The sequence below is a fragment of the Chrysemys picta genome, chromosome 1 (assembly GCF_011386835.1).
Source record: "Chrysemys picta bellii isolate R12L10 chromosome 1, ASM1138683v2, whole genome shotgun sequence".
NCBI lineage: Eukaryota > Metazoa > Chordata > Testudines > Emydidae > Chrysemys > Chrysemys picta.
In genome coordinates, this window is record NC_088791.1 from 58,160,988 (window position 1) to 58,305,166 (window position 144,179).

Below are 144,179 nucleotides of genomic sequence, written 5' to 3' on the forward strand. Positions count from 1 at the left end.
AAATCCCATGGTCCAAGTGGGGACTGCTGGCAGCTTTGAATTATGCAGCACAACTGATGCTGCTCCACGGGGGAGAGGACAGGTTATAGGACAACAAGGAGTCAAAATCCTGTGTCATGGAGCCATGCTTGGAAGTCCTTATCACTCATCCTTATTGCTCCCAAACCCCAGCACCTCTTACAAGCTCTCTTGCAGTGGTCTTAACATATGCTGAGGAGGAAGAGGGAATATGTTCCTGCCCTGGGCTATCCAAATGAGGAAAGAAAGGGGATGGGAGAGAGATGAAGAGAAAATGGCTTCTCTGTTTAAGTTTTCAGTTTCACCAATGCACACTCCCCTACCCAGTAATATATGGAGCAAAGATGGTAATTCAGAATGCCCTCCGAAAGTGGAAATGGTGCAGTTCTGCCAAGCAAGGGGGGCTGGGTTAGCAGAGGCTGAACAGAGGCATGCATGTTGCATGGAGCCCTGCTCTATGAGGGCTCCCTAGGCTACTGTGCAGGAAGAGGGCTTGGAGGCAGGGCAGAGGTTGGTCAAGGACAGGGCCGGCTCTGGCTTTTTTGCCGCCCCAGGCAAAAAAGCCTCCGGCCGCCCCCCCCCCCAGCGCAGCGGGGGAGGGCAGCCGGAGCCCTGGGAGGAGGGCGGCGAGTCCCGGTCGGGGCTCTGCTCTCCCCGGCGGCGGCTCCGCTCTCCCCAGCGGCCAGAGCGCCGGGGGGAGGGCGGCGAGCCTGCCGCGGCTCCACTGTCCCCAGTGGCCAGAGCGCCGGGGGGAGGGCGGCGAGCCCACCGCGGCTCCGCTGTCCCCGGCGGCCAGAGCGCCGGGGGGAGGGCGGCGAGTCCGCCCGGGGCTCCGCTGTCCCCGGCGGCCAGAGCGCCGGGGGGAGGGCGGCGAGTCCGCCCGGGGCTCCGCTCTCCCCGGCGGCCAGAGCGCCGGGGGGAGGACGGTGAGCCCCGGCCGTGGCCCTGCTCTCCCTGGTGGCCGGAGCCGGAGCACCGTGCCGCCCCCCTCCAGGTGCCGCCCCAAGCACAAGCTTGGTGGGCTGGTGCCTGGAGCCGGCCCTGGTCAAGGATCTTTTTGATGCATGGCTCCTCTGGCCCCTTTCCCTCCCTCTTGAGGTGGATGGGCGGGTGCTAGGAAAAGATTCCTTTTTATTTTAAACCGCCCCACATAGTTCCCTTTTGTTCAGTTGAGTTATTCAGGGAGAAGATTTTAGACTGAGGGTGGGATTGTAGCCACCAATTCATTCCACAGGCACTGTTCACCATGACCAGAGTTATAGTTATACTAGTGACTTAAAGGTGAAAAAGAAAATTTTTCCAAAGCACCTAGGTGTCATTGGAAGTCCGTGGGATTCAGTTGACTTTGAAAATGTTATCCAATCCCACTTATCAATTCCCTGAGAGTCTAGTACAACTGGTACCCAGGGCTGCAAGCCTTGAGTTCAATGGGATTACTTGCATAATTACTACTCAACATGAGTAAGAGCTGCTAGCTCGTGCTGTTTAACAGATTGTAACAAACACATATTTGTCCCCTTGAAAGAATGAACGTAACATTCTCATTATTTTAGATCACATTTTTAATGTTTAAAAACTATATTGGTAACAGATTACAGAACTTATTACTTTTTTATTTATTTACACACAAACGGGGAAACAGTGTAATCTATTTGTTTATGTTTAATATGAACAGCACAAAATATAGTGACGTTAGCAGGAGCAAAATATCACCCATAAGTCATGACACATTTGAACACCTCATTGGAAATTACCTGGCATCAAGTGTACATCACACTGTAGTGTTTGTACTGCAGCTGGGTGAACCTTAACTTACATAGGGACTCTAAAAAATGGATTTAGTATAAACAATCTAAAGTTCAAGTCTTATGAAAAAATACCTTTTACAGTCTGTATCTTGGCTGAAACACTGTAAACATGCAGCAGTTTGAAAAGCTCTGTAAAAGCGGCTAATACATTTTCCTTCAAATTTGTGCTCATGTTTAAAACAAATATTACTGCAAGACTTGTCCTTATCCTAGGCTACAAAGCAAGCTTGGAAAATAAATATTTATTTTTAGACCCGTTTCTCAACTTCTATTTTTCATAAATACTGAATACTATATTGTACAGTGTTAACATGGTATGGAATATGCTCAATCACTTTGTCTCTAGCACCTGATTCTAAAGCATGATTATTTCAGTGGGTGAAATTCACCTGGTGCAGCAACCTTCACAAGGCCTGTTCAAGATACTAGTGCCACTTGATCCCTACCAACAACCTAGGAGGTGACTAGGCATTGTGTGGGCCCTTTGCACAGGGAGTAATTTCACCCATCGTGAGCATTGTTTGAATAATTTGCTATTGAGAAAATATGAATACAGGCATTAGAATTGAATTCTAGAAAATTCATTGAAAAAATGCAGCCATTTTCTTGCTACATTCATCAATATAATTATAGTTTACTTGAGGCAACAATGATAAAGGATAGAGGGGAAGGGATGTACATTTTGCTACGTGAGAAGCTAAAATATTCATGTTTCTGTTCAAATTTGGATACAAACATCTATTTTTGTTAATACACAGCAACTAATATCTATTTCATAGGGGATAAACAATAGCAAAAATATACAGCATCCTATTTATTTACAATATATATACATAAAAATGAAACATTTCATACAATACCACACAACTGCATAGATTCTTCTTTAGAAACAAACATGTGCACAGTATGTGAATGTTCAGACCATTTCAGCCCTGTACTTATTAATTTGCTACCATTTTCACAGTTTGTAACAGAAAGCCTTCCATTTTGATACAACTAAAACATTTTTTGTATATATTATATGGAAAAGGTTTTCCTGATGCAAAGTGCTCTTGGGAACTTTTGTGTGAGCTTCTTGGTAGCAGGAAAGAAGAGCCATTTATTGGTACTGTTGATGGAATAGAATACATACTGTTGTGGGTTGGTCCTAAGGATACCAGTGATAGGATTGTGGAACTAGATTTGGATCATTCAAAATCAGAAGGCTTTTTGCCAAGATGCTCTTTAGTCTTAATATAAGATTAAAGCAATTAGTCTTTGCTGATTTAAGATGGGCTATAGATACCGTTATATATAATTAATTATTCGTACAGCACCATAAATACGTATGGTGCTTTGTGTCGTGAGGCGGACGTACAGACGAAACTCATGCTGTCCCCAAACATGTTTTCAAAGTTTCATTTAGATGTGTGACCGGTCAAAATAGAACACACACGTATCATTATTAAGCTCAGAAAATCAACCTTCTGGAGTGGATGGATATCCTGAAGGGTTGGAATTATGCTTCTGCAAGGGGCCAGTACAAGGGCTGTGCACCACTGAGATACCACTTGCATCCTCAAATTAGGGCTTATGTGGTACATAGGTCTTGTGCAGGCCCATCTGTACACTTCATCCCAAAACAGTGTTACTTCCAAGATTCTAGGTCCAAAATTGTAATGTATTTTATTTATTTATGTTTATAAACGGGCAGGGGGAGAGAAGGGAGATAGCTTCTTCATTTCTCTCCACAGATCACTGTAAATGAAATGCTAGGCAAGATCAAAAGCCAAAAGCAAAGGATTTTATGGGCCAGATCTGCAGCTGGTGTTAGTCAACATAACACTAGCTCATAATCTACTCCTAAAACCTTATTAGGAACTCCTGCTTGGAACTACTCCCTCCTTCTCCCACCACTTTCCAATAACCATAACAGAATAGTTTAACTAGTTTCACGTTCAGTCTATGAATTTGTAGTGTCCACAATAGTGACAAGCTCTCTAGAAAAGGAAAGCATGCTGCCACCTACTAAGTAGATACAGTACTCTGGATCCTACTAATTTAACAGAGGAACTCCTATAGCATTTTACAGTGCTCTTAAAAGCCTAGCTAAAATGTGGGACTCCTACTTTTGTTAGCTACAAGTTCACTATTCCAAATAAACTGAATAATAGCAGTACATTTTACAGATAACCTCATACAGTGATTTTGACAATTACAGCAGGGTCTATTGCATTCTGTTAAGAATGTATAAACCTGATGAGAAAATAAAAAAGCATATCATTTCACAGTCTGTACCACAGACATCAACATACATATTATTCCTTTGCATAAATAGCTATATATACGAGTCCAATAAATTAGTCTGAGTGAAATCCTCACACCCCCACCCCATGTACAGGGCCAGCACACAGCCTGTTTAAGGACTGAGCCCATCTTACACCCTTTCAGGACAGAAATGATGATGGTCCTATGCCTAGGGGAAATTGCACTCAGTGCATAAATAATGGTAATTCATTTTATTTTATCCAGTCAGACTGCAGTATGCAAATTGAAGAAGGGGACAAAGTGGGTGAGGAAGAAGTAATATATCAATGGGAGTTGGGCATCTAACTCCTTTGTGCCTTTGAAAGTCCCCCTCAATATCTCCTCTGTCACAGTCTCATCAACTCCATAATCTCTACTGTCAGTAGTAGAAGAGGGAAGGAAAAGGGAATGGGAAGGAGGAGGATAATCCCAGAGTACTTGTGGGATAAAACAGTCACCTATGAAATTTTCACAGGTTAAAGTTAGTCTTTTAGGGTTTGTCTACACTACAAACCTAAGTCGACTTATATTAGGTTGACTTACATCTACCACAGTAATTAATGTGGTGGTGCATGTCCACACTACCCTCTTTGGGTTGGTGGTGCACGTCCTCACCAGGAGCATTGCTGCTGACCTAATAGGGGCAGTGTGGGGAGCTGAGAGCCTGGTCCCTGAGCTCCGCTGGCAGCTCCCTGCCTGGAGTCCGGCTGCCCCACAGGGTCCTAGCGGGCTATCCCCCTCTTTGCTCCCCAGTCCTCGCTCGGAGTGGAACAAAGCTGTTTGAGGCTTTTCACCCCCACATTCCCCACAGGGAGCCGGGGGAAGCCGCCCGGGACTTCTCACCATTGGGGACCAGGGTCCAGCTGCCTCGGCTTTTTGCCCCTCCCCACACTGGAAGCTGGCACGGGGCCGCTTGGGCTTCTCACCCTAACTCCAGCTGGGAGCAGGATTCAGCTGCCCAGTCTCCAGGACAGCAGGGCTCCTGTTGTGCAATTGACAAGAAAGCTGATGTAAGAGACGCAGTGTCTACACAGACACTGCACTGCACTAACTACACTGACATAAGCCTTATCCCTCTCGGGGAGGTGGAGTTATTATGTCGGTGTAGTAGGACACTTACATTGGCGGGACAAGGCTGTAGTATGTACACTGACATAATTAAGTTGACATAAGCTGCCTTATTTTGACCTAACTGTGTACCTTACAGGTCCTGAGCACCTCCTGCAAATTGCTAAGTGACCTCAACTGCCAGTGACTTTAAGCGATTTAAGGACAAGGCAATAGGAGTGAAGGCAATTCAGCAACTCACAGGAAATTCAATATCTTGAAGTATTAGGTCTGTAAAAAGAAAACATTGTAGTGACACATAATATCCATAGATACGATTGCTAATCCTAGTCTCTTTTTCCTTAGTTATAGTATGAGTATAAAATGAATCAGCCACTGAAAATGAGAGAGTCATCACAAATTGGCAAGTACACCTGAACTTATGAAGGGCATCATTCAACCCTGAATGTGCACCTGGACTCCTGTTAGCCATTAGTTCCATTGGTAGTGTAACCCTTCTGCCAGGTGGAGCCAGCAGCAACAAGGGCTGGGTTCAGTATCCAGTGGTTCCTTTTCAACAACACAACACAAAACCGGCTCGAGCCCCCACCCAGTGCCCTGGGACAATTACACACAACCTTCCTGGACACCTCTAAGAGGCAACCCTTCCCCTCTCGCAAGCACAGAGTCTGAGTGTAGCAGAAACTTTTAATAAAAGGAGGGAAGTAACTCAGCATTAATTTGGGAAAACACTGCAACTAGGGTTCATAAACACAAACCATGAGCAAAAGACCCACCCCCAAGTAAGTGTCCTTTTCGCCTCAGTGTCCTTTTCGCCTCAGATTCTTAAGTCCAGCAACCCAAGTCCCTTCAACGTGCCCGTCCCTTCTCTGTACCCCACTCACAGTTGCTGTCCTTGGCCAGTGCAGCCCCCGAGTTCAGAGATTCATCTGCAGAGTTCACCTCCCAGGCTGTGTGGAAGCGTGGGGGTGTGGTGTAAGGAGGCACCTTACACGCTCCACTGCTGTCACCCGCTTGTTGCTTGCCTCTCTGCGGGGCTCTGCTCTGGCCCTCTCCACGAGCCTCTTTGCTGGCCGCGCCTCTCTGCCAGCCACCCTGCTGGCCGCTTGCTGCACATCTCCACCAGCCACCTTGCTGGCTACTTGACAAGATGTCTCTCAGTGATGTCAACTGTTAGTGGGGAAGGCTCACTGCTGGTGCACACTGGCCAGTCTCTTGCAATAGACACACTGTCCCAAAGTAGGTCTAATACTTAGACCTGGGTATCAGTAATTTCAGCTCTGCAGCATGTAACAAGACTCTCAATTGAATTTAAATTAACTCTTTTATTTACCAGGGAGAGAGGAAGGGTCAAACAATGTCTAGGACCCTTAAACAAGGCCCATCCTCTCTCAACTCATTAGACTTTGGAACCGATGTCCCCTGCCTAGCAAGTGCCATTCAGTTGAGGGTGAGTCCCTCCATTGGGGTATGCCAGGTACAGTTCTGCTGCCCTCGGTTCACACAACAAGGATAACAATCCTTTATTACTCTTGCCCCAATAACAAGGAGACTGGGGATCCAACACCAACCACAAGTGATCATTTGGGCAAGCAATCCCATCATGCTGAACACCTAGGCAGGGTGGGTGTGTCCAGGCAAACGAGATCAGCTTCTGAAGTCTTTTTCCACAGCTCATTATCAGATGTCGGGGAAAGCTCATTCAGACTCTGCTTACACTAGGACAGGGATCGGCAACCTTTGGCACACGGCCCGCCAGGGTAAGCCCCCTGGCAGGCCACGCCCATTTGTTTACCTGATGCATCCGCGGGTTTGGCCGATCGCAGCTCCCACTGGCTGCGATTTGCAGCTCCAGGCCAATGGGGGCTGCGGGAAGCGAAGCGGGCTGAGGGATGTGCTGGCTGCCGCTTCCTGCAGCCCCCATTGGCCCGGAGCGGTGAACCGCAGCCAGTGGGAGCTGTGATCGGCTGAACATGCGGATGCAGCAGGTAAACAAACTGGCCCGGCCTGCCAGGGGGCTTACCCTGGCAGGCAGTGTGCCAAAGGTTGCCAATCCCTGCACTAGCAACCTAGCACGCATGTTTGACAGCAGAATTCAGACTTTCTCTCTAATTCACACATCAAGAACAATACAACATGAACAAATATGTGTCCCTGGCAGAACATTATTACTAAAAATGATTCGGTATGTGATGATAAAGATCATCTGCTTAGTACCTGAATCTCTAACCTGAGCCATTCTCCAAACTAACAATATGCCACAACATAAATGCAAAGTTAGAGTGGCTCTGCAAATAATGTATAGCTATTTTTGTTTGATCCCGAAGAAACAGAAATAGGCTTTTTAAATATAAAAAAGTGTTCTATTTAAAGAGATATTAAAAAAATAAAAATCTGGCTTGATTCCAATTAAGAATCCAGTTTTGCATAAGGGCCTGATCCTGTTCCCACTGGAGTCAAAACTCACACTGACTTCAATCGGAGGAGGGCTGACCCTAAAAGAATAAGTTAACTTCTTTACAAGGTCAGCTTTAGGTATATGCAAAACTATCCTAAAGGAAAAGGCATTAAGTATGACTAAAGATGGTGGTTTTTGATATAACTGGAATTTTTCATTTTTTCTTGAAAAGTGTAGATGTATTTAGTAAATATTGGTTTATATGGAAGAAAATGCATATTTCTGAATCTTTCCTTTCACATAGAAATCAGCTCTGCCTTCTCCTGGTTGGTTTCAAATGTTCAGTGCTCTATACCAAGTCTGTTTCTGGTCAGTTTCAAAAGGGTTTTATATTCCTCTTGGTCTAAGATCACTCATGGTTGAGTATGTGTCTCTACACAGTGATTTGATGTGCTATCAGCTCAACCATTTGGGCTGGCTGCTCCAATGACTTTTTTTTTTTTTTTTTTTAAAGAGCAGCACCAAGTGTAGGACATACTGTTATCTAACACCAGCTGATGCTTTCATGGTGCCCTTCATATAAACACTCCAGAATGCTACACTTACTAAATGAGGGAAAATGGTTTACAAAATAGTAATGAAAAGCCAGATCAAATGTATGCAATTTAAGAGTAGAGTTTTGGTTAAAAAAGAGATGGTGAGAGCTGAACATCATTTGTGAAAACTAGTCTAGAATCTGGATTTGTAAAACAAAACAAAAACAAATACATTGCTTGCTCCAAAGGACTAAATATTATGGTTTGGAAGTTTTAAGACTAGTACTAGAACAATCTAATTCAATCCCAGAAGAGTAAAAATTAATTATGATTGGAACCTAGTGGCAAAGCCATATAAACCCTTGCAGACAATCAACACAACCTTAACATTGATTTGATAACTCACTGGAATTGGAGAAACTGATATTGCTGTTGGGAAAATGGGCATTTTCTGCAAGCAAATACATCTATATCAGTATTTCATTATTTGGATTTGATTTGAGTAAACTCATAATGGATGGGATAGATAAAACAGAATGGTGGTGATTCTGGTGAGTAGCAAACAGGGATGTATCCTTTTCAGCATGATGTTGACTTCAGTTGCCTTCAGCCTTGTCTCCTGAGTGCACCCAGTCATAGATGACCAAAGGAATGCTCACTAGGGAAAACAATATTCCCAATGCCATGAAAAGAGAAGCCTGAAAGAAAAAAGGAAAGGAGTCTTTCAACTAAGGTAACTTTTTTCCTTAGAGAGACTTACAAATTGATACTGGATTTCAAAATTACAAATGAAAACAAAGCTCTGAATTCCTTGTTAAGCACTGAGAATGAAAATTTCCTCTATCCTCAGTTAACAAACTTTGCCTTAAGTGCTCATTTCAGTGACTCTATCTGAAGAGGGCTGAATGGGTTCTCCTTTGGTACCCCTTGGCTCTGCTCTTTAACTAGCCAAAGGGCTCATTGCAGAATGAAGTAAAGCACATGCACTGGGCCATCCTATGAGGGTTTACTTGCACAGCATTTCAGCCATTGTCGTCTGGTGGAGCTAATGAATTAACCCACATGTAACCTAAGATTCTTGCATGCCAGTGCAGAGAAATAACTATGGAATCACGAGCCTGGCCCAAATTAAGTTCTTGATTATGGAGTAATCAAATAAAATTAATCCAAATCACTACTGTAATATGAATAAAAAACAAAGACATGATAACAGAAGAGCTGGTTCTGGTAGTGCACTGAGTGCACTCAGCAAATCACAGGGACTATTCAGAATCTTACATGACTCTATTCACAGCTGGGAAATTAGCAGGATCTTTGACCTTTACCAAGGAAGTTTTTTATTCTAATCTCAGTATGGGAAGGATTGTGACATCTTCTGGACTGCAAATCTCCCTTGACATCCAGTAAAAACTTATAAGACCCTGCTGAGATCAAGTTGTCACAGTCCTGTATGCTCACAAACGATGAAGAGTTGGCTCCTTTTGCAGGGGGCGCCCAAAATTTTACTGTGATCCCTTAAAACAATGTGAAGTGCTGCAAACATGACACACTGCAGGCTCTTTCAGGTAATGTTTTGCAGTGGAAAATAAGTTGTGGCTATGGAGGCAGTTCCTCTGCTGCCAAATTCAAAGGACTCAGAACCTTGCTAAGGATTACTATTGTTTAAACTGTGGTACTTCCGGATGGCCCCTAATTAGATTTGAGGCCCCAATCAGATCAAGGCCTCAGTGTGCTAGGTGCTGTACAAACACATAAGAAGGTAAGGGTCCCTGCACCAAAGGTCTTACAATCTAATTTAAGACAAAACACTGCACAGGAGTGTGACAGAGGGAGGGAGGACAAGGGTAACAGCAATAGGTTCACATATGTTCAGACAACAGATTAGATCTGTTCTCAACCGAATACATTTTAATGAGTAACAGGCAAAGCACTAAATTGATCTACAGAAAAACATACCCAAATCCTCTGAGTAAATTTTTCCGTATCCCGATGTGTGATTTTTAAATACAGCGATGAAGGAATAATGAAAATCAACATATTGGCAGAAGTTACTCCTGTAACATTCAAATAAATATGTTAGTTATTGTGGAATTTCACATCTGCCAACAACAGCTATTTATTATTAATATAAAACCAGAATACTGTACCTACAACTCCAAAAATATCCTTCATTGAGGGGATAAAAATTACTAACAGGTTGATGAAAATCAGGAGGACAATAGTAACCACAATATGATGGCATAAGTCATATTTTGTTTTTTTAGCCAGCTCAAATAAAGAAGAACGCACCTGTAGGAAAATGAAGAGTTCTCTGTTAGGAGGAGCATACAACTTTCAAGCCCATATACTAATTTTTATTGATTCTGTGCATGACAATGAGATTTTTATAGATGCCCCAGTGATTCTGGAGGTTTCAAATGTACTGCTCTTGGAATAAGCCTTACATTTAATTCAAAATCTGAGAACTGGATTTCTATGTGTCTGTACGAGTGTATTTTCCCCCAGATTATATTTCTTGACAGAGGTGGGGGAGTATGTTAACATGTACTTTTTAGTTCAAAATTAACTGCTGTTCTGCCATGGTGAAAGCTCACGTAATCGGCTTTGTGTGTGGAATTAAACAGCGATGGAAAGAAATGGAATTCACCTACATCCAACTCTGCAACATAGCCACTCTGTAGCTGCCATTCCAGCCTACAAAGGAAGGCTGGAATAATGTCACCCACGTGGGTGGGGAGGTATTGAATCCACTGGATCTGCATAATTGAGGATTCAGTGACTCCTTCCCTAGCCTGCCCATAATGCCTCTTTCTGTGTTAGACTCTTCAAATGTTGTACAGAGCTCCTTGATCCCTGCAATACACAGGGGAAGTGAAGGCTGCCCTCATGGTCAGTCCATCCCACCCTCTCATGAAGAGCCCTACTACAACAGGGTTACTGAAAGGGATTTCTGTGGTTCCTCTGTTCTTGGACGAATTTCATCCTTGATTCTGCCCCTATTGAGATCAATAGGGTAAGATAAGGCCCTTATGTATTTTCATTTTAAATTGACTTAACACCTTCCCGTTCCAAGAGAGATTAATTTTTTTTAATTGTATGATAGTTTCTTATTCTCCTATCCAGAACTCCCAATGAAGCCAATGGGAGTTTAATATGTGGAAAGACTGACTGCAGGATCAAGTACTCTCTGTAGTCTGTCATTGATTCAGAAAACAGACCACACACACAAACCAGCCTTGCTTTGGGAAAGTGCACCTACTACAGATCTTAGCTGTTTCTAAATTGCAAGAAGCCTTATACTTACAGTGAAAAACAGCACTGGCACTGTGAGTATGACTGCAAAAATGACAGCCACACGCACTGTCAGGATGAGGATGTCATCTCTACTCTGGTAGTTGTGAAGCAGATCTGAGTGCACATTGTCTGCAGGGAAGACAATAATGTAAGTGTTCCAGCAAATAACCAATTAGTTTACAGAAACCGTCACTTAACAATGGCCTTCTTGAACAATAAGTGATGTATCAGCAAACAAAAGGGCAGGGAATGAAACATTTTTGAGTTAAAATATGTTTTAAACCATACTCTAGTGATTCCATGTTTCAAGATTATCTCTTTGGGGCCCTGTTTCAGGAAAGCATCCCTAGTCAAGAAAGCACAAGGTTAACTCTAAGCTAAAGTCCATTGCAGGAAGACTACAGGGAGGCATAGCATAGCTACTGGGGATTTTTTGGCAGCTTAAACTTATATAAAAATAACCACATGCACTGTCCCTGCTGAATTTATACTAAATTATTAGGTTGCACTAAATAAGTCCAAATAGCAAATAAAGTGCTAGGAGAAAACAGATCATCTTCTCTTGAAGAACAAACCCCTTTTTAGGTCAACCCTTTCCCCAGGAGGTTTCTCTGACCACACATACTGCTATCCAGCTACTTCTGGTGGCTACCCCCACACCTCCATTTTCCCTCTTGAACCTACCCTCCTCCCTCAGCAACACTCACACCCCCTGCACCTTAATGACCACCTCCTAGAGGAAGTGATCCATTCTAAATGCTGCTGATATGGGTCACTGGGAGCACCACATGCTGGTGTACTGACAATATTTTAACAAGGCCTCCCACAAAAGCATCTCCCTTAACCAGTGAGAAATGCTGTGGACCAGGTGTACACATGCTGGCAGACAGGAAGAACATAGAATTCATTTGTTTGTTTCCGCACCTTTAAAAAAACTCTCATAACTGTAACCAAAGGAAGCAAATGCACTGAGCACAAAAAAAAAGTATATTAATCTGCCCTTTTCTGGAAGTGTTCAGGCTTTGTTTCTGAAAGGTGTCCTGAGAAAACTGATAGCACAGAACAGTGGTCAGCCTGTGTAATCTGATGGGGGGAAGCAGGGGGGTAAAGACCTTGCAGGGGGCTCATTGGGGATATATAGTTTTAAAATACCTGCCATTTGGTGCAATCTGGTCTATTCCTGAAGGCAAAAATATTATTCGTCAGAAAGATTTGACCCTAAAGGATAAACCCTCTCTGGCAAGAATCACTTATCAATATACAGAAAAAGCCTGAAATCATCCGAAACTTCCCTTGCTGGCATAGCCCCTTCTCGTACCTGGCTTATACCACATAAGGCGCATTCTGCCATTACAAGCCCAGGTTGCTGCCTCTGTACCTCTGGTCTCCCACTCAGCATGACAGCAAAATACCATACAGCCCAAGCAAGTGACCTTTATCAATACCTAATTTTTTGTAACTGTACTCCTGTAATGTACATATGGCAATAACTGCGACACCCTGAGTAAATAAACAAGTGGTGTTGGTTTAAAAAAAGAGAAGGCCAAAATAAAAATGCTATTCTGGTCTATGAAAGGATGAGGGAAAGGGCTACAGAAAAAAAAGTGCATTTAAAAAAGGCATGTTCCTGTCAGTCTCAAACGATGATCCATGGGGAAGGAGAAAAGTAATGCTGCCCTTCCACGCCCCAATTCTGCAACTGATAGGGTGCAGGCAAACATCAGGGTGGGGGGCTCTCGCAGATGCAGCATTATCCACACACTATTAATATTCAGGCACATGGTAAAGTAGGAAAGAATTGGGTTTCCTTTCCTCACAGATTAAAGTAATCTGTAGGGTTAGATTTGCCTCCTGCGTGGACTTTGCCTCCTCTGTGGACTTGTCTCCAGGGTTCCTGCTCCAGGTTGCCCCCAGGACTTGGTCCCAGCACCATAGGCACCGATTTCTGCTCCCAATGGTGGGTGCTCGACCCCCTTCTGCTCCCTGCCCCACCCCGACTCCACCCCTGCCCCGCACCCATTCCAACCCCTTCCCCAAAGTCCCTGCCCCAACTCTGCCTCCTCCCTGCCCCTATTCCGACTCCTTCCCCAAATCCCAGCCCCGGCCCTACCTCTTCCCCACCTCCTCCTGTGAGTGCGCCATGTTCCCGCTCCTCCCCACTCCCTCCTGGAGCTTGCTACACCGCCAAACAGCTGTTTGGTGGCGGCAAGGGCTGGAAGGTAGGTGGAGGAGCTGGGACACGGCTGGCTGCCTGCTGGTGGGTGCAGAGCACCCACTAATTTTTCCCTGTGGGTGCTGTGGTGTCTGTTCTGTGGTGTCTGGGAGTTTAAGCGCATTAATCTGGTCTTAAGAGGCTCAGATCCTTCAGTTGAGCCCCAGATAGTCCAACCCTTCCAGGGTTTGTCAATAAACCCAAATGAAGTAACCGCAAATGAAACATCCCACTTGTGGGGTCAGAGTCCTCTTCCCTCTTCATCTTCTGTAAAGCAGTGGGCCCCAAATAAGCTCACAGGCTAGCATCAAAGATTAGTCCCATCATAAGTGGATCCACAACAGGTCCACACTTCCTTTGAGGAGGCAGTAATCAGCTAAGGAGTTCTAGCCTTTAGCCAGAACTTGGTCCAGTAGCTAAAGACTGGAGATTTGCTCTCCTGATATGTCTGCCCCCCAACTCAGCTGGGTTTTTCCTCTTTTAAGCTCCTCCCTCCAATTCTGATATCTCCTATAGGTGTAGCAAGGCACAGCCAACTGAATCCACAGTAGCTCATTAACCCTGTACAATTTGTAATACTGGGGCCGGCAGGTCTAGCCCTGCCCATAACTAAAAGGCCCACCCCCCTCAAATAAGCAGAGTAAGCACTAAGTCCAGGCCACAATTGATTTCTGGGGACAACAAATGAGAAAAAAAAAAAAGAAACAGGAGCAGGAGTGAGGTCAAAGGTTGGAAATCAGGGATCTGGAGCACGACACTGAGCAGAGAACCCCAGATAGCACCAACTACTCCTCAAAGGTGTCTAGAGAGTCAGTGGACGCTGCTCAGAGGAACTCTGCCTGGAGGCCTGATCATACGAGGGATCAGAAATAGACCCCCACAGTTACAGAGCACGGTCCTGTCCAGCTTCTTTCTCCTAGTATAATGGATGGAAATTTTGGGCCAGCACCAGGAGGAGATTAAGGAGGGGCCACAGATGAGGTGTGCCACAACCAGGAAATGTGAGGAAAAGTGCAGCCAGATCTCAGTAAGAGGTTCTGGAGGAACCGGAAGAGGGGCTGCAAGTGTGCTAGGCTCATTAGCCATATGTTGCTGAGAGTGGGGTTTGTAAACCCCATCACATGACTCCAAACTCCTCCTATATGAAGTGGGAATTTCAAAGAAATTCCAGAAATTGAATCTCGGGGAGTTTCTCAGCCTCCTCAAACTTCTTGGGAATCAGATCCTCAGCTGGTATAAATCTGCCTGGCTCTGTTGAAGTCAATATGATATACTAATTTATACCAGCTGAAGATCTGGCCCATTGTGGCTATTTCTTCAGGACCATACAATTGGATCATTAATTTTAATATTTTGTTTGTAGTTTTCTATGAAAACTCACTGGCTAGCAACCGCCCAACTGTTGAATGAGAATGGCCATCAGTGTTGGCACCTGCAGCCTTTATCAGTTTTCTTGGCAAAATCCATTAAACAGAAATGGTGAATTCAAATTATCTTAATTTCTTCAAATTGGAGGCTTCATACCCACCATGACAGCCTCATGGTAGAAAGTAATATCTTTTTTGTAAATTGTTAAGACAGATGAACTTTTGGTGACCTATGACAGAAATGTCAACTTTCAAATTTGCTTCCCCCCGTGCCATCAATATCCCATTATGCATTGGTTCCCAACCTTTCCAGACTACTTCCAGGAGTCTGATTTGTCTTGTGTACTCCAAGTTTCACCTCACTTAAAAACTACTTGTTTACAAAATCAGATATAAAAATACAAGAGTGTCACAACACACTTGTACTGACAAATTTCTTACTTTCTCATTTTACCATATAATTATAAAATAAATTGATTACAATATAAATATTGTACGTATATTTCAGTGTACCTGAATCCCGAGTCCCGCTGCCCAGGGCTGAAACATATAACTTAGCTTCATGGGGCCCCCTGTGGCGTGGGGCTCCAGGCAATTGCCCTGCTTGTTCAAATTGCTTTAGAACATTAGCTCTCAATCATCCTGCCAGTGTAAGGGTCTGTGTGTTCTCCGATTTTTATTTATTCTGCATATTCCTTTTAGTAAGGAAAAAAAATAAGATTTGCTTGTATTTTTAAAGTGAATTAGTGTTCATGAAAGGAGGCGGATTGAAAATCTTGGACACTGAAGTATTCAGAATTGCAAAAGCATTTCAAGCAGCAGCATTCCAAGTTTACCTAAACTGCATTACCAATGTATTTAACCTGAATGGGTAGGGACCAGCTTTGGCTAACAGAGGGAGCACAGTCTCCATCCCCCAGAATGGTAATAAGGCTGCCAATTGCTGTGGTGATGATTTTGACACCTATTCACTAGGCGCTATCCTGAGATCACAATCTCATTTCACACAGGCAATTGAATAACCAATCAGATATCACCTAATCACTTTAGGTAATTACCGATGAGTTGAACTGAAACTAGTAACACAGAGGCCTTGGCTACACTTGCACGTTACAGCGCTGTAAAGCCTCCCCCAGCGCTGTCACTCACTCCCCGTCCACACTGGCAGGACACTTACAGCGCTGTATCTCCCTGGGTACACCGCTGCAGGTACTCCACATCTCGGAGAGGAATAACAGCTGCAGCGGAGTGGCTACGACTCCCAGGTGTGAGTGTAAACGCTTGCAGCGCTGTACTAATCACCTTGTCAAGTGGCCAATCCTCTCCATTGTTGTGACCGGCTGCAGGAAGGCGGAAGTGCCGGTTTCAAAGCTCGTACCACAGAGAAAAGCAAACAGTTTGCAGCTGGCTTTGAGTGAGTAAATGAATGAGCAGGGGGCCAGGAGTTCGGAACTTGCAAAATAGAGAGCTGACATGCTTCAAAAAGCACTCTCTCTCCCCCTCACACTCCCTGTCACAATCCACCCCACCCCCCCCGTTTTGAAACGCATGTTGCAGCCACATGAATGCTGGGATAGCTGCCCATAATGCACCGCTCCCAACACAGCTGCAAATGTTACAAGTGTGGCCACACCACTGCGTTGTCAGCTGTCAGTGTGGACAGACTGCAGCGCTTTTCCTTACTCAGCTGTACGAAGACAGGTTTACCTCACAGCGCTGTACAGCTGCAAGTGTAGCCAAGGCCAGAGTTGAAAGTTCTGATATGACACTGCTAAGCTCCAGTTACCCAAAATAAAACTAGTTTACATTAAACTTGTGCCTTTCCTCCTTTTTCTTTCATTTTTGGAGTTAAATTGGCAAATGCTGCATATAGCTACTGTCTGTAGCCACTCAGAGCACCGGTAAAGAAGAGATTTGTATCTTTATGGAAAAGGTTAGGGAATTTTTTTTTTTTAAATTCTAGTAAGGTAAGTGAGTGGGATTCTCCTTTTTCAGTGGGTAAATGTTATTGATTTCACCTGGATTCTTTCTGACCGATATGTTAGATCAGCAAAAGCTGCTTACTTACCATAGAAAGTGAAATAGCCAAAAACGGCAGTCATTAAGTACATAACGAACATGGCAAAAAATGAGATATTTGAAACCATTTGCATTCTCTTCTGTGTGCGACTGGAAAAAGAAGAAAACATAATAAATGGCTGCATTTTGTTTGAATAACTGTTGTAGAAATGTATTAACCTTTGCACAAACAAAATTAACTAGCATCGGAGAGACTCCAGAGTGTGTCTTTTCTTCATTTAAATCAGTGATCCCCAATAGCTGTACTGAAGGAGGAGAATGATTGGGGGACTAAGTTCCCAAAAGCCACTGGTAGCCTCCCAGTTTTGCTAGGGTTTTAAGTCAAGAGAACATAATGACCATTCTGTGAATATTGCCATCCCCAAATCCCAATGGGTGGCTATGGCCCCTTGCAGTAGCCTCTGTAGCAGAGAAAGGGTCAGCTTGGAACTGCTTCTGTGTGCAAATTAAAGGACTAGTAAAATAACAGAATATTAACATCCTAAATGTTTGCAAAAAATGGTCTATGTCCTCTGGTAAGGAGAACTGCTTTAGTTTAAAACAAATTGGATAAACATAAACATTTCATTTTTGACACTTATTTTGAAATGCTTAAACCTGGGTGCCTAGCGTTGGGCTCTTAATCCATATTTTGATACCAAAATAGAAACACCCAGATTTCTAGAAGAGCTGAGCACCCAAAACTCCCACTGAAGTCAATGGAAGCTGAAAGTGCCCAACAGCTCCCAGTTAGACACCTTATTTAGTGGTCAGAATTTCAACAAACAGCAGATCCTTTGATAAGGACGGGAACTGCAGCAGGCTGAGCACTGCTGAAATTCCAGTAACTTCTTTTTAGGTACTTAAATAGGCGCTGAACTCTTTTGGCCTTGAAGCACTAATGCAAAGACATTAATATGGAGTAAAAAGAGAAAATGGCACAGTCATTTAGGAGCAGATTTTGCTTCATGGCAAAAAATGTTTTCATCTAAGGTATAAAAATATAGCCCTGATTCTCCACTGGATCTGAGCTGTGCTGGAGGGAGCAGCTGCAAGGAGCCAGTTGCAGCTCCCTGATCATTGGCCGCTCAGCCTTGATGGATGTTAGAGAAGCAGGGGGCCTACTGTAACTTGCACCAGTGCAAATCAGGTCACCACACCTACTGCCTGCTCATGCCCCTTTGCTCCCCTTATGCGAGGGTCGGAGGTATAGTTGCTGGTGTGGGAGACTCATCTTCTTCATCTTTCTTACACAAAGAAAAGTTACTGGTGTCAGTCACATCGTTTAACTATACTTGATGTGGTTTAAAAACACATTGGGGTGAAAGCCTGTACATAAAAAGCATAACTTCTTACTGTCACAGGCTTTTTGCTACATTGGAATCAATGGCATTAGCTGAAGTACAAGACTCTATCTTGTAAACTATCATAATTTGCACTGCTTGGCTCTCCAAAATCGCTGTGTCATTCTAAAGAAAATCCCTGGGATGTCATGTTACCCCATAGGAAATCCAAATTTACCTAGCTTCAAGCAGTGCTCCTTTGTTTTCTGATTTTATTAAACTACTTTTCCTTTGAATTACGAGGGTGACGTTGAGCAACTCTGCACTAACATTTTACACTCTAAACAGTTCATTTTAAACAAACAAACAAACAAACAAACAAACAAAGAACATCTTACTCTTTAAGTTCGCTGTAAATTGGAAGGACCGATGGGTGGCACACAAATGCAAATGCAAGGGTAGGCAAAGCATAAACAGTCTGTTTGAACATAATTGAAGAAAAGACAGTTAGGAAAAATACATAGTAAGAAATCATCAGTGTTTCAACTACCTCATCTCCCAACTTTCTGAACTCTTCAAATGAACATTGAGAGTCCCTGCAGGGAAGGCAGAGTGCCCGTCAAAAACATCAGGAACAATAACTTTTCAATGTGAGGACACAATCTATGTATTTTTCTTGCAAATATTTCTGAGACAGTTCAGAGACAGCAGTCGTGTAGCAGCTGCTACCACCAGGTTTATTCCCTTGAATAAGACACTTTCATATCCTCTTCATATTCTGTCTGGGGATGGGTCCTGCTTTGAGCAGGGGGTTGGACTAGATGACCCCCTGAGGTCCCTTCCAACCCTGATATTCTATGATTCTACTATTGCTGCCAAACACAGTCTTGTGTGCGCGGGGCAAATGTTTGATCTTTACGTGCCATGAGGAGGAATATTATTTCAGTGCCATAGAATGGATGCTCAGAGGAGTCTGACAGTGATAGATCAGAGCTTGACTGTGATATTTCGTCTCAGACCATAGGAAGGAGCTGTGCAGAGGGTCACTGTCCCAGAAGGAGTACTGGGACACATTCTATTTCAAGGAGGCAAATGCCTGCTGGAGTTCCCAGGCATTACAATCTCTGTGTATTGATTGATAGTGCAGTTCATTCCCTCTTTGAAGCTGGCCAGATCTGCTGCCTGGTGCAAAGAGAGGCAGAGCCTCAACTCCTTAAAGTCCAGTGGAACCTGCCCCTTACACAAGCTGAGGGAGAAGATTCATTATGCCCTTCCCATCACAGCGCATCTGTGAAAGGGCCACGGAGACTCTGGACCTAAATGATGTGTCTCATTGACTAGGAATATGGAGTGTGATATCAAATTATCTGAATTAAAAATAAATATCATAGAAAGAAACATACCTTGGAATTAAAGGTAACATACTTTGGTTGACACATCTCTTCATGTGCTGAGCTAACATTTGATATGATAGGTGATGTTGCACTTGGCCCCAGTACTGGGCAGGAAAGTTGAACTTTCTTGTAGATAACCTACAATAAAGTGCCACATGGTAAACTGTAAAAACTTATTCAAATAAAAAATACCAAAGACACTATAGGGGCAACTCTAATCCAACCAAAACAGCAAGCAGAACTTACCACTATGAGGAAAAAAACCATGCAACCAAGAGAAAATCCACTAGTATATCCAAGATACCCTAAAAGAAATACAAAAGAAATCTAATCAATAACTCATGTAATGGTCACATTTGTTTGTGTTTTTGTTCTTTTTATAGCTTCTTACTTTAGAAAATAGTTAAAGTTATTACACATTATACACATAATATGAACCATGAACTTCAGGATAATATAATAATGTCTAATTTTTTTGGAAATCTGTCATTTCACAAGGTTGCTACATTTCAGACATATTAAAATTCTGTTCTGATATGTTTGACTCTCATTTAATATTCCTCTCCTGCCTCCTTGCAGATCATGTATATGGCAGTTTGATTAACTGCACTCTTGAGAATGACTTTCACAATGGACGTAAACTTGATAATAGGAGAATACTCTCATAATATGCCGCAAATCACGCAGTGCTTAAATGTTAAAACTTACTATGGGATTAGATTTTCCAAGGGATTTCGATTTTTATTTCAAGGGCAGTTAGGTGCCTAACCTCCTTAGGTGTTTTGGAAATTCCAATATGTGCCTATCAGCAACTTTAGGCACCTAAATACATTTGAAAATCTGGCCATATAGGGTGAGAGGCGCCTTGTGGAATATAAGTAATATCCATATACACATTACCTAGACAGAACTAGTCAAAAATTTTCAATGAGAATTGTTATTGACATTTTGAATTTTTATGGAAAAAACATTTTTTGATAATTCTGTTGCAATTAAAAAAATTACTAGCTCTATGTAATATTAATTTACCTAACGGAATAAACACCCAGGTGGTCATAAAATCTGTAATCAGTTGCCACAAGCAAATGGAAGAGCTAACGAACACATTATTTTGAATCAATTTAGTTATACTGTCTCATTTGTCATGTTACTAGCTTTTAGTTTAGCCTGGCTTGTTCCAGGATGCCTAATACATAGCTTATTCCTGTGCTAAGGCCACTTTATTCATGACTGAGCACTGTCCTCTCCATTATATCTGAGTGGCCAATATGACCTAGAGGGGAGCAAAATTTGGGTACCCCCACTTTATTCTAATGATATTTGCACTCTTACCTAAGTTCTTAAGAAGACACAGGGGGAGGATTATAGTAAATGTCACGGCTACAACAAGAATTCGCCCATCCACATACCATGCCCTGTAAAACATTTCAAAGATACAGTGAAATCTCTTCTTAAAGCACTATCACTATTTTTTAACATTGGATCAGCCATCCAGAATTACAGCATTTTCTCTGGCTTCCATATATTATAAGCTCAAGTATAGGCAAAGACTGGGACAATTTCTGAACTTCCTAGGGCACTGGTTACATGTGATAGTAAATGGAATATTTTATCAGTAATTGCTTAAAAAGTGGCACTCTTTGGAATCTGAGCCACAACACATTTTCATAGTCCGAGGGCAAAATGTTGCCCTTACTGGTAGGAGTGGTGGCATGGGTGAAGGGATGGAGCAATACCAGTTGGCATTAGATAGAAGCTATCCTGCCAGCACAGGAAAAGACAGATCAAGCGGTCAGACATAGTGCAGTGCAGCATATGCTGCAGACAGCAATATACCCACTTAGCCTGCTGAGGGCCTGGCCACATGCCCTAACTGACAGACCATGCTACTGAGGGCTGGGATGCACTGTCCACCCCAGTCACTTGACCCCTTCCCATAGGCTGTGGTTAGAATCCTCTCCTTGTGGTCTGCAGAGAAAGGGGAGAAATGCAGGATTGTTCTCTACAACATATTTTAAAGTGCTCTGTCCAGTCTTGTATGAAACATCTTTAGGATGGTGTTTCCACCTTTTAGCTAAGTTGCAAGACATCATATAATCTGATGTAACAAACAAGACATGTACCAATGTAAAGAAATACCCCTCTTTTTGTTTTGTTTAAGGCAATGATAGATGCCATCAAGCAGTAACAAGTGGCAGAAATCTATCCTAGGTATTCTACTCCTGTCATGTTTTAGTATTGGGGCACTCCGCACTATGGCAGGGGTGGCCAAACTGTGGCTTGTGAGCCACATGTGGCTCTTTTACAGTTAAAGTGCAGCCCGCTGAGCCCCCCACAGCTCCCCCTTTCTCCACCAACCAGATGGAGGTGTGGGGGGGAGAGCTCGGGACTTCTGCCTTGCAGTGGGGTGGTGGGGTAGGGGCTTCTCCCCAATGGGGAAGGGCGTTTCAGGGCTTCAGCCTCATGGGGTGCACCTGCCAGGGCTTGGGGCTTCAGCAGGAGCAGGGCTGAAGCCCCAAGCACCATCAGGTGCCTCCCATGGGACTGAAGCCCCAAGCCCCAGCAAGTACGCCCCGGCCCTCGAACTTCTGAAGATTGTCATATGTGCCTCGGAGGGTCAGTAAGTTTGGCCTCCCCTGCACTCTGGGGAGTTCTTTACAGATTGAATCCTACAAGGTGCTCCGAACTCCTGGAGGTGCTGAGTGCCTTCAATGCCCATTGGTTTCAATAGGTGTTGAAGGTGTTTAATAGCCCCAGGTATTGCTCAGCATATTGGGATCAGATCATAAGATAAGAATGCTGTAGAAATCATTCTTCCGAAGAAAAATCTAGACAGTAAACACTAAAGGTTCATTTATTTTTCTTTTCTCTCCCCTTCCTCCCCCCACCCTTTACAATCCCATTAGGGACCCTGCTGTGAAGATCTGACACTAGCATGAGGAACAGCCAATAATTAGTGCTTTTATAAACCCATGCTCTAGCTTATCTACATGAAGTTTAGACTCTGAAGTCAAGTAAGCAAAATAGTATTAAACTTACGAAAATGCTTCTTCTTTTCCCATAAGAAACTTTATGGCAGAAGGCAGCTCATTTTTTACTATGAAGAGATAGCTCAGCATTGCTGGGGAAAAAATGAGACCATTTTAGAAAGTGGACATGATACCTTGTGGAACGAGCACATAGAAGGATACTGGATCTATTCTCCTGCCAACCCGAAGTAAATACAAGCTGATCTAAGGCAAAGAAGTTTAACTGATTCTAAATTACTGATCCAAGTTGGGTTTTCCCTGATATGTCATTTCAACAGACTACACAGAGAATACTAGTTTGAACTGCACAACAGGACAAAAGGGCCCCCAAAACATCACCGGGAGAATGAGAAATCTGAGTGGCCGACAGGCATAAATATATGTGCATTCCTTTGTTTGCTCTTGTCTTTTATACTCTCTTTACCTCCAGTATTCTGGAGAGAAGTGGATCCAAAAACAATAATTTTTCCCGGAGTGCCAAAGACCTGCTCGCCAAGCTTTTCATACACCATGCAGCCTGCGTAAACCAATTGGAGGAGAAATAAAAAATCAGGGTTGACAAGCAACTGTCAAGTCAAAACATTTAAGATTCCTCTTCATTCAGCTAATTTCCCCATCCATGCTGCTATTTCTTCCCTTTTCACACAAATATGGGTCTCTATTGTAATTCACAGGAGTCGAGCAAGCTTATTTGGAAATATCCTCCTCACGTTTTTAAATGTCAGGAGTGGCTACCAATCACTTTTTGAAAGTTGGAACTCACAATGAGATTATTATATCTCTTTAATATAAGTGTCCACCTACAGTCCTCATGATATTTACAAACCTGGCATCCTGACATCTTAAGTTTGCTCCCTCAGTAGGAATAATATAAGATTTAATGGAAGATAATATTCAACACAGCAGGGATCTGCAAGCCAAGGCTCTGGCAGACAAGCTAGAGAGACACAACACAGCAATGCTGTAATTTTATGCAGTTTAACTGACATAGATTAATGCAGAGAAGCCAGACTGTTCATTTAAATTATTATTTTTATTTCCTTATAATATATTAATTTTATGAGTTCTCATTCTCCTAGAGCTCCTGTGAAAGAAGGAAAGTATGAGAACTATAATTAAATATTCTTTGTTTAAAGTCTGTCAAATTCAACTAGTAGCTAGACCCTCTATTAATTACAAGATGTTCCAGTTGAATTTAGCAATTTTTTTCCCCAGTTGTCGTTTGGGCTGACAGAAAAGCTACAGCATTAAGAACACAAGAGGGTATGCAACGAGAATGGAAGATAAATATTTCAGGTGTTACACTGCAGATTATCCAAAAGAGGTGTCTCACAGTTTGGGTTCCTCACATTTTCTCCTGGTTGACATTTTCTCTTTAAAACTCACATGAACAAGAAGCAAAATTCAGTTTGAGTTTTAATGCAATGTCATCCTTAGCAGCCTGAAGCCCAGGACCCAAATTTTTAGCGTTTCAAGGACACAAATGTGTGTGCATCTGCATGCCTAATTTGAATATGCAATTGCTGCCATTGTGTACACAGTTGTGATAATTGTGTACACAAATTAGGTGTTCAAATGTGGAAGCATTCTCATGCATGGGTAAATTTGAAAGTTTGGACTAAAGGTTATAACCTCAGGACATTATTTTTAGCCTAAAGAGTTTAACATTACAAGGGCATTTATATATGTATTTAGACTTATATATTGTGAGATCCTCAGGGCAGAGTGTGGCTTCTTCCCTATATGGAAAGTACCTATTATTATACCATGGGTACTATTGGGAACAACATCAACTCTATTTTAGTGATGTCATCTTATCCCAGATAAGTTTCGCTATACAGAGTTTCATTATAACTGGAATTGCAATCTTCAGATTGTAATGCAATAAAACAGTTTGAATCATTCCTTCTACTTCACTAAATGGAGTTTCACTGTATCAGAATTCACTGTGAATTGGTTTGACTATATCTTTTCTTTATAGCAATGGGCCAGATTCTGGTCTCAGTTATACCACTATAAATCTAAAGTAACTCTGATGGCTTCTGGCCCAGTTTCTCTTTTCTTTTTCAAACTGATGAGAAAAAAAACCCAGGCATCTTGCTTTATTCTGAACATTTTTATCATCTCTTGTCCTTTTCCCTCCTACTAAATTGATACATTATGGTCTCAAATTACCTGTTTCCTTTGAACATATCAACAGGAGATTTATTGAATAAATAGACAGCAATGTCACTGAAGACAATAGAAACCTACAAGAGAGTGAAAAATAAAATGTATTATAATAAAAGCATTCCTTGGTGTTGCAATTTTGTACATATTGGGACAGATTCTCATTTACACTAAGCCACCTTCATAGTTTTCTGGCAGTGCAAAGTGGCCCCAGAGTAAGTACAAATATAACTGACGCGTGCTTTGTGGCTTCTTTACATTGCTATAGTGTAAAAAGGGGACCTAGTATAAAGGAGGCTCTGGCCCATTAAGTCTTATATTGAAGGCCTGCCATGATCAACTTATGGTGCTCAAAGTTTATAGCCTATTAATTAGTAACCCCTCCCACTTTTAACTAAACCAAAATAAAAATCTCCTGCCATCTAAGCAAGAAGATCTAGTCAGAGCAGCAGTGAGCCCTATGCTCCCAACTATTTAGTCTAATGATCTTTCTAAAATCTGAGGCACAGAATTTTATCTAAGCGTTTATATAAGGACACATCCTAATGTCCATATGAGGGTCACATCCTAATGTTCTTTCCCAAGCCATGTTCCAGAGGATATTAATGGTATCTCCTGATATTGTTGTGCCTGACTCTGACAGTGCCACTGGGAAAGTGGGGGCAGCACTGCCCCAAGTAGCCCTGCTAGCCTATTGTACAGGATACAGTGTGATCTCCCCCAATCTGTGCACCATTCCAGCTGCTCTGGAGCCGAAGGAGATGTGGTTCTTTGCCTTGACACTAGCATCCCTGTTGGCACTAGCTCACACTGTATGATCCCCAGAGTGGTGGTCTCTGAGCTTCAGATTTTGAGCAGGGGAGACAACAGAGACACACCTCCTCTGAGGTACTGCATGGCACTGGCAACTCCAGTCCCTGTCCTGCACTGAGAGAAGCAGAGGAGAAGGGTTTGCTGCATCCTGCATTATGGTTGGTGCTTCCTGCAATGGGGCGTCCATCATTTGACCCCTGCACTGTAATCACCGGTTTGCAGAAAAATTCGGGAATTAAAATGGGAATGAATGCTCAGTCAATATTTGCCAGGGGCTGAGCAGCACGCCTGATAACAAGGCAGTACAATGGGCCAAATGCACAACACTACCTTTGCTCAATGATCTATCTCCTGTAGACCAGGGCACAATTCAAACACTGTGTGTTCCTTTTCTCTGTGTACAGTTACATGGGCTGATTGACAACACATTTTCATGATATGTGTAAGGAGTATTACAACAATCTGTTGGCACTTCTATCATTTTTATCATGATAATATGTCTTAGGACACCATGTAAACAAATCTAAAATTAAACAGAAAACAAGCTGCTACAATAGATGGACAGTTTAAAATGACAAAAACAAGTCTTTTCACTGAAAAGAACATGCAGGATGACAGTTTGAGAACAATGTTTTCTTCCTTAGACTAGATGTATTTGGGGCCAAATTATGGCTGCTCTTGCCATGATTGCATGGCCTGAGGTGTGGGGTAGAATGGAAAAGGGCACAAGAAGCCCCATTTTTCTCAGTGTAACTGTACAGAACATGCCACAATGATGCAGACAGCATGACTTGATCTTAATGGGGCATCAAACAGCTGACAATGGCACTGCACTTCCCAAAGGCACTTGTCCACCCTGGCTGCACTGTACATTGTAATGCCTGGAGGGCAGTGCTGCGAGAGAAGGTGGAGTAAGTGCTGCTGCTGAGCATGCTCCCAACAGAGACCACGTGCATGTTTTTGCACTATGTGGGCATAATGTCTCCAGCCATTATTGCTTGGCTGTTGAAGCAAGCCATAACTGAGCCCTTAACATTGAACTCCTAATTTGCTGACACCAAGCAAAGGGCGTCTTCACGGAGATAAAAATAACAGCTGCAAGCCAGCCAGGTGATGATCTGATCTGTTTCCTTACCTCCCCTCAGGAGTCTCACAAGTTGCTATGAGAAACGTGTCCTTTTTCATTAAAGCCATATGAAAAGCCTGTTTGTGTGAGGGCTGCGGTTTAGGCAGACTAGTGCCTGTACCATCCCATAGAATGGAATGAAAATGTTAGTGCCCCTAGCGCTTTGCAAACTCAAAACATAAGCAGTGAAGCTTTGGCAACTCTGTAGTATCAAAATTGTTCTCATGCTTCACATTTTGTACAGTTTAAAAAAGTGCTGGCAACCACATAAGAAATCTGGGCAAAATTCTCATCCCCAGTCCAAGCCAAGTGTATAGCTATATGCAGAGGACCGACACAGGGCTAGGGGGAACAGAATCCTACCTCCCACACTGGGAAGCTATGCTGTCTGTCCACAGCTGCTTCCTTCACTCATCAGCTGTAGCAACTACTGTGACCCACTGCACTGCAGAGGCCTGGGCTTTGTGACCAGTGGATCTGTGAAGTTGGTGGATTAACAGGCCACACATCTGCCACTCCCAGCTCCGCCACACAAACCCCCTTACATTCCCGTGGGGATCAGGACACAGCAGAGCTCGGCTCAACCAGTGCTAAAGTCTGCAGAATCCTCCTCCTAAAGTCCCTCTGTGACCTGGCTCATGTGCAGCCTTCCAAACATTCTGCAGCCGTGAGAATTTCTCCCCTATTGCTGATATGAAAGAGTCTTTCTATGGCATAGCTCATAGTTATTAGTCATATTAGATTGTAAGCACCTATGGGCTCTCATCTTATTTTACACCTGCAAAGCATCATACTTACCTATTGCGTTAAGTTACACAAATAATACATAACAATAGTGTTTTTGTTGCTTTGTTAATTTTGAATTCAGTATGCAAAGACTATATGATCCTGATTCAGATCTCAGTTGTGTGGGGGTTAAATTTGATTCCACTGGAGTCAGTAGAGTCATGCTGGCAGAAAAGCAGGCCCTCGTTTGCTTAATTAGCTTTTTTAACATACAGGTTTCCTTTTCCATCTTTGCTTTTTACTTTTAGATCGCAGTGCATGGTTCTCTTCCGTAACCAAAGTCTACCCAGATCAAAGAAGGCTTAGAAACATTTCAGATCTGTGTAATTTACAAGTAATGAATACAGCAAGGCCCTCTGTTCAAAATGCAAAAATAATAATACTTGGTCTCTGTCTTTAATCATTTGTAAAGCAACGTGTGATAAAGATAGCACTATATATTTGTTGGAAAGATTAATTTGATCAAGCTGTGAGGGGAAAAAAAGTATTCTTGATCGATTGGATTCAACTCTCTGCATTGCAGGACATAGGAACATTTTAAACAGTGCTCTTTATTTGCCACAGAGCTCCAGAGGTCCCATTAGGATTTAGTATCTCAAAGACTGGTTTGATGGCTCATTCCCTGCTGACTTGCCTCTCACTCTCTAACTTGTCAAAAAGAACAGGAGTACTTGTGGCACCTTAGAGACTAACACATTTATTAGAGCATAAGCTTTCGTGGGCTACAACCCACTTCTTCGGATGCATATAGAAGTGGGTTGTAGCCCACAAGTACTCCTGTTCTTTTTGAGGATACAGACTAACACGGCTGCTACCCTGAAATCTAACTTGTCACTACCTACTACATCTTTGGTCTTAATAGCTTTGTCTATGACATTGCTAACATGACTGAAAACCATTACGAAGCTAACAAAAGCATGGCTATTAAAATAAATATCTGCTATTAAATCTGCATAGTTAATTAAGTAGAGAATAATTCTGTTCTTTATAGGACAAAAAATTTACCCAGCATTCACCTTAGCTAAATACTTTGTATAACATGGGTAACTCCACAGATCTACCCAGTATTTGATTCACGACAAGTCCAACTACCATCAAAGATCATTTTAAGCATATCTAGGGTTCAGTATCATGTATGTGATCTACTTCTGTTTTTATCTCGTTAATGTAAGCATTCAGGAGATACACACCTCTCAACTGCCCCTGGAAACAGAATGCTTTACAGAATGTGGTGTTATCTTCTTGTTAGTGCTAATGAGTTCAATAGCAGTATGGGTGGTGAAGAGAGGAGCAGACAAGGCTGTGAGAGTTTACAAAGAACTAAAGTTTGAGTGGAATCAGAATGTAATTAGACTAATGCTTTGGACTGTTACTGTGACACAGATAGTTCCCATCTACACTAAAAAGCAACAGAGGGTCCTGTGGCACCTTTGAGACTAACAGAAGTATTGGGAGCATAAGCTTTCGTGGGTAAGAACCTCACTTCTTCAGATGCAAGACCCATCCACACTGTAACTTTTAAAGCATAACTGGACCAGGGGCTGATTCCTGATTTGGTTACAGTTGTAGGGTAGACAGGACCCTGAACTCTCCAAAGCAAGTCAATTCCCAGAGTGAAAGTCAGAATGATTTTCTCTTTTCAATGGGTTTCAGATTACAGGGCAATCTTATACTGCACACACATAAGACAGATATTTGCAAATTGAATATAAAAATTGGAAGCACTTCTATAATTTTAATTAGAAATCACTGATGTAGCAATAGCTCTGTCCACTTCCATTTTTAGTTTGACATATAAGCTAGTGAGTTTATTTTTAATTAAATGTTTGTCAGTGCTGCAGTAGCAAAGCAGTTCAAAACATCCTGAACTGATTTGTATCTTTTCATATTTTACGTTTCAGATCTGTCTCTTGGTGCCATGTGCTAGATCTCAGAAAGGAAAATCGAGGATATAAATCTCATGTGCCTCCTACCCATCATTTTCCCCCCCAGCTGGGCACAAAAAAGTATTAGGGCTTGTACACACTAGCGGTTTCTTCAGCATAACTTAAGTCACTCAGGGGTGTGGAAAAGCCATCCCCCTGGAGTGATGTAAGTTACACTTACCTAAGAGCCAGTGTGGACAGCGCTATATTGACGGACGAAGCTCTCCCACCAACATAGCTACAGCCACTTGGAAAGCGGGAGTAATTATGCCAATGGGAGAGCTCTCTCCCATCAGCACAGACTGTATAAAAATTAAACATCCAAGCCTTGGGATTGCATTTGAACAACTGGAACTCTTTAGCTTTGTGTGCCCAAGTGTTCCTTACCCTGGTTTTAGGGCAAATACTGAAGCAGCCAGGTGTCTGGGGCCAGATTGTGATCTGCCTTGCCACTGGGGGTTATGCCTTGTGTGATCCACCTGAAGAATAGGCACAATAATGGTCTCTAAGAGCAGGGACTACTTCCTCCCTCCACACTGCAGTAAATAAATCACCTTAAAGGAGGTAGGGACCAGGAGAAACCATGGTCATGCTTCTCGTCATACCAGCCAGTGGAACCTTATAGATAGGGCCCTACCAAATTCATGGCCATGAAAAATGCGTCACGGACCGTGAAATCTGTTTTTATCTGTGCTTTTACCTATATTATACAGATTTCATGGAGGAGACCAGTGTTTCTCAAATTTGAGGTCCTGACCCAAAAAGGGAGCTGCAGGGAGGTGGGGGGTTGCAAAGTTATTTTAAGGGGGGGGGGGTCATGGTATTGCCGCCCTTACCTCTGCGCTGACTTCAGAGCTAGGCGGCCGGAGAGCAGCGGCTGTTGCCTGGACATCCAGCTCTGCAGGAAGCAGTGCAGAAGTAAGGGTGGCAATACCATACCATGCCATCCCTACTTCTGTGCTGCTGCTGGTAGCAGCGCTGCCTTCTGAGGTGGGCTCCTGGCCAGCAGCCACTGCTCTCCGGCTGCCCAGGTCTGAAGTCAGTGCTGCGGTCAGCAGCAGAGCAGAAATAAGGGGAGCAGTACTGCAAACCCCGTACAATAACCTTGCAACACCCTCCACCCACAACTCCTTTTTGGGTCAGGACCCCTACAATAACAACCCTGTGAAATTTCAGATTTAAATAGCTGAAATCATGAAATTTACTATTTTTAAAATCCTATGACCGTGAAATTGACCAAAATGGACCGTGAATTTGCTAGGGCCCTACTTATAGACAATGCCATGTGTAAATCCCTATACACGCCAGGCAGTTTTGAGAGAGATACAATTTGTCTTAGTGCTTCCCTTGGGTGGAGCGGCTCTACACTGCCTCCAACAAGTTGTGCAAACTGTATAGTCTAGCCTATCCTTTGTAAGTTACCATTATTATATTATACAGAGTGCTTATGCTGAAGGATTTTAATTTGCTTTGCTTTTCAGAAGTAGTTTCACACTATGTAATCACTAAAATAATAAGTGTTTGGATTTGTGATTTGCTCCCAGTGAAGGCACTCGCAAAACTCTCATTGATTCTTGGAGAACAGGACAGGTTCTTAATCACTGACATTTAGCTGCTCACATATTAAAAATACCTAAATGTAGCCTGCTATTTGTCTCTTAATAGAAAACTAACCTTCTGGGCATCTTACCCAGGGAATGGGTACAGAAAATGAGTGAGATTCTGGACCTGGACATAGAACACCCAAAGATTCACCCAAAGGTGTGTGATTCTTTAAATTTTGTTTTTTAGGGCTCTGGGAGAAGTAGGATAACAAATTGGTGATTAAAATATAAATTGGGTAATCTATTCTCTTGTTTATAAACTAACATTTCTCGTACCATTTCTTGTCCAAAAATGCTCTTTCTAATACTTATGCAGCTTGGAGACTCCAAGTGAAATCCTGGCCTCATTGAATCCAATGGCTAAACTTGTATTGAATTCAACGGGTCCAAAATTACACCTCATGTCTTTTTTACTAATCACTGTGATACATTCATATCTGAAACCCATGACCAAAATGATCAAACTTGGATATTTAAGTCCATGTTTAGTTACCTAAATCAGTGGTCTGGGCATTAGCTGCTGCTACTGAAGCCAGCACCTCTGAAATCCAAGCTACTTATGTGTGCAGCCTACTTCGTTTAGTAAAACTGCCCACTGCATTTTGAATGGTCTATAAACAACCGCATTCTCTCTAAATGCAAACATTTTAAAATCAAAATGAAAGCGTGCCCCATCCTGCTATTCACGGCGTGGATACTTACACAAAAAGGATGATTCCTGTGTTGGCTAATGCAAAGGCAAGACCTAAAATTCCACTACCCATAATGGCGTTGCTGAGATTAAAGACAGATATTTGCAATGAGGTTGTTCCTGGAATCTGGACATAGGAAAAATGGACATATAAATAGTTTAGAGTTCATTATACAATGCACATATACTGTGAATTCCAAGTTTCACGTTATAGGAAATAAAAGTAATTACTGCTACAGCAATGATCCAGCAGAAAAATACAAAGCAAAATTTGAAAGAGAATAAATCCTAGTGAACCTTTTCACATGGACATTCCAATTACTGCCTAATGGAAGGGACAAATGCACTTATAGAACAGAAATAGTGTGGGCAATATATATTGCAGTATTTTTAAAAACGCCTTCCATTAATCATAGGAGCTGATTTTTAGAGGTGCTGAGAACATTCAGCTCCCCCGGCTCAGCTGGAGTTGTAGGTGCTCAGCACCTCTGAAAAGCAGATCTAAGGGTTGTATAGTTCACAATCAACAGTATATCGAGAGAGACTTACATATTCTTCACATTTCTTTTTTTCCAAGTGACTGTTTGTGAGACTTCTTCGGCTCTCCCGATCCGAAATAAACTTGCTGAAAAGAAGTCAGAGAATACATATTCTATCATGAGGATACATAGAATATGAATATACACTTTAATGCTATAAGCACAGCATGATTTTATACTTGCAAAAGAGGGTCAAACTTAGCTATTTAAAGGGTTATAATGAGCCTGATATTCATTTACACTTGTGTAAATCAGGAGTCAGTGGAGTTACACTAGTGTGAGAACAGAACCAGACCTAACAAATATAGAAAGCTATTCCTGGATCTTTAGTAAAAGAGAAGTACTGCTTCTGTAGACAGGATGGTAATTAATCTGCATACACATTAACAGAACATATTAGTCCCGATCCTCTGGAATGGTGTGCCTGCTGGTAGATCATAGCCATAAAGACAACAAATCCAGCCATGGGAGGCTCATCCCACTGTAGGGGATCTTCTAGTGTTGTACAGCTACCCAATTTCTCTGCTCCTGGTATAAGGGGTACAGCTGAGGGAAATGAGCATGACTGCGATGTTCCTATGCTATTTAGAGTGATAGAACTCTCTTCCTCCATTCTCTTCACAAGTGCTGTTTTGCTTTGTCATCACAATGTGCACATTAGAAATCTATTGTCATCCTGCTATTTTTCTGTCTGTCCCCTGCCTTTGTGCTTCACCATCTTGGAGTTATATTTCTTGCATTTATTTTCTCCCATTTCTTTTCTCTGCTGAAATCTTTTAGATTGTGTAACCCTTGGTTGTTTAGTTTTTGCAGTGTCCCTGATCTCCTTGTTAACTTACACATGGATCTCTGGGCCCTAGCTATTGCATCACCCATTATGCAAATTTCTTTCCTAATCATGTGTTGCCACCCCTTTTCAAAGATACCTTTTGCTTTAGATAATTTTAGGTGATTCTTTTAACAAACACCAAACCAAAAACACTCTGGATGACTTTACTTAAAAAATATCGTCCCCAACAGTTCCCTACAATTTCAAGGCATTCGATGAGCTAACATCCTCAGGTCAGGGACATACAGTTCTAATTTAACTGTAAATACACCTCTACCCCGATATAACGTGACCCAATATAACATGAATTCAGATATAACGCGGTAAAGCTGCGCACTCTGGTGGATCAAAGCAAGTTCGATATAATGCGGTTTCACCTATAATGCGGTATGATTTTTTGGCTCCCGAGGACAGCGTAATATCGAGGTAGAGGTGTATGTAATAAACTCTGAATCAAACCATGTATTATATTAATACATCAAAAAGTCTTGTGGGCTATCTTTAAGACTTTATCTTTTGGGGGTTCATTTTTGGGAGTTAATTTTTAACAATTTTTGAATTCTATGTACATGTCCAAAAATCCAGGTTTTTGGGGCTCTTTTTGATACTGTAATGAGAAGCTTTTTCAGGTACTTCCCAAAGGATCTATTTTCATTTTTATTATATGTATAAAAATGAATTAACCTTTGCATCCTTGTTATCTGGTTTAGCATTTAGTGTTTGCTCCCTGATGCATTTTAACATAGTACTGTTTCAAGCAGCACTACATTAGAGCACACTAGGGAACCTTTAGTGCACACCAGCAGAGACTACACAAACCAATTAATATGTGCTTTGGAAATCATACCCCATGGTTTGCATTACTGCTCCAAGGAGACAGGCCCTTAAGTACCAGCCAGGGAGCAGGGACATTGCCTATATAAACAAACTGCACAAGCGGTGAAATCAGCATGAATTGAGTAACTATTTCTGGGGGTTTTCTGGTATCTATTGGATAAACACTGATTTCCTTTACTTATTCATTTTATTTATTTTTTTAGTATCGGGGGATGGGGGTGGGTGGGTTAATCACTGTTTATTGGTTAAAATCTTAAATCAGAAGCCTTAGCTATATTATACCTTTGCACCTTTCAATGTAAAGTTCTATTACACTTCTCAATACCCTGGCTATGACCTTATTACTAGCAATGCATGATGAGAATGTGGTGTTGTTTTAACTATGGACCATATGCAGATGTCTGTATATCCACTGACTTCAGTGGTGTTAAATGGGGGATGCATTTAGTCTACTAACTTTACAGATTCTCTTTAAAAATGATTTTCTGTGCTCCGTCTGTGGTTCTTGAAGGATACACCTCTGATGGAAAATATCTTGAAAAGTCTTAGTCATCATCTCTCCTGTATAATTCCCTTATAAGTTTATCCCTTAAACCAAGACAAACTTAGGCACATATATTGGTGTTAAAATGTACTTAATCCCATTGCTAGTTTTACAGATTTGACTCACATCTATCAGATTGGTCTGACTTTGCTTATCTACATCTGAAACAAATATTTCATTTCTCATACATTTTAAAAACTGTTCATTTTCAGAAAGTTACAGCAAGTGAAGACAGAAAAACATTTGCAGTGTCAATGTCAAGAGTCCTGAGATCTGTTGGGGGCAGACAGCAGATTCCCCTTCCAGTTACATATGAGGTGCAGATCAGCCACCCTCTTTCTGAGGGAGAACTCACATTTTAATGCTCACTATGCAGATTTTTTTTATTCATATAAAATAGATTTTGACCCTGGGCTTCTAGTGAGTTGGAACTTGTATACTTTTGATGTCTTTTTTAAGCCACATTGCTGAATGTAGGCCGTTGAATGGGAAGAGTTTACATGGCACTCAGGTGCTCTCGCTGAAAAACTCTGCATGTGGTGTAATAAGGAGCACAGAGAGGAGCTTTGTTTCCAGCTCAAAAAAACCCACAGAAACAGCCAGCAACTCTAGTACAACAGCAGATCCTTACTGTAAATATGAAGGCTATTCAAAACCTGAAAATTTAACTTTTTATCTTAAAATAAGGCTTGGAAGGGTTTATTATGATGTGAACAATATTGTTTAATTTTATTAAATTAACAAAAAGTTTATATAAAAATAAACGCTATAATAATTTTTAAGTAATCATGTAATAATTGTATTTTACTTTAACTGCTGAGCAGAGAATTTTTTTTTTTACATTTAAATTTGAAGCTTAGTTATAAATCTGTCACTTTTTCTAAAAGAGCATTTTCTATTAGGTTTTTGCTATGGCAAACTTAGGAGCAAAGGTTTGATATAAATTCTCATTTGCAGAGAGTTTTAAACATAGACAGAAAGATATGATCTACATTTCTTGTTAACAGCATGAGTTATAAATTCACAGAAGCATAAAGAACATTTTTGTGGCCATTGTGGTTACATACATCAGATTGTGGAACAGCCTTTATTGAAAATCCTATATCTTTGCCCAAAATGTTTGTCCGTCTAATGTTATTATTTTGTTTTTTTGTGTTGTATATGCAGATATTTTGAAATGTTAGCATTTTGCTACTCTATATGTTTATGCATTTTATTAGACTCATTTGAAAAATTCAAAATGATGAATAAATTGCTACTCTGTTTGCTTTATCTGCTGTTGCAGCCTATGCCCAACAGATGTCACATATGAAATTCAAATTACATTTTCAAATGGAGCATGACTCAGTAATGAATAATTCAAGAGATATACTGAAAATTAGAATGCTGTTTTTAAACAGTGTGTTTCACAGGATAGACAGCATCAGTGGAAAAATACTCACCTATTTATCTGGCCATTTTCTACCTCTGTAAAATCATTTGAATCATTGCTGATGTTATCATCCTCAGGGACAGTCATATTCTGCAACTCAGTTAATTCTAATCCGCTTTTGAAAGGCATCCTGATCTAGGAAATGTAAGTATCCAAATGTTTATCCAAATAATAGTGTATATTTTGTAGGTAGACAGTAGCCACAATGTGAGCTCGACAAACCTAAAATGCAGTAAGAAAAACAAGCTGTATGAAGTATTCTAATAAGATTACAGTCAAATCTATACAAAAGAACGCCTTTATCAAGCAACCTCACGTCTGAAGGGACCAACCCAGATTATATCCCAAATGTACTGTACAGGTGGAGTAAAAGGCTCCTCCAGCTTAATTAGAAGAACACCTCCATTGCTTTATTTGTGCCAGGGCTCAGCCCAAGCACCTCTAGGCTTGGCAGTTCACAGCCCTGGCACCTCTGGACTTGTCGCATCAGTTATGAAAGTAAAAATTTTGATTGAGTCCCAGCACCTAATTGCTTGAGCCCTGACACCTCTTTCATCACAAATTAAGCACTGAACACCTTTGTTTAAGTAACCATATTTTGTCAATCCCATGAGTAGCTATTTATGACAGGTTTGGCTGTGTTTACATTTATAAAATAGTGAACAAAATACTGTATATACTCGATCATAAGCTGGTTCGTTTATGAGCCAACCCTCCCAAGATGGATAAGTAAAAAATGGAAAATTTTTATGACCTGTTCATAAGCCAACCCTATAATTCAGGGGTCAACAAACTTTGGCTCCTGGGCCATCAGGATAAGCTGCTGGTGGGCCGAGATGGTTTATTTACCTCGAGCGTCCGCAGGCACAGAGGTAAACCTAAGTAAACAAAGTGTCCCAGCGCACCAGCTGCTTACCCTGACGGGCCGGGACAGCAACTGGTGGGGAAATTTTTTGGGGGGGAGAAGCTGGAAGTCAGGGGACTGTGACCACCCCGCACATGACCCAACCCCTAGCCTGGGACCCCCACACTCTCCCATCCGATCCCTTCCCACCTTATCTGGGGAGGGCCAGGGGAGAATGTCTCTGGCCTGCCTGGAGTTAATCCGGAAGGCTGGGCAGCGCAGCTGCAGTCTGCTCCGGCAGCCCAGACCAGGCGGCACGGCCGCAGCATGTTCCAGTCGGCTGGGTCGGGTGGCACGGCCGCAGCATGTCTGGCAGGCCGGGCAGCGTGGCCACAGCCTGCTCTGGGGGGGTGGGGCCGAGCGGCATGGCTGCAGCCTGCCAGCCCCTGAGCTGCAGCTGCTTCGGAGGCTGGGGGGAGAGCAGCGTGGCCAGAAGCGGAGAGACTGGCCCCACCTTTTCCCTTCTGGCTGTGCTGCCTCTCCTTGCTCCCTCTGTTGGGGGGAGGGGCTGTGTCCCACCTTTCCTTCTCTATACCCATTCATAAGCCGACCCCCTTCTCTGGTGCTTCCCTTTTTTACAAAAAAAATTCGGCTGATGAACGAGTATATACGGTAGTAACACACAACTTCAAAAAATAGGTTTACAACCTAGTAGTCAAGGAAAAAATTCTTGGTGTGTTAGTTTGAGCCCCAGCTAGTTGTCACACCTTTGTGTTTCTCATGTTGTCTTTCTCCTACTTTTAATATACATATAAAATGTCCCATTCAATATAATTTTCATTATTAGTCTCCACGTTAGTACCAAATGAAGGCAACACAGGGATATCATCATTGCAGTTTTCTTTTATGAAATAGCTTCATTCCAGTTATTTGAATACGCTACTATCCGGAGATAAAGATTCAGACCACAACACTCCTCTGATTGAGAAACCGAATGCCTACATTCATGGACAGTCTGAAGAGAGAATAATGCGTGCCTTGTATCCAGCAATTGTTAAGCTATCAACTGTGAGAAATAAATTAGTCTCTCCCCTGGGAGAAGATGCAGCACCTGAGGCAACTAAAAACAACACCTGTGCAGAATTGGTCTAATCCACTACAATGAAATACATTTCCTCATCAGAAATGTGGATAATTTGAAAGGCCATACTTTCGCCTCTATGATTACGATTCATCACCGCAGGACCATATGTATTTGAGAATCAAAGAACTCTGGAACTCAACTGCCCCACAATCCCAACAAGCTTTTGAAGACGAAGTGTCATTAAGAAACAGTTTCTGTAAATGGCTCATGTGTGGTACAACTTCTCTAAACCCAGCAATTTTTCTGTAAGCAATTTTTCTGTAATGCGAGGTTTCCAAAACTTTAAGGGAGAGTTTGGGGTTACTGACCATACCGGACTAACCTCAGGATATTGGGGGATCTCTGAAGCCATCAGAGCTGCCTCAAAAAAAAAAAAAAAAAAAAGCCTCAGAATATTCAGATGTAACTAAGGAAGCAGGGCTGTCCCTAGTTTTTGCAGGGCCTCACATATTAATTTCAATTCCTATTCCTGTCCAACTATGACTGCCTCCTATCTATATCAAATAAACAGTACAGAATCCAAAACTGCTGCTTACCCCACATCCTCATTGCATTTGAAAGCACTTAGCAGTTTCACTTTAAATAATCTCTCAAAATCTCTTCAAAGGTATAATAAAATCTTATATTGAGTTTCACATGTGTCATTAGACAGATAATTTTCTTATCCCTGGGGTTTGGAAAATCCACCTCTTGAATTTTCAAGAGCAAAGTTTAAGATTAAAAAAAACGAGTTATACCCCTAATTCAAACAAACATCCGCGAAAAAGAGCACTTGAAAAAGTAAACAGGCCCAGTTGAAGTGGCTTTTGCTAATTCTAAAGAAAGACCCATTCATCCCATGACATACAATGACACGTTAAAAACAATTTAAACATGAATTAGGGCTACTTAATAAATACAGTGCAATCTACCTATAAAAATTCCTGATAAAAAGACTAAAGTCAAAAGTTTCAAAAATGTGTCCCTAAAGTTAGACTCCTAAATGCATCTACACGCAAAAGTTGTACTGCTTTAATTATTCTGGTATACTAACCCCTCAGTGTGGACCTAAAGTTATATCAGTACAAGCTACTTTAATACTGGTATAGCTATTACCATACAGAAAGCGGAATAAGCTATACCCGTATGGAAAACTTTTTATGAGTATAACTGCCTCCACGCTAGGGGCTGTATTGGTATAACAATCTAAATAAAAAAAAACAAAACAAAAAACAAAAAACAAAAAAACCCACACTCCTAAAAATACTGTTAGAAAGAAAGCACCTCAACTCCAGCTGAGTTGTTTTTTTAGGCCTGTCTACACAAGGAAATATACCAACATAATTATATCTCTGTAGATACACGGGTATAACTCACCCTGTGGACACTCTTATAATTATACTTGTATCTATCGTAGGTACTTATATGGCCCCTGCCACCACAGTATCTGAGCACCTCACACTCCTTAATGGATTTAACTTCAAAACACCCCTTTGAGGCAGTACTATTATTCCCATTTTACAGATAAGGAACTGAGGTACACAGAGATTAAGTGACTTGCCTGTGGTCACCCATGAAATCGGTGGTTGAGCAGGGAATTGAACCAGAATCTTGCAAATCCGAGGGTGGTGCTCTTACCACTGAACCATCCTTCCTCTTTTATAAAGTGGTTGTTTATAAATATGCCAATAAATTTCCATGTGTGTCAGTGTAGACACCCTGGTCGATTACAGTGCTGTGATTGGCCTCTGGGAGGTGTCCCACAATGCCTGTTCTTGCCTCTCTGGTCATCGGTTTGAACTCTACTGCCCTGCCCTAAGGTGACCAACTGTCATTCCCACCCCTTAAATTCCTTGGGAATTTTGAAAGTCCCCTTCCTGTTTGCTCGGTGATGCGTGCAGTGGTGTCAGCGCATCTTTCCAGGTGGCCATGCCTGCTCCACGTACCAAGCGATCCCCTGCTTGAAGCAATGCCGAGCTGCTGGATCGCATCAGCATTTGGGGAGAGACGGCTGTCCAGTCTCAGCTGCGCTCCAGCCGTAGGAATTATGATACCTATGGATGGATTTCACGATGTATGACAGAAAGGGGCCATGACCAGGACACACTGCAGTGCAGGGTCAAAGTGAAGGAGCTGCAGAACACCTACCACAAGGCGCGGGAGGCAAACCACCTCGGTGCTGAGCCCACGAGCTGCCGGTTCTACAAAGAGCTGGATGTGATACTCGATGGAAACCTCACCTCCACTGTGAAGACTCCTGTGGATACTTCGGTGGCTCGCGTGCCAGTGGAGAGTGGACTGAGCCAGGAGGAGGAAATCTTGGACAAGGATGGGAGGGGGACCCCAGAGGCAGAGAACGACTCAGAGGCCAGAGATGCATGCAGCCAGGAGCTCTTCTCTACCCCAGAGGAGACTAGCCAGTCACAGAAGTCAGATCTTGCCAAAGCGCAAACAGGAGAGGAGGCCCCTGGTAAGTGGCTTTGATTTTGGGAATTGCTGAAGCGAGTTGTTGGGGGCAGGAGGGTTGCAGAAAGCAGGGTTGTGTCTGTATGATGCACATACCACCGTACATACATGCCTAGCCTGAGCAGCGGAACAGGGTGTTGATTGATTCCTTCATTTATGGTAATCTGCCGCAGAGATTTCCACAAAACTCTCATGGAGATACTGGGCAATCCACTGCCGCAGGTTCTTTGGCAGAGCTGCTTTGTTTCTTGCCCCATTAAGGGTAACTTTCCTGCGCCACTGTGCCATCACTGGGGGTGAACCATTGCTGCACATAGGCGAGCTGCATAAGGGCCAGGGCGGAAGCTGCAGTCTTGGAGAAGACCCTCCCTTGATTCCCTGCTCACCCTCAGCTGCAAGATATCTTCCATAATGAACACAGCCTGTGGAAATGTGGGGACAGGAATGATTATAAGCCCTCACCTCCCCACTACAGTACTGGCTCCCTCCAAGAGCCACATGCCCAATGTACAGTATGGTCCCAGAACACTGATTTCCCCTGCCCCTGCAGTTACTCACCATTTGGGGGGGTCTTCATAGAATATCAGGGTTAGAAGGGACCTCAGGAGGTCATCTAGTCCAACCCCCTGCTCAAAGCAGGACCAATCCCCAGACAGATATTTACCCCAGTTCCCTAAATGGCCCCTCAAGGATTAAACTCACAACCCTGGGTTTAGCAGGCCAATGCTCAAACCACTGAGCTATCCCTCCCCCCACAAGGCTTGTGGCTCATGTGTGCTTGCCTGGGGTCAGCCAGTTAGTAACAGGTATGTGAATAGTGGCTGTGTTTTAAATCAGTGGTCTGTGTGTTGCAAATAATACGGCTTCTGTAAAATGTTGCATGACCTTGGGAGCCCAGCCTCGGCTGAACGGCTGCGCAGAATTAGAAAGCGGCCATGAAGAACTAAAGACGACTTTCTGCGTGAGGTCATGGCGCACCCCGCGGCCGAAAAACAAGAATTGAAGGAGTGTTGGGACAGCAAGAAGAGGGACAGAAAGGAGAACGCGGCACGCCAGAATGAAGCCACAAAGTGGCTCTTAAATGTTATGGAGCACCAAGGGGACATGCTCCAGGTGCTACTAGCACTGCAAACCGAGCAGCTCCGTGCCCACTCTCCCCTGCAGCTGCTTCACAAAACTCTTTCCCATTCGCCCCACACACACTGCCAACACACTTATCAATCTCCTGGTTCCAGTCTGTACCTGCTACATTCCATTCCTGCCCCATCACAGTCCAGCCCTGAGGACTCCCAGTACCCACTGCACTCAACAACCGTCCCTTTGCAGTTTAGCCTTGCTGAAGTACAGTACCCGCTGTACTGTACTCCAAAGGAGAAGGTTGGCTATGATAAGTGGACATACACAAATCTTTAACTGTCCCAGGACCTCACCTCCTCCTGGGACCCTCACTTCCCCCATCCCCCTCAGTGCTAATGTGTTTTTTTGTTTGTCTCCTCTTGTTGTTGTTTTTTAATAAAATAATTGTTTTGTTTGAAAGCAATCTTTATTCTATTAATTGAAAGCAAACACAGCCCTGCAAAGCAACAGGCAATTTTCTTAAACCTTCATATTGCATCGTCTACACCAATCACAATAACCTCCTAGCATTACAAGCACTGCACTCCCGAGCATAGCAACAAATATGAGTGACTTTCAGCTTCAAATTGCTGCCTCAAGGCATCTCTGGTCCTTATAGCCCTGCACTGCGCCCCTCTAATAGCCCTGGTCTCTGGCTGTTCAAATTCAGCCTCCAGGCGCTGAGCCGCAGAGGTCCAGCCCTGAGTGAAGCTTTCACCCTTCCCTTCACAAATGTTATGGACCATACAGCACACAGCTATAAGCATAGGAATGCTGTCATCGGCCAGGTCCAGCCTCCCATATAGGCAGCGCCAGCGGGCCTTTAAACGGCCAAAAGCACACTCAGTCATTCTGCACTTACTCAGCCTTTTGTTGAACTGCTCCTTGCTGCTGTCAAGGAGCCCGGTGAATGGCTTCACAAGCCACGGCATTAAGGGGTAGGCAGGGTTTCCCAGGATCATAATGTGCATTTCAACTTCCCCTATAGTGATCTTCTGGTCCGGGAAGAAAGTTCCTGCTTGCAGCTTCCTGAACAGGCCAGTGTTCTGAAAGATGCGTGCGTCATGCATCTTTCCTGACCAGCCTGCGTTAATGTCCGTGAAATGCCTGCAGTGATCTACAAGCACCTGGAGAACCATGTCCCTTCCGATTAATGTACTCAGTGGCTAGGTGGTCTGGTGCCAGAATTGGAATATGCGTGCCATCTATCGCCCCTCCACAGTTAGGGAAGCCCATTTTGTTGAGCTAAAGAGCTGCAAGTCGGGACTAACAGGGCAGAAGTGCATTGATTGATTTGTGAAGGTTCTCTTGGTAATGAAAAAGCAGAGAACCTTTTAAAAATGAATGTTTAGATTGTATGGAAAATTGATTTAACGATACTGGAACTTCTCACTTAACGTTGTAGTTATGTTCCTGAAAAATGCGACTTTAAGCGAAACAATGTTAAGCGAATCCAATTTTCCCATAAGAATTAATGTAAATGGGGGGGTTAGCTTCCAGGGACATTTTTTTCACCAGACAAAAGACTATATTATATACATATATATATATATATATATACACACACACACACACAGTATAAGTTGTAAACGAACAATTTAATACTGGTACACAGTGATGATGATTGTGAAGCTTGGTTGAGGTGGAGGAGTTAGAGGGTGGGATATTTTCCAGGAAATGCCTCACTGCTAAATGAACTAGCAATTGACTGAGCCCTCAAGGGTTAACTCTCACACTCTAGGAGGCAGCAGGAAAGGAGGGCGGGCAGACAGAGACACACACACTGTGTGTGAGAGAAAAAATGCGCATTTCCCCTTTAAGTAGCTGACCCCAGGTTTAAGTACACTGCCCTGTTAATTAAATCAGCTTGCTGAGACCTCCTGAGACTGCAGCTACTGCCTAGAAGCTCCCTCCAGTAGTGTGTCATTCCCTCCCCCCCCCCGGCTCTGTGGAAGATGGGGTAAGCGGGGTGCAGGAGCGGGGGGAGGGGAAGACACCCTGACATTAGCCCTCCTCTTCCCCCCTCCCCCCTGTACAGCAAGCAGGAGTCTCTGGGAGCAGCTCCAAGGCAGAGGGCAGGAGCAGCACATGGCAGTGGGGGGAGGGACACAGCTGAACGGCAAGCAGCTGCTGCACAGGGAATTTAGGGGATTGGAGAGCTGATAGGGAGGGCTGCTGGCAGGGCCGGCTCTGGATTTTTTGCCGCCCCAGGCAAAAAAGCCTCCGGCTGCCCCCCCACCAGCGCGGCAGGGGAAGGCGCGGGGGGGGGGGGGGGGAAGGGCGGCCGGAGCCCTGGGGGGAGGGCGGTGAGCCCTGGCCGGGGCTCCGCTCTCCCCGGTGGCCAGAGCGCCGGGGGGAGGGCGGAGTGCCCGGCTGGGGCTCCGCTCTCCCCGGCGGCCAGAGCCGGGGCTCCGCTCTCCCCGGCGGCCAGAGCCGGGGCTCCGCTCTCCCCGGCCGGGGCTCCACTCTCCCCGGCAGCGAGCCCCGGCCGTGGCCCCGCTCTCCCCGGCGGACAGAGCTGGAGCGCCGCACCGCGCTGCCCCCCTCCAGTTGCCGCCCCAAGCACAAGCTTGGTGGGCTGGTGCCTGGAGCCGGCCCTGGCTGATGGTCCACCCTGGTTCCAACCACCCACCAGCTAGCTGCAATGGGCTGCTCTTCCTGCAAGCAGTGGACAAAACAGGCGGCTGCCAAACGATGTTACATTTCACAACTTTAAACAAGCTTGTTCCCCAATTGATCAGCAACTTAACATCGAAACAATGTTAACTGGGACGACTGTAAGTGAGGAGTTACTGTATAGGGTGAAATTCTGGCCCCAATGAAATCAATTGACTTCAGAGGGGCCAGAATTTCACCCAGAGATCCTAATCCTGCAACACTGTGTATATGGGCATATACTTGCATTTCACGGCGCTCCGACATGAGTGCAGGGTCCACCCAATGCTGTAACTTGCAGGATTGGGGCCATAATGCTTATAGGACCACAGTATCTCATCAAGAAGTTCATTCTTAAGTATATAAAAATTCACATTAACATCAACAAAATAACTTGACAGAAATAGAGTCATTCATTCCAACTCAGACAAGAGGCTATTTCTTTCATCAGAACAAACAAATACATGAATTTTCAAACAAGAGTTATGAGGCATTATGGACTCTAGAAGACAGGAACTGGGAGTCTGGAGACCTGGTTTCCTGGCCTGACTGCCATTAACTCATTGTGAGTCTTTGGGCAAGTGACAAGTATCTAATCCTTAGTATCTCTATTTTTAAAATGAGGATAATACTGACACTTATTCAGCTTTGTAAAGTGCTTTGCGATCCACAGTTGAAAGATGCTATATAAGGGCAAAGTATTATTATTTTCCCAAGCAAACTCCAGAACTTCCTTGTTTAATAGCCAAGGAAATGTAAGACTAGTCTACACTTAAAAATTTTGCTGGTGGTATAGCAATACCAGTACAGTTATACTAGCAAAATCTTCCTAAGGTAGACATGGCTTATATCAGCAAAAAAGTGTTTTTGCTGGTATATCTTATACTGGTCTGGAGAGTGAAATACTGGCAAAAATACTTTTATGCTGGTATAACTACACCCACACTAGGACTTGGGGGGATAGCTCAGTGGTTTGAGTACTAGCCTGCTAAATCCAGCATTGTGAGTTCAATCCTTGAGGGGGCCACATAGGGATCTGGGGCAAAATCAGTACTTGGTCCTGCTAGTGAAGGCAGGGGACTGGCCTGGACTCCATGACCTTTCAGGGTCTTTTCCAGTTCTATAAGAGAGGTATATCTCCGTATATTACTTAAAAGACTTTTGCTAGCATACAAATATCCCAAAAACTCACATAGCTAATCAACATTGCTAAACTGGCATAAATGTCTAGTGTAGACCTGGCCTTTTTCTAAACTCTCACTCAAAGTTTCAAGGAAGCAATATAGATATGAACAATAGTCCAATTGGTAACTAAGTAATTCCAATTCCCAATTCCAGCCATTACCTATGTACCCACTCCATGCCTTACCTCCAAAAAGGTAAAGCAGTGTTCTAATTGGTACTAATGAAACCCACCTATAAAAAGAAAATTAGCCCAAGAAATAAAATCTCTTCCCTTCACATGGCACTCTTCCACTCTGCTGGAAAAAACAATTCTCTGTGGTGTAATTGCCCTTGAGAGGAAGTGTGAAAGGATTGGGTCCACTGGAGAAGGAGCTTCAAAAGTATGTGTTTAGTAGCTAAAGTAGATCCTCCGTCCAGAAAAATAAGCAGGGAGCACTCTTGTATCCTGCAGTCTCTATGTGATTGGACTGGAAGCTTGCCTTTGTCTTTAGACATCCCATGACATATCTTGAAAAACCTATTACAGATAATTTGCTTACACTTTGCTGCTCACAGAAGAACACCATTGCCTTGAAAATTATAGAAAAGGATTATAATTTGTCAGATTTTAAAAGCAGGATTGACAGATGAGCATGAGTGGATATGCCCTTCTTTTTCTCAAGGATATTGAGAACCTCACAGACTGTCAAAACCTGTCAGGCAAAGAATCCAAGCTATTTTCTTTATTGTCTTCTGAAAGGTCAATAATTCTAACAGAATCCCTGCAACTCCAGTTTTCTGGATTGTCTAAATATCATAACACTAGAGATGGGCTTAACTCATCTGAAAAGTCTGGGTATTTGGAAAAACAAAATCCAATGTAAACAGTCCCATTGTATCTCACTACCCAATGGAAGCATGAACCAGCCCTGGTGGTATTTCTAAATTATGTATTTCAGAAAATACCTCTCCTGAAAGTGGCACTTCTGGCATTAATGTCACCACAGCAAGAGGTAAAAGTGATTGCTTGATGCTGTGGCATCATTCACTGAAATACTCCTTTAACTTGACAGTTCTTCCTCAAATAACATAATTCAAAATGGTGATCTCAGAGCCTATCTTCTCAGAAGCAGGCAAGGTATTTGAGAGGTACCTGGGTGCAGCTATGTGGCTTGTGTGCTTTCACCTCTGGACAGGACTTTCTTCACAGTGATATGGTCTTGCATAGATTCATTGTGGAGTTCCCAGTAATCAAATTGTCCTTTAGTGTTGTGGTAGGATGTTAAACCTCCAAGATACAATTAGTAGTTTTAACTACAGAGATAATTTGCTTGAAAGCTGAAATTTGATTCAGTTTTCTGTTCATAGATATGGTTGTTAATCTTGTGAAGAATCCCTCTGTGACGTTTACTAAAGCTATAAGAATCCAGGGCTTGAGTTTCACACAAATTGCTTCCTGTACAAAAAGACTGAGATGTGATATGTGTTCCATATCTTTGAGTGTTCTTTGAAAGGAACAGCAATATGACCAGTAAGAATCCAAGGATATAAATAATGAAACAATGAGTTTGAAATTGTGTGTATGAAATATTCATTTAAAAGACAAATACAATAATGAGTCTTATAAATGGAATTCCATGTGAAAAGCCAGGAAGGTAACTACTCCCTTTAGCACTAGTGACACCAAGAACATCTGGAATATGAAGCGCAGTTATGGTTACTATAGAAGAACACTGATAAATTGGAAAGATTAGAAAAAAGTAACTATGGTAACAAAGGATTTGGAAACTAAGACAACCTGTATGCAGAATAGATAAAAGAAGTTAACATGCATAGCCTTCTGAAAACAAATAACTGAGGGAGGACATGATAACGAAGTTTGGAAAGAGATGCTATAATAAGGAACAGAGGTGTACACTATTCTTTGCCTGTGGCACATAATCGTCTAGTCTCCCATGGACTGTAAGACCTTGGTCTAATTTCAGTTGTTGGGTTTAGAGTGGGGCTGCTGGTGGTGTAGGTAGCTTGTGATATACAGGTCAGACTAGGTGATCTGGTGGTCCTTTCTGGGCCTAAACTCTATGACTATGAAGTGGTTCTCAACCTTTGTCATATTGTGACCTTGTGTTACAACAGGAAAAACTTTGTCCCCTGTTCCATAATGTTTTGGATGCCTCCTCCTCATCCAGCAATAAAGAAAGGGAGGATGGTCACGACTCCTTGAAGTCTGGTTGCAACCTTTCCCCTCCAAACTGAGAAACCATGGTGAGCACAGGATTGTAACTAAAAAAAAAAAAAAAAAATCACCAAGTTCTATTTCTGACTCTCTCACTGACTTATGGCTTGGCCTTAGGCAACTCACTTAAAGATAAAGCAAAAAAGGGAAAATAGCTTTAAGTACAGATTAGTTCTGAGCCCTCAGCAATCAAGCTATAAGGAGCATTCAGCACAGAAATACATTTTAACTTTGTTCTTATTATTGTTTCATGTGAAATCCTCTTAATATTTCCTATTTTGCTTAAGAGATCTCAGAATGCAACCTCACAAATCTCTAAAATCTCATTTCAAACCATGGATTCCATAATAATTGTGAAATTACAGAATGATAAATTGTGGGATACCACCAATAAAACATGAAGTAAGTACCAAGAAGATTCACAAAGGGGAAAAAGTTATTTAAAACTTAATTTGCTGCTAAATGTGCTAACAGACTCTTTAGTAAGGCTATGTCTGCACAGAAATCTGTTCTTAATTCAATTTTTTGTTTTCTTTTTGTAGTACACCTGTAACTTCTTTCCATCAGTTTCCTCATCTGAAATATAGGAAAAATAACTTTTACGTGCTGATATTGTGAGGGTTAATTGGAAAATGCCTGTAAGGCACTTTGAAAATGAAAAGATCATTACAAAGAAGATCAGCTGTTCAAACTTCTTGTATTGGATTTAGATTATACATATAGATATGTAAGAAAATTTAACTTTAGCTTTTCATTTAGATTTAGAATATTTAAATCTTTCCACACCACAGAGGGTTCGACTAGGTGACCCAGCAGTAGGGTTGTCAACTTTCTAAACGCACAAAACCAAACACCCTTGCCCTGCCCCTGAGGCCCCGCCCCGTCTCACTCCATCCCTCCATCACTCGCTCTCCCCCACTTTCACTGGGCTGGGGCAGGGGGTTGGGGTGTGGGAGAGGGTGAGGACTCTGACTGGGGGTGCAGGCTCTGCAGTGGAGCCAGAAATGAGCTCCACTCCAGAAAAGGGCTCTGGGCTGGGGCCGAGGAGTTTGGAGTGTCGGAGGGGGCTCAGGGCTGGGGCAGGGGGTTGGGTGCGGGCTCCAGCTGGGGGTGTGGGCCCTGTGGTGGGGCTGGGGATGAGGGGTTTGGGGTATAGAGGGAGCTCTGGGCTGGGGCTGAGGGGTTCAGAGTGTGGAAGGGAGCTCTGGGCTGGGGCAGGGGGCTGGGGTGTAGGCTCCGGTTGGGGGTGTGGGCCCTGGGGTGGGGCTGGGGATGAGGAGTTTGGAGTACCAGAGGGGGCTTAGGGCTGGGCAGGGGGTTAGGGTGCAGGATGGGGTGTGAGCTCCGGGAGGAAGTTTGGGTGCAGGAGGGGGCTCACGGCTTGGGCAGGGAGTTAGGGTGCAGGGCGGGGTTTGGAGTGCGGGCTCCGGCCAGGAGGTGCTTACCTCAGGAGGCTCCTGGAAGCAGCCGGCATGTCCGGCTTCAAGGTAGAGGGGCCAAGGGCCTCTGCGCACTGCCAGCGCCACCCCTGCAGCTCCCATTGGCCATGGTTCCTGGCCAATGGGAGCTGTGGAGCCAGCACTGGTGCTCAGGGAGGGGGCAGTGTGAAGAGCCCCTGTGGCCACCTCTGCACCTAGGAGCCAAATGTACCTGCCACTTCCGGGAGCCGCACGGAGCCAGGGCAGACAGGGAGCTTGCTTTAGCCCTGCTGACCAGATTTTTAGCGGACTGGTCAGCAGTGCTGATTGGAACTGCCGGGGACCTTTTCAACCTGGTATTCCAGTTGAAAACCAGATGCCTGGCAACCCTACCCAACAGACCAAAGTTGCTTTCCATCCAACCTATTCTTTGGTTCACAATACTATTTTACGTAAACTGGACTGAAGGTCAATCATGTGCAAGAGAGTCTCTTAAAAATAAATTAAAACACTTAAATTATTTACATTTTTACTTAAAATAATGTTTTCCTGCATAATGTATATTTTAAAAGATCATATTTACTTAGGCTTATATGCTAGCTTCTGCTGTGGAGGGATGAGCAAAACTACCTTAGAACTGCAAAAATGCAGCGAAAATGTGGTAACACAGGACAATCCCACTCTCTACTCAGTCACCACTCCTCCTATGTGCATTAATGTCCTTGTAAAAAATAGGATTAGGTAATAAAGCATAAATCATCCTCCATGCTCTATGACATCCAGAAGGGTTCTGAGAGGCACGTGGGATGACGGTTTTCTGCACTTCTTCTCAAGGGTTCATGGCGTCTTGCCCTTGGCTACCCACAGATTCCCAGGCGCTATTCAGTCTTGAGAGTCCCCTTTGTCCCATCCATACCAAAACTGGTCTACTGTACAGTAGGGTTACCATATCTATTAAATAAAAAAAGAGGACCCTCCACGGGCCCTGGCCCCGCCCATTTTCCCACCCCCAGCCCTGCCCCAACTCCGCCCCTTCCCCCCTCCCACTCCTAGCCACGGGGAAAGGGCTGCCCGAGCGCTACCGGCTTCACGGTTTGCCGGGCAGCCCTCAGACCCTGCGCCCCCGGCCGGCGCTTCCCCAGCACAGCTGGAGCCCGGGAGGGGAAGCGCCCAGCCGGGGGCGCAGGGTCTGGAGGCTGCCCGGCAAACCGTGAAGCCGGTAGCGCTTGGGCTTCGGGCAGCCCCCTTGCCTGCGGACCCTGCGCCCCCAGCCGGGCACTTCCCCTCCCGGGCTCCGGCGGTGCAGGGTCCGGAGGCATGGGGGCTGCCTGAAGCCGGTAGCGCTCGGGCAGCCCGGCTCTGTTTAAGAGCCGGGCTGCCCGAGCGCTACCAGCTTCAGGCAGCCCCCATGCCCGGCTCTTAAACAGAGCCGAAGAGTCAGGGGAGGAGCAGAGCCGCGGAGGCTCTGCTTCTCCCCTGACTCTTCGGCTCTGTTTAAGAGCCGAGCTGCCCGAGCGCTACCGGCTTCGGGCAGCCCCCATGCCTCCGGACCCTGCGCCCCCGGCCGGGCACTTCCCCTCCCGGGCTCCAGCGGCGCAGGGTCCGGAGGTATGGGGGCTGCCCAAAGCCCGTAGCGCTCAGCTCTTAAACAGAGCTGCAGAGTCGGGGAGGAGCAGAGCTGCCGCGGCTGGAGGCTCTGCTCCTCCCCTGACTCTTCGGCTCTGTTTAAGAGCCGAGCTGCCCCAGCGCTACTGGCTTCAGGCAGCCCCCATGCCTCCGGACCCTGCGCCACCGGAGCCCGGGAGGGGAAGTGCCCGGCCGGCGGCTGGGGTCCGGAGGCAAGGGGGCTGCCTGAAGCCCATAGCGCTCGGGAAGCTTGGCTCTTAAACAGAGCCGAAGAGTCAGGGGAGGAGTAGAGCCGCCATTCTCCCAGACATGTTCGGCTTTTTGGCAGTTCCCCCCGGACGGGGGTTTGAGTGCCGAAAAGCTGGACATGTCCGGGAAAAAGAGGACGTATGGTAACCCTAACACTGTACAGGAGAGAAAATGTACTATTTCAGCCACCCTCCTTTGTGTGTAATGGTTCAGGTGACTGTTCCTTTCTCACGTTTTTACAGAAAGTATTTGAGTCAAATCAGAACTACTTAGTGGAACTGCACCACTTTACATCAAGGGTCCATTGCTCTAACTGAAGTGATTCCTGGGATGTAATGAAGTTCTCTCATTCAATTTTAGTGAGAGGAACAAGCCCCAGGTCTTAATAGGATCCCTTTTGATTATTACTTATTTATTTTTCACTGACCGATGACACTTCTTCCCAGATTGTTTTGAAATTGGTAAAAGTTTGGGTTTATGATACAATGTTCTTTTTGCAAAAACATTTTTTTAAATTAAAAAATACTTCTGAGTTAAAAGGATTAATTAAGGGTGTCTCTCATTCTGACTAGTGCTTTAACTTCAGAACAATGATAGGTTCATTTTATGTTGCCTTTCAAGCAATATTACCCCTCACAAAAAATGAATGAAGCACCATAAAGCAGCAGTCACTATAATTTGAAATATAGGTTAGTCGAAATGCCTAAGAGCAATGATATCTGGCAGGTTCATACTGTATGACAATCACATTAACAGCTGTCAAGGATGGGTTTTATTTCAGTTGTCCTTCTAATATCGGATAAACAAAGCACAGGTTTTTACATATACCACCTCTCTTTTTTCATGAAGGCGATAAATTATAATTACAGTTTGCTTTAATTTACAACCTCACCTTTAAAAACAAATGGAACAAAAACCTTTGGTCTAGAGGAAATCAATTATGTGATAAGAGAAAGTAGGCCAACAAAACACCCCAAAACAATATAAACTAAGCTTCTCCCTTTTAATGGTTTTACATATAGTGGGCCCAGCCTACATTCCTTGCCTACACAAAACTCTCATTGCAACTAATAAGACTATTGCGCGTCTTTGAAATGCAGGATTAGACAAAAAGACAGTAATTGTGGGGTTTTGATTTATGCATATGAGTGTGTTTCAGATATACCAGACACACACACATTCACATCATATTTTTAGTTTCTTCCCCAGATGATTGATACTCATTTTCCCCTCAAGACTTAATTTTAAAATGTTACTGCTGCAATCTACCAGCAGGATTATTAATCAATGCCATATTTAACAAAGTCTGGCTTATTGTTAAAGCAGCATCCCTACCAGGGCATTGCACACTACTGCAATGGCTGTAACCAAAAGATAAAATCAACCCCTCCCCTCCCAATATTTCATTCAAAATGAACATCTAGCAGAATTAAAATGCAAATACTCACATTCCAACTGTCCCTGTCCAGGCAGGAAAGTCTCTACATTTCAGGAGAATACTCTGACTATGTTTCTGCTTCAAAATCTCCCCTAGCCCAATGAATTTCAATAAGAGTTAAAAGATGTATCCTTATTTTACTACCACAATGGCCCTATTTATAGCTTTCAAATGTTGGCGGGAGTGATAGAAATTGAAATCGGAACTCAAATTACAAATGAAAGCGGGGGGCGGGGGGGCGGGCAGGGGCCATTTGGGGGGCCCACCTTTGTGCAGTGACAGTGGGGGACGAAGAAGGGCCCCTCTCCCGGACTGCATCTCTTCTCACCATTGTTCTTCTTTTCATTTAGAAGCTACAGCCCGACCCGCGGGCGGGAACGGAGTGGAGTGAGCGGGAAATGTGCTCATCACGTTCGCCTCCCACCCGCCCGTTCAGACATCATGGGCGAGCCAGGGGGACGGGAAACATGCTCCTGTTTACTCCCTGTCTGCCGCCAGCCCCGCCATGGACCGCAGCAAACCCCAGCACCGCCACCCCGGCGACGCAGACCCGGGACCACGCGGCTTGGTCCTGTCCACACGGGCTCCCCTCGGCTGCGGCGCCATCGGCGGCTCCCCCACCACAGGGCAGCAGGGCACTGAGTCCCAGCCATCCCCAGACCGACCCGTGGACCAGATTCACGCTGGGAGACTGGGGGGCCCACCCCTACCCGCCGCGCAGTGCGCGCTGCAGATACGCATCTCACCTCCCCAGCCAGGATGGGCCTCGCCTTCAAGGTGTCCCCGCCGCCTCGCCGGTGTCCTTCGTGAAAGGCGCTGGCCACCTCGGGCTCTGCCTTGCGGAGAAGCCCCCGTGGGTTGTGGCCCGCTTGGGAGGATGGGTCAAAGCGGCGCCTTTTCCTCGCAGCGAGGCGGGCAAGGGGAGCGAGCGGGAGATGCTCAGACGCGACCTTCAGCAGCAGCGTGGACCAGAGAATGCAGCTTCCCCCTCCTCTTCCTCCTGTGTGCAGCGCTACTGAGCGGCTTCTATCAGAGCTGTGCGCCACGCACCAAATAACCCACCCACCCACCTACAGACCTGCGTGTGTCTGTAGACATCGTATGAAAAACGCGGCCCCTCTAGAGTCCAGCCGGCTTTAGACAGGAGCGAGGGCACCGGCTCCTCTCCCGCTTTGTGCGCACGCCGCTGCGGCTCAGAGGCAGCTACCGCCGCCTCCTGCTAGGTGCTGCGCCCGATCCAAGAGTATCTCCTGCCCCAGGGGCCACGCGAAGAGAGCCGTAGCTGTGTGCTGTCTGAACGGAGAGGCGGCTTTTGTGTCTGTGCTCCCAGACCCCAGGCGGTGTTAATTGGAGCCAGCAGCTGTAGGTCTTAGAGGCAGAGAGAGCCACCCCCACCCCCTCCGGGGGGGGATGATGACACAGGTGGAAACTGCATTATGGGATGATGATGGGAGCAACAGCCGGGCCTCGGAGCGAATTCCGGCTGCCTTTGTCTACCGCTTCAAGGAGTGAGTATATGGGCTAGATCCGTGCTTGTAGGGCTGCGGTTGCAGATGGGCTCTGTGGCTTATCCCAGAGATGTAGCCCACTGTCCTAGCTACAATAGCACCCAGCCATGTTCTGAAAAACAGACAAACCCTTTGTCTGGTTTCCACATCTTGGGACTTAATAATTGTAGCCCTTCCTGCTCCTCTATAGAATTGATCCCACGGTACACCAGCTTTGATACACAGATAAAGGAAATCTCCATGATTCCATCCGTGTTTTTATTGGCTTCTACAAAATAAAAGAATGCGTTGAGTAATAAACTGTAATACTGTTCATATCCAAATGTTCATACTAATTTCTAATACAGAGAAGTGGGAAAGTATGTCATCTGGTTTAATTGACCTAGCTCTTCAGTAAATACTAATTGCAAAATAACATCTTAAGTGAAAGCTATTCTTCCCTATGTTTTTTATGCTTTCTTGCTTTTCTTGAATTTTTGGAGCTGTGACAGTTTTGTTTCAGGGAGAACCCCTTGCTGCAAGAAGAATCTAATTTATATAAAGGTTAGTTTCAAGTCCCCAAAATAGCTACAGAAAATTCAACATGTACTGAAACCAATTCCCCAACTCATTATACCAAACTACATACTAAAAGTTTCCTTTTTCTTGAAATGCTAACACATTTAGGAGAAATAATGTGTACATTAAATATACAGCTGGCACTACACTCTTTGATACTTCACAGATGCTCTCTGTAAACTATTGTATCAGCTCATTTCAATCCTTTCTCAGCCTGAAAAATACTTAAGGAATAAAGCAGAAGTAAAATTTCATCACTATTAACAAATGTAGACCCAGATCCTATATTCACTACAACCATGCATAACTTTAAGCATGTTGTCCCATTGATTTCAGTGGGACCACTCACAGGCTGGAAGTTAAACTTATGTGTAAGTGTTCATATGTAACCCATTCACATTACAGGTCCATCTCCACTGCCTACTGTGCTGTTCCACAGAGGAGCTGAGTTATTACAGCTACAGAGGCTTTGGCTCTTTAGCTCAGGCTATAGCACCTCATGGTTTTAGTTCTGAAGGTCCCCAGTTTAACCCTGCATGTGTCAGTTAAGATGGTGGCTGTCAAACTTGCAGGACTGTGGCTTTAAAATAATAATACTTTGTATGCATGTAACATTTTTCGTCATTGAGGCCCAAACCGCTTTATATAAATTAAAAATAACACTTACTACTTTACCTTTGCAATGTGCTTTACAAACATTAACTAATTAAGCCTCACAGTATTCTCGGAAGCAGATACATATTATGGTCCGCATTTTACAGATAGGGAAACTGAGGCTAGAGCATAAGTGGCTTGCCCAAAGTCACAAAATAAGGGGCCAGTCTAGTAACCTCACTCACTACTGTGACGACCTGCTGGAATTCCCCTCAACCTCAGCAAGTGAAAATTTTGCTAGTGTTGAGCTATGTGACAACTCCTTGACACACCAACTTGTCTGCCTTACCAGCAAACTCATCAGGACTCTACCAGTCCAAACCTAGCCTTGCAGGTAAGAAATAGTGAACTCTAGCTCCCGAATTCCCTAAAGACATCTCCCTGCAGTGTCCAGCTTCCTTTCTGAACACTGTCAGAAGTTGTTTACTGCTCCTATAAAGAGATAGTAAACAGCAGCTCATTAATGTAATTGTGGCTTGAAAAACATTCTTATTTCAATCACAGCAATGTGTTGGTTATTGTTAAAAGTACAGCAAGCTTATTAATAAAAAGGCATAGATTTAAGTGATACCAAATATAAGGAATAAAGACAGAGTTACAAGCAAACAAAACTAAAAATACATTTCTAATACTAAAACTTAATTTCAGCTAGTTATAATCTCTGACTAAGCAGGTTTTTCAATTATTGTCAATTCCCAGAGACTTCAACCCCTTGGTTGAAGGATCCAAGTTATGTTCTGTGATTTCAGGAGCTCTGGCCTCTTTAGTCCCCAGTGATGGATGCCAAAATGGCCTTTTCTCTCTCCTTCTATCTTCCCAAAATTCATTGACTCTGCTTCAAGAGGCAGGAAGGCTTCCTGAGGGTGCAGTCTTCATCTCCCATTGAGACAGTTAACTTCCCCACTTGTTAGTTTGATGGCTTTGTTTACCTTTTATGTAAATATACCTTCCTTGTTCTCTGGCTGACAACCAGGCTGGACAGACAAGTAAATACACATTCTTCTCTCTAGGACAGACTGGCCTTATGTATTGTTTTCCAAACACATTTTAGAAACATAATTTTAGCACATACTTATAACTCTTTGTATACACCCTGTATATACACCACACAATGATTTGCAGGACCAGTGTGTTACCAGTTTGTATATGATACCTTATATCAGTGGTTCCCAACCTATTCTCTGCCACAGCACACCTTGATATTTTTAATTATTTTGAGGCACACCACCAAATTATCTGCAAATGAACTCTCCCTCTTATCACCTTGGTTTAAGCTGTTTACTGCTCTTGCCATTCACTATGACAAGTATTTTCAGTCAACTCACATATTCACACATTCACACCAACAAGATGCCAAATTTTATTACATGATGAACAACAAATAATAGAAAAATTGTAGCAATCAAGAAATATAAACTAACGATATTACTATTTATCAAGACTGATATTATCTTTTCATCTTTGAGGCACTTATTTTTTGTATGGCTTTGGAAGTGAGCAACGTCAAATGCCAAACTCCAAGTCTGAGATCCAAGCCTAGCACTGAATTTGAAAGGGGAAGTTGTTCAATTTTGTTGACCTTGTGTGCACTCAACATTACGCTCATGATTTCTATGCATGCTGGTAAAATTAATATTTCTAAGATTGTAGGTGGCTTTTTTGCCTTTGCTACAAGCTCAGTGACCACGCAGCTTGCTTCTAGTGCTTTGTCAGAAACAGTTGCACAGTCTATCGTCAGTCACACTTGCTTTTCATTCTGATCCCTCAAACGCTTAAAAAAAATTATGTCCTTCTTGGCAAGGGATGAATGTTTGCTTGTAAGGTGTCATTTTAACTTACTTGGCACCATGGCATGGTTTGAGAGTTTCTCCCCACACATGAGTCGTTGTGGAAGAGGGCAAGATGGTTCCCCTGTGGATGAATATCCATATGGCAGATAGCTGTCACAGATGTGTTGGTTCACCACTTTCACTTTCTTAATTTTATGTTCCGCTTCATCTCTACAAGTTCATGTGGAACTGCCAAAATCTTTTTTCTTCAAATATTTGTCAATTTTTGGGTCATAAATTTGAAATTCACTGCTGTAACTTTTGAGATTTGTAAGATTTGAAAAACACACTGAGCACCACATGACTCCCATAACATGAAGTTCATTTGAGCATAGTGTAATGTTGTGTCTTTCACAGGCCACTTTAAATTATATCTCATGAATATTCATGAGCCAATCCAGAAGAAGCTAGTAGGGTTAAAATCAAAACAACCGTGGTGGCTAATGTTAGATCGTGATCTATCTTTTGTGCTAGAATTAACATTTTCAGCAGTGGAAACTAACATTAAAGGTAAATATAAGAATTCTGGACAAAAGCATGCTCAGTGGAGAAAGTGGCACACACTTGAGAATAATATTTTGGGATGACAAGCAATTAATAATTAATAATTTCTTCTCATTCCCAAAATAGTCTTCCCAAGTGTGTATAACTCTCTCCACTGATTTTAAATGCAATATAATTAATTATAATGTCATTCCAGGTCCAGCTCTCTCTGGCTTTTATCTCAAGTCAAATGTAAATATAAAACTTAGGCTTGATTTCTATGTCTTTTTTACGTGCATCATCATCAAAGGCTCAGTGCAGTACATTGCATTCATCAGGGCACATCATCTTTGTTTACTTTTTATCCCTCTTAGCATCGCTTTGGGGAATGGAATGTGACACATGCATAATATTTGAAAGGGGCCTAGTCCCAGAGAGCAAAAGTACAGAATGCAGTCTGGCTCTGACACTGATTAAAATACAAGAGAAATGTTAGTTCTCACATATAGTTTTTCAAAAAATTACATGGCACACTGGTTGGGAAACACTGCCTTACCTGACACATTTTAGATATAGATTATTACAACAGTGTGTTAGGTGTAGTGAGTATGTCAGGCCTGACAAGTTGTTGAAACAGAGTATTGCACCACCAGTAGATCTCTTTATCACAACTACTCCCATGGGTAATGCATGTAGCCCCATTGAAATCTCATGATGAGGGGCCAGGTTCCAAGTCATGGCCAGAACTCCTGACTCAGTCCTGTGCTAAAAGTACCAGACCATGGTCCCTGCCAAAAGCAGATAAGAAAATATTTTTAATTTGCTCTTTTATTTAATTAGACTTTAATCCATATTTCTTTTAAAACTTGAATTGAAAAGAACTTCAAGGAAGTAAGAAATCTACTCAACAAAAACACAAATTACACAGTGCGCACGATCAGATCCAACTAACATTGTGAAGAATAAGAATGCTTTACTTCATTTCTATAACTGAAAACTCAGACATATCAGGTTAGGTATCAGGTTACTGTTTTATATCATTGTGCTACCAAATGTGTAAGTTATGTAGAGAAGGCACTTACAATTTCTAAAAAATTGAGTCTTTAATTTTCAGAGCTATTCTTAGACTCAAGGTGATTAATTTTTATAAAATTTAGTAAAATTCTGTTCATCATATCTTAACAGAGCTGGGCAAAAATAATAATACTTTTTACCAATTAAGACATTTTTCATATGAATTTTTGGCACAAGGCTAACATGTTTTACCCTAGGAGAACAACTTCTTTATAAAACCTCACCTCAGCTTTGCCACAGACTCAGTTCCTTTCATAAGTTCAAGAAAAACTAGGTTATAAATGTCAGGATTCTTCCCATTAACCTTTAAACAACATAATCAGGTATGGAGTTCCAGATACGCATATCTACATGCAAGCCTAGAGATACATAGTATGCTTGTTTGAATGCCTGATCTCATATCATGCCATAAGTAGGGCCTCAGGGTCTCCACTCTATTCTTATTCTACTTAGGGTGGCCAGGTGCCCAGTTTTTGACCGGAAAGTCTGGTCAAAAAGAGGACCTGACAGTGCCTAGTCAGATCTACCGACTGGACACCCAAAGTCTGGTTACTGTGGGTGGGGGAGGCAGGGAGGCACTGGATCATGACCCGCACCAGCCCCTACTCATCTGGGGCTGCCTTCTACCTACATTGGGTGGCTGCAGCAGCCCTGGCTCCACAACCTGGGAGGGGGTGGAGGGAGGAAAAAAGCGACCGACTGGGGGAGAGGGGAAGAGGCCTTGGGGGTAGGGGTGGGACCTTGGGGGAAGAAGCATGATGGGGGCGAGGGCTCAGGGGAAGAGGTAGGGCAAGGGAGGTTCCAGCATTCCTGCTGAAATGTCTAGTTTTTAAATATTACTAAGTTGTCAAACCTAATCCTACTTGATCTCTCGTGTTTTTGACATTGTTAATCATATTCTCCTTGATATTGTGTTAACCTTGTCTTTTGTGACCAAACTTCTCCTGGTTTTCTTACCTTTAGCTCATTCCTTCAGCTTTTCTTTCAATAAGTCCACTTCTCTCCCACTTCCTCTTTGGCCCCACTCTTCTCTCTGTCTATATTCCTTTCCTGTATAATCTCATCCTCAAACGTGGCTTCATTATACTTATGATTCACAAATCTACCTCTCTAATCCTGTTTCCCCCACTCCAGTTCCATATCTAGGCCTGTCTCTCTCTGACATCTCTTCTTGAATTCCAACCAACCATCAGTTTAAACTTACCTAACTGTAACTGAACTTCTCATCTTTCCTCTGAAACATTCCCTACTCGCCATTCTTTGTCACTAATGACAACACTCCCATCTTTCCTGTTATTGAACCCTAACCCTAATCTGAGGGTCATCTTTAGATCTGCCCTATTTATATTTTATAAATGTGAGAAACTTAGCATCCAAATTAATTTCAGAGTTACACCCTGAAATATAATTGTTTTCCTCCCAGCTCCTAAAAATTCCTTTTAAAATTGGCTTTCAAAAATTAGCATATCTGTCTATCTTATCTATCTAAAACTATATATGTATAATAAAAACTATACTTTGAAAAATGAAAACATACTTTATAATTCTTTTGTTCATTACGTTATCACAATACGTTGCCTTATTATGTAAGACACTCTCATCTGGAAGATCAATTACATTATCAGAAAATCAACAATACTGACTCTTTAGTTTGAGGTATTGCTCTTCAATATGGAGTATTAAACTAAGGGCTGCCAGAACTGTACTTGCTACACCGATGTTAAAACACTGCTGTTGCTACCAGCATTTTAACAGGGGTTTCTTGACTTTTATATATAAGGGTATTTGATCTAACAGTGGAGTTATAAAAACAGACTTCATGGGGTGGTCTACAGCATGATTTGGCTAGTGTGGTTTTCTGAAAATATCTGCCCACATTCGTCAGGGAACCCATGAACCCTGATAACATCAACTGATTAGGCAAGGATTGGTGGATCCCCAGGGGTGCTTCACCAGTATCAATATGGGCAGGTTAAGGAAGGTACATGACACTCACATCTTTAAGAACACAGGACTGTTCAGAAAGCTTCAAGCAGGGACGTTCTTTTCTGACCAGCAGATTACCACTGGTGATGCTGATATGCCAGTAGTGATTCCAGGGGATCCAGCCTACTTCTGGCTCCCCGGCTCATGAAACCATACACTGGCCACCTTGACAGCAGCAAGGAAAGATTCAACTGCTGGCCAAGCAGGGGCTAAATAACTGTTGAATGTGCTTTTGGTAGATTGGAAGGATGCTGGTGGTGATTACTCACTAGATGGGATCTCAGTGAAAAAAATACTCCAGTGGTTGTTTTCTGAGTAATATGTGTGAGGTTAAGGGTGAAAAGCTGCTGCCAGAGTGGAGTGGTTGTCTGCTGATTTTGAACAGCCAGACATATGGGCCAGTACAAGAGCTCAACGTGAAGCTATGCAGTTGAGGTAGACTTTGAAAGAGCATTTTAATGCTCACTCACAGTAGTGTTCTGTGCTAGACTGTTCCCTGGGCCTGAAGCTTGGGTGCTGCTAGGTATTGTGTAGTGCTTGTTGTACATTTATAACTATGAGTGGGTGTTTTCTCGAACCTATGAGTTTTGTGTTATTCTACATTTATAAGTACTGAGTGTTTTGAGTACTGCTATGCCTTCTGCAAATAGATGGTGTTAACTAATGAAGATCATTTTACTTTTAAAAACATAGAATTTTATTGAGTGGCAAAAAATAGTGCAGAAAAACAATGCAAAAAAAACCAGGCAACGTAATACAAATTTTAAACATAAATTAACGGAATGGGACTTTGAAATTAGAAAGGCAGCAAACATTTCTGTCCATTTCAGTGCACATACATAGTCTGATGTGGCTACACATATACAACTGTGGCTCTCACAGGTCACTGCATGAGAAGCTGTAATCTTCCATGGTGACCCATCGCATGGAATGGTGGGGGTATTGATGTAGCCCTTGATGCCACATAGAATATTGGGTCTATATGGAGCTGCTACCTTGGAGTTCTCACAGGAGAGCAAAGGATGGGAAGTCTGCGATTTTTGGACCTGTAGAGCAGCCAGGGTCTGTAGCATTTGCGTTTGCTGCCTGAGAAGACCCATTACGTCATGGTGCATCCCCCTCTCTTTTTCCTGGGCCTTTCTCCTGTTTGATCTTTCCCTCTCCATGCTGTCTGCTATGTTGGCACTTCAGGCCCTATGTTTGCAGTCTGATGCAGCACAGGCTTGTAGTTTCTCAGTGAACATGTCCTCCATACTCCTTTTCTTTCTCCTCCTCAGCAGGATTAGACATTCTTCAGGTATAGAGGGGGACCGTTCAAGGCTGTAACAGCAACCGCTGTTAGTAAAAACAGACAGATGTATCATCGGATTTACAGTCACAACAGAAAGATGCACAACACAAGGCGACTTTCTCCTCCCCCTCCTCACTGTTCACAGTAAGAGTCTTTGTCTCAGGCTCTTCCAAGGTATCCATGGTGGTTTGCAGAGTGCTGGTGGGGTGCAGTTTGTTGTAGAAGTGGCAGGTCTGCCTGGCTCAGTTCCTTTACTTTCACACAGCACTACTGCTGATCCCTGTTGTATCCCTTTGATTGAATCCCCATGCAATCTTTTTGTAGATGTCTGTGTTTCTATGACTGGTCTGTAGCTCTGCTTGCACAGCCACTTCTCACAGGCCCAGGAGATCCAATACCTCCCACTTACTCCAGGCAGGAGCATGTTTACTACTTGGAGCACATGGTAAATAAGCACCCCGACTTTCACAATAAGCCAAAAATCAAGCTAATCCCATTTTAAAACAAGGCCAAAACAAGACAGTCCCTAAGAACCCCAACACTCTATGTGACTAGATCCCCCGGGCGCGCAGTCTGGGACTGTGGTGGGTCTGCTGTGCACCCCTGACTCTCCTCCCCCCTTGCCCCTGCTTGCCAGGAGCTGATAAAAAAAAAGAAGCAACAAGCTACAAGCCAAAAACTAGCCAACAAGCAACTCACAAGCCAACTAAACCAAAAACAAGCCCAATTTCTGCGTTTTTGTGTGTGCTGGTTTGGCATATCTGGTGTGGAGCTGGCATGGTCGGTTGAGTAGTTGCACACGACAGGGAGAGTTGCTAGGTGTGCTCACCAAGGCGGGCAATCAGAAAAACACATTTCAAAAATGGGGGTAGAGTTTAAAGGAGAGAAGTCTTCTGGTCTCCATGACCCCTGAACAAAGGAGTTTATAAGTGTGACCAGAACAGTCACTGTTTCAAGGAATGGGGCATTGTAGGACAGCAGCTAGATGACTATTAGGGTCCACACAGGTTGCACAGTGTCTACACTTCCAGTGCTTTGACCTGAGTAGATCAACCACAGCTTCCTGCTGTTCGGAGAGGTGGTTTTACAGCATCACTGTGATAGAGCACTTACATCAGCGGGAGACAAATTTTAGCATAGACGCATGCATGAATAGGTCGACGCAAGGCGAATTACATCGACCTAACTTTGTCGGATTCCTCTGAATTTTGGTATACATCAGGCAGGTGCGGACTAGGATTAGTGACCCAAATGTGGTCTCATTTGATTTAGGGGTTGTAGAGATATATGTCCTCTAACCCAAAATAGCCATTTTTCAAAAAAGTTTCTAGGGTTGTTGTTGTAGTTGTTGGTTGTTTTTTAAGCAGAGCTAGACATCAAATTATTGATGTGATATGGGTCAAAATGGTCTCATTCTGTCAAGTTTTGCCCACTAAATCTTTGGGAGATCCAAATGAGAATAGTATTTAAGAACATGCTCACTTCTTTGCTTGTGTAGATGTGCCATCTGGAAGGATTACAGTGCACATGCACCAATAAAGTAAAAAAATGAGAGAGTTTCTATGCAGCCACTTTATGATTGCCTGGGTAGTTCAAGGGAATGTATCAACACCATTACCCCTGGTGAACACCTTGCCATTGATGTTTCTAGTCTGAATCTTTGTGTACCTGTGCAATAAAGATTTTATAGCTCATGTTGCTTTCATCAAGTTGTCTCTGTTATAATATAACATGTTTTTATTTTGTGGGTAGGTTTACTGTGAACACAGCAGATTAGTCAGCAGGTGTTCTAGCCACAGTTTTGTTATTTTGAGTGCAGAGGAATCGGAGAACAGGACTTTGTGTGTGTTAGAGGAACAGGAACTTGAAGAAGGGTTACAGCTGTGGAGGGTATGGGAAATGAGGACAGGTGGTAGGCAAGACTTGCATTTGTTGTTTGTTGCATTTTACTAGCCTCTGCAGAAATGGGATGGACAGGAGAGGGGGAAATAGAGTGGCTAATCCCTGATTTTGGGGCAGATGAATGTGATGTTTCCAAAGGTGCCTCGGATGGAGTTTTGACAGTGCAGGTACTGTGATGGAAAAGGAATGTGTGTGCCCAGTGTTGCCAGTGTGTGGATTTTGAGCGATTCCTGGATCATGAGGTTGCCGAAGTGTGCAGGAGATCAAGGAATACATCATGACATGGGGATTTTGACTACAGGCTGATTTGGGTGCAGAGATGTGGCTTGTGTTGACATCATGCTTTGCCCACTCAGCAGCATCTAAGTGGTGACTTAAAAGGTTGTGATCTACTGAATATTGTGGTGATTCACTTTAATGGAAATGATCTGGGCCTTATTCATGGTGTGCACCTCATACAATATCTGAGAGCAAATTCGGACCACATCAGAGATTTGTGTCCAAGAGCTGCGATAGTTTTCTCTAATTTGTCTGCGCATCTGCATAATTGCTAAAGCAACAATATGAAAACTATTAATAAGTGTTGGAAGAACATTAGTCTGAAGATTGGAGGGTTCATGGCTCCTCAGAAAATGTGTTTCTCAGAAATGGGATGCATCTGTTGGACGGGTCAGATGATCTTTCTCTCAAAAGTAAAACTAAGTGTTTTGGAATAGAAATCCAGCCTTGTCACAAACTCCACCATCCAACCATTATGAAACATGAGCAGGAACACCATTCCACTGTAACATAGTCATCCTTTGCTCCAGGCACTGCATATGAGTCCAGTTATAGGAGGGAGGGAAGTGAGAGCAATAGAAATGTTTGTATACCAGGGAGCAAAGATTTCAGAGGGATGCATTCCCTGCTTGCGGGGTGTGTGTGTGCGTGTGTGGGTGTGGGTGTCTTAATTTGCATAGGCAACCTTAACTGTGCATTTCCTGGTTTTCAGATGTTTGAGTTTTGCTCAACTCAACGTTCTGCAGACATACCACCAAGCCACCTTGACTCTGCACTAACATAGGTTTTTGACACTGAATATGATAAAAAAAAAAGGTAGCCAAGCCAAGAAAACTGGTTCTGCCCCTGTGGACTGATAACTAAGCAACACATCACTTGGTGGGGGACTTTGCTCACCTGATGAAGCTGGTCAGGGGTCACCTGACAAAGGGGACTGGAGGTTATAAAAGAAAGGACTCTCACTGGCTATTCTGTGGAAAGAGCAGAAGGAGAAGCTGGCTACCGAACAGAAAGAGACATTGTATGCTTTGGAGGAGAATTTTCACAGGGACAGCAAAAGACACATCTCTGACACCAGGGCTACTCCCTTGCCAAATTTTAAAACCCTATTCCAAAGCATGGAGGTGCTAGAGTTTCTCAATGAAACAGGTGTAAGAAGTTTTTTAGTTTAGGCAAATGAAGTATTTTCCCCCAACTTGGAAATGGCTGAACTATTTTAGCTGAAACTTTAGGGAAAAAATCAGCCTGAGGCAGAAACCTGGCATGAAAAATTTCATCCTGAACAGTAAAAATTATGCAGTTTTAAGGAACTGAAAATAGAACCATCAAATGGAAACCATGGACAACTTTAACTATACCTATGTCACCTATAATAATGAGAAAAGCATCAAGCATGTAACAGCAATAACAAAATAAGAAAATAAAAACTGGTTTAATCTTTCTAATAGCTGCAAATCTTAAACCCAAAAGATGTACACATGGCTGGATCATACAGCTTTCACTCTAGAAAATTTTATGAAAAATGTACATATATTTAACCAGTATTACCAGAGGTGATGATAAAAACAAAAACAAAACAAAAAAAACCTGACCTTACTCTTACTAAACCTTCTACCAGGAAGATGTAATTGCCATAAATAATTTAAAAGGCCTGGAAGTCAGATATTTCCAACATTATGTAATTATTACAATCCAAGTAATTTTTTTTATGCTGAGTATATAGTTGCTCTCAGTTGTACAGCTGATTGTTTTGCCTACATGTGCGTATGTAGCTTGTACAGACGTAGGAGTTCCACCCTACTTGTTTGTTTTTCATTTTTCCTGGAAGCAGGAATACGTGTTGCCAAAGTTGAATACAGTATTTCTATATCTGTTTACTTTTCTCCTTGATGTACAGCTGTTGTTAAACAGGAACTACTGCTTGTCAGTAATTGGTTAGCTTGTTACAAATACATTAATTAATTGTTACTACTCCCGCTAACAAATTCATGTGATTCATTGTGTCATATTTCAGAATTAGGTAATTAGTTATCTGGAAAAGCAGCAACAATCTAATTTTATACACAGTGCAATAGAAAGAGAACCTGAAGAGAACCTGAAGGAAACCCTGCTAAAGACCTGGTTTTACAGTCCTTTCACAAGCAAAAATGCCTGTATCAGGACTTTCAAGACTGCCCTAAACAGAGAGTTTCTTCACATCTCTCCATCCTCCTGTAATTACCCCTTGGAACTTCCCAAATTTTTCTTAACCCAGTGTTCTTTTCTTTGCTAAGGGCTAGATTGTACCTTTAGGCATAATCCTGAGCAAGGGTGAAGCATAAACTGCACCACCACAAAAGTAGGCATAATTTCCTCCTTGTTTTCTCTTGCTTCAGGGCACCTCATACAATATATGAGAGCAGATCTGGACCACATCAGAGATTTGTATCCAAGAGCTGCAATAGTTTCTCTGATTTGTATATGTGTCTGAATAATTGTGCTGTCCAGTGTGTTAGGCAGGCAGAGGCAAAGTTCCATCCACAACATCTCATCTACCTGCTTGGGAGGGGAGAGTGGCATTTGTGCAGCACCCACTTAGCCCTGTGGGCCCAGACCCAAGATCTAGTGAGCTCACACAGGATTATAAGTGGGGGCTCTTACTCTCTCTTACACTGCTTTGCAAATGTGGAGTCCAAGTTACAATCTAACCTAAATGTTGTCTTTGGGAGAGTAAATTCATATATATATATGCATAAATTTGTCTCTGTGTGTGTATACACACACACACACACACATATATATTTGCATTGATTGACTATATAATCAATAGCTCTAGATAATACTTAGTCCTGCCTTGAGTGCAGGGGACTGGACTAGATGACCTCTCGAGGTCCCTTCCAGTCCTACACTTCCATGATTCTATGATCTATATATGCATTGATTTATATATAGAGAGAAATCAATGCATTCCTGAATATTTATTACTTAATTTGAATATACTGTTTATGATGTTTAACACTTTCACTGACTTTGTCTCTTATAGTACTATCCTAACTTTGGCATTCCTAATCTCAAAGTTATTATGTTACTAACAAAACTGGTTCCAGAACACCGAATTTACTGGGCAATATAAGATTTCAATAATATGCATTTTGCAGGTACACTGTTTTGCATCACAGTGCATCAGTTATAAAGAAATTCATTCTTGAGATTAAACTATTATTTATTTTCTCCTATATCAGGGACACGGAGTGGATTTAATAAATCACATCAGCACAAAGTTAATTATATTTACACTTGAGTGTCAATATTTTTTGTGATTTAGGAATAGCAAATCTTGCCCTGTGGTTTCCATCCATTTGGATGATTGGAGTCCATATGTTACACAGAATGCCAATTAATAGTGTGACACAATTCATGCTAGTAACTTGGATTTAGGAGATGTCAACAGATTTTAAGCACGTACTGAATATGACATATTTTTGATGGCACATTCCAGTTTTTCATCCTATATGATGTAAAAATGAATGGTGTGAGAAAAAATATCCTTGTTCTGAAGTTCACCAAGGCAAGTTGCAAAATAAAATCATTGTTTCTCAAAGGGACCCTGCAGACTTCAGAATGGCCTTTTCTGCAATCATGGGACCCTATACTACACTGCAATTTTGAGGCAGTCCTGTTCAAGAGTTGCAGAAAGATGGTAGTTTTCGGGGCTTTTTCCCCTTCAAAATGAACATTCTGTTAGTATACAGGGGAGTTTTCCATACCAGTTTTGGTGTACATTTAATGTAACATGCATTCAGTTTTTCTTTTTTCCAGGAGATAATTATATACTTTTCAGGCAAACATAATGATTTCATTTTTAATAATGATGTGTTATTCCAATAATACTTCTGTGATACAGAATTGTAATAGCTATCAAATATGTTTTGCTTCCAGATCTTTCTTCAAAGCCCAGAGTTAGGGAGACTAGCAACCAAAGTCCTGATGATCCCAATCTAGCCCCAGTTCCACCCACTAATCCTAGTCATAAATCTAAATCTAAATATGATTACTGCATGTGTAGAGAGTTTGCAGATGTCAAATTCATCTGAGAATCAAGTTCTGACAGGAAATGAAAAACAAGAAAATAACCCTGAAGTGGACTCTAATAAGACTAAAATTTGAATTTTTGATCTCTTTTCATTTGATCCTCTTTAATGCTTAATACTGCATGTCAAGACAGTGTCTCCTATGTAAAAGAGAAAGTTAGCTGACAGAAAATGATAGTAAAAGGTTATATAATATTTTTAATCATATAGGAATGAAAAATGAAACTAAATTTAGTGATTATTTTTTCATACTCATACTACTTAATATGATTATACAGAAATTATTAAAATCTGTTCTGAGGTATGAATAGAAATAGCTTAGTTGGCCACTGACTGTGAAGCCAAGCAGTCAGTAAGCACTGCAAGAGGCACTGTAAACATTATTACATCATATGATTCCATTTCACACATAGCACATGTTGAGTTATTCTTTATCAAATTATCCAGCTCCTCAGATCATTGTTGTCTGCATTCATGAAAGATATGGATTGTTAGTCCTGGAGCCTGAGGTTCAGATAGATTGTAAATTCTCTGGGGCAGGGACTCTCTGTGTGTATTTGTACAGCACCAAGCATAATGGTATCCTCATCCATATCTTGGGCTCCTAAGCACCGTGATAATACAAATAAATCATAATAATCATAGTCTTACAGTCTTCCTGACACTATCCTGCCATTAAGGCTCATCCCCATTCTGAACACTCAACCTCTAAGAGTGAGAAGATGTTTCTATAAATATATTCATTTTGGTAATCTCAGAAGCAAATGTTCACTGTTAAAGACCATCTTGTGAGAAATTCTTTTACTGGCACAGTTGGTGTAATGTCTGGTAATATTTGTAAGAGCCATTAAAAAATGAAAAGGCAGCTTGTTCTGAGAGGTTAGGTCACCCAGTCCCTGTTAAATGCATTCTATTGATTTAACATGGTTTTCCATGGTTGGTCTGATTTGGCCAGTTGGAAGTTAGGTATCCTGCGTGGATTAGCAGTTTTTTTAACCATGCTGTGATACAACACACACACACACAGACACCACACACACACACACACACACAGATCATTTTGGCCTTGCAGGTCATTTGGTAATCATCCAGACATAATTCTGTAATAGTGCTAGGCAGGAGTAGTGGCCATGGAGTAGTGACCCACTACATTCTTTGAGGAAGTGTTCTTCCCCACCCTCACTTTCCCCTGTGGAGTTCTGCAGCAGCTAGCTGAGTACTTGCTAGGCACTGGAGGCAGCACTTGGACCCTTGTTTTATAAAACTTTAACATACATTCCTTACATATGTGTGTATAAGATGACCTGGATAGAAGATGATCCCTAATTTAGGCCCTAGTCCAGCAAACATTTAAACACATGAATTGAAGTCAAAGGACTGCTCACCTGCTTAAAGTTAAGCATGTGCTTACATGCTTTGCTAGTTTGGGGCCTAAGGGTACGTCTTCACTACCCACCGTATCGGTGGGTAGCAATCGATCCCCGAACGTGCTCACAGTCGACTCCGGAACTCCACCAGAGCGAGCGGCGGTAGTGCAGTCGACGGGGGAGCCACGGCCGTCGATCCCGTGCCGTGTGGACCCCAGGTAATTCGATCTAAGATACTTCGACTTCAGCTACGCTATTCGCGTAGCTGAAGTTGCGTACCTTAGATCGACCCCCCCCCCCCCAGTGTAGACCAGCCCTTAGAGTCCAAACCTGATGCAGTTGAAGTCGATGTAAATTTTGCCATTAACTTCAAAGGAGCAGGTTCAAGTATTGGTGACCCTCATATAAACTGAACTCCCCAAAACTTACTATGACAGGTGGTACAGACCCTTTGGGGCTCTCTCATGGTCCTGATATAACCCTATTACAGCTTTGCTAATAAAGAGAGATCTCATCAACGCAGATATTGAGACAGGAGAGCTGTGGAGGAATCTTGGATGGAAGGAGTTTCTCACGTAGCTCAGGGGAGTTGAGAAAGAAGACTGATCCCTTTGGAGCCTGATTCACTTGAGGAGTTTATAAAGCCCTGATCCAAATCTCACTGAATTTGTTGGAGTCTTCAAATTGACTTCAGTGGGCTTTGGCTCAGGTCCAAAGAGAGGGAAGCCTCTAGTGGAGGCGGGACCTTCTGTGCATTTCACCAGGAAGTTAGAGGAGTCTTCTTGGGAAACATGATGAGGAAGCCCTATTCAGTTGATGGTTATTTGCTTGTGTATACACTGTGTTGATTTAAATGGCCACCCCAGAGGGAGGGGTTGTAGTTATTGGGGCTGCTCAATAATGGAGAACACCAAACCCCTAAGGTGCCAGTAGCATTCCAGGTGTACCTCGACTTGGAGACAAGCACTGTATGTGCTTCAGCAGCTAGGTCTTGTAAGAGCTAGTCCTACTGGGTCCAAAGTGACTTCAAGTGAGCAACAGTGGTAAATGTTAGAGTCCCAGGGGCATTCCAGTTGAGAGTCAGGCCTAATGCTGGGGTAACCTCTTAAGCCCAATCTCTATTCAAGCAAATAGAAGCTTGCAGGTTTCCAGGTCAGATTCAGTTACTGTCTCTCACTGGGACCCCTCTGCACTGGTTCCCTCCCTTACTGCTACTTCTCCCCCGAAAAGTCCCACACAGACCTGCACTCAGCTGTAATATCAGTCAGTCACAGCCTGTTTTATACATGACTCTGCATATGGTTCGTGGAGAATCTTTGCTGCCTCCAGATTCCCTGGAGCTCCTGGCTAGGCATGCGGCCCCTGCATCCAGCTTCCCTGCTGCTCCTAGCTAGCTATGCATTTGCTGCATCCCAAAGCATGGCCACTTGCTGGTTCAGGACTGGGGTGACCAGATGTCTCGATTCTATAGGGACAGTCCTGATATTCGAGGCTTTGTCTTATATGGGCACCTATTACCTCCCAGCCCATCCTGATTTTTCACACTTGCTATCTGGTCACCCTGTTCAGGATCTTTCCCATTACCTGCCCAGGGGAAGGAGAAGTACATTGGAGAGGCTGATTGGAGTTGTAGTCCCTAGCATAGCAGATTCATCACCAGGGCATCTGAGAGTCAATTCCTTTGGTCTTGTGATATCTACAACTAAGTGAGGTCGCTCTGGAGCAATGTCTTCACTGCAGAGACTGCACTGGGCTGTTACTTGGGTGTTGCCCCTAACTCCTCTCCTGTCCACACATAAAAACCACTCATAGTGGAGCTTTGAACCACAGTTGCCAACTTTCACGCGGTAAATAAGCACCCCGACTTTCACAATAAGCCAAAAATCAAGCTAATCCCATTTCAAAACAAGGCCAAAACAAGCCAATCCCTAAGAACCCCAACACTCTATGTGACTAGATCCCCCAGTGTGCAATCTGGGACTGTGGTGGGCCTGCTGTTCACCCCTGACTCTATCCCCCCTTTTCCCCTGCTTGTCCCCCCTTGCCCCTGCTTGCCGGGAGCCGATCTAAAAAAAAACAAAACAAACAAACAAAAACAAAAAAACAAGCTACAAAGCAAACAAGCTACAAGCCAAAAACTAGCCAACAAGCAACTCACAAGCCAATTAAGCCAAAAACAAGCCCAATTTCTGTTGGTTTTTTTTTGTGGGGGTTTGGCATGTCTGCTTTGAATCTGGGCTAGCTGGCATAGCTGGGAACGTGGGTTATGGTTAGAGCCTGGGTCTGCTTTCATTTGGGCTAATATCCTGCCCATTTTGCAGTGAGGATGTAGGCTGAATCATTTGAGTTCTGATGGTCTCCAGTGCCTTCCCACAGTCCTCCGGGTGCACCCAGAAAGATGGACAAATTCATCCCCAATTCACTGGGAAAGAATCATAGAGCAGTTCAGCTATCTGCAGCACAAAGAACCAAGGGATATGCCCCCAGAAGTCCTAGTGACACCCCTGAGTGAGCACTAGTGAAGAGACAGTATCTCGAGTACTGCTTTGCATTGTGGCTGCTCACACCTGGGATAGGCTAATCCTGGTGCTCAGACCTGTGTGCAGATCACCCAAGTTACCTCTGCTGTGAAGACTTACCCTAAGAAAGAGGTTTATATTTCCTTTTGTTTGCGGTGGAGAAGCCTCCAGTGGTTTGTAGTAGGAGATGGGAGATGGCCACATTTGCTTAGATTTTTCCATCACAGTCAACTGTGCCATTGAGAACAAATATTTACATTGCAATAAAACAAGTTCAGAGTGTAATAATGAAACTTACAATAATGGTATCTGACTTTTAGATCTTTTTAATAATCTATGGCCATTACTTCTTCTCTGTGGAAAGTTTAATGAGAGTAGTATCAGTGTTTTATGGGTTTTTTATTGTCACTTCAGGTAGTACACCTCTACCCCAATATAACGCGACCCAATATAACACGAATTTGGATATAACGCGGTAAAGCAGTGCTCCGGGGGGCGGGGCAGCGCACTCTGGCAGATCAAAGCAAGTTTGATATAACGCGGTTTCACCTATAACACGGTAAGATTTTTTGGCTCCCGAGGACAGCGTTATATCGAGGTAGAAATGTACTGTAAAATATATGCCATTTTGAATAAAAATGATCAGAAGTGAAATATGTGTGGTCCAGCTAATGCAAAGATTAGACCATATAGCTACGTTTTAGACTGAAAATGCCTCAGAGTGTAGGCCATCTCCACTTTTGTGTCTTGTAAAGTACTGAGCACGCTTCCAACAACAATTTTAATCAATTTCTAAGGTGACACCAATTAATGATTGGAACATAAGAACTGGCATACTGGGTCAGACCAATGATCTGTCTATCCCAGTCTCCTGTCGCCGACAGTGGCCAGTACCAGAGCTTCAAGGAGAATCTACAAAACAGTACAATTTTGGAGAGCTCCACTCCTGTCTTCCTGTACCTCAAAGCAACACCCTGTAACCCATATATTCATCATTCATATATAATTATGATATATTTCATACAAAGCATGCCATGAAGGATATAATATGAAAGGTCATGATCTGCCGAAACACATTGTTCTGTCAAAATATGTATATCATTAGTGTGTATGAAGTTATGCTTTTTACGATATGGTTTTAGTGAAATATGTTGTAAGTAGGAGAGTCTCCACTACAAGGGTGGTGACCCCTGGCTAGGAGGTTGTTAAATGACTGTTAATGAGCAGGGGAGTTGTTGTGCAAGCACCATACAATAGGGACTGCTCAACTATATGACTCAGTTGCACAAGACCACACCAGGGGGATTTCTCAACTCTGTGACTCAGCAAAGCCCACCAGAATGTGTCTAGGTTAGTATTTTCCCAGCACATGGACTGAGAGTATAAATTAAAGGAGTGGCATCATGCCTTTGCCTTTCTCCTCCTCCATCTACAAAGGAAGCAACAAGAATGCTGGGAAGGCAAAGACTTCAACTGAGGAGACTGGTCCCAGGCTTAAGAGAGAAGCCTGTGTATTAAGAACTACAACATCCACTGGGGTGAGAAAACTGCTTGATCCAAATACTGCCTAGTGTAATAAGGTTTAAGATTTAGACTGTGCACTTACCTTTTATTTCCTTTGGTAACTATTGTGATGGGTTGAATCACAGAAACCCCCTTGGGAGCTGCAACCCGATGTGCCAAGACTACTTCTACCCCTGCTTTCCCTGCCAGCTCGGGACCCCAGCACCCTGTCTTGCTGAGTCAGACGCACCCGTCTGCTCCAACACAGACCCAGGGTCAGAATTACTTGCCCCAAAGTTGCAGGTTTACCTGAAAGCAGCTAACAGAAGTGTTCCTGTCTTTAACACTCAGATGCCCAACTCCCAATGGGGTCTAAACCCAAATAAATCCATTTTACCCTGTATAAAGCTTATACAGGGTAAACTCATAAATTGTTCGCCCTCTATAACACTGATAGAGAGATATGCACAGTTGTTTGCACCCCCAGGTATTAATACATACTCTGAGTTAATTAATAAGTAAAAAGTGATTTTATTAAATACAGTAAGTAGGATTTAAGTGGTTCCAAGTAGTAACAGACAGAACAAAGTAAGTCACCTAGCAAAATAAAATAAAATGCACAAATCTATGTCTAATCAAATTGAATACAGATAAGATCCTCACCAGTTCCAGAATTCTCCCTTTTACAGACTAATCTCCTTTTAGCCTGGGTCCAGCAATCACTCACACCCCTTGCAGTCACTGCCCTTTGTTCCAATTTCTTTCAAGTATCCTGGGTGGGTGGAGAGGCTCTCTCATTAGCCAGGCCCCGAGCTGGCAGGGAAGGCAGGGGTAGAAGTAGTCTTGGCACATCGGGTGGCAGATCGCAAGGGGGTTTCTGTGATCCAACCCATCACAACTATCTCTGATCTTTTATGCCTACCACTTATAATCACTTAAAATCTATCTTTCTGTAGTTAATACTCTCTAATACTTCTCTAAACTGAATAGCCCTAATCTTTTTAATCTCTCCTCGTATGGAAGTCGTTCCATACTCTTGATAATCTTTGTTGCCTTTCTTTGAACCTTTTCCAGTTCCACTTGTATTCTTTTTGAGATGGGGCAACAAGAACTGGACACTATTCCAGGTGTGGATGCACCACAGATTTATATAGTGGCATTATGATATTTTCTGTCTTATTTTCTCTTTCCTAGTAGTTCTGTTTGCCTTTTTGACTACTGCTGTGCATTGAGATGAAGTTTTCAGAGAACTATCCACATTGACTCCAAGATCTCTTTCTTGAGTGGTAACAGCTCATTTAGAACTAATCATTGTACACATGTAGGTAGGATTATTTTTTTCAGTGTGCATTACTTTGCCCTTACCAGTGTTGAATTTTATCTGCCATTTTGTTGCCCAGTCACCCAGTTTAGTGAGATCCTTTGGAACTCTTCATAGTCAGCTTTGGACTTAACTATCTTGAATAATTTTGTGTCATCTGCAAACTTTGCCACTTCACTATTCACTCTTTTTTCCAGATCACTAATGAATATGTTGAACAGCACAGGTCCCAGTGTATATCCTTGGGGGATCCTGCTGTTTACCTCTCTCCATTGTGAAAACTGGTAATTAATTCCTATCTTTTGTTTCCTATCTTTTACCAGCTACTGATTCATGACTGGACCTTCCCTCTTATCTCATAACTACTTCCTTTGCTTAAGAGCCTTTGGTGAGGGATCTTGCCAAAGGCTTTATGAAAGTCCAAGTACATTATATCCTCTTGATTGCCCTTGTCCACATGCTTGTTGACACTCTCAAAGACATGACTTTCCTTTACAAAAGCCAAGATGACTCTTCCCCAACAAATCATGTTCATCTAGGTGTCTGATAGATCTGTTCTTTACTACAGTTTCTACCAGTTTGTCCATTACTGAAGTTAGGTTCACCAGCCAGTAATTGCCAGGATCGCCTCTAGAGACATTTTAAAAAATTTGTGTTACATTAGCTACCCTCCAGTCTTCTGGCACAGAAGCTTGTTTCAGCGAGAGGTTACATACTTCCGTTAATAGTTCTTCTTCAAATAGCAGGGCAGACTCCCTTGAGATACTGCTTGAAGAGGTCAAGGAATTGCAACACAGGTTATTAGATATCCTCCAATCAGCAACACCAACCAGAGTCACCATTCCGATTAATGAGATGATCTTGGATCTCATTGGCAGACCCCAGCTACAGGCCACCAACTTGCAAGAGGTCTGATTGGAAAAACTATGTTCCCATCAAGGCTCTGCATTTTTGTTCTCCCATTCCTCTCCTATTCCCTGGTGGTAGAGGCAATACATGAGCAGAGAAAACTACATCATGCCAAGGCAGCCATGTAAGACAAGGACTAGAAGAGTCTCCATCTTTTTGGATGGAAGTCCAATTCGTCAGCGACCCTACAATTTTGGGATACTAATTATCAGGCCTTTATGTCCAAATACAATCACATGAACTGTATAAAGTGTTATGATTTTTTTGAGCACCTTCTTCCAAAACAAAGAGAGTAATTCCAAACTATTGTTGTGGGAGGACAATTATTATCCTGGACATCCCTCCAAGCATCCTTGGATGCTGCAGACACAGCAGCCTGTTCCATCTCTACTGCAGTAGTCATGCAGAGGTCATCGTGGCTTCAGCTTTCTGTCTTCCTAAAGAAGCTCCAGAGTACCATGGACATTCCCTTCAACAAGCATAAATTGTTTGCAGAGAACATGGATGAGTCCCTTCATACTCTGAAAAACTACAGAGCCACTCTGTGATTGCTGGGAATCTATACTCCTGCAAGCAAGAGGAGGTTTAATAGATCTCTCACTGCCCAGAGATTCCCACTGTATATATTTCTCCAGGTTCCAGAGACCTATCAAACCCCAGAAAGAAGCAAAGGTTCCAGAGGAAGGGAAACACAAACCTATCTGGTTCAGGTACACAACCAGTTTCGTCTTCAAAGCATCAGTTTTGACAGGCTGGTTAAGAGTTTGAAGCCTCACACTCTTTTTAGCCTGCCAACTACAACTGTTTGCCTTCTCCCCCCATTTGGAAGCTAGCGCTCCCATTTCCGGCACGCATGAGAGCACGTTACCGCAGGCAAATGAGTTTTGGAGATTGTTACACTGGGCTATGTCATCCACTTCACATACCCCCTCCTTCCCAACCTTCTTACCCCTCTTCAGGGACACCTCTCATGAGCTCCTACTAAGACAGGAGATAAACTCGATTAGGAGTACTAGAGCTTGTCCCAGCTCTACATGGGGGGGAAGGGGTTCTACTTGAGGTACATCCTCATACCAAAGGAAAACAGAGGGTGGAGACCAATTTTAGATCTAAAACTCCTAAACAAATTTGTGAAGTCCCAGAATTTCAGGATGGTGACTCTGGCAGTGATAATTCCTTCATTGGACCAAGGGGATTGTTTTTCAGCCCTCAACCTCCAAGATGCGTATTTCCATATTGTGATACCCTCTTCAACTCCAAGGGTGTTCTCAAAAGTTCTGGCAGTGGTGGCTGCTCCCCTTCACTGAGAGGCAATTGTCATGTTTCCATACCTCAACGACTGGCTGTTCAAGGGTCAGTCTTTTAGGGAAGTGCTGTCAGCCACCCAGAGGGCTCTATTACTGTCTGCAGTTAGGCCTCCTGCTCAGTTTCAACAAGTCTGTATTGACCCACATGCAGAAAATATACTTCATAGAGGTGTCTTTGGATTCACTGACTACTAAGGCCTATCTTGCTATGGAGAGATTCGTAACCTTATTAAATTTCATCACGACTATTCCAGCAAGCTCTCAAACCTCAGTAATATTCTGTTTGCAGCATCTGGGTCACATGGCAGTTTGGACTTTCATCACAGATGATGCAAGATTATGCCTTTACTGCTTTCAAGCATAGCTCAGAATAGTCTATTCACTAAATGGACCCAGCTTTGACAAATAAGTTTCTGTTTTGCGTCAGATGAAAGATTCCCTAGAGTGATGGAAGGATCGCCATAACAACGGGGCTGCCGGTCCCTTTCTTTGGCCAATGCCAATGGTCGCCATAGTTACAGATGCATTGCTGCCTGGATGGAAGAGGGGGTGCATTTTGGTGTTCATGCAGTCCAGCACAGATGGTCACTTCAGGAGACCAGTCTCTACGTCAACCTGCTAGAACTAAGGGCAGTCAGAAATGCCTGTCTCCACTTTCTACCTCTCATCAGAGGGAAGTCTATCAAGAACTTGATGGACAATTTGGCCTGCATGTTTCATATCAACTGGCAGGGTGGAGCGAGATCCCTGTCTCTGTATGCTGAAGCAATAAACTTATGGAATTGGTACACAACCCTTCATATTCCCATTTTGACACTGTACCTTCCTGGAGTACAAAACAGCACAGGTGATGTTCTCAGTGGATGCTTCTCCCAGGACTACAAATGGCAGCTGGACCCATAGATTCTAGAAGACATATTTTGAATGTGGGAACATCCAGAGGTAGATCTCTTTGCCTCAGCCACAAACAAAAAGTGTTGCCTCGTCTGTTCAAGGGAATGCCTAGGCCTTCAATCCTTGGGAGATGCTTTCTCCTTCCTTAGATGAAGGAGCTGTATTACGTATTTCCCCCAAAATCTCTAATTCTAGAAGTGATGAACAAGATCAAGCAGGACAAGGACAAGGTTATCCTTATATGGCTAAGATAAGCATGGTATCTTTATCTGTTTTTCTGATTGTCTTTGTTCGGTGATCAATCTTCCATCCTTCCCTCATCTTCTCTCTCAAGATGCGGGCCAAGTGCTTCATCCCAGACTAAAGATTCTCTGCCTCAAAGCATGGCTCACTGATGGTTCGCAGGCCTAAACTACACCTGTTCGGTAGAGGTACAGCAGGAAGGAATCTACTCATGTTGTACCTTCAGAAGTGGAAAAGATTTGGCTGTTGGTGTGAATACTGGCAAATTGCACCTGATTCTGCCTTGCTTACACTTATCCTGAATTACCTGCCACAACTGCAGAAAACAGGTTTATCAGGTTCATCTGACTGCAATATCAGCCTTCCATTCTCCAGTGGAAGGGTTCTCAGTATTCCTTCACCCCACAACTGTAAAGTTAATTAAAGACTGGGGAACCTCTTACTTCAAGTAAAAGCCTCCACTCCTGTCCGGAATCTTAAACTAGTTCTCATAGCTCTCAGAGGGCCTCCTTTTGAACCTTGGTGACCTGCTCATTATTATACTTATCCATGAAGACAACATTATTTTAGCCATTACATTGGCTTAAAGAGTTGGGGAAAATCAGGACCTTGATGGTGGGTCCTCCCTATGCAATATTTTTCAAGGATAAAGTTTCTACATCCACATCCCAAATTCCTTCCTAAAGTATAATCTGAGTTTCATCTGACCCAGACCATGTGTTTACTGTTCTTTTTCCCCCAAAACCACATAACTTGGATCAGGAAGCTTCTTTCCATACCTTAGATGTCAGAAGAGCATTGACTTTCTATCTTGATAGGACCAAATTATTTCAGAAGTCTCTTAGACTATTGTATCCATTGTAGACAGATCTAAGAGTTCCACCACTTCCACCTGCAGACAATCAAGGTGAATTTTGGAATGTATTATTACTTGCTATGAAGTTGCCAACGCCCCCCAACCCCCTGCTATGGTTCTGGCCCAGGGTATGTCTACACTACAAAATTAGGTTGATTTTATTTAAGTTGACTTCGAGCCTCCTATTTAAGCAAGTTGATTCTGCATGTCCCACTATGCACATTGTGTCGGCGGAGCGCATCCTCACTGGCAGGGCTTGCATCGACTCACGGAGCATTGCACTCTGGGTAGCTATCCCACAGTGCATGGAGGTGAGTGGAATGTTGGGTTTGGGCTTGCAATGCCTCATGGGATCAAAACATGTGCACGGTTGGTTATGGGAACATGGCATTAGCCTCCCATGATGCACTTACCTCCCTCCCTCCTTCTCTCCATTCCTGAAATCAACGGCAAACAAACCAAGCCTTTATCGTGCCTTTTTTCCTAACCCTGGGTTACCCGCACAGACTCCATAGCATGTCAAGCATGGACTCCGCTCAGTTGTACACTGTTGTTGTGAACATTACAAACACCTCACGCCTTATCCTGCAGTATTTGCTCAGTCAGACAAAGCAGGAGCCACCGCCCAGATAATGTGATGCCATGCAAGCAGCCCTGCTCGAAGCCATGAAGCAGAGCAATTCACAGATGCGGGCGACAGTTGCGTATCACCTTGACATGGTGGAGCACCGCTTCTGGACCCGGGAAACAAGCACTGACTGGTGGGACTGCATAGTTATGAAGCTATGGGATGATGAGCAGTGGCTGCAGAACTTTCAAATGCGCTTGGCCTCTTTCATGGAACTGTGTGAAGAGCTTTCACCAGCCCTGAAGCCCAGCAATATTAAAATGAGAGCTGCTCTGATAGTTGAGAAGTAAGTGGCGATAGCTCTGTGGAAGCTTGCAATGCCAGACTGCTACCAGCCAGTGGGGAATCAATTTGGAGTGGGTAAAGCTACCATGGGGTCTGCTGTGATCCAAATTGCCAGGGCAATCAATAGACTTCTGCTCAGAAGGGTAGTGACTCTGGGAAACGTGCAGGACATAGTGGATGTTTTTGCCACGATGGGGTTCCCTAACTGCAGTGACGATGGACAGAATGCATATCCCTAGCTTGGTACCAGACCACCTTGCCAAAGAGTACATAAATCGAAAGGGGTACTTCTCAATGGTGTTGCAAATGCTGGTGTATCACAGGGGTCATTTCACTGACTTCAACATGGGATGGTCAGGAAAGGTGCATGACGCGTGCATCTTTAGGAACTCTGGTCTGTTCAGAAAGCTGCAGGCAGGAACTTTCTTTCCAGATTGCAAAATAACTCTTGGTGATGTTGAAATGCCAATTGTGATCCTGGGAGATCCAGCCTACTCCTTGCTCTCATGGCTCATGAAGCCATACAGAGGCAGCCTGGACAGCAGTAAGGAGTGGTTCAACCATAGGCTGAGCAAGTGCAGAAAGGTGGCGGAATGTGCCTTTGGACATTTAAAAGCCCGCTGGCATAGTTTGCTTACTAGGTTAGAACTCAGTGAAAACAATATTCCCATTGTTGTTTCTGCATGCTGTGTGCTCCATAATATCCGTGAAAGAAAGGGAGAAAAGTTTCCAACGGTGTGGGGGGTGGAGGCAGATTGCCTGGCAGCCAATTTTGAGCAGCCAGACACCAGGGCAATAAGAAGAGCACATTGAGGTGAACTGCATCTCCGTGAGGCTTTGAAAACTAGTTTAATCAATTACCCACAGTAATGTGACACTTACGTGTGTTGTTCCTTACCTAGCTGTCCCCTTCATTGCATGTACTCCCCTGTAAATTACACCCCCACTAATCACAGTGTGCTGAATGAATAAAGAACCTTTTCTCCTCAATCCATTGATTTTTATTATGCTCACAAACACTGAGTGACTGCAAAGAAAAGTAAGATAACCTGGGGCAAAAGGGCTGATAACACTGGGGCGGGGGGGGGGGGGGGAGGAACAAGGTCAGCTTGCTTACAATTGCACTGCAATAACAATCAAAGGTGTGGGAATGGGTGCCTTCTGGTCCTTGCACCCTCTCTGGGAATTGAGTGCATGGGATAACGAACTTTCCGCCCCCACATCCTAGGGTGTCTGAGAGAAGAGAATGTGGAACTTGGCAACAATGGCAGCAGGTTCACCATAGGCTGCAGTGGGACTCTAGCATCTAGCTGCCTTTCTTGAACCTCAACCAGATGCCTCAACATGTCTGTTTGCTCCCTCATAATCCGTACCATCTCATCCTGTGTGTCACACTTGTGTTCCCTGCATGCTCTTCTGTCCTCACAGTCATTGTGCAGGTTCTCCGACAGTGCAATCCTCCATGTGCTGAGCTCCATCTTGTCACTCTTGGAGGCATGTATTAACTCATTGAACATGTCCTCCCGAGTCTTCTTTTTCCGCCTTCTAATCTGGAAAAGTCTTTGTCCCAGCATGGAGGATGCGCCTCCGGAAAAGGTTTCAGCTGCAAAGAATACAAAGCACAAGGGTAGCATTGACAGTGCATACATTGTTTCTGGTGCATGGTTAAATCTTTTTATAAAAGAAACACCCCTCAATGCACTTCCCTGCAAGCCACAACGTAAGCAGAATCGCTGGCTACTGCAAGCGTCGTTTTGCTGCTCCAACCATGGTGACTAAGGTCATGAGGCATGGGCAAGAGGTCTTGTGCTGCAGCTTTAGTTAAGACATCCTTGGGATCACTGGTTACACAGCCCCCTTTCCCATAGCAACCTGGATGGTGTTTGAGGACAGGCACCAGCATAAAGCCCCGCAAATAGTTTGATTGTTACAAAAGTGGCAAACAGGAAGCGTCACGCCCCTCACCCCTTTTTAAATGCTGGCTGCAATATGCAGTGATCCCTTCCAAGCACAACCAGGGCACGCTCGGGAGACTGTAATTGTGTGATCCAGAATTCACCAAACAGGGGCGGATTACTTATCAAATTGCTTGCAGTTTAAGGGCTAGCATTTAAAACCTTCCCCTGTTTCCCCTAGGTGACCATATCCGATATCACTCTCCTGAAGGTAACAGAGGCAGAAAGGGAGCAGATGCTGCAAGCATCTGGGTACAGACCTGGTCCTTATGCTGCCATTCTGTGTGCCACAATGATGTCAGAAGAGTTAATACTGGTGTGGTGCGGGAAAGTGTCCTCCCGTGGTGGATGAAAGAAGGCAGCCCTTCCCAGAAACCTTCTGCAAAGGATTGCAGAGTACCTCCAAGAAAGCTTCCTAGATATCTCAAGGGAGGCTTCCTGGGCCATCCCTGGGCACATAAACAGTCTTTTCCAGAGAGCACCCTCTGTGTAGCTGGAGTGACAGCCAATAACTTGTATCCCAATTTTTTAATTCAGATTCAACATTAAAAATAATAGCATGTAACCCCTATACTCTGATTGAAAATGTGTACTCACCAGAGGTGCCTTCCCTGGCATCACACTCCGCCGACAATTGTTCCTGTGAGGGGATGGGCTCCAGAGTTAAAAAAAAGTTCTTGGTTGTCGGGGAGAATGGATCCTCTGCTTGCCTGCGGTGCATTCTCCTCCTCCTCCTTTTCTTCATCATCAACAATGTCCTCCTCGTTGTTGCCCAAGGTTGCTGTTGGCTCCTGGGAGGTATCAACGGAGCGTTTTGGGTTAGTGGTGGGGTTGCGGTCTAGAATTGCATGCAGCTCCTCATAGAAGCGGCATGTCTGTGGCTCAGAACCAGAGTGACTGTTCGCCTCCCTTGTCTTCTGGTACGCTTGCTGAAGCTCCTTTATTTTCACACGGCACTGCTGTGTGTCCCTGGTATAGCCCTTCCCCCCATGCCCTGTGCGATTTTGGCATAGATGTTAACGTTTCTTTGCTGGTTCAGTGCTCTGTCTGCACAGATTCTTTTCCCCACACAGCAATAAGATCCACTGCTTCCTGTGCGCTCCATGTTGGAGCACATTTGTGGCCTTGAGCATTCATTGTCAGCTGTGCTGACGAGCTGTCCACGCCAATCAAACAGGAAATGAAAATTCAAACATTCCTGGGGCTTTAACAGGGGGGCAGCTGTTTCCTGTGTACCTGGCTGAAGTGCAGTGGAGTTGAAAGTGCTCTCCAGAGCGGTCACAGCAGAGCACTGTGGGACATCTCCTGGAGGCCAATTCATTCAAATTACACAGCGCAGTGTCTATACTATCCCCATGTCGATGTGTGGATGTCGACTGAACCGCTATACCTCTCACGGAGGTGTAATACAGAAGTCAGCTTCACAAGCCCGTTAGGTTGGCGGAAGGGACTCAGTAGTGTAGACACATACATTACTAACTCGATCTAACACGGCATGTGTTGACCTAACTTTGTAGTGTAGACCAGGCCCCACTTTACTAGGTTGCAGTCAACCTCTGTGACCTTACTGAAGGACTTTCCAGTACCTGAAATCTGCATGACTGCTATGGATCTTCAGTACATACCTTCTCCAAACACTGCCTTGGTCCAGGCCTCTAGATCTGACATGGCAGTGGGCAGTGCAGCTCTGACTTCTCTACTGTCTCTGTTCTGAAGCTCCCTCCTCCCAGGGATAGTCACCTGAAGTGGAGCACCTAAAGTGACTCTACTTGAAGAAGAAAGAAAGGTTACTCACCCTGTACAGTAATTGTAGTTCTTTGAGATGTGTGTCCCTATGGCTGCTCCACTACCTGCCCTACCAAGTTCTTTTCTGTCCTCTTTACTAGGATACAGAGTTCTCTCTTTAATAAATTCATTCCTAACAGACTTCTCTGCCTGAACCATGTGCGCCTCCACACCTTTTGGCTTTCCCCTAGCCCTTAGTTTAAAAAATCTTCTACAACCTTTTTGATTTTATGTTCCATTGTGGCTCCCAAATAGGCCAGTCCTTCACCAGAAGATTCCCTAGTTCCTCATAAACCTAAATCTCCACACCGTTGTCTCATCCACACATTGTCTCATCCAAGTGTCTCATCCACACTGCAGTTCTGTCTGTCTTACAAGCCCTGCGCATGGAACTGGAAGCATTTCAGAAATGCTATCGTGGAGGTCCTGAACTTTAATCTCTTATATAGCAGCCTAAATTTGGCTTCCAAGACCTCTCTCCTACTTTTCCCTATGTCTGGTACTTCATGTGCCACCTACATATGCCAAGACCTCCGGCTCCTCCCCAACACTACCTATAAGGCTATCTAGATGAACTTTTAGTATCTCTCGGCTTATATATATATAAATATATACATTATCTTTAAAAAGCAATTTGATTACTCCAGGATGCACTGTGCAGCAAGGTATAATGAAAAATGGAAAGGCCCACATTATCCAATTAAAAGACTGCTTCACTTTATTGTTTATTGGACAAACTCATTCTCCATGGAACCACCATAGGAAAATCAGTCATAGTACAGACACACTACATAGAGCTGGTTATGTTTTCAAATTCCTGGTGATTAAGCCATTTGGGATAAGCCAAAAAAAAACAACAATCCACCCCCTTCCAGGCCAATGCCTCCAATCACTGACAGCATTGCGTAAGTCTGTTTGTTCAAAATATCCCTCTTTTCCTTCCTATCTGATTGCATCAAGGCAACTGAGTTCAGTAAATTGTTCAGTTTCAGGAAAGAAAGTGACTAAGTAAAGGTCAGATTCTGTTATGTCACTTTGTGACCCAGGTGATTAAGAATTTTTTAAAACTGAGTGTGAGCGGAAGGGGGAGGGAGTGTGTTTACACATTTGCTACTGATATGACCCAGCAATGGCCCCTAAACACAGCCCACCAGGCTAATTATTCTTCCTTAGCTAGAGTGGCTTGAACAAGTGAGTCACATTACAGCTTAAATTTATCAAAAAGATTATATTATATTGGAATAAGAATGTCTAACATGGGTTATACCAGTTTAACTTTGGTTTAAATTCTCACATTAAGTTATATTGAAAAAACTTTCCCGTGTTTTTCTGATAAGGCCTCAAAATTTGTCCTGTTTTCAATTCCTTGGCTAAGCATTTAGTGCCTACTTCACATTTAGTTTTTGACTACCACATAGACCAAATATCCTTTTTGTTGGGACTCTCTTGTCTTTATTATTTGCCATTTTGGACCTCAAAGAAAGCCACAGTTCAATAACATAAATGTACCTATTTGGATACCATGCTCATCAGCATAATATTATATTATTTATCAAATATTCATTACCTGAATTTAGGGCCAGATAATATCTTATTATTAAAAAAACCCAGTAACAATGTACTTCACCCTGTCAAAAGTTGTATTTGGATTTGGAAATAGTAAAATTATTCCTAGTTTTGTTTCATTCTGTTAAGTAGATACTCTTGAAGGTTAGTCTTCAAATGAGTTGATTCCTACAGGCATTAAATACTGGGTATTTTTAGCCCACCTATTATATCAATACATCATATCCCATTATCAGACTATGCAATAGTATCTTCCATCTATATTTCATAGGGAAATTGGGATAATTATCTATTTATTCTTTTTTAATTCAGGTAGCTTTTTATAATCCCTTGTGACAAAGTTCCTCCTCTACCTTGGTGGGTCCTGCGCTTACTGGCGGATTTGCTCGCCTCACAGATTCACCCTGTGGGTTGGGAAACAGTCCAGAGACCTTCCCCTCTGGTAGAAGCTACCGTCCAGGTCAACTCCTCCTGTGTTTGATCAGGAGTTAGGAGGTTTGGGGGGAACCCGGGCCCGCCCTCTACTCCGGGTTCCAGCCCCAGGTCCTGTGGACTGCAGCTGTTTAGAGTGCCTCCTGGTACAGTTGCACGACAGCTACAATTCCCTGGGCTACTTCCCCATGGTCTCCTCCCAACACCTCCTTTGTCCTCACCACCGGACCTTCCTCCTGATGTCTGATAACGCTTGTACTTCTCAGTCCTCCAGCAGTACGCCTACTCACTCTCAGCTTCTTGCACACCTCTTGCTCCCAGTTCCTCTCACACACTTCCTCTCCTCTGGCTCCCCCTGGCCTGACTGGAGAGAGCCCTTTTATAGCATCAGAGGGGCCTTAATTAGAGTCAGGTGCTTAACTGCCTCACCTGACTCTTAGCAGGTTAATTGGAGTCAGGTGTTCTCATTAGCCTAGAGCAGCCCCTGCTCTGGGCACTCAGGGAACAGAAAACTGCTTATCCAGTGGCCAGTATATCTCCCTTCTACTACTGTGCTGTTCCCAACTGGTCTGGGCCCATCACACCCTGTAAAGACTTGACAAATGGAAAACTCTCCAGAGCAAATGGAAAATCTCTAAAAAGCAATGGAAAGGCTTCTTCCAGAAAAAACGTTTTGTAATAAATTTTGCAATACATTGCAGGAACTTGAAAAGAGCATGGTGGAAGATCCTGTGATTTATTGGCCTTGATATAAGCCTTGAAGAGTGAAATCTGGAAAGAACTTGTAGAAAAACTGCTTAGAGGTTTACTCTCATTAGACATGAAGGTCACTGATGGTGGAGGGAGACACAACTAAGCCTAATTAGAATTCTAATATCCAAGTGTCTGAACGATATAGAGAGGAATCTGGTCCTGTTGCTCGATCAACAACATCAAAATCAGCACTACAGTTCTACAAAAGTTTAATTCTATCCAGACTGCAGCCAGAAAATACAAAACAGAAGAAAATAATTTGTCAAGGTCAAAGAGTTTGATTCCCTATCAGACTGGTGTTGAAAGGGAGAACAAAATGTATATTTTCACCAGACTTTGCACTTAATTCGAATATTACAGATTCAAAAATAATAACCATCACAAATCTCTCATGTACAGTCAATACCGATCTTCACTGAAACTCAGAGATGAGCAATGAACTAACGAAACAAATACAAGTTATAAATGTCATGTTTAAAGATCTCCTTGGTGAGCAGGTTGAGGAATGGAACCAAAAGAGGGAAACAAACTCTGTTAAAGGTGGTTGCTGGTGGTAAAATGCTACATCAAAATGCCAGGATCAAAATCTTTGGCAATGTTAAATGTTTGACTCAGAAAGGTTTTAAACAAAGTCTTATTTCAGACACAAGGATATAGTTTTTAGTGTAAGTTTTATTTTCTTTGATAGCTTAAAGGAGCATACACACAATTTGGGACTGTGGTCATGGAAAGTATATTGGTGGGAGGGAAGAAGGATGTAGGTGCTTGCTTACAGGATAATATATGCAAGGGTGTGCTCTACTCTGTAAAATTCTCTACAAGTAATTTAGCTAAAATACAAGGTACCAGACAGAATATCCACACAGAACTGACACATTAAAAATGAAAGGCCAACTTGTGGAGTTAACCACTGGCCACTGTAAATAGAGATATGAGAAGGATCTGCACTATAAGCCTGGGGAGGAATAATTCAGCAGAATTCCTCCTAAGACTCTAGGGGAAAGAGTGCAGGAGCAGAAGTTTTGCTACCCTCATAAAGGCCATAATGTGGGCTCCCATGCCCAGAGGCAGCTCTGCTCTCCACTTCAGAAAGATTGTGGGGCCATAGGCTGGGTCTCTCCCTACTCCACTTCACCTCCTTCACAAGGACCCAAGCAGAATGGGAAGGCCCTTGCACCTTATCTTGTCAGCATACATGCATACAATCAGCCACAGTCTGGCCCCAAACATCGCTACTACTCACTACAAGCATAAATAATTTACTGGAGTATGTTTCTGGAATGTTCATGTTTTTAATCTGATTAAAAGAACATGAGTCCTATTTGCATTCAGAACCATGAATATAATTGTTGTAACATGGCTCATTTGTTCTCTTCAAAGAGACCAGATCCTAAAAAACTCTTAAATTGGACAGATCTTTGAAGCTTGTAAACCCTCTGGCCTGGGCAATGTGATCATTTAAATTAATGAAAATCTCCCTTTTATGGTGCACCCTGTTAATAATGAACCTAGTGAATCACTAGAGGGTGAGAGAATAAATCTTAGTGTCAATTCCCAGACAAAAAACTTCATTAAGCTGGAATTAAGGATGAGAAAGTACCATACCTTAAAAGATAAGAAAGGGAGAACACTGTAGTTTTAAATACCTAAACATGAGAAAGCCAGGGTATATGAAAGTTAAATTCAAAACAAAACACAAAAAGAAAGGCAATGTTAGAAAGTATGAAATTTCACAATTGCAGTATCTCAAACATCCTTACCTACCTCCATCCCTACCTTAACCCACATCCAGCTCCACCAGCTTCAGGAGACAGTTTAGCCAACATTAAATTGGAGATACTATAGTCTATGGCTATGTGGGACTCTGAGCTCAGACACATCTCTCCCCATGTGGGTATTCAGCCATTCCTTCCATAGCCCAATGCCACCTTAGCAAGAAAAAATAAGCAACAGGAATGTGGAAAATAAAGGTTCTTTCTCTCAGAGGCCCCATTCCTGGAGTATCTGAAATTTTATACTCATAACACCTCTGTGAGGTATTTTATTTTATTTTATAACTGGGGTACTGAATCACAATGAAATGACGTGCTTAGGACCCCACACAAAGCTTGTAGCAAAGTTGGAATTGAAGGCATATTTTTGGAGGCCCTAGCCTAGAGGTGGGCAAACTATGGCCCATGGGCCACATCCGGCCCGCGAGACCCTCCTGTCTGGCCCGTGAACTCCTAGCCTGGGAGGCTAGCCCCCAGCCCCTTTGCCGCTGTTCCCCCTTCCCCGCAGCCTCAGCTCACTGCACTGCCGGCGCAATGCTCTGGGGGGCAGGGCTGTGAGCTCCTGGAGCAGCGCAGCTGCAGAGCTCAGCCTGTGCTGCGCGGTGGCGATGACGTGGCTGGCTCCAGCCGGGCAGCGCGACTGTAGCGCCGCCAGTCACCAGTGCTCCAGGCAGCATGGTAAGGGGGCAGGGAGCATGGGGGGTTGGATAGAGGGCAGAAGGGTTCGGGGTGGTGGTCAGGGGGCAGGGGTGTGAATAGGGGTCGGGGCGGTCCGAGGGTGGGGAACAGGGGGGTTGAATGGAGGCAGGGGTCCCGGGGGGGCAGTCAGGAATGAGAGGAGGGATTGGATGGGGCGGCAGGGGGCAGTCAGAGGCGGGGGTTCTGGGGGCAGTCAGGGGACAGGGAGCAGGGGGTGGTGGTGGTGGATGGGGCAGGGATCCCAGGGGAACACGTCAGGGATTGGGGGGGTTGGATGGGAAAGGAGTCCGGGGGGGGGAGGTGCGGATAGCGGGTGGGGACCAGGCCACGATCCCCTCCCCTAACCGGCTCTCCATACAATTTTCAAAACCCGATGCAGCCCTGAGGCCAAAAAGTTTGCCCACCCCTGCCCTAACCAATGCCTTAGCCACAAGACTATCCTTCTTCCACTGCTTATTGATGTTATGTGTCAATAGGCAAGGGAGGCCTACTTGTTGAAGGGTAACTCTTACATCACCTCTGATGTGTAACTTTTACTTTACCTGGAAAAGTGGATAATTGCCTACCTTCCCAAGTTGCCTGGTGTTGAGGAGGATCCATACTTAGAGAACTACAATATTCCTGGTGGAGAAGCCCCACTCATGCAATCCGTTTTGAAGACATCAGGGCCCAGGTGCTTAAACGTATTCGGGTGCCTTGTCTCATTGAACTCAGTGGTCTGGGCACCAAGCACAATGGGGTCCTTGTCCAAAACTAAGGCTCCTTGGGTGTTACGGTAATACAAATAAATAATATTAAAAATAGAACTACACAGGAGTGGGAGGGGTTTGAATTCAACCTCCCTCTAGGTTCTTTGAGTAGAAAGGAGGTGTTTCTTTTTTCTTTCTTTCTTTTTTTTTTTTTTTTTAGCACTTGCCAGAATCAGACCCAGTACTGAATATTACAGGCTGAATATTTATGGGCTTGTTTGCTGAGTCTTCTGTTAAAAGGAACAAGAAAGGAGAAAAAGTGAGCATCCTTCTTCATCCAGAGCATTACAATACTCACAATCCACAGCTTTTTTTTCCCAATAAGACCCATTTCCCTGCACTTTATTAAAAAAAATTGTTCATGTGGGTAGACATCAGAATACTTTTATTGCTCTTAGAGAAATATTACTATGAAAAAGTTTGGGACCCCTGACGTAAGAGAACTAGCTTATTCAGGGAACTGGCAATGGTACAGCCATTCCCCTCTAGGTCCTTAGCCCAAATCTGGACCAAGTCATATTGCCTGAAAGTTGTTACTGTATGGTTAGTGGTCTGCGTCCAGCCCTCAGTGAAGAGGTGTGCACAACACACAAAAACCATCATCCCAGCTGGTAATATTGCTACAGTCTCAGTGGAGAAACCAAGAACTGAGAGGGCATACCCATGTTCGGATGCAAGTTTGGTTCTGAAGGGTTGCCAGCCTGGCAAATTTCATGAGCATGAGCTACATTGAAGGTAAGGGAAAAAAATATCGAGCCAGCATCTGCAATATGAGCTCATTCCTACAAGGTGCCATGTGCTCTCAGCTCCCCTTGAAGTTTGTGGCAGATCTTGCAGGATCAAGTTTTACATAAGTCTTGAAAATTTGGCTTGTGGGAGTGATTTTTTTTTAAAGTCTGAATTTGGCCCTAACCATGGAACTTGCCCAACCAACACATCAAACTATTCTACTGATCTAGATAGGAAAGTAACTCTATACTGTGTGTTTAAGAGTGGACATTTATTTGTGTTACAAAAGTAAAATCATGGTTAACCATATTATCCCCCAGCTGCATCTGGACATCCAGACAAGCACATAACAACTGATCTTTCTCAGCTTAGTTTTATCTTTTTTACCAGTTTAGTAACAAATTAGATGTCTAGACCTTACATTCAGCAACCACTCTACATGCCATATTTAAAATCAGACTTAAAACTTCCTTTCTAAAGCCTATATTCATAAATTATTTTTACTAGCTACTCATAGCAAGTATTATCTAGCAATTTTATGTTTTGTAACCTGGGAAAACCTTTTTTCTGTCTAATGAGTAAGGCTGCGATTGTTTCACGGAGGTCGCGGATATCACAGATTTCATGACTTTCCGTGACCTCCGTGACTTCCACAGCGGCTGGTGCCACTGACTTACTTCAGGGCCAGCTGCTCGGGTGCCCCATGACCAGCAGCACCGGCCACTGCTGGAGTGACCCAGGGCCAGCTGTTTCGATGGTCCCTGGGGCCAGCCGCTCCAGTCACTGCTCAGGAGGCCCCGGGCAGCTGACTCTGGGGACCGCCCAAGCAGCGGCCGGTATGCCTGGTCCTGTGGACCGCCTGAGCAACAGTCCTGGGGGCGGCCCTGGTGAGCATCTGAGCAGTGGTCCTGGGGGTGCCCTGGGGACCACCCAAGCAGCAGCAGTTCCAGGGCAGCTGGAGCAACGGCCCCAGGGGCACCTGGAGGCTGTCTGGAGAGTGATCCCCGGGAGCAGTGGCTGGGAGGCAGTCAAACCCTAGCACTGGAGCAGCCCCCCCCCAGCAGGGGCCCCTGAGCAGCAGGGCCCCATAAGTAGAGATTTAGTCACAGGTATTTTTGGTAAAAGTCATGGACAGGTCACAGGCCATGAATTTTTATTTATTGCCTGTGACCTGTCCATGACTTTTACCAAAAATACCCGTGACTAAATCTTAGCCTTACTAGTAAGTGTTAGCAAGGAGCCTTTCTAATAATTCACCATCTACCTCTGGCTCTTTTTCAAAAATAACAATCACAGTTATTTTATAGATATTATTGTCGGAGTTAATAGCACCACCTATTATAAGGTTGTACAACATTTCCTGTTATAATAATCTGTTTTCAGTTGTTTGTAACATTGCCAAAGTAACCATTTGGGCTGAAATTGACCATGCTGATATCTGCCTCAGGCTGCTTTTTTTAATTTCACCAAAAATCATTTCATCATTTCCAAGAATGAGGCTAAGGAAAAATACGATGTGTTGCCTATCTTAAAAACTTCTGTCAAACTTTTTCTTTGAAAAGCTATAGTAGCCCCATACTTTGGAGCAAGGGCTTGAATTTGGGTGGGGGAGACTTTTGTGTCAGAGATGTGCTGTTTGCCATCCTCGTGAAAATCCACCCAAATTTGGTCAATTCACAAACCATTGAAAAAACACAGTTCGCACATGCTAAGTAGAGATTTCTTAGATTTTATTAGTGAAATTCCCTGAAGATTCCATCCACATTAAGCATACTCCAGCCCAGGACAGAGTGGGATTTCTCAGCAGTTGCATCTCTGGGCTGTTTTGGGCCATGCCAGGTCTGGATCCAGGCACATGAACTGACAGCAGGGTCGGCCTTAGGGAAAATGGCACCCTGGGCAAACTTGTATTTTGGTGCCCCTCCATAACCTCTGGCCCCTACGGGATCCCCCCACCCCATCGCCGCTGGGCTCCACTGTCTCCCCCAGTGTTTAATTTTAGGGCTGTTGATTAAGTGCAGTTTACTCATGCGATTAACTAAAAAAAATTAGTCATGATTAAAAAAATTAATCACAATTAATCGCAGTTTTAATTGCACTGTTAAACAATAGAATACCAACTGAAATTTATTAAATATTTTTGGATGTTTTCTACATTTTCAAATATATTGATTCCAATTACAACACAGAATACAAAGTGTACTTTATATTATTATTTTTATTACAAATATTTGCACTGTAAAAATGATAAACAAAAGAAATAGTATTTTTCAATTCACCTCATACAAGTACTGTAGTGCAATCTCTTTATCGTGATAGTGCAACTTACCAATGTAGATCATTTTTGTTACATAGCCTCAGTCAAAAACAAAACAATGTAAAACTTTAGAGCCAACAGTCCACTCAGTCCTACTGCTTGTTCAACCAATCGCTAAGAAAACAAGTTTGTTTACATTTACGGGAGACAACGTTGCCCACTTCTTATTTACAATGTCAGCTGAGTGAGAATAGGCATTCGCATGGCACTTTTGTAGCCAGCATTGCAAGGTATTTATATGCCAGATATGCTAAACATTCGTATGCCCCTTCATGCTTCGGCCACCATTCAAGAGGACATGCTTCGATGTTGATGACACTCGTTAAAAAAATAATGCATTAAATAATTTCTCTCCTTGGGGGAGAATTGTATGTCTCCTTCTCTGTTTTACCCACATTCTGCCATATATGTCATGTTATAGCAATCTTGGATGATGACCCAGCACATGTTTTTCATTTTAAGAACACTTTCACTGCAGATTTCACAAAACGTGAAGAAGGTACCAATGTGAGATTTCTAAAGATAGCTACATTACTTGACCCAAGGTTTAAGAAGCTGAAGTGCCTTCCAAAATCTGAGAGGGACGAGGTGTGCAACATGGATTCAGAAGTCTTAAAAGAGCAATGGTCCGATGCGTAAACTACAGAACCTGACCCACTAAATAAGAAAATCAACCTTCTGACTCAGATGATGAAAATGAACATGTGTCAGGCCTCACTGCTTTGGATCGTTATTGAGCAGAACCCATCCACAGCATGGAAACATGTCCTCTGGAATGATGGTTGAAGCATGAAGGGACATATCAATCTTTAGCGCATCTGGCATGTAAATATCTTGCAACGCCAGCTACAACAGTGCCATGTGAATGCCTATTCTCACTTTCAGGTGACATTATAAACAAGAAGTGGGCAGCATTATCTCCTGCAAATGTAAACAAACTTAGCGATTGGCTGAACAAGAAGTAGGACTGAGTGGACTTGTAGGCTCTAAAGTTTTACATTGTTTTATTTTTGAATGCAGTTATTTTTTGTACATAATTCTACATTTGTAAGTTCAACTTTCATGATAAAGAGCTTGCACTACAGTACTTGTACTAGGTGAATTGAAAAATACTATTTCTTTTGTTTATTACAGTGTAAATATTTGTGATAAAAATAAATATAAAGTGAGCTCTGCACACTTTGTATTCTGTGTTGTAATTGAAATCAATATATTTGAAAATGTAGAAAACATCCAAAAATATTTAAATAAATGGTATTCTATTATTATTTAAAAGCACAATTAATCATGATTAAATTTTGTAATCACTTGATAGCCCTATTTAATTTGTATTGAAAGAGATGCCAGAGGCTAGAGCTCAGCCCTGGCACAAATTAAGCACTGGCAGGGCAGCCTGATACTGGTGGGTGCTGGCCGGGAGCCCAGCTCTGAAGGCAATGCTGCCACCAGCAGCAGTGCAGAAGTAAGGGTGTCATGGTATATGGTGTATGGGCACCCTTACTTCTGTGCTTCTGCTGTGGCTTGTGGTGCCTGGTGCTCGGCATGTGGCTCAAGGTGGGCTTCGTGCTGCCACACAGGGGCTGCATCTTGCCAGAACCCGCAGTCCTCTGGCTATTCCTAGCTCAATTTCAGATTTTGGTGGGGAGAGGGGGAGGCAACTTTAACTGTGATTCCAGGGGATACTTAGGCACCTGAAAACTAAAAGGTTTTGGGTTTTTTTGCAGATAACTTAGAAATTAGCTGCTGATTTCACTGTTTACACACAAATCTACAAAAAATTTCCATCGGTAGTAATTGAAATTTACAGATAAGGAAAGCAAGAAAAATGCTGTTTGAGAACTTGTTAGAGTCAAAATTCAGTGATATAAACTTCTGAATTAGGATTGTTACAAATGGACTAGTGAATGAATAGTTACATCAACAAATAGTTTCTGGTTTTTAGGATATTTATTTTATATATCCTGACATGTGATATTGACACTTCGTGGTTTTTGCAGTATTGCTGTAGTCATGTTGGTACCAGGATATGAGAGCCACAAGATGGGTGAGGTAATATATTTAATTGGCCCAACTTTGGTTGGTGAAAGAGACAAGCTTTCAAACCCCTCCCCCCCCCCAGAGCTCTCCTCCAGGTCTGTGGAACTCAAAAACTTGTCTCTTTCACCAACCAAAGTTGGCTCAGACAAAGATATTACCTCACCCATCTTGTGCTTCTGTGTTTTAACAGCTTTAAAGCTTGAACTCTTTGAATCTCAACTTCTACTGACATTAAAAAGTTATCTGGCCTCCCCCATAATTTCCCACAACTGTGAACATTAAAAATTATAAAAATACAAAAAAGCTTAAAAATAAACAATTGATATTATGCAGCAAAGTAATAAAAAAATAAAAATTGCATCCTACCAAGCCTATTTATAAGCCACCAGAGCCATTCAAGTGGTAATAAAGCCATTTAACAGGCATGTGCCAACCCCCAGGTCAGTTTCTGAATTTACTAACAAAAACAGTTGTGCATTACTGTAATATTTACTCAGAACATGTTAGTCTATGGGACCTTAGTTTAAAATTTGCTTACAAAATATTTCATTAGTGTGGTGCTGAAAATTATAAAATCACATCTCTAAAAAATCCTGATAGATTTTGAGATGCACAATCTGAGTATTCATCTTTAGCTTCATTAAATGCTTGGATCTTCAGACATAACGTTTTCTAAATAAATCCTTCAAAAGATTATCTAAAATACACATGCGAGCCTGGGCTGCCATCGGGCATAGCGGCACCAATTTAATAATACTGCATAGGGCTCCATAAATCCTAAGGATGGCCCTGATCTTAGGGCATGTCTACACTTACCGGGGATCAATGCTGTGATGATTGATCGACTACCGATCGCTCTCCCGTCGACTCTGGTACTCCACTGGAACAAGAAGCATAAGGTAAGTCAACGGGAGAGTTTCTCCCATCAACCCAGCATGAGGTAGACACGGCAATAAGCCGACCTAAGCTGTAGTGTAGACCTGCCCTTGGACAAGGCCCTCCCCCTAGGAATTTCAGTATGCTGTTAAGGACAACTAGTGGAAACAGAAAGAGATACAAACAGAAAGCCTGAGGGTGGGGATAGGCAATCAGAAATCGAAGGAAAGGGAGATGGGTTTCAAGGAGGTCACAGTAGGCAGGCACCACCTACTTAATGGTTAATCTGCTATTAAAACTACAGAACCACTGTGTTGGGAACAACCCTGGGATGGGGAAGAGTGCAGTGAGTCCGCATGCAACTCCCCTACCCACTGTGGCCTAAATTCCCACTCCTGTTCAGATGGCGGGGGAGGCACATGGGGGAGCTGATCTCACACCCATTATCTCCTGCCTGACTTTGAGGAGTCAGCCCCTGGGACCAAGTGAGTGAAGCTTCTGAGCCAGAGGAGTAGGGAGGATCCTCACCTGCTGGTGGGGGTAGGGGGCACAATTTAAAGGTCCCCCCCAACAGCTGGAGTCATGCCCCACCTCCCCAGGCAGCTTCCCCCTTACTCTCAGTTCCCCTGTGGGAAAGCAGCTGTTCCTCCACTACCTCTTCCTGCGGAGCTGAAACAGCATCCCCTCCCCACAGCTCCTAGCTATTTGGTGCACCTGCTGTTTGTTTGCCTCTCTGCAGGGGAGGGAGGGAGGGTTTGGCAGGCAAACCCTAGCAGAAAAGTACGGGGGAGGGTATGTGACCCTGCATGGCCCCCCCATGTGTCATCTCTCTGCAGGGAAGGGACGGGATGGATGGGAGCAGGCTGCAGCACCCCTGGTTAGCGTGGTGCTCACCTGTGCAGAGCTAAGTGTGTGCTCCTGCCAGCAGTGCTGGGGGACAGAGCAAACCCTTTCCTGAACAAGTGGGGCTCTTAGGCCTGGTCTACACTAGCAGGTTATGTCGAATTTAGCAGCGCTAAATCGAATTAACTCTGCACCCGTCCACACAACAAAGCTATTTAGTTCGACATAGAGGTCTCCTAAATTCGACTTCTGTACTCCTCCCCAACGAGGGGAGTAGCGCTAAATTCGACATGGCCATGTCGAATTAGGGTAGGTGTGGATGGAAATCGACGCTAATAGCTCCTGGAGCTATCCCACAGTGCACCACTCTGTTGACGCTCTGGACAGCAGTCCGAGCTCGGATGCTCTGACCAGACACACAGGAAAAGCCCCGGGAAAATTTGAAAATTTGAATTCCTTTTCCTGTCTGGGCAGTTTGAATCTCATTTCCTGTTTGGACATCGTGGCGAGCTCAGCAGCACTGGCAACGATGCAGAGCTCTCCAGCAGAGATGGCCATGCAATCTCAGAATAGAAAGAGGGCCCCGGCATGGACTGATCGGGAAGTCTTGGATCTTATCGCTGTGTGGAGCGATGAGTCTGTGCTTTCGGAGCTGCGATCGAAAAGACGGAATGCAAAGATCTACGAGAAGATCTCCAAAGCCATGACAGAGAGAGGATACAGCCGGGATGCAACGCAATGCCGCGTGAAAATCAAGGAGCTGAGACAAGGCTACCAGAAGACCAAAGAGGCAAACGGGCGCTCCGGATCCCAGCCGCAGACATGCCGTTTCTACGAGGCACTGCATTCCATCCTAGGTGCGGCCGCCACCACTACCCCACCACTGACCGTGGACTCTGAGGATGGGGTAGTGTCCACGCCCACTTACTCTGAGATGGTAGTGGACGGGGAAGATGAGGAAGGAGATGAGGGGGACGAGGCAGTCGACAGCGCTTACAACGCTGATTTCCCAGACAGCCAGGATCTCTTCATCACCCTCACAGAGATCCCGTACCAACCGTCCCCAGGCGTTAACCCGGACCCAGAATCAGGGGAAGGATCAGCCGGTAAGTGGATTAAACATGTAAACATTTATTTTGAAAAGAATATTAATAATAACTGTGGCTTTTTCATGATTAGATTGTCCTAGGCACTTAAAGTTCTAGTCTTTGGTAGTGCAACTGCTGCAAAAAAATCTAACAATGTCCGGTATATCTTGATTGGTTTGCCCTAGGCGCTCTACTGTTTAGCCCTTGCCAGTGCAGCTACAGTAAAATTTGGTCAATATGTCCGGGGATAGAGCAGAAATCCTCAGGGGACATCTCCATGAAGCTCTCCTGGAGGTAATTGGAAAGCCTTTGCATGAGGTTCCTTGGCAGAGCGGCCATGTTGTGTCCTCCGTAGTATGAAATGTTTCCGCACCAGGCTACCATCAAGTACTCCGGTATCATTGCCTTGCATAGCATGGCGGCATACGGCCCTGGTCTTTGCAGGCTTTCCCGAAGCATGCGTTCTTTGTCGCTGTCTGAAATACGCATCAGAGTGATGTCGCTCATGGTGACCTGCTTTGAATTAGGGGAATGTTAGTATTGGGACTGCTTCCCTGTTCCTTTACAGAACTGTAACCGCCGGTTTACAGCCATGCGGTGGAGGCGGGAGAGGGGCAGCATAGAGGGATCTTTCCCGGGGACAGCCGCGAGGGGGTGGGACAGGGGCAGAGTTCATGCTTGCCGGATTGCTGGCAGCAGGAACTGGCCAACGCTAGGAGCATTGCTTTGAACGTGAAAGTAGGGCAGTGCTATTATTACAGTTTTAAGCTGCCACAAGTCTACGGCTTACCATGTCAGCCTGCTACCCAAATTCTGCTGTGCTGTTCCGATTCTGTGATCTGCACTGCAAGACCCCAGGGACTGAATGCGAAGGCCGAAAATTCCACCTTGTCCTGAGTGCGCATGTGATAGGTGCTGTGAATGATCTTTTTCACAGAGAAAGACTATTTTCTTTGTTCACCCAAAAATTTACCTTTCTGAGGAATTCACTCCCTTTTTCCCATCCCACAGCTGTGGCTGTCTCCCGACCTACCCTGTCATCCCCCTCCCAGAGGCTGTCGCAGATTAGGCGTAGAAAGAAAAGGACACGGGACAACATGTTCTCAGAACTTATGGGCTGCTCCCGAGCCGAGGCAATCCTGCAGAGTCAGTGGAGGGAGAACATGTCCCAATACCAGAGAGCACACAGTGAACGGGAGGAGAGGTGGCGGCAGGAAGACCAGCAGGCGACTCAAACACTGCTTGGACTAATGAGGGAGCAAACGGACACACTCCGGCGCCTTGTGGATGTTCTGCAGGACCGGAGGCAGGAGGACAGAGCCCCGCTGCAGTCTATCTGTAACCACCGTCCCCCGCCACAAAGTCCCATACCCCCCTCACCGAAAGTACCAAGAAGGAGGGGCTGCAGAGCCCGTGAAAACTGTCACTCAACCCCTGCAGACTGCTCAAGTGGCAGAAGGCTGTCATTCCCCAAAATTTGATAAGTCCTTTCCTTCCCGCCTCACCCAAGCCCCCATCCCAGTTTCATCCCCTAACTGTGTAGTTGCTAATAAAAAATACGTTTCTGTTTCCATCATATTTTTTTAGAGGACAGTCTGTTTTAAGGGGGGGAAAGGTGGTTGGTACAGACACGGGGGCAGGTTCAGCAGCAGGTCACACACACAGTGCAGTCACTAGGCACCCTGGTCAGTCTGGGAGGTGGTTTTCATTGTCGGGGGGGGGGGGGGGGTGGATATGTGACTTTGTGGCGCGGGAGGGCGGTTAGAGATCTTATGCAGCGGTCCTTATCCTGGATCACAGAGCCACGCAGCAGGGAATCTGTAACCGTCCTCCCCCTGCCACAAAGTCACATAGCCCCCACACACAGAGTCCCGAACAGGAGGGGTGGCAGGCTCCGTTCAAACAATCAGTCCGCCAGTGCGGACCACTGTAGAAGCAGGAGCCTGGCATTCCTCGAGTTTAGAAGCGTCCTTTGCATCAGTACACTACACCCGCTCCCCACCACAGTCTGCGTCCCAGTTTCAACACTTTACCTCGAAAACAGTAATAAAGAAAACGTTGTTCATTAACAAATTTTCAGTGATTTTATTTTTAAACGTGGGTTGGAAGGGGGTGAACGGGGTATGAAACTGGAGAGGATAGTGAACAGTCACTGGGTAAAGAAACGGGGGCAGGTTCAGCTTCTCTGTAAACCAACAAAATTGTCACAGGTTACCCTGCTCACTCAGGAACCTAGCTTTCAAAGCCTCCTGGATGCACAGCGTGTCCCGCTGGGCTCTTCTAATCGCACGGCTGTCTGGCTGGGCGTAATCAGCAGCCAGGCTATTTGCCTCAACCTCCCACCCCGCCATAAAGGTCTCCCCCTTGCTCTCACAGAGATTGTGGAGCACACAGCAAGCTGCAATAACAATGGGGATATTGGTTTCGCTGAGATCGGAGCGAGTCAATAAGCTTCTCCATCTCCCCTTGAGACGTCCAAAAGCACACTCTACCACCATTCTGCACTTGCTCAGACGGTAGTTGAAGAGTTCCTTTTCACTGTCCAGGGTGCCTGTATAGGGCTTCATGAGCCATGGCATTAGCGGGTAGGCTGGGTCCCCGAGGATCACTATAGGCATCTCCACATCCCCAACAGTTATTTTGTGGTCCGGGAAGTAAGTACCTTCCTGCAGCCGTCTAAACAGACCAGAGTTCCTGAAAACACGAGCGTCATGAACCTTGCCCGGCCATCCGACGTAGATGTTGGTAAAACGTCCCCTGTGGTCCACCAGTGCTTGCAGCACCATGGAAAAGTAGCCCTTTCGATTAATGTACTGGCTGGCCTGGTGGTCCGGTCCCAGGATAGGGATGTGAGTTCCATCTATAGCCCCACCGCAGTTTGGGAATCCCATCGCTGCGAAGCCATCTATGATCACCTCCACGTTTCCCAGGGTCACTACCTTTGACAGCAGTACATCAACGATTGCCTTGGCTACTTGCATCACAACAACCCCCATGGTAGATTTGCCCACGCCAAAGTGGTTCGCGACTGACCGGTAGCTGTCTGGCGTGGCAAGTTTCCAGAGGGCTTTGGCCACTCGCTTCTGGACAATCAGGGCTGCTCGCATCCGGGTGTCCTTGCGCTTCAGGGCAGGGGACAGCAACTCACAAAGTTCAAGGAAAGTTCCCTTCCGCATGCGAAAGTTTCTCAGCCACTGGGATTCATCCCAGACCTGCAGCACTATGCGGTCCCACCAGTCAGTGCTTGTTTCACGTGCCCAGAATCGCCGTTCCACAGCATCAACATAACCCATTGCCACCATGATGTCCACGGCGCGGGGTCCCGTGCTTTGTGACAGGTCTGTGCCACTCTCAGACTTCATGTCCTCATCGCGCTGCCGTAGCCTCCTCGCCCGATTTCTCACCATCTGCCTCTGGAAAAGGTGGCTGATAAGGTGCAACGTCTTGACAACGGCCATATCTGCAGCGATGGTCGCAGCGGGCTCCATGCTCGCAGTGCTATGGCGTCCGCGCTGTCAATCACCAGAAAAGTGCGCGAACTGATTGCCCACCGGCGCTTTCAGGGAGGGAGGGCGGGAGTGACGGTTGGATGACGACAGTTACCCAAAACCACCCTCGACACATTTTTTTCCCCAGCAGGCATTAGGGGCTCGACCCAGAATTCCAATGGGCAGCGGGGACTGCGGGAACTGTGGGATAGCTGCCCACAGTGCACCGCTTCCAATGTTGACGCTTGCCCCGTTCGTGTGGACTCACACAGTCGAATTACTGTCCTTAGTGTGGAAACACACGTTCGACTTTGTAATATCGATTCCACATATTCGATTTAAGTTACATCGAAGTACTCTCGTAGTGTAGACATACCCTAAGGGGAGATTAGTGCAGCAGGCCCACTCCCATCACAACCTAGATAGCAGGGAGGCTGCTTCAATCCCCCAGCTCGGACACACAGAGGCAAGCTGCTGGCACACACATCCCTCCTCCTCCTCCTCCCTCCCACCCCTCAACCTCAGCCGCCCATCCCAGAGATCAGATCAGGAGCCTCTTCCAGCCCAGCCCCACTTCCCATGGCTTCTAACGCAGGGAGAACTCTGCCCTGGGAGAGTGAGGAGCCCGAGCACCCCTGCTGCTCCCACTGGAGTAGTTACCTGACAGAGTGCCTAGTTAAGTTGCAGCTTGGGGCTGCCCTCTCCAGTGATGCATGTTTCTCTCCCTGGCTGGCTGGCTGCCTCCGTAAGGCCATCTGGCTCTCGGTTGGAAAATCAGGTCACGTGTGAGGTAGCAAACGCACCCCCTTCAGTACGTCACCCTGGGCAATTGCCCTGGTCAAAGGCCAGCCATCAACCTCGAAGAGCCCAGGCAATGTGGACGATGAAGCTGCCTGATTCAAATGCAGAGGGGACAAGAGTAAGGAGGAGATGGGGAGAGTAGCTTGGGACAAGGAGATTGGGAGATGGGGGAAAACTGGGATTGGAGGCTGGGAGGGGATGTGGGGAGATGGAAATGGACTAAGAATTGGGATGAAGCGGGAGACTGGGATTGGCTGGGTAAGAAGACAAGGATTTGGAGCTCAGGGAACTGGGAAGCATGTAGGTGCAGGGGGAGGAAGATTGAGGGATGATCTTACTGGAATACTGTGCTCACAATTCAAGGAGGCTGTTGATAAATTGGAGAGATTTCAAAGAGCCACAAGAATGATTAAAGAATTAGAAAACATGTCTTATAGTGACAGACTCAAAGAGCTCAATCTATTTAGCTTAACAAAGGGAAGGCTAAAGGGTGACTTGATTACAATCTATAAGTATCAACATGAAGAACAAATATTTAATAAATGGCCTCTTCAATCTAGCAGAGAAAGGTATAACATGATCCAATGGCTGAACAAATTCAGACTGGAAATAAGGCTTAATTTTTTAATGGTGTGAGAGAGTAATTAACCATTGGAACAATTTTCCAAGGGTTGTGGTGGATTCTCCATCACTAACAATTTTTAAATAAATATTTAAATCAAGATTGGATGTTTTTCTGAAAGATCTAGGAATTATTTTGGAGGCATTCTGTGGTTTGTCTTGGCTAAGGCTGTTGGCTAATACAGTTGAATGGTGCGCCAGAAAATTGGATTCTGTCCCTGCTTGGTACAGTGGCTCTTAGAAGAGCATGAGGTCTTTGATGAGCTCTCAGTACCAGAACATACTGGTCCCTCAAAGTCACTCTCTTTGGGACCTGAGGTTGCCAACACAATCGTTCTCTAAGGTGACTGGGATCTATTTAACGAGGTATTCTCTGATGGGAGACGCAGAACTCCTTTTCCTTGGGGCCCTGTTGGTACTTCGGTGCCTTTGTCCCGTGAAGATCTCAGTGAGCGGGATACAGGGATCAATGAGGCACTAAATGCACTTGAAGGCTGGTGTATAGGGGTGTCCGTTGATCCCAGCTCCGAAACTGGTCTTAGTGCTTGCTCCATCATAAGGAGCCCGGATGTTATCTATTTTTTCTATATCTGCTCTTGAAAGAAGTGCTGATCTTGCACTTGGTTGGCGTGTGGGTGTCTCCCAACCAGTGGAATGCCTGTTGCTAACTGGGCTAGACTCCTGGCCGGAAAAGCAGCTCTTAAAGCTTGGGGATCCCAGCATAACCAGCGACAACTACCTCCAAGGAAAAGCCCCTCAAGGCGGAGAAAAGATGGGGTAGTCAACAGACAAACCACCAAATAAAAAATGGTGCATTGAACTAGTAAATTAAACAACTGAATAATTAGAAAGCTAAACTATACTAAGACTGAAATACAAAGCTAAGCTACAGCTAGGCTGAAAGCAGGCATGCTTGATGTTCCAGCTCAGGCTGTAGGGTCGTTGAGAAGGGACTGAGGGTGGTTTGCCAGGGCAGCTTTATTTATCTTTGGTACAGGGCACAAGGATATCTGGAGCATATGTATAGGCTGAATGGGCACTGCTTCTGAAAATCTCCAATGAAAGGCGCATGAGACTCATCCACACCTGAAGTGGATCTCCCATAGGGACACTGCTCAAAGAATTAATAATTCTATCTTCAGAGAAGGGTTTGAAGGGTATGCAATAAATAAGACTTAGGGCCATACTTTGAATGAAGAAGAAACAAAATACCAAATAGCTACACAGTAAGTGAGCACCATCCACCCTCTGCATTGAATGAGGCAGGGATTCTGTGGAAATAATAGTATTGTAATTAAAGATTGCATCATAATGCATATAAAGTTGCTCACACAACCTTAATTCTGGCATTTCCTATGTTTTGAGTGCTTGACTTTGCAGCCCTTAATAATGCTCTTTTAACTTCTTCTGTGCGTGTAATAATATACAGAATATGCTGTATGTTATGGCATCAGTTGCAAGTCTTTTTCTTTCACACATATACTATTACATATATTGTTATAATTTTGGAAGTAAGAAGATTTCTCATAACACAAGAACTAGGGGTCACCAAATGAAATTAATAGGCAGCAGGTTTAAAACAAACAAAAGGAAGTATTTCATCACACAACACACAGTCAACCTGTGAAACTCTTTGCCAGATGATGTTGTGAAGGCCAAGACTATAACAGGGTTGAAAAAAGAACTAGATAAATTCATGGAGGATATTTCCATCACTGGCTATTAGCTAGGATGGGCAAGGGTGGCGTCCCTAGCTTCTGTTTGCCAGAAGCTGGGAATGGGAGACAAGAAATGGATCACTTGATTACCTGTTCTGTTCATTTCCTCTGGGGCACTTGGCATTGGCCATTGTTGGAAGACAAGATACTGGGCTAGATGGACCTTTGGTCTGACACAGTATGGCCATTCTTATGTTCTTATTTGCATGAATGGATGGATGCAAACTTGGATATTAGGAGGAGTTGAATATTATTCCATATGTCTTAATTTGGCAGAACCCAGTTTGTTAAAAATGTAAAAGCCCTAAAGCTCTGCACAGGCACAGGGTTCTACTCATGCAGATCCAATTACAGGAATATGGCTTTAGACTGTAAACTTTTTCGGGCAGGACTGTCTTTTATTATGTTTGAGACAAGGTAAGAAAGTTAACATCTTTTACTGTCCAACTTCTGTTGGTGGAAGGTAAAAGCTTTTGAGCTTCACAGAACTCTTCTTCAGGTCTGGGAAAGGTAACCAAAGTGTCTGAGCTAAACAGAAGTTGGGACAGATTGTTAAACATGGGGGGTTCACACAAGCTATAGGAGACTGCTTAAAATGAAGTGGGCAGTTAAGGGTTAGCAGGTAATGTGGTGTGTTACAAATTGTTGTAGCGAGCCTTAAAACCAGTGTCTCTTGAGTCCATGATTTTTAGTTTCTATCAGCATTACGAATTTAAATTCCCAGGCTCACTTTTTGAAAGTGTTGTGCAGGTTTCCTTTGAGGATGAGGACTGAGAGGTCAGATATGAAGTTATTTGTTTGTGAAGAGTATTTGCCCATGGGTGTCATGGTGTTTTTGTCTTTTAGCATTTATCTGTATCATTTGAGAATGTAATAATTGTCTGGTTTCACCCACATAGTTGATGTGGGACATATGATGCACTGGCTAAGGTACACCACATGTTGTGATAGGCATGTCTAGAACCCATGAATCTTGAAAGGTGTATTGTGGAAGGTAGTTATGATCATAGCAGTGGAGATATGTCTGCAGGTTTTGCATCTGTTGTTCTGGCAGGGTCTGGTGCTGCTTTGAGTTGGTGTGACCTGGTCTGTGAATTCTGATGATGAGCTTGGTGGATTGCTTGAAAGCCAGAAGGGGGCATTCAAGAAATATTTCTTTCACATGTGAGTCCCCATCAAATATGGTTTGTAATTGTTTGATGATACCTCAGGTTCCAGGATAGGCTGGTAGGTGACAACTAAGGGTGTGTTGTCAGTGAGATTCCCTTCACTACCCCCCATATTGAAGCAGGTTCTCATGGGGTGTTTGCAGCATGGAATGGTCCACCCAATCTACATCTCTGGCAGTGTGTCCTTGTTTAGTGAAGGCCTTTTTAAGTGTGTTAAGATGTATACCTCAAACTGCTCTTTGGAACAAATTCTGTGTTATCTGAGGGCCTCGGTGTGTCTGGGGTGATTGCTGGATCTGTGGAGGTAAGTGTGGTGATCCATGGGTTTGTTATATGTAGTCATTAGTAGGGTTCCATTGTTAAAGCTGATCGTATGCCCAGGGTGTTGATGCTGGTGTTGAAGTGTTCTAGAGAAAGTTTGATGGATGGGTGGTGATTATAGAAGTTGTGTTAGAAGTCTTAGGGAGTTTAATTTGTCCATCCAGAGGATGAACAAATATCGATTCATCATAGTTGGTTTTGTGGTGCCTTCTCCCAGAAATTCTTCCTCAAGTTGAACCATGAAAAGCTTAGCATATGGGGGCGCTATCCTAGTACCCATGACTGTTCCCATGCTATGGACAAAGTGCACAGTTAAATGCGAAATTGTTGTGCTTAAGGATGAAATGGATATTTGGTGATTAATTTAGGGTGGGTTTCTAAGTGTTGTACAGTATCTTGTAGGTATTTGAGGCATGCAGCGATGCTGTCATGGTGAGGGATGGTGGTGTATAGGGAGGTGACGTCCACGCTGGTGTTCTGGGGCAGGTTGTTAATGTTGTGGAGTTTCTGGCAGAAGTCAGAACTGTCTTGGAGGAAGCTGGCCATTTGTGTAGTGAGTGGTTTGAGGATATACAGCACCTACCACTATAGGATTCCAGCCATGGATGGTTTCTAGGTGCTACTGTAATAAATAAATGTATTTTCCTTGCATGATTAATTCTTCAGTGCTGTTTAATCAACTGATTACATGGCATTACTTGTTCCCTCCAGCCCAACTACTAAATGAAATTTTATAAATCAGATATTTTAAACGTTATACCAGATGAATATAGTTGAACACAACACCATGAGTATTTTTTGATAATCTCTGTCTAGGTTCTTAGATCATGCCCATCATACTGGTGTTTGAGAGTCTGTTCATAAGTCAAATGCTGCATAATTCTTAGGGTACGTCTACACTTACCTCCGGGTCCGGAGGTAGGCAATTGATGTTCTGGGATCGATTTATCGCGTCTGGTCTAGACGCGATAATCGATCCCGGAAGTGCTCGCCGTCGACGCCGGTACTCCAGCTCGGCAAGAGGAGTATGCGGCATCGACGGGGGAGCCTCCCTGCCGCGTCTGGACCCGCGGTAAGTTCGGACTAAGGTACTTCGAATTCAGCTACGTTATTAACGTAGCTGAATTTGCAAGAACTTTAGTCCGAAGTGGGGGGTTAGTGTGGACCAGGCCTTAGATTACTGTGAACACTTCTGGAAAAAAAAAAAAATACAAGCAATGTCAAGTAGCTAAGGAATTAAATCCCCTGTGTGCTGTACATTGCTTTTGAGTTAATAGTAATTCCTTCACCTCTTCATCCCCCAAGAAAATCACAAAATTGCTAAGGATTATCTATTTATTTATTTTTAATTCAGTTAAAACAAACATACAATGTTTCATTGAAACTGTGTAACACTCTTTGCCAACAACTGTAGCTGAATTGTTGACGTCTAACAATACAGTGGGTATATATACACAATATATACAAAGATGTACTGTAGAACACCTGTAACAGATACATTAGACTGTAAAAGAAGTTGTTAGTCACTGCATTTGGGAAATTATAACATCCATGATAAACTGTATGAAAAAATCTGTACCTGATCTATACTTCTTTATGGACCCCAAAGACTCCTCTTTATTGCAACATTTACATTTGTAATAAATAAAACCTTTCATGTTCGTGTGTTCTTACATCTCGAGTGGTAACATACTCTTTCAATTTTTGTAAGCATAGCATTTTTCTGTAAAGAAACTTTCCTTTGACAGTTGTTACACATATGCACAACATGAACAACTGGTTGAAATGATGCAATAACCATTAATAATGACAGAGGAATATATACATAAACCCAAAGTCCCAAACCTATATTATATACAATATATTTACATTATATACACACATACAGTTTATGTACATAACTATCATAAATATTGAAAAATAGGTTTTAGTTTTAATTGATTAATGTTCTATAAATAACATTACAGTTATGACTGAAATATCATGGAAGACAGCAATGTAAAAACAAGGTGACAATACAGTGGTTTAATACTGAAGCTGCTTATTTCCATTAGTATGTTGTTTAGGGACCTCTAAACTGACAGGTTTGCAACAGATTCATATATTAGAAAACTACCTAGCAGAGTGGTACTCAAGTTTAACAGCTGAAGAGCTACTTAGTCATCAAATGGAGCTTCAGAGAACAACTGACTCACAATGTAACGTCCAGACATTGCTGCATTAATTTGCAAGACTCAACAACATGTATTGATACAACATAATGAGGTGCTATCATGTAACATCTTCCTCTCTTATCTCCCCTGACAATGACTGAAGGATCTCCTCCCCTCTTCCGGTTGCAGAGAGGGAAGAGATTCATTTTTGCTCCCTTTGATGCTGGAAAGGGGATCTCTTCATCCTCAACACACACTATAAACTCTTGAAGGGAGAGGACATTTTAAATCCTCCTTCAGCTTTCTGTGCGTGGGGAGGAGGAGGAGGAAGAGTTGCCATATCACTGATCCATAGATTAGAAATAAATGAGCCTTTAATCTGAACTCCACTTCCTCTTCCTGAGTCCCAGTAAGAGAAGCACTGATCAGTTCAAAGTGCTAATTGAAAGTTGAGTACCACTGGACTAATGAAACAAGCAAGATGAGAGAACTCTCACTTTTCATTATGTTTGCTACAGATGTGGTTAGTAGTTGTAGTCAGAAGTATGAATCAAAATATCTGCGATTTTTCATAGATTTTAAAAATGTGGAGAAAGACAGGCATCATCTGCCAAATAGTGATTGTTACCTAGAATTGATTCTGGCTTTTGAGACAAAATCTTCAGTGCTGTTTAATCAACTGATTACATGCCATTATTTGTTCCCTCGGACCCAACTACTAAATTTAATTTTGTAAATCAGATTTTAAAACATTATGCCAAATATAGTTGAACAAAAGTACCACGACTCTCTCTTTTATTATCTCTCACTAGGTTCTCAGACACCACACTGGTGGGTGCAGTGTAAGAAAGAGCCTGTTGATAAGTCAAATGTGCTCTTATGCAGGTACCATTTCTCTTCAACCGGGGATAGGAATAAATAGTAAACATGCAGTAGAAACAAAACAGCTAATCACAAACATATAGAACCTGTTTTGGTAGCTTGCTAGTTAGGACTCAAACAAAATGTATCTATCTCTGAAGCAAACAAGTACAAAATAACTGTTCAGTCCATGAGGGTTTTTGTTTTGTTTAAACTACTATACATTATCAACTGCATGAGGAATCCCAGATGTCTATATGAAGAGAACTTGTATTGAGCACCAAATACTGGTGCAGTTTGTGTATTAGGCTTTTAGCATGGACAAAATAGGAACAAAAATAATCAAGTAATTTAAAATCCAACAGTGGATGAGAAATTGACAAATACTGTACAGTTTGTGAAAACTGTACAATTAATAAACTATAGCAGGACCTCTTTTTTATGGTGCAGCAAGTTCAAGAAAGACTGACCAAAAAACCCAAACATAATTGACAATGGGTCATATGCTATCATTAAGCAGAACCCCCGGTTAATCTCAAAAGGGAGTTTTGTATAGAACTAGCATGATATGACCCAGTGTGATTTGGTAGATAGCTGCAACTGAATCAGAACAAACAACCAACCACCCTGTTTTACCCAATTGCACTACTGAGAACCTCAAGAGGAGAAATCTCAAGATCTTTATGAGCTCTTCACTGTATAAAAGTTTATTTTAAACAACACCCATTCTGATGACCTGAAACTGTTAAAAGCATTAAAACTTGAGTCAGATCGCCATTTTTTAAAACTATGATATTTCTAGTTGATTATGTACAATGACTTGTGATATCAACAATGACTTCTTTGATTAAATTTTGGAGTATCTGAGTTTCACTGAAAAAACTGTTTCTATTTAGTTATGGAGTTTTGACCTACTCAAATTGGTTGAAAGTCAGTATAATTATACCTCCATAGAAGGGAAAATTGTATTAAATTTAGAACACAGATTAAATGTTTGTACAGGTTCTATGTCACTGGGATACATTTTGACTTTAAGAAAACAATTAAAAAAAATCATGCTTTTGAGGTCCATAAGAATTTTTGGTACATAAAATAATAGTGTTTTTTTCTCTCTCTCATTAGATATATCAACACTTTGCTGTAAATTAAGAGTTATTTTTCACATCAAATGGTTCCATTAGGCACATTCAAGTAAAATAATAAAATACCCAAGTAACAATGACGAAAGCCAAACATGGCTTGATAAAATTCTACAGACACTTGTGTCCATTCTCTGGAATGGAATAAAATTGTCACTTCCCTCAGCCAGAGACTCAGGTGGTTTGATGTTAATAGCCACTTTCATCATGCAGAATAGTTTCTTTTCAAGAGTTCACTTATTCTACAGTCAGAAGACCCAGCATCAAAGAATCTGCATTTTAAAAGGAAGCAAAATTGCAAACCTAGGTAATTTTCTTTCTCAGTAGATATTTCAGTGAATGCTGGAGTATTCGAGATTAAATCGTGCCAGTTAATGTCCACCAGATGCATAATTATGGATCCAATCCATAATAATCAAGATCATACTTCCAATCATCACAAACAGGCCACTCACCAGGAAGAGTATAGCCTGGAAAGAGAAAATATAAAATTCATTTCAGACATTTTATTTTCTTCTTCAGCTACAAAATGTATACCTGACATAAACAGGTAAGTGCCTGTCCTGAGTTATTTAAGATTTAAATTGGTTAAAGAACACTAAGGAATGACTAATAAAAAAGAACAAAGATTACAGTAAATGACAATGAGATAACCTTTGATTTTCACATGCTCTGGTGCCTTTTTAAAATGGATTAATAAATTTATTTTTAATATAGCAGGCTACCTACTCAGCTGGTGTAAACTGGCATAGCTCTATTGATTTAAATGGAGCTATGCCTGGCTTCACAAGTTGGGAATCTGAACCCGAATGTCTAAGATCAGAAGCAGCAACATCGAGCAAAGGGCCCAAGTGATCAGGGGGAGGTCAGCTCTGAGAGTAACCGAGAGAAGTAGGTTTTGAAGAAATATTTGAGAGGGACCAGTGAGGCTGCCTAATATTATACAGCAGTTTCAGTACTGAATAGATATTTTGTTGAATACACTCCACTAAATATTTATCAGGCACTTTCCCTCTATTTATAGTATTTGTTATAAAATAGACAAAATGTGCCTCATTTCTATTCACACTACTTTAGTGTCAGTAATGGTGCAATAGCTGTATGTAATTAAAATAATTTTATTTCCACCACTATTTAATTTCCACTAACAATTTGCTATTTCAGGATGAAATCCTGGTTGTGGTCACCTCTGGAGTTGGCAGGGACAACTGGAGAGGTCACGTGGGGAAGTATGCAGAAATAATGTCCTGGTGGCTCTCTCTCCAGTTACAATTGCCTATGAAACTACTGCTTGTTAGAATAATAGACACTACTAGTTACTGCTAGTTCATCAATGAAGATCAGACATTCTGAAATCCTTAGATTATAAAGAAATAAACTAAAACCCTTGCTCTGAGCCAGTCAGTGATGAAAGCATGTTAATGAAAATACTCTTTTACACATACCCCAATCTTCTGCACTGATTTCAGAGGTTCTTTCTTCACTAGTTTGATATAGAAAGCAGAAGGAAGTATAAAGATCAGCATGGCAGCAGCAGAGGCACCTATATTACAAAAAAAAAAACCAAAGTTTTCTGAACTAAGTACAGTATTTCATTAGACTTTTGAAGACATTGTTCTGATTTTGAAAAACAAATAAATAAACAAAACCCTGAACAAATATACAAAAACTTACCAATGAATCCAAATATATCTCGAATGGAAGGGACAAAGATTACGAGAACATTGGTAAATGCCAAAACAAAAACTGTAATTAAACTGTGACGTAACCAACTGAACTCCTTCTCTGCACAAAACAGCTGTGTAATTGAAGTGCGGATCTGCAAAAAATAATGAGGACATTAGTATTAATCACAAAAGTCCTTAAAGAGACTGTCAACTTAATACAAAAATGACTGGGATTACTGTAACAGTAAGACATTAGAGAGAGAAAAGTTTCTCTGTTTTGCACTTGACTTTATGCATTTGACAGCTCTTTATGAGAACAGATTTTCCAGTTTTTTAATATAGGTGTTTATAAATAGGGGAGAAAAAAAATAAAAAAAAAAACTAGCTAAAAACCATTTAAAACAAACAAATTGGTAAGGGGACTAAGGAACAGGTGTAGTACCCAACACTCTTATCTCATTTTCTTTAAAATGACTTGAATATAGAAAAATTATATAGGGTAAAATATGTATTTATTATAAATGAATAAATTAATAAAAATAAAAGGTTTTGACCCCTCTATGTAAAAATGTTTTACTTTCTAAATTGATGCCTATCTATTTCAATTATTCTAATTCAGTTAAATGAGTAAAAATCATACATGCAGATTGTTATATAGAACAATTTTTTAAAAGTTAAAAAAATTACTAGAAATTAGCAAACTGCACTTGCCTAATTAATTTAATATTACTATTAGTCCACAGCCAGAGAGGAAGGAAAGGTACCCAATTACTGGCTAAGATGGATACACAGAATAAAAAAAGAATTACTTACTGGGAAGATAACTACAGGTACAGTAAGTGTTACAGCCATAAGTACAGCCAAACGCACAATAAGAATAATAACATCAGAACCCAGGACTGCAGAGTAAGTATGAAGCAATTCTGCTTCAACATTTCCTATAAAGAAAATGGCATATTAATTGAACTCTAATAAGACATAACAGAATGGTAATATCCCTGTGTACTTCTTAAGAAATAAAACAGAACAGTCCATCCAGTTCCTCCACAAATTTACAGTGAATTAAAAACTCAGTTGGTCTTGAGCACATTGTCCTGTGAGTTTGTGGATGAGAGAGAGAGAGAGAGAGACACAGGGCCTAGTGCCACTCATTTTACTTGTACATGTACTTCAGCTGGGCCAAATTCTGCTTTCTGCTATTCACTGACTTTGCATGACACAGGCATATAGGTTTTCACCTTATTATTAGACTATGGCAACATCATAGCAAATTCTTAGAGCCAAATTCTATTCTCAGTTATACAAATGTAGACTCCTTAAAGACAATGAAGCTACAGAGCAGAACTTAGTTCTTTGGTTTTATAGATGAAAACCAATAAAGGAACAGGAGTAGAAAAGGAAAAATACAATAGTGTGCAGTTATGAGAGGTTTGTGAAGAATATTACAGGGGCTAGTGAGAAAAAACAAGCTCATTTCCCTTCTTAAACACATTAAGGCTCAGAATCATAATAAACTCACTTCTATAGTTGTCCTTACATAGTAACTTCAATGTTGGACTCAAAGTACTTTACAAATATAAATGAATTTTATAAGCTTTACAGTCCCTGGAAGTAGTATATCCATTTTACTGATAGATAAACTTAGGCACAGACAGGTCAAGGATAACAGAAAGTCTGTGTCAAATAGTACCAAAATAGCCTGACTTCCAGTCCTGAACTTTAGCCATAAGACCACTGGTTCCCTTTAAGTGTGAATGTATAAAAATAATTTATTAGTTAATGCTAATTTGCTTTACATTTTAAAAACCACAAGATTTATTTTGAATTTCTGGAGACATGCTTCATTTAAAAGAAAATAGAAGAGGCAATAACTACCATAAAATGTCAGGTATCCAAAGAGAGCAGCCAATAGGTACATTACAAACATGGCAAAAAACGAAATATTGGACACATTCATCATTCTTCTACGGGTTCGGCTATTAAAGAAACAAACAGAAATAAGTGTTAGTGACAATATATTGCTTGTTTCTTTTTGAATAGTAAAGTTATATACAATCTATACATTTACCCTTTCAGTTCTTCATAAATAGGAAGAATAGCAGGATGGCAGACAAAAGAGAATGTTAGGATTGGTACGGCATAGACAGTCTGAAAAACATAAAACATGCTTTATAAACTTCTTGATAGATGTATCAAATTTATATTTGTTGCACAGAATTCATCAGTAGGTTTCTACTTTATATTTTTACTTTCCATTGAAAGTATAATTTGTCTCAATTTTCCATTAAAAAAAGTCAACTATTCTGTAAGGTTATTACAACTCTCTCTCTCTCTCTTTTGTTCTTAAGGGCCCAATACTTAGAATCCTCAAGCCCCACTTAAGCCCATGGTAGCTGAATGCACTCTGCATCTCCCAAGAGGTGTTCAGTGCCTTGCTGGATTTAATCTTTATGGCCTGATCTTGAAAATCTTTACTCACATGAGTATTCCTTTCTCATGAGATTTTCCATCACTAGGGGTATTTGTGTGAGTAAAGGTTTGCAGGATTGGGCCTTTAGGGGCTGATCCAAAGCCCACTGAAGTCAATGGAGACTTTTCAATCATAGTAGTTACAACAGTGCAAAATCCATTTACTGGTGAGGTTTGCACCAGTGCAACTTAATCTGGTAAATTATTTGTTTTGCTGAATAAACATGTGAGTAATCCCATCTGTAAAGTTAAACATGTGCTTAAGTGCTGACTGCCTCCCAGGAGAAGCTGGAAACCCTCATCTCGTCTTGAGCTCAATAAAAGTTAAGGAAGCCCCATTTTGCAGGAGGTGCACAATGCCTTTCAGGATTGGGACATAAATAATTAATGGCCGCCAAAATATTAGGTTTGGCAACTATGTAAGCAAAAATGACCATATTTCTACGTAATGTTTGTTCTCCCTCTATTTTTAATAGTGAGAATGCCATTTACATATGCTACCTTACCTGTGAGTTGAAGACGAAATATTTTGGCCTGCACATGTCATCACTAGTCATGTTTTGTGCTGTTCCATGCAAAGGTGCAGCAGTTGCCAGGTGTGCCAATGTGCCATTCAGAGTTGTGTTCATCATGTCATACTCCGATTCCAAAGGACAAGGGATTTGGAACGTCTTGCAAATTACCTAAAAATACCACCATACCACATTGTTATTTTTAACTGATACAATATGATAAAGCTCTTCGAAATCATATGAAATATCATTTGAAATGCACTATTACAAGCACTGTAAATCTACAGAGAAATTATACTTACAACAATAAGGAAGAAGACCATACACATTAAGGAAAGGCCACTTGTATATCCTAAATATCCTGTCATCAAGAAAGAGAAACAACATTTTAATTACAGCCTTGCTTCCCACCCCCACTTATTTGCTAAAAATTACAAAATTTATTAATTTACAAGTGTCTCATCACTTGTTTTCACTGCAGTGTTAGCTCAAGCTATAAACTCAAGTTTTGCCCCTCCTTCCACACCCAAAAATTTTTAGCTCAAATTACGTGGTTTTAAACTTTAAATTTAAACTTGAGCTAGCTGGCCTATTAAGAGGGAGCTGCTGTCACTGGAGTTAGTAATGCAGTTGGAGGATGCAGCAGTTCATCAGCAACTGCTAATCCAGTGACTGTGCTGCTAATCAAAATCACGCGGTTGTTGTGTCTCTACGTGGTCACTCTTAGGCTATGCCTACACTACTCTGGCACAGTCCCAGTGTTGGCACTACAGCGCACAGCTGCATAGTGTAGACCAGTGGTTTGCAAACTTTTGTACTAGTGACCTCTTTCACACAGCAAGCCTCTTAGTGCAACCCCTCTTATAAATTAAAAACATTTAACACCATTATAAATGCTGGAGGCAAAGCGAGGTTTGAGGTGGAGGCTGACAGCTCACAACTCCATGTAATAACCTTGCAACCCCCTAAGGGGTTTGTCCATTGATGTAATTAATCCATCTCTCCAGGAGGTGGTAACTAGGTTAATGGAAGAATTCTTCTGTCAACCTAGCTGCATCTACATTAGGGTTAGGTTGATCTAACTATGGTGCTCAGGGCGCAAAATTTTTCACAGCCCTGAGCAACATGGCTAGGTCAATCTAATTTTTACGTGTAGACTAGGCCTCACTCAAGTAAGTGGAGTAATTCAAGTGTGCTAGCTGGTGCAGTGAAGACAAGCCCTCACATTATGGCTCTATAAGGGTATGATTTCTGAAGTACATGAATGTGCTGTGCATTAATTGGTCTGTGTACACCCTGCCGGTGTGCACCAGAAGGATGCATATGGCCCAATTAATGCAGAGCACATTAGTACTCATTAAAAAAAAATCACACCCTATAAAGCACATTAGCCCACTGTGTAGACAAGCCCTGGGGGGGGGGGGGGGGGGGAAGGAAATCTCCTATAGGTTTATTCACTCAAAGAATCACAAAATCAAAACAACCCACCCTCTTCCATTTTCTAAAAAAACACCTACACCTCTGCTCCGATATAACACGAATTCAGATATAACGCAGCAAAGCAGTGCTCCGGGCGGGGGTGGGGGGGGTGGGGGGGGAAGGAGGTGGCGGGGCTGCGCACTCCGGCAGATCAAAGCAAGTTTGATATAATGTGGTTTCACCTATAACGCGGTAAGATTTTTTGGCTCCCAAGGACAGCGTTATATCGGGGTAGAGGTGTATATGGATCACTGAAGTGCAGCCACTTCTGCTAAGAAACTAGGCAGCAATACAACACAACAGTTTAGGACCCCAAACAAACAACAACAACAACAAAATCATTATTTCCAATTTAAACTGCAGGGAAAATGTAGTTACCCAAAATGAAATTTGGCCAGGACACAAGGGCTAACATCCCCACTCTTGGAAGAGTGCCATGTGGTAACTGATGACCACAAGTGGTCAGGAGCTTCACTTAATTGATCTAATCTTGTTTCCAATGAAGTCAATGGGAATTTTGATATAGTCTTCAGTGGGAGCAGAAATTGGTTGTGTATTTTATCTGAAAAATGCCACTTTCAGTTCCATAGTCCTCTACAACATAGGGTGGGTTATCGAGTCAAGCACCATGTGAGGTATTCACTCCATATTGATTCAGAGAAAGTATTCCACCAACTGAATCATGAGCATCACTTTGCATAGCATCTGTGCTTGCCTCAAATGTGCATAGCACGTACATTGACCAGGCCAAATCCTGTGTAAACAGAGATCTGACAAGGTCACAGTCAAAGACAGGGGAACTGCAGGCTCCCCGTCCTGTCCTCACCCACTCTCATTTCCTCTTATACTCTACAAACACTCTGTAGCCCTCATTTATTTCTTAAAAAGAGAAGTGCTGCTCTTCTCCTCAGGGACTGAGATTATTTGCACAGTTCTCCCAGCGTTCACCTGGCAAGAGATCAGTAATGTGGAGGTAGCTCCCATATTTGGACCTTCCACATGTTAACAGCCAATCAAACATATGTATCCATGTTTACTTTAAATGAATAGTTGCTTACCTAAATTTTTCAGCAGTGACAAAGGAAGAATGAACACTATAGACACCAGCACAACCAAACAGTCACCATTAAGATACCATTCTCTGTAAGAAAAAAAGAGGAATTTACGTAAGTAATCAAAGCATTTTTACAATAATGATGCCTACAGGTTAGTCCTTACAAACAATAGTGTGTTATAGAAACAAATATATGTAAGTAAAAGATAAAATATCCAATAACAATACCAGAGAATAAAACGATGTTATGATAATTTCACAAAACAATGGCTATTGAAGAGAGCAATAGATAGATCCCTCCTGCAATGTCCCTTTCCCTCAGTGTCTTCTGCTAGGATAGGCACACGGTTATTGGGCGCGGGGGGGGGGGGGGTGAATAAAGACGCTGGTGGAAATAAATGCATCTTGCTCAAATTCACAAAGGTCCCTATGTCCTTGAATCCTAACGGGAGGTAGCTGCCTAGGTGAATCTGGGCCTTTGTTTCTTTGTTGCTCCCCAGCCCCCAACCCTGAGGCTGCATTATCTTTCTCACTATGTCCCATCTGGGATGGAGATCACCCTTTAAGAAAGGCTTTGAAGAGCCAGGGGAAATCTCTGGTAATGTGGCTCTACTGTATGCTGCCAGGGAGCTAGGGGAAAGCCAGAGAGAGAGAGCCAGAGATGCTGCAGAAGCACATGGCCTCTGCATGGCTGGCCCTGGCCTTCTGCCTATCACCTGGGACACGGGGAAGATTTCATTCTGTTCCACAGGGGCAAATCTGGCCCATCACAACTGAAAAAAAAATATGGAAGAATATCACCACAAGGGAAACTTCATAGAGATTTTCTTCCCTGAACCCCTTCCTGTGTTTCTTTTTTCTTTCAATAGGCAAAAGTAATCACTCATTTGTCAGGTGTATTGGGAGCATCTTCCTCTGAAACACTGGGGGACAAATTCAGTTCTCAGACTGAACTGAATAACTTCAGTGCAATGAAGTAACAGGGCAAAACTGGTCATGGGTTATTCAACTGTGGCAGTAATAGTGTAGCCTTTATCCCACTGTTAATACTGGAAATAGTACTAGCTGATCCATAACAGGAGATATTTTTAAACCAGATGTAATATTTGGATGAGCAAAAAAGCCTTGTTGAGCAAATAAGCCATCTTAAAGACTTTACTAGTTTGAACATTAAGGGCTAAATTCTGAAAACTGGTGTAAATCTGGATTAATTTTAACAGAGTCACTCTGTATTCATACCAATGCAAAGGAGAGAAGAATTTGGACCCATTTCTTCAGTTACTTTATTTGGAATTAAAAAAAAAATACATTATACATTCTCAAATTAGTGTGATTTAGACATGTCTTTGACTTGTCTTTTTTTTTTTTAAACACGAAAATGTTTTGTTGAGTTAAAAAAACAAAACAAAACATATCAAAGGCCTTCAGCACTTCTCATCAGAATGCATATTATTGCTGGTGATAGCCCATGTGAAGGAAATCATGATTCACAAAGTCAAGAAGTTATGGAATTTCTGTGTGGATTAATGGATAATGTAGATGCACAGTTTGGATGTATGCTGCATATCTTAAATCACTACATGCACTGTAATCAATGAGTTGGTGTTTTTAATATTGCCACAGACTTACTGAATATTTGTCCTTAAGCAAGTATTAACTAGAATTACTGTAGAAATGCAGCTTACTGTTATAGTAAGAATACTTCCCACAATGTTAATGTTGAAAACTGTCTTATCTGTCTAAGCTTCCTGAAATACATTAGAGATAACAACTATGACCCTATTTAATTTTCATTTCATTATTGAGCAATATGTTGACCAGCACAGCCATTAGCACTTACCGGATATTCTTTACATAACTGTTTTCTATAATATGATGGAATACATATATTTTGCTAATATCTTTACCAGCAGAGACTAGATCCATGTCAAATGGACCACCCAAGGGGTAGGGGAAAAAAAAAAAAGCTTACTGGAGCTTAACAATGCCCTATCTCTGACTAAGAAGCTACACTAAAATGTACCAAAGGAGGTCTTCATATAAAATGTATATGTTGTCCATTTTTGTTTCTACTAATAGTTTCTCTGATGAGCAGGAGTTCTATCACCTACCCTGTGTTCTCTTCGATGTTCATAAATGACTTGATGACCAATGGCAACTCATATTTCACTATGTAGAGGTAGCTTGACATAGCTGTAGGTGAATAACATTATAAATCATTACAAATATAGATGGAACATGACATAAAAAAACTTATTTCATAACTTTACTTGACACAAACAATTAATAAAAAGATATGTGAAAAAAGTCTGAGAATGGAGAGGGAGTATTTATTATTTGACATTACAATCTACAGTACATATTTTTAAAACCCTCACCTCCAATGTTCTGCATTGTAATTGATCCAGAAGCTGCAATTTTCCCAGCCAAACCAAATGCCTTCATTCCTAGCTGTTCATATAATAGAGAGCCTACAAACATACAAAATAAATCAATTGAAAAGCTGTATTTTATGAAGGAAAGATAATATGAAGTTAGTAATAACTATTTGTACAATAATAAAAATTTACCATACCTCCTTCATTGGCAGTCTTTAGGAGAAGATGAACTGAATATAAAGAGAATATTGACACAACCACCAAGAGAATCCTAGGAGGGGGGGAAAAAAAGCCAAAAAAACTTTTAGAAAGCCTTAAATGTATTTAGTTTAGCCACATTAATTGTGTTTGAATAGGAAGGATTTAAGATAGAACATAAGAACCAATATCAAAATACAGTGAAATGAAACAATAATTAAGAAAAATAAGTGTAAGTTCCAATACTAGCTGAGAAGGTATGAATCAATCAGTGCTTGTTTATGAAAAGACATCATACTTAAATCCACATTGGAAGGTACCTCTACCTATTTTCATTATTATTTTGTCAACGGGCCCAATTCTAATTTATACTAGATACTGCTGAAGTGGGATTAAATAATACTTACATTGACTTTACACCACTCTAATAGTGTAAAGGGGCCTTAGAGAGGTGCAAGTATAAATGAGAATCAGACCCAATATATTTTTGATTGATCCAATAAATATATTATTTTAACAATATTAAAAAAAACCCACATTATTTTGTATAATAACTGTAACAGCTGTTTTTCTATTTTTACTTTTCCCCCTCACATTCTTAGGTAATTAGATCACAGCTAGTTCATCTCTGAAACACTAGACTTGTGACTGATGTGATTTGTGACTAGGTGAGAAAATCTGCTGAAGTCTGAAAGAAATCACCTTATAGCTGTATGTGATGTTTTTGTGTAAAGCAAGATACAAAGACAGTTAATTGACTGGTAAAGTATGGACGGACAATTAGAAAATGTTAAGAGCTCGTGATTCAGTACGGTTTGTTTTAAAATTCATATACACTGAAGTGATCCAAATGCAGGTCAGTTTTCTTTGCTCAACATTTACTGTTTCACCTGTGCTTAAACAGAGACTGTTAATGGCTCCCAGAAGTTGTCTACTTTTCTTATAGTTTCTATTAGAACTACATATGCTTTATTGAAATGCTCCTTTGTAACCTCTAAAAATTCTCAATGAATACACCCTTCAGCAGCTGTATTGTTCTTTGCAGCTGAAGAACACCACAGTCACAAAGCTGTAATAAATTAAAAAAAACTGCCCCTTCCTACACCAATACAAGCATTCTGCTTTAAAAGAATAGTTCCCAGAGAGACTATAGCTGCTCAAAAAAGTTTTGAAGCTCAGTTTAACGAGTCCTCATTCCCAGTTTGTTCTTTTCATTTTCTGTATGGGTTTTAGTGCTTGTCAAAGTAAAAGATGTAGGGACATGAGCTTCAATCAGGCATATTGTTGACAAGTAATACAATAATCTCCACCAATGTACTGCAGAATACACTGCAAATCATATACAAATAAATTTTCATGATTGTGAAAGGTAAAGATTAAGTGGTGCACTGGTAACTGGACTTCTCTTATTTGTTCATCAGTCAGAAACAGTACTGGAAAGAGCTTACAGATCATAGTGTTTGGTACTACAGAAAACAGATAATAGATATCTATTTCAACACTACCTCAGACTTAACTTAGAATGGCCACTTTATCAGAGTAACAAGGTAGTTTAGTCCAGTGTTTCTCAAATACGGGCACCAGTAGATTTTCTTGAAGCCACAGCCTCCTTGGTGGTGATTGGGGGTGGGGGGGAGGGAGAAGAGGGTGAGGCAAAAAAGCAGCACCCCCACCCTTGTGCCACCAGCAGGGGTTTGGCCCTGCCACCCTCTGGAGCTGCAAATGCCAGGTAAGTTCCCCATTTTCCCAGGGGTGGTGGGACTCGGACTTCCAGCTTCAGCCTTGGGTGGCGAACTGCAGGCTCCAGCTGCGTGACATCAGGCTCCATCCCCCACTTGCGGCGGGGCTTCAGGCTCTAGCGCTGGGCTCACCACCCCTCCACTGCTCCTAGCCTCCACTTTGTCCTCCAGCTCTGATCCCCAGCTGCAGGGCTTTGGGCCCCCCAGTCTCCCCCACCATCACCCCTGTTCCCTACCACCTCCCCATCCAGGGCTTAATTTGTCCCCCAGCTTGCCAGTAAGTCTGCTGTGAAAAGTGGTATTTGTATGTTTGTTTATATCACTTTTCACTGCCTCCCAGTTAATATCACTTTCTAGCTAGCTAATATCACTTTTCACAGAAGCAGACTTACCAGCTAGCAAGTCAAAACAAAGCAACCAAAAGGCAAAACAAAACAAAAAACACAACTTCAAAACACCTTCTTTGTGTTTCTATTCTGTTTAGGTCCAGTAAAGAAGAGAGACAAATGTACATTTATTATCGAGTCTGCCCAAAACAAAATAAAAACCCCCCAAACCCTACATAAATAAATTACTATGATTTGGACATGTATCAGTGCATATTTATTTGTTTTTCCTAAAGTAATTTAGGAAGAATTGTCAGAGTGGCCACCGGCAAGAGTTGGTGGCCACACTCTGAGGCCACCAAAAAAATTACTGTGAGAACCCCTGGGTCCGTGTGCTCATTTTGTTCCTGGCTTCTATGCTGAAGCTACCAAGCACACACACTGAGAACACTTGCTTATATGAACTGCCACCACCAGCTCAGTTCATATAAGCTGCCTAATAATTATCATGTTAAAAATTTAAAGTCACTATCAGCCTGGGCCAGATGTGAACCAATCAGCTAGACATTAAAAGCCTTTTATACTGTTATTAATCCTGTGAGCCATGCACTCTCAGTAACGTCTTAGCAACTGCAACCTGTGCTCTCCTGCATCTAGACTACTAATCATACTTAATTTTGTGATGTTATGTGAACTAGTGTAGCCTTATTTCAGTAGCAATATATTTGAATACAATCTAGAGATGAAAAAAATTAATGAATTAAACCACTGTGGCACCTATGATTGCTAAATTGCTCGCTACAAGTGTTTTTTTTTTTTAAATGAACTGATTATAGCATAATGTGCTGAATTATTCAAATAACTGACTTTAAACTTGCTTCCTCCCACCTATTTTACTTTTTTGTCTACACTAACTCCTAAGAGATGTCACCAGCATAACACCCGGTAGGCTATCATAACCATTACAGAACCTCTTTAGAGCATGGAATTGGGATATAAAAGGGGCAGGTAAATGCCTCTTTGCTATTTTTACTGTATGCACAGCTTTGTTAATTAAATATATATATATATTAATAGTATGTATAAAGAAAAGGGTATATAAAAAAGGTCTTAAGGGAAAAAAAAATCATGCCATGCACTACACCTCCAATAATGGAGATTCCACAACCTCCTTAGGTTATTTGTTCCACTGCTTAACTACCTTGCAATTAGGAAGCTTTTCCTAATGTCTAACCTAAATCTCCCTTATTGCAATTTAAGCCCATTACTTCTTCTCCTGTCCTCCGTGGATAAGGAGAACAATTTATCAATCTTCTCTTTATAACAATCTTTTACATACTTGGAAACTTATGTACCCCCTCAGCGTTCTCTTCTCTAGACCTAACAAACCAATTTTTTCAGTCTTTCCCTCGTAGGTCATGTTTTCTAGACCTTTAATCATTTTTGTTGCTCTTCTCTGGACTTTCTCCAGTTTGTCCACATCTTTCCTGAAATGTGATGCTCAGACCTGAACACAATACTTCAGTTAAGCCTAATCAGTGTAGAGTAGAGCAGAAGAATTACTTCTCATGTCTTGTTACAACACTTCTGCTAATACATTGCAGAATGTTTGCTTTTTTTGCAACAGTGTTATACTGTTCATATTTAGCTTGTGATCCACTATGACCCCCAAATCCCTTTCTGCAGTACTCCTTCCTAGGCAGTCATTTCCCATTTTGTACCTGTGCAACTGATTGAAAATACTCCAGTTAGGAAGGAACAATTTGTCCTTGTTGAATTTCACCCTATTTATTTCATGTCATTTCTCCAGTTTGTCAAGATCATTTTGACTTCTAAGCCTATCCTCCAAAGCACTTGCAAACCTCCCAGCTTGGTATCGTCCACACAATTTGTAAGTGTACTTTCCATTTCATTTATTCAAATTATCCATGAAGACATTGACTAGAAGTGGACTCAGGACAGATCCACATGGGACTCCACTCTACATGCCCTTCCAGCCTGACCTGTGAACCACTGATAACTCCCTGAATACCATTTTCAAACCAGTTGTGCACCTACCTTGCAATAGGTTCATCTAGCCCAGTGGTTCTCAAACTTATTTGATTCCCCCCCACTCCCACTTGTGTCTGTAGTCATTTACACACCCCCACAAGTACATATACTGCCACTCAGTTCTGAAAGCAGATTGGAGAGCGGCAGCTGCAGGCCAAGCACCCAGTGCTGAAGGCAGTGCTGCCGCCAGCAGCAATGTAGAAGTTAGGGTGGCATTTATGACACTGCCACTCTTACTTCTCCATTACTGCTGGCAGCGGCACTGCCTTCAGAGCTGTGCGCTTGGCTAGCGGCCACCACTCTCTGGCTGCCCAGCTTGGAAGGCAGAGTGGGGTGTGGTGGCTGCTGGCCGGCAGGTGGAAGGCAGCGCCACCCTCAGTAAGGTAAGGCACACCCAGCCAGCAGCTGCTACTCTTCTAAAGCTTCTCCCCTCCCTCCCCCTGAATATATTCCATGTCCCCTAGGCTATATTTCTCTAGTTTGCTTCTGAGAAGGTCATGTGAGACCGTATGAAAACCTAGTTAAAGTTGAGCTATATCACATTTACTACTTCTGTCTATCCACAAGGTTTGTAACCGTTTCAAAGAAAGACCTGAAGAACAGCTCTGTATGGCTCACAAGCTTGTCTTTCTCACTAACAGAAAGTGGTCCAATAAAAGATATTACTCACCTACCTTGTCTCTCCACTATCCTGGGACCAACACAGCTACAACTACACTGGATACCGCTAATATTGTCTATTAACAGATACATGGCAGAAGAGCCTTTTTTAAATTAACCAAAACATACTTACACAAAAAGAATAATTCCAGTGTTTGCCATGGCATAAGAAAGTCCAAGGATGCCACTACCCATAATAACATTGCTCAGATTAAACGCTGACATTCCAAAGGAAGTAGTACCTGGATGCTGTGTAAGGGAAGGAAAAGCTAATAATTAATAGAGAACCAGTGATTTATTCATGCTTTAGATTTGAATTTAAATGAACATTTTCCACTTTTCAAGGTTAAATATTTGAAAGTAAAGCAATTGTTCAGTGTGCTAATTTTAAAACTTCGTTAGTGCTTACTTACATATTCAATGTCATACTTCTTCTTTCCAAGATTGGATTCAAGCAGGAAATTTTGATTTTCTGGATCCCTGTCTACACATGGTCTGTAAGAAAAAATAAATAAATCCATATTTAATTGTTATAACGAACCAGTTATACATTAATTGCCTTTAAGAAGTTAGTTGTTTCTGTTTTTTATTCTGTTTCAAAGGGAATTAGAAAATCAGCAAATCATCCAACAAAACTAAATACATAATCTGTCATCTGCAAAATGACTATAAAAATTTTGTATATTCAACTTCCTATATTTGTAATAAATGTAAAAATTAAAAACATTAAGATCTAGCAAGGCATTTTAAAAGAGTACTTTAAAGGTGTGAAGTACATTATGTGTAATAGAGTACAAATATTAACAAATAGAAACAAAACTAAGAGCAATGCAAAATCCCTCTAACCTTATAGGTGCTTTGGTTGGATATGGATAATTGAAGTCATTGCTGTTGGAGCTAAAGCTACTGCTGTCTTCATCTGGAGAGATGTTAAACTTGCTCACGTCTGCTCTATCCATGATGGGAATTCAATTAGCTTTTCCCAGTATTAGATGAAGTGGGGAATATTTGGCCTGATGACTGCCCCTCGGTGGCAGTCTTCACTGAGCTCGCTCTTTTGTCCTTGGATGCCGGATTTGCCTTGCCTGTGAAGGTAAAAAGGAAACGTCAATACTGCAGTGGTCTATCAAGCGGGTCACGTGAAGAGCGGCGGCTTGCTGCTGCTCTGGGGTTGATTCATCGCCAGCCAGACGAGTGGAAAAGTACCAGCCGAGGAGGGGCGGAGAGGAAAAGTACAAGATACTGACTACAACGGAGAACAAAGATAAATCTTCAACTACAACACCCAAGCACACGCCAGAAGATGTGATCTGCATAGGAAAGGGTCTGCCAGTGTATATGTACGTTGGGCTTTCTGAGACATGCTCTTTCATTCACACACAAAGGCAAAAAAATGAAATCAAGATCACACGCTCCAGCTGCTAAGAAGACATTTATATCTGAAGATCAAATCCACACAATTTACATAACTTACGTGGGGACTAATCATATTGCAATGTAAAAACTATTATATTCACATTAAGAGTTATAACGGAGAAGTACCAACACAGTATACTATAATGAAAAATATTTGTTATATTAATAAAATATCCTTACACATAGATGTATCTGATCACACACACGTGTACTATATGTGTGAAAGAGAAATACCTCCAGTCCACCCTTCCTGCGTCAGAAAAGAAAGCTGATGCAACAGCCATGTGCGATTGTCATATTCACTCTTGCTTAACCTTCCCCTCAAACATTTCCATACCGCTCCCTGCTTTCTATTTCCCTCCCCCCTTCCAGGGACATGGGATCCCTGCAGTTTAAATGGGGAAAAAATGCAAATCAGTCACAAGACTGCAGCAGCAGCGTGGGTTTTTTTTTTTTTACCTTGGAAGGAAGCAGCAGCTGGGGCGGGATTTTGCGTCCGTCTGACCCACTCTCACACACAGAAAATCCCTCGCAGGGGGTTTTAATATCGTTTCCGAAACATAATATTGGCCTTAACTAAAGGCACCAATAATCCACTCAGCGATTTAAAGCCCAGACCCCTCACCCCCACAACCACACGAGCAATAAGCACAGTACTTACCTTGGCGAAGCTGAAAACCCAGGATTTTCCCTCTGAAATCCTCAGAATACCGACGAGATCTTTTTCTAAATTGATAATTTTAAATGTTCTTGAAAGGAAAAAACGACAATCCTTAAAGTAGAAAATAAATAAAGAAAAGTACCAAAAATTCGTTTAAAAGCCACCGATACACGAGAAAAAAATTAAGGTTCTCCTTCTACTCAAACCCTCAGCTGATAAGGAGAGCATGTGGCTTTGGTCAGGCAGTGCTGTTATCCCGGCCGGGCAGCCGGATATTGCTCCCGTACGACTTTGCTACAGGTCTGAAAAATGTCTCTGCTGCTTCTGCTTTTTGAGAGTGGGCTGCGGAGACGCGCGGCGGAGAGAGGAAAGGGCGAGGCACCTACATACACAGCAATGTGCCGCCTCTCCTTTGTATACCAACACCAGCCCGGCTCCCTGCGCTTCGTAGCCACGCCCCCGGCTCATTTCCTCTCTCGCTAGGCTTAAGATGCCGCTCAGGCGCTGTCACTAAACCCCCTCCTCTATCGACGAGAAATACCACGAGAACATTATTTAGCAGTGCACTGATGTAACACTGGAGACAAACTGTACTTAACTAACCCCCCATCACCAAACGAGGTACCACCACTACTTTGTGTTCACCTATTTCAGAGGATCTCAAAGGGCCTGACATCAATTTATGAAACCTCACAACACTAGAGTGAGTGAGGTAGGCCGCCTTTCAGAGAGAAAACAGAGATACAGAGAGGTTCAGTGAATGCATGATGCAATAACCATAATTCTTTCAAGGACATAATTCATTCATTACTGAAACATCTGCGGTTTCAACTTCCCCTATCTTTAAAATCCTACTTCACAGGGGTGGGGTGAGGCTGTTTGTAAAGAACTCCTTGGTGTAAAGAAATTCTCACTTGCCAATTGCAGTTTAAAGAGTATTTGATTTCAGTACCATTTAAATGGGTGTAGCTGAGACTCCCCCGTCCATCATTGTGGATGATCCCCAGACTCTCACTGTTTTCAGTCATCCCCTCTTCAGTGTTTGTAAAAGCAGCAAAGAGTCCTGTGGCACCTTATAGACTAACAGACGAATTGGAGCATGAACTTCTCCAATACGTCTGTTAGTCTATAAGGTGCCACAGGACTCTTTGCTGCTCTTACAGATCCAGACTAACACGGCTACCCCTCTGATCTTTAGTGTTTGTATCACGTTACAATGATGCAAAGGTTACTGAGGTGAAAGCTGATCAGTCTCACGGTCCTACTGCTGACATTTATTATTTGTAATGTATGATGCGGTGCGCGCACATATAAATCCAGATGGTAGCTCGAGTTTAAAAGGAACCCTTAGGCTTGCGTCATTGGAGTATTTTCCTAGCCCTTCGCCTGGAGTCTCACACTTTTTAAGGGGCCCAGGAAGGGGGACACAACTCCTTTATCATAACTCAGCCAATGTCTTACTATTTCCCCCCTAGTGATCGTTGGAGGATTTTGCTCTCTCTACGATGTAAGCAGATTGTGGCGGGGTGAGGGTCAGTACTAAGCATTACCGCCTCTCCAGGGAGAGCTGGACATGGATTTTATTCTATGGCTCGTCTCCCCCCTCTGGGAAGTTGGTGGGGGGATTTCGCTATCTTTCTCCCGTGCAGGGATGTAGACAAATGTTCCACTGTATTTCACACGCCTTTAGCGAGTGGCCTTGGGAGGGAGGGGGAGAGATTTGCGGGAAGTCCCTCCCTCTGTGTGTTGCGAAGGGGGGAGCAGTCTGTTGTTAGTGCAACGTGCGCTCCCCCCGGCAGGTATCCCTCCCTCACACGGCCCCAGTCCTTTAATTCCTTCCCGCCGGCGGCTTTGCGCATCGGCCGGAGCTGGAGGGGGATGGGTGCGCGCATTTTGCAGCGCGGGTGGCCCTGTAGGGTGCGGTGTTTGTGACGGCCGATGGAGCCCCCTGCTGTGGGCTCTCTCGGGAGGGGCGCACGTGTCCGTGCGGCGGGTGTATGGGGTGGAGAGCCGGGAAGGGGGTTGTGTGCTGGCTGGGCTAGCTTCGTGCGTCTGAGCTGTGCGGCCACGGCCCGGGCGGTGTTTGCCGCACGCCGTATTCTAGCCCTTCCCCTCGTCACGGCTGCAATGGGGTTTCCCCCCGGGAGCGCCATGCACAGCAACCCAGCGCGCTTGGAACTCAGCGCACACGTGCCCCCACGCGGGCCAGGATGGGGGGGGGCGCGGTGTCCTCCCCCAGGGGCACGGGGCGCACGGATTTAAGGCGCAGCTGCTAAATTCAGGGGTGCTCCTCTTTAGTGGCCGACCGCGCCCCATCGTGGCTAAGGGGTTCTCCCCGGCAGGGCGGCGGGAGCAGCTCGGGTACTCGGCGCCTCGAGACCCGGGGTCTCAGCCCGGCGGCGCGAGCCGACCGTTAGGTTCCAGCCTGCCCGGATAGAGGCGCCGAAAGTTCTAGAGCAGGCTGGGGCGGGGGTGACGGCGGAAGCGGGGGGAGTTGAAGAGGAGGAAGAGGGCGGGGCCTTGCTGAGGGCGGGGCAAAGGTTCTAAAAATTTTCCATAACTGCTGCAACCGAGAGACGAGGTGTTCGCTGGCTCCGCCCCCTCCCGACGCGTTAGTCAGCGCCCAGGCCAGGCAGGCAGGAGCCTGCGGGAGCAGGAATCCGGGGCTGCTGCTCACGCGCTGTTCACGTGCGCGCGCTGCCAGGGTCAGGGCACCTGCTGTGCTCCTTTTCCCTTCCCTCTGTCCGGTCCGGGTCTGAACCAGGGCAAGGGGTGCCCGGGCTGCGGGTACAGACCCGCACCCGGTGCCGCTGGCTGCGGGACTCCCCCCGTGACTCAGGTTGCCAGCAGCCACACGGATCTGGCCTGTTTGCATGTTGTCAAGGAACTGAAGGAAGGCACCAAACGCCCTGCACACATGGTGGCTAAGGGGGGCGATCTCCTGACACTCTTGCAGGGTTTGGCGCTGCCCATGGGCACTGGCCCAGCTCGGCCACAGCAGCCCTTTAGAACCACACGTGAGTTCGGTTGTTAAACGTGGCCCTCAGGCAAATGAGGCTGGGAAGTTTGGCGCCTTGGGAAAGAGATGCTCAGTGCCCAGCAAAGGGCTGATCAAGGCAAATGTGCCACAGGCAGGGTGGCCACTGACACATGCCCTGAACACAGCACATGGACATTCCAGTACTTCCAGGAATGATGTGACCCTGCCCCTGCTGGTGTGACCTTGTGCCTGTGACTTTGCCCCTCAGCATGATTCTGCCACTTGTGATGTGACTGTGCCACTGCTGGTATGACCTGACCCCTGCTGGTGACCCCTGCCTCTGCCAGCATGATGGCACTTGGGAGGTCATGCTTGTGAGGGGTGCAGCAATGTGATCTTCAAAATGCTGTCTGTTGTGCATGCTACCAATCAAAACCATGTCCCATTTAGTCTCTGTACCAGAATAGATGGTGAGGGTGAGTTATATGGGCCCATAATGCCCGTGCTTCACCAATATTAAGGAAGGTGGGCCTGGCTCCACCATGTTTGGGCTTATATTTTCAGAGCCTTCCCATCCATAGGACAGACCGGAACAACCGCCCCAGGCCCTGTGCTTCAGGGGGACGTGGGGTCCAGGGTGGCCTAGTGCCGGCAGCAGTGAGCAACTCAGCCCCAGCCCACCCCCGTCCCCACTCCATCCCTCCCCCCAAGCCCCTGCCGTGGACCCCACGTCCCCTTGAAGCACGGGGCCCCCCAAAGCACAGGGCCCGGGGCGGTTGCCCCAGTCCATCCTATGGACAGGACGGCTCTGCTTGGACCTGTTCTGGGCACCACCAAAAATTTTACAAACCTGGCACCCATGTGTACCAGACAGAGGACAAACCATAGAAAAACAGCAGTGTTCATCTGAATGGCCTACCTACCCACAGGTGTTCACATGCGTTACCTGTCTGCATCTGAAAGTGGGATTTGTTCTTAAGTTTTCAATGTAAAATAAAACTTGTGATTTGATGTATTTTAACATTATGTGAAGGGTGCCTATAGCCTGTCAGTAAGCACCCTTAATGCTTGTATAAATCCAGATAAATAAATACATCATAAAAGCTACTTTGCAAAATCAGCAACCACCAGAAGAATCAAACCAAAGCAAATTCATGCTCCACAGCTCAGTTTACTGGGAAACCTAAAAAGCACAATAATAGAGGTAAACAATGTGTGTCCACTTTAATTTTGGAGAGAAAAATGATTAAATGCCAAAGTGAAGCTAAAACATTTGATAAATGTAAAAGCCATTTATGCACAAATTGCCATAATCATTACACCTCTTGTAGAAGAGAAAAGAAGTATCAACAAACCATAACATAAAAAGAGAATTTGAAAAAAAAAATTGTCTTGGAGAATATGAAAGTTTTCATGGCTGCTACTTTGTTGGGCCGTGATCCAGCAAACACTTAAGTATGTGCATAATATTAAGCAGGTGAACAGTCCCATCTAAATCAATGACACTACTCATGTTTAAAGTTAGGCCTCTGTGAAGTGCTTTGCTGGATCGGCACCTGGAGATTTTTCACTGCTACTGGTTTAAGGATGAGATAAAGACTTGTTAGAGGGTTGAGTTAATAAGTGAATAATTTATCAAGGGACAGGAGTGGTGCTGTTATGTATGAGAAGATAATTAATGAATATAAATAATCTAGAAAGAAAGTATTATTGGTATTATTTGTATTATGGTAGTGCCTAGGACTCACAGGGCCCCATTGTGATAGGCACTTTACAAACACGTAGCAAATGGACATTCCCTGCCCTGAAGAATTTACAATCTCTGAACTCCTTCATCTATCATAGAACCTATAGTTGGTTCAGTAAAATCTATTACATTTTTTACCTTGCCCATTTTTTCCCAAGGACCAGTGCCAATGTAAACAGTTCCTGGCTATTTTAATTCTGAATTTCTTGACTTAATTTGTTTTGCAATTGAAAAATTATTTAAATACCATTATGTCTCTTCCATATATTTTGGAGGCAGAATAACAATCATCATACTCATTGTTTCCTTCCACTACCACTTTACCACTTATTCTTCCTTTTATGCCTTTTCTTTTTATTCATCCTTGCTCCTTTCTTCTTTTTGCTTGTTTCCTTCCCTTTTCTCTTCAGCATTTTTATATTCCTTCTCCTTCCCTTTTCTTCAGACTTTTCTCCTCATCCTTAACCCCTTACCCTCCCTCATCTTTATACCTAAAATGTTCTTGTCCTGCCTCCTCTCCCTTCCACTTTGTTCCTTGTAGGTGGTCTTCAACCACTTCAGCCCTCCTTATAATACTTAGTGCTTTATGGATAGTTAAAAGGGAACAGAATTTTCTGTATGAAGTTTGTGTACCTACTATAGTTATCCATGTAATACATAAGACTGTTAAAAATGAAAGAAGTTAGTGAAAAATACTTTTCTATATTTTTTGTGTGTATTGATAGCTTTGTGTACAGTTTCACTATTGCCTGTAGAGTCATTTTTCTTTGCTGAAAAGATCCTATAAACATCAGTGGAATGAACCTTTATGAATAAAAAAAAAAAATTCCTCAGAACATATTTAAAGGTTGCTCTGTGAGAAATTAGTTTAAAAAAATTAGTCAATATAAAATACTTCATGTTGATTGTGTTTCTTTAAAGTAGGCCACAACAGAAGCTTCAGATGTCAGTGGTGAGATTGCAATCTTGAGTGAACTCTGTAAATATATTTCATATTAACAGACAGACTGTGGCATGCTAGTATGGGATCTTATCCTGTACTCCTTTCTCAGGTAAAACTCCCACCGAAGCCAACAAGAATTGTGAGCGTGTATGCTGCCCATATGATGGTGACTCACATATTAAGAGTATCATTCAAAACCTTATTTAATCCTCAAATATATATTCCTGGGTTCATCCTAGCCTAGTTTTAGCTTTCCAATATGATCACCACAAAATCATTATGTTAAAAAACATCAACTTTTTAAACAAAATTATATTTACTATATTAAAATTTAGACTTATACCAAAAGTAGGTAGGAATCCTGAGTCTTGCTTTTTAAGCCATACAGTTGTGCCATTGTATTTGAGTTCACTCAGAACAGTGGATTCTGCATTTAATATATACAACAATACCCACACACAAAAATGAGTCAGCCTTAAAAGGGCACTGGTAAATGCTATGAAAAAGACTTTTACTTTATGTTTTTCACTCTATAACATTCTCTTAAGAGGTTTAAAAATAGTATTTCTCTCCATTAATCTTGAACTTTTCCACTCAGCAAACATTGATTTTCTCCCTGTGTTGTGTGAAATTAACATCAGTTTTTTATTTATCTTTTTGCTGTGTGATAATGCAGTACAATTTGGGGAATAGTATTTGTTAGCTCAAGCTCCCTCTACTGTCTCAATCCTCCCCTTCCCCCCCCCCCCCCCCCTCATTTTATTGTCTAGCTCCTTCAGGGATCAGAACTATATTTTTTGTTCTTGTAAATTTTGCTGATGATGGAAAATCGATTTTAAAATAGATATTTAGAATCTCAAAAATGTTTGTCACACATTTACTTTGTTGATTATGTATAAACATAATTTATGATGTCAACAAAGCTCTCAATCCACTTCAGAGCTAGAAAAGGTCACTTACATTTTTGTGGGCCCCACAAAAATGGAAGAGTGGTTCAGAGGGCCACACAATGGTGTTATATTCCCAAGGGAGAGAAACTATAGCAATTGGCAGGGGTCCCAACATGCCTCCATACTAGTCCCACAAGCTTCAGTGTGAAGAACAATGATGGAGAGGAGGAGCCATGGGATACGTATTTACATTAATCCAATGGCCTGAATGCACCACGGCATCTTTGGACAGGATACTGCACATCAGGGAAAGCCTTCATAACTTTTGGCAGTAGAGGGTAGAAAGCATTACCCAGAATCGTAGTGGAAACAAATACTCCATTCATATTCATATTTTTTGGTGGGAACAACACACCTGCCTGCTCACTCTTGAACAATCCTGAGTTACTTTACAGGTGTATCTAACATATGTATCTTTGAATTTCTCCCAATGGCCTACCAAGGTCTGCATCGTGAGGGAGCAATGGGCCAGATCCTCAAATGTATTTAGGTACCTAATTCCAATTTAAATTAATGGGAGTTAGGCATCTAAGTAACTTTGAGGATCTGGGCCAGGGGTTGGCAACCTCTGGCACGCGGCTTGCCAGGGTAAGCACATCCCTCAGCCCGCGCCACTTCCCACAGCCCCCATTGGCCTGAAGCCAGTGGGAGCCAGTGGGAGCCGCGATCGGCCGAACCTGCGGACACGGCAGGTAAACAAACTGGCCTGGCCCGCCAGGGTGCTTACCCTGGCGAGCAGCATGCCATAGGTTGCCGACCCCTGATCGGGGCCAACAGCCCTTTCTGTAGATACAAGTATTTGCTCCTTGATGAGTGGAGGGGATGGAGATGTGGGCACATAAGAGTTATCTATGGCTTTGGCACAATTTGGGAAACCTTAGCTATTCAGAACCTGCAGTCATCTCAAGGATGTTAGCCACCTTTAACACATATGCAGGCAGCATAGCAGTTATTGGCTTACAAACAACTATTACCAGAGTGCCAATGGTGAACCTGCCAACCGTAATCTGGCTCCCAACAGACCTGTAACTTTCAGGTATGGCCAGTTTCCAGAGGACAATGGGCATATACTTCTGGAGTGGTATTGCCTTTCTAATCCTTGAGTTATGATACTCCAGAGCTAGGATGAGATCCTCACACAGTTCCAGAAATGTGGCCTTCCTCATCCTTAAGTTCTCAGTCTACTGCTGTCCATCCCATGTCTCCATACCACGCTGCCTTTAGGGGCTGGGTCTAGATCTGCCACTAAAAAAAGTGCTCTTCCTCCATCATGAGAGATGGGATCCATTAGCTGGCACTGGGAGATTGGCCTGAGGCAGGCTTGGGTGATTGGTTTTACACAATATATGAGTGTTTCTTGGCCACAGGTGTGAATCAGGTGCTATTTAAAAATTTCTCTGCAGAGGAGCTGAATGAATGTTAGGACATATGTACGGTATGCTAATAATTTTTCTCTCTGTACTTCTTTCAGTAGTTGTCAATGGCATGCAGGATTGAGTTCTTAGGGAAAGATTGTGGCCAGAGCCAAAGGCATGCACATAAAGGTGTTAGTTAACCAGGGGAGAAGGGCTCAAAGAACTTTCTTCCCTTTCAAACATTTGCAGGAAATGGCTTCATTGTAAATAGAAAATAGATGAGCCATACGTACCCTGCCTCCCTCCATGCTACCCAGCAAAGCTGGACAGCTAGATAGGGGAGTACATAAGGCACCCTCACATGGGATATAGCAGTGGGTATGGTGCTCATGCGGACCTGGAAACTATGGAAGGCATTGCTCTTTGGGAAACCCAAGGCCCTCCAGAGTTCCTGGTGGGATGGTGCCATTTCACATCAGTTAGCTGTATGCATCCTGAACTCCACTGACGTCAGTGAAAGTTTAGGTACACAGGTATACAGCAAAAGATAAGTGATTTAAAAATAGTTACATCATTTTAAACTCTTTATATTAATTATAGAAAATTCATATTTACATAAGATTAAGTTGTCTTCAGTCAATGACATTTAGTGAGAGTTTGGACCCAATCCTGCAATTGACACCTGGAGGGTATAGGACTCCATGTGAAATGAGTCAATTATAGCGTTGGGGCTTTAGCTGGTAAAGAGTAGTAACGTTTGGGGCGTTGAGTCACCACGATCAGCTGGGCTGGCGAGCTCCCCACGCTGATCAAATAGGAAATGGGAATTCAAAAGTTCCTGGAGCTTTAACAGGGGAGGAGTTGTTTCCTGTGTACCTGGCTGCTGTGCAGCAGCGTTGAAAATGATCTCCAGACTGGTCTCAGTGGAGCATTGTGGGACACCTCCTTGAGGCCAATTCAGTCAACTTACACAATGCTGTGTCTACACTGCCTCTCTGTCGACCCATCAACATTGAATTAAGTGCTATGCCTCTCAAGGAGGTGGAATAATTAAGTCGATGTTACAGGTGAGTTAGGTCGGGCAGAAGGGACCTGGTAGTGTAGATACATACATTATTAGGTCAACAGAAGGTGGCTTCCCTCGAGATAGGTTTGTACAGGTTGAACCTCTCTAATCTGGCACTCCCTAGTCCGCCAACATCCATGGTCTGGCATAGGTGCTGACTCCGTGGGTGCTCTGGGACTGGAGCAACCATGGGGAAAAATTAATGGGTGCAGAGCATCTACCATTGCCAAGCTCCCTCCCACCCCCTGCACCTCTCACGCATCGGCAGCCCTGTGCTTACCAACTCCTCCTCCCTCCCAGTGCTTCCTGAGCGCCACAAATAGCTGATTCGCGGCGTTCAAGCTCCGGGAGGGAGGGGGAGGACCTGGGACCGGTGGCTGGGATCCTGGGTGAGGGGCCGGCTGCTGGGACCCCGGGTGGCAGTAGGGCCCCCAGGCGGGGGGCCACGCTGGGTGTAAAGCCTACTTCCCATTCCTATGGAGACCTGCTGGCACTCTGCATTGATCTCCCATGGTTCGGCAAATTCTCTGGTTCGGCCAGGTCAGGTCAGTTCCCAAGAGTTCTGGACTAGAGAGGTTCAATCTGTAGTGTAGACCAGGTTTTAGATTATGATGATCTATTTTTGAATGTAGAATTGTATTTAATCTGTAAGTGAGCATGTAAACCTAGCATTTATATGACAGCCTTCCAGATTTTAAATATAGCTGATCTTCTGTCCCTCCTTATATAAATCCAGAAACTAAAAATATTGTAGAACTGTAAGTCTTTACAGCAGTTTACAGATAATAAAACATGCCAGTACATTTATTACATAGCATCTGGTCCTAAATTTTAACACTGTGATGTAAAATGTATCAAACTAACAAAAAACATGTTTCTATAAATTAAAAGGAACTATGAAAGACGTCTATTTATTGAGGTACCATAAAATGAAATATCATACAGTATGAACTGATCTGTTTTCATGCTTCCATATAGCACAGAGGTGGGTAAACTATGGTCTACGGGCCACATCCGCCCGTGGGACTGTCCTGGCCAGCCCTTGAGCTCCCAGCCCCTCTCCCGCTGCCTCCCCTCCCCCACAGCCACGCTGTCGCGCGGACAGCACTCTGGGCAGCGGGGTTGTGCGTTCCTGCAGGGCAGTGTGGTAGCATGTCTGGCTCCAGCCGGGCGGCGTGGCTGCCACACATGCTGCTCTGAGCAGCATGGTAAGGGGGCCGGAGGTTGGATAAGGGGCAGGGAGTCCCGGGGGGCAGTCAGGGGACAGGGAGCAGGGGGCAGTTGGATGGGGCGGAGGTTCTGGGGGGCGGTCAGGGATGGGGAACGTGGGGGGGGTTGGATAAGAGTGGGAGTCTCAGGGGGCTGGGGTGTGGATAGCGGTTAGGGGATGAGGAACAGGGAGGGTTGGATAGGTGTGGGGACCTGAGGGGCCTGTCAGGGGGCTGGGGTGTGGATAGGGGTCGGAGCAGTCAGGGGACTGGGAGCAGGGGGGTTGGATGGAGGTGGAGTCCCAGGGGGTGGTTGGGGCAGGGGTCCCGGGAGGGGGCGGTTAGGGGACAAGGAGCTAGGGGGGTTGGATGGATCGAGGGTTCTGAGGGGACAGTCAGGGAGTGGGAAGTGGGAGGGGTCAGATAGGGGGCAGGGGCCAGGCTGTTTCGGGAGGCACAGCCTTCACTACCTGGCCCTTCATATAGTTTTGCAGGCCCAATGTAGCCCTCAGACCAAAAAGTTTGCCCACCCCTGATATAGTACATGGGCTTAATCCGTCAAAGGTTTATTCATTTGAGTAATTAAATCGATCTCACATTCTACTTGTGGTCCTTTTCTAGAAAATAGGTGTGCTAGCACAAAGTCCTGTGCTCATGTGGAACCACTTTGAAGTCAGTGGGATTCCTTGTGGCGTTTGTTGTCAGGACTGGGACCTGTGTGATTAAGGACATGCATGACTGGTGCCTATATTTTATAACTTTCTTCATGGATGATGTATAGAAGGTTTCCATTGTGCTGAAAAGTGTATTACTTTCATGGTACATTCAGAGGTACTTTCAACAGAATAAATAGTTTTGACTAAAAAATACAGGAGTACAGGGTGTACAGAGAGAAACAAGCAAAAAAGAGACCCTCAACAACTTATACAATTTATGCAAGGGCCACCTTATATGAAAGATTACCACATATTAGTAATAGTCGTAAATGTGTTCAAATACTTTACCTCCTCCTGTCTATTTTTTGTACAGTTAACAGTCAAATTTTTTTATTGTCTATACATTATGCGTTGCTATTAAGCATATGACCAGTTGGGAAAGGTAGCCTGACAACATGCAAATTTAGGGAGTGCTTCTTACACAATTTTGCTAATGTCTTACCTGACTTATATTGCTTAATATCTGTAGTCATGGGGCCTTGACCTCCTCCTATAGTAGTCTATTCCACTATCCAATTGCTCAGCTAACATAGTGCTAAATTCTCTGCTGGCAAAACTCCATAGAAGTAACTCCATTGAGTTGTGATAGCAAAGCTTTTGGTCCATATAGTCTAAACTTTTCTTGCTCTAGATTCAGTGCTGTAACTAGCAAGAAATGACTGAAGAAAATCCAACCATCTACCCACACAAATTTATGTAACCAGCCTCACTATAAGGCATTTCCTGTGTGCCTTTTTATGGAAATCTGCAAACATTTATAGAAGGCTGGCTTAGTCACACTAGTTTTGCAAATATGGGCTATATTTTTGGTAAATGCCTGATTTATTACAATATTTTTATATGTTTGACTTGGCACAAACTAGAAAGGGTATTTGTAATTTCACTTATTAACAGAGTAATATTTTTAAAAATATCAGTTGTGATCTCTTAATAGTTTAAGTCCATATCTATCCATCTACACACATGGTCAATGTATATAGAGATAAAAAGATATGGACGTAAACTGTTTACACACATACCGTATATACTCATATATACATACATTTACAAATATACAGTATGTGTGTATATATATATATATATATATATATATATATATATATGGAGTGAGTACAAATGAGATAGGAAGAGGAAGAGAGAGAGAATAGAAGATCAAGTGATATGGTATAAAATTTTTATTGGCATAAGCTCTCACTCATTGAGGCATTTATAAAAGTGGGCCCTGGTGAAGCCAGTGGGACTACTCACATCAGTATGTATTTCGTAGCATTGGACTCCTATATTATAGGCACCTTGGGGCAGGGATCATGTCTTTTAATTGGTCTGTAAAGCACCCAGCACAGTTTAGGCTCTGTATAAATAATAATGACCATGAGTTGTGAAGCTGTAAGAGAGTTAGGCATGATAGTCAAAGTGAATGCTAACAGGCTGAGCGACCGCCAGAGGGGGCGTGGACAACGGCGAGCTAATTTCCCAGATGAGCCATGAAAAGGTGCTGCCAAGCAGTGGGGAGCACGTGCCCATTATAGGAGAAAAGAAGGAAACATTTTTCTGTCACTTTATTTTTTATATGGTTACATCTTAAAGCTGCTTGGAGGTTTGGATGCCAGACGCATCCAGGCAGAAATGGATTAGTAAGGATAATGCAGGTGAGATGGTCAAAGGTGCAGGGCAAATGCAGCTTGTCATATGGCTTTCCAATTTATCACATGATTGTCCTTATTGCATGTGTCATGGGTGTAATTTATATGACAAATATGCTCAGCTAATTAAACAGATGGCAACATTGGAAACAGGAATATATATATATATATATATATATATATATATAGTGATAGACCCAGACCAGTTGGGAACAGCAGAGTAGCAGAAGGGAGATATACTGGCCACTGGATAAGTAGTTTTCTGTTCCCTGAGTGACCAGAGCAGGGGCTGCTCCAGGCTAATAGACCACCTGACTCCAATTAACCTGCTAAGAGTCAGGTGAGGCAGTTAAGCATCTGATGCTAATTAAGGCCCCTCTGATGCTATAAAAGGGCTCACTCCAGTCAAGCCAGGGGAGAGGAAGTGTGTGTGAGGAACTGGGAACAAGAGGTGTGCAAGAAGCTGAGAGTGAGTAGGTGTACTGCTGGAGGACTGAGAAGTACAAGCGTTATCAGACATCAGAAGGAAGGTCCGGTGGTGAGGACAAAGAAGGTGTTGGGAGGAGGCCATGGGGAAGTAGCCCAGGGAGTTGTAGGTGTTGTGCAACTGTACCAGGAGGCACTCTAAACAGCTGCAGTCCACAGGGCCCTGGGCTGGAACCTGGAGTAGAGGGCAGGCCTGGGTTCCCCCCATACCTCCCAACTCCTGATCAAACACGAGGAATTGACCTGGATTAGTTTAGTTTTTTTTACAGATTATTTTTCAATGTGTGTTGTAGTTAATATACCATTAAAGCAACAGAAAGATTCCCCTTACGGTATATTTTGTTTCTGGAGAGATCCAAGATTTTACTGAATGTTAGCTCTCTTCAGTGGTCTTAAAATCCTGAGAAAGCATTCAGAGACTTTACTGCCTTTATTTGAGCAATATAAATATCGGTATTTCCAAACAATAAGGCTTGATTCTCAAATTTGTCCTCAACAGGATCTCACTGCTTTCCTTTCCTGGAGCATGAAAGATATTCCAAAAGAACATTCTTTAAGGATGGATATGGCCAAGCAGCAAGCGAGGGTAGCGTTTGATGATAGTATTATAATGTGTTAGCAAGAAGTACCAGTGTTGATAAATGCCAGCAGATGTACAATGCTCAAGGTGTTTATAATGGCAGATTCAGGATTAACCAGCTCATCAGTCTTCAAAAGAAAATTAGGAGAAGGTCATCTTTTGTCTGAAGGATATAGGTTGCCTGGACAATACTATTAGGTACATTAGGAATATCTGGCTGGATGAAAAATTGAGACAATTTAGATAATACTCAAAGTGTTTACATTTAAACTGGAGATTTTGAAACTTCTAGTGCAGCTACTGAAAAGTGAAAAGTAATTCTAAATGTCTGTCATGATGTGGACAGATAAAGAATAAGGTCTATATACTGCACAATGGATCCCAATGGGAGGGTGAGATTCCTTGTGAGTGTTTGCACCCTCACAGAGCCCCACTGAGGATGTAGCCCTAAGTGCCCTCTTGTGCAAGGATGTGATAGTAGGCTCTTAGCAGGATAGATGGGCTTAGTCCATCATAACATTAAAATATTAATATAACATTATCTCACTTCTACAGAAACAGAATATTCATATACTGGGTCCAGGTCTCCCCTTTTCACTGAGAAATCTATAGGGCAGGTCCAAAGGGGACTGAGGACTCCATAAGGTTCACCTGAGAGGATTTGCATGGAATCATTCCATTTAGTTGGAAAGATTTAGTAGTCAAGGAGTGGAGAGGTGGCAACCCCCCAACTCCACAGATCCAGTTGATCAATGGGTAAGAGAACCTCTAGAAGCACAAAGGCTGGAAGTGTCCTGCATGGATGATGGTCCCTTCACATAGCTCCACTGACTCACCTCCAGCAGCAGACATGCTGCCACTGGCTGTGTGCCTCTGCTCAGCCACAACTATGGAGAAAACCTCAGTGGAAAGAACATCCAAAACCCAGCAGAGTTCCTTCCCCAGTTAGCACCAATGGAGAGTAATCATTGTCACAGTTTCAGGGTAATTGCATCTGAATTTCCCCTTTGTCCCTCAAGGATCATGTAAAGGTTTCCAGTTCATAGTTGTCACCTCTCTTACGCAGAGATCTGTGTCTTGCTTCTTCCTGACTGGGGATTTTAAGGCTGCACAGCTCCCTGATCTACACTGTAATATCCTGTAACGGTGGTCACCTGCTCCTGGCCTGAAAGGGGTTAAAAGCCAGCCCTTGGAGAGGGCTAGAGCTGGGAGCCTTAGGCTGGGCTGATTGGGAGGCAGGCCTGGCTGCAGGGAGCTAGAGAAGGTACCTGGAGTGGAGCAGGGCTGGGGGAAGGCCAAGGGAGCTGGGGAGCTCTGGCCTGGACACCCCGCCCCCCCAGGCTGCGGCCTAGTAGAAGGCCAAACACCGACTGGGGTTGTCGGGGACAGCCCAAGGCTAGGCAGAGACAGCAGGTCCAAACCCAACCTTGCCTGTGATGAGTGGCTTATACTGCAGTCTACCCCTGGGAGCGGGGGCTAGTTGGTGACTGGTAGTAGCCTATGACTGATGTGAGGTGGGGATAAGAGGGTGGGGGTTCTCTGGGGAGGGGAGACCCTGAGAGTGAGGGGTTACTGCCAGGGGGCAGCACCCCAGATAACAGGGCACCAGAGTCCAGGGAGGGATGTGGGGGCCTAGTGGCAGTGGGACATCGGCCTGCAGAGGGTGCTCCAAGGTTGGAAATGAGTTAATTCCCAAGACACCAGCAGGAGGTGCCACAGGGGTGAGTCCCACATCTCTACATATCCCTAGCAAGCCAGGCTGCCTTAAAAGCCAGTGCTGTGCTTTCTCCAAGGGCTATGACCAGTGTATCAGCAGTTGTAAGTTACTATACAGCTCTTTTTAAGTAAGCATAGTTATTCTGAAGGTAAAAGCATTGCAGAGAAAACATATTAAAATAATAAAAGAACCTACATGCATGCTAGAAAGTTTAACAAAACTCACCCCTAGTTCCAGCCTAGTGTTCTGATAGGTTTTAGCCCTTCAAAACCCCAAACTGGGTTTTCCCATGGTTACAAATTCATCCATTTTAGATCCAGAATCCAAAAGAACAAAGACCGGGCAGATTAGCCATTTCTTTATGTAGCTCAGGCCTTTGACCTTGGCCTTCTATCAGCAGACAATGATCCTCTCCTCAGGGCCTACCTTCAGAAGGCTGGGTTTTTGCATAACCAGAGTTGCGTAATGTACATGAACCTACCCGCAGGGATTCCCCAGGAAATCCACTTAACACTCATTGTCCCCAAAGTCCATTCTTATCTGGCACATTTTCAATATGTTCCTTTGAACTCCCAGGTTTTATGTTGGCCACATATCGACTCTAGAGACATTACATACAGTCCCAGCCCACAATAATACATAAACTTAATACCATAAGGTCTTTCAAAGATATTGCATGATATTGCCATAGCTGTCACACTCGTGAGGTCCAAGACTGAGAGGGACAATGTCATGGAGGCAGCAGTGCCCTCCTTCCAGAGGAGCTCCACCTGCTGCAGTCCTCACAGGTTGCGTAAGGGTGTATAAAGCAGATGTAGGTAAACATGGCATGAGTTGGATTTTACTACTTGTATAATTTAAATTGTCACATGAAAGATTAAACTATTTTTAATTTCCACTTTACAATGAATTAGACATTTGTGTGGACTTGAATTCAATAAATAATAGATCTGGTTGAGAAATTGTTTCTCCCCCATAAAATTAGTGTGGTTTATTTTTTATCATTTTTGTAAAACAAAACAAACAAACAAATAAAACCACCACCAGCACGTCCCAAAAATGTGAAAATCCAATCTTCAGTTTTCAAGGGGAGGAGGGGGGAGATTTGGCGTGGGATTTTTACATGAAAAATCAAACATTTTTGATTAAAATTTCTGTTAAGTTGAAAAGCCATTTTCTATTGGAAAGAAATACTTAGATGGAAAACATTTCAACTGTCTTTAATAAGTAGGGATCTTAAAAAGATAACCCTTTATTTATGTATTATGTAGGCCAATGTGGCTCAAACTATACTTCGCTAGCAATTGGCCATGGAAATCAATAAAATAACTGATATTGAGAACTACTAATGCATCTTCAGCAGGAGTTGGGATAAGATGATGAAAGATTTCACAGGAAATTACAGGAGAAAAAATACTATTTTTCCACACAAAAACTAATTTTCTATTACCTAGCTATAAAAAAGTAGAGTTCCATAGGCAAGCTTGTCTACCATACATTGGTTGCAAGACTAATGCAGACTGATACAGGACTCTTATGCACTAAATAAAACAAGGCAAGATTTTTTTAATAAGATAAAAAGGAATTGTTCTAAAGATACATCAGGATTATCTCGGTTTTGATACGTTTGCCCATCACCATAGCAGCTGAGTGCCTCAGTATAGCACAGAATCTAACTTAATTAACACATTTTATTGAAAAGAATATGGATAAATTATTATAAATTATGATGTCTGCCAGGTAAGTTTGCCTACATGATGCAAATAATCGAAAAGGCCTGATTCTCTTCTCACTTACACAAGTGTAATTCCATTGATGTCAATGGAGTCACTCTTGATTTACACCAGAGTAAGTGAAAGGAGAATCAAGTCTAAAATATTTAACTACCATATGTTAGAAGAATGAATAGCTGACATTGTGATTAAAAGGTATAAGTTTTTTTGGGGGGGGGAAATGGTTTTCTTGCATTGCATGACCATCTCACATTTCCTGTTAAGTAATTTCAGGTTTGGATTAGGTGCAATAAATACAGGCTTAAGCCAAAAGAAAATAATATACTTGTGGAATCGATAGTTCAGGCAATAAGGTTACACATTAGAATATTTTTCTTGATATAAATTTGATAAAAATAATGAGCATGAGAAGATGTAGTATGGCAGTAGAAAATCTCAACATTTTATTATGGTTGAGTAAAATTTGTCCTGAGGACTCTTATTATACAGCTATAATTGGAAGTTAGCATTTTGAATTTTAGAGAAAGTTACTATAAAAAGGTGGAAAAGAGGAAACAATGTGATATATAAAGAAAATCTGAAAGGTTATTTAAAAAAATTTGACTTGTTTTAGACATTAGAAATTCAGGTACTGTCCTGGAGACTCGGTCGGTTTGTCTCAATCAGGAAAATGTAATGCGTTTAGGTTGGGTTTAGCTAATACATGATATAACCCCGTATCTACA

At 43.1% G+C, this 144,179-nt stretch overlaps 2 protein-coding genes and 2 long non-coding RNA genes across 10 annotated transcripts; 1 reads left to right on the forward strand and 3 right to left on the reverse strand.

Annotated features, from left to right (window-relative positions):
• Nucleotides 1-1,562: 1,562 nt before the first annotated feature.
• Nucleotides 1,563-7,385, reverse strand: LOC135973639 (uncharacterized). Its single transcript, XR_010590577.1, has 2 exons — nt 7,250-7,385; nt 1,563-6,918 (listed from the first exon to the last, which is right to left on the reverse strand). It is a non-coding gene; the product is annotated as an uncharacterized LOC135973639 (long non-coding RNA).
• A 403-nt stretch (nt 7,386-7,788) lies between these two features.
• SLC38A1 (solute carrier family 38 member 1) lies at nt 7,789-53,801 on the reverse strand. 5 transcript variants are annotated; one of them, XM_005297958.5, is made up of 16 exons: nt 53,128-53,801; nt 36,057-36,268; nt 32,415-32,490; nt 31,877-31,992; nt 24,927-25,000; nt 23,176-23,268; nt 22,762-22,843; nt 21,055-21,137; nt 19,969-20,027; nt 19,732-19,860; nt 18,727-18,806; nt 17,056-17,156; nt 11,419-11,537; nt 10,262-10,403; nt 10,071-10,168; nt 7,789-8,812 (listed from the first exon to the last, which is right to left on the reverse strand). In XM_005297958.5, exons 2-16 carry the CDS (start codon nt 36,173-36,175, stop codon nt 8,711-8,713), a joined length of 1,473 nt encoding a protein of 490 aa, XP_005298015.1. In that variant the 5' UTR covers nt 36,176-36,268; nt 53,128-53,801; the 3' UTR covers nt 7,789-8,710. The 5 variants fall into 5 exon arrangements, with proteins under 5 accessions (XP_005298015.1, XP_042713066.1, XP_042712945.1 ...); XM_042857132.2 differs by having other exon boundaries at nt 36,057-36,181; nt 53,128-53,745; XM_042857011.2 differs by lacking the exon at nt 53,128-53,801 and adding an exon at nt 52,648-52,766.
• On the forward strand, nt 53,756-65,372 carry LOC122174360 (uncharacterized). The gene is made up of 3 exons (XR_006176079.2): nt 53,756-53,889; nt 61,751-61,938; nt 64,658-65,372. It is a non-coding gene; the product is annotated as an uncharacterized LOC122174360 (long non-coding RNA).
• Nucleotides 65,373-106,887: 41,515 nt separating this feature from the next.
• Nucleotides 106,888-127,049, reverse strand: SLC38A2 (solute carrier family 38 member 2). 3 transcript variants are annotated; one of them, XM_005297959.5, is made up of 16 exons: nt 126,331-127,049; nt 125,100-125,338; nt 124,667-124,748; nt 124,387-124,502; nt 119,476-119,549; nt 119,279-119,371; nt 119,012-119,093; nt 116,905-116,987; nt 114,670-114,728; nt 114,362-114,538; nt 113,455-113,534; nt 113,262-113,362; nt 112,200-112,324; nt 111,394-111,538; nt 111,165-111,262; nt 106,888-110,189 (listed from the first exon to the last, which is right to left on the reverse strand). In XM_005297959.5, exons 2-16 carry the CDS (start codon nt 125,210-125,212, stop codon nt 110,091-110,093), a joined length of 1,527 nt encoding a protein of 508 aa, XP_005298016.1. In that variant the 5' UTR covers nt 125,213-125,338; nt 126,331-127,049; the 3' UTR covers nt 106,888-110,090. The 3 variants fall into 3 exon arrangements, with proteins under 3 accessions (XP_005298016.1, XP_042712798.1, XP_042712766.1); XM_042856864.2 differs by lacking the exon at nt 126,331-127,049 and adding an exon at nt 125,904-126,007; XM_042856832.2 differs by lacking the exon at nt 126,331-127,049 and adding an exon at nt 125,850-125,989.
• Nucleotides 127,050-144,179: the final 17,130 nt, after the last annotated feature.

Excerpts from the sequence above, each read along its gene's own strand:
- SLC38A2 (XM_005297959.5), bottom strand. The coding sequence starts at position 125,212 with ATGGATAGAGCAGACGTGAGCAAGTTTAACATCTCTCCAGATGAAGAC. Across the intron at positions 116,988-119,011 it reads AACATCGAAGAGAACACAGG|AGAATGGTATCTTAATGGTG; the intron begins GTAGGTGATAGA and ends TTTTTCTTACAG. Across the intron at positions 110,190-111,164 it reads AATCAGTGCAGAAGATTGGG|GCTATACTCTTCCTGGTGAG; the intron begins GTATGTGTAAAA and ends TTCTCTTTCCAG.
- SLC38A1 (XM_005297958.5), bottom strand. The coding sequence starts at position 36,175 with ATGCCTTTCAAAAGCGGATTAGAATTAACTGAGTTGCAGAATATGACT. Across the intron at positions 23,269-24,926 it reads GATATGTTCAAAGGAAACAG|GCTGCATGGTGTATGAAAAG; the intron begins GTAATTTGAGAC and ends TGGTTTACGCAG. Across the intron at positions 22,844-23,175 it reads TTCTCTCCAGAATACTGGAG|CAATGCTGAGCTATCTCTTC; the intron begins GTAAAGAGAGTA and ends TTTTTTCCCCAG.